At 57.2% G+C, this 137,615-nt stretch overlaps 4 protein-coding genes and 3 long non-coding RNA genes across 21 annotated transcripts; 4 read left to right on the forward strand and 3 right to left on the reverse strand.

The window, feature by feature from the left end:
* The first annotated feature begins 792 nt into the window (after positions 1–792).
* GTF3C5 (general transcription factor IIIC subunit 5) lies at positions 793–16,952 on the forward strand. Of its 4 annotated transcripts, none has more exons than XM_020910952.2 (12): positions 793–1,247; positions 4,854–5,073; positions 6,268–6,466; positions 10,152–10,347; positions 11,129–11,233; positions 12,484–12,598; positions 12,807–12,866; positions 13,039–13,119; positions 13,289–13,410; positions 14,426–14,508; positions 15,462–15,604; positions 16,402–16,952. In XM_020910952.2, the coding sequence occupies exons 1-12, from the start codon at positions 1,092–1,094 to the stop codon at positions 16,560–16,562; spliced, it is 1,641 nt and encodes a 546-aa protein (XP_020766611.2). In that variant the 5' UTR covers positions 793–1,091; the 3' UTR covers positions 16,563–16,952. The 4 variants fall into 4 exon arrangements, with proteins under 4 accessions (XP_020766611.2, XP_020766613.2, XP_020766612.2 ...); XM_020910953.2 differs by having other exon boundaries at positions 794–1,247; positions 13,313–13,410; XM_020910954.2 differs by lacking the exon at positions 12,807–12,866.
* A 2,684-nt stretch (positions 16,953–19,636) lies between these two features.
* Positions 19,637–28,730, forward strand: CEL (carboxyl ester lipase). The gene is made up of 11 exons (XM_020910950.2): positions 19,637–19,724; positions 21,810–21,960; positions 22,038–22,160; positions 22,372–22,569; positions 23,162–23,292; positions 23,453–23,560; positions 23,660–23,777; positions 25,754–25,940; positions 26,437–26,640; positions 27,845–28,045; positions 28,343–28,730. Exons 1-11 carry the CDS (start codon positions 19,659–19,661, stop codon positions 28,656–28,658), a joined length of 1,803 nt encoding a protein of 600 aa, XP_020766609.2. The 5' UTR covers positions 19,637–19,658; the 3' UTR covers positions 28,659–28,730.
* Positions 28,731–35,551: 6,821 nt separating this feature from the next.
* RALGDS (ral guanine nucleotide dissociation stimulator) lies at positions 35,552–68,420 on the reverse strand. Of its 7 annotated transcripts, none has more exons than XM_070455112.1 (18): positions 68,259–68,420; positions 49,376–49,486; positions 47,891–48,084; positions 47,034–47,132; positions 46,177–46,370; positions 45,543–45,841; positions 44,319–44,534; positions 44,012–44,115; positions 43,456–43,540; positions 42,221–42,289; positions 41,728–41,814; positions 41,291–41,323; positions 40,854–40,975; positions 40,569–40,664; positions 40,113–40,314; positions 39,733–39,975; positions 38,441–38,555; positions 35,552–36,578 (listed from the first exon to the last, which is right to left on the reverse strand). In XM_070455112.1, exons 1-18 carry the CDS (start codon positions 68,358–68,360, stop codon positions 36,400–36,402), a joined length of 2,550 nt encoding a protein of 849 aa, XP_070311213.1. In that variant the 5' UTR covers positions 68,361–68,420; the 3' UTR covers positions 35,552–36,399. The 7 variants fall into 7 exon arrangements, with proteins under 7 accessions (XP_070311213.1, XP_070311204.1, XP_070311209.1 ...); XM_070455103.1 differs by lacking the exon at positions 68,259–68,420 and adding an exon at positions 67,095–68,235; XM_070455108.1 differs by lacking the exon at positions 68,259–68,420 and adding an exon at positions 67,095–68,234 and having other exon boundaries at positions 47,034–47,129.
* Positions 68,421–79,518: 11,098 nt separating this feature from the next.
* LOC110148783 (uncharacterized) lies at positions 79,519–81,481 on the forward strand. Its single transcript, XR_002317263.2, has 2 exons — positions 79,519–79,884; positions 81,169–81,481. It is a non-coding gene; the product is annotated as an uncharacterized lncRNA (long non-coding RNA).
* A 5,757-nt stretch (positions 81,482–87,238) lies between these two features.
* GBGT1 (globoside alpha-1,3-N-acetylgalactosaminyltransferase 1 (FORS blood group)) lies at positions 87,239–98,156 on the reverse strand. Of its 4 annotated transcripts, none has more exons than XM_020910947.2 (7): positions 98,041–98,156; positions 96,748–96,847; positions 96,103–96,168; positions 90,460–90,507; positions 90,342–90,377; positions 89,493–89,627; positions 87,239–88,538 (listed from the first exon to the last, which is right to left on the reverse strand). In XM_020910947.2, exons 2-7 carry the CDS (start codon positions 96,831–96,833, stop codon positions 87,851–87,853), a joined length of 1,059 nt encoding a protein of 352 aa, XP_020766606.2. In that variant the 5' UTR covers positions 96,834–96,847; positions 98,041–98,156; the 3' UTR covers positions 87,239–87,850. The 4 variants fall into 4 exon arrangements, with proteins under 4 accessions (XP_020766606.2, XP_020766605.2, XP_070311225.1 ...); XM_020910946.2 differs by having other exon boundaries at positions 96,748–96,936; XM_070455124.1 differs by lacking the exons at positions 90,342–90,377; positions 98,041–98,156 and adding an exon at positions 97,217–97,355 and having other exon boundaries at positions 96,748–96,936.
* Positions 98,157–107,245: 9,089 nt separating this feature from the next.
* Positions 107,246–112,386, reverse strand: LOC139031064 (uncharacterized). The gene is made up of 4 exons (XR_011483496.1): positions 112,198–112,386; positions 110,921–111,114; positions 109,924–110,117; positions 107,246–107,833 (listed from the first exon to the last, which is right to left on the reverse strand). It is a non-coding gene; the product is annotated as an uncharacterized lncRNA (long non-coding RNA).
* Positions 112,387–120,859: 8,473 nt separating this feature from the next.
* Positions 120,860–135,029, forward strand: LOC110124533 (uncharacterized). Of its 3 annotated transcripts, none has more exons than XR_011483500.1 (4): positions 120,860–121,057; positions 121,528–121,701; positions 122,205–122,491; positions 133,218–135,029. It is a non-coding gene; the product is annotated as an uncharacterized lncRNA (long non-coding RNA). The 3 variants fall into 3 exon arrangements; XR_011483502.1 differs by having other exon boundaries at positions 120,860–121,013; XR_011483501.1 differs by lacking the exon at positions 122,205–122,491.
* The last annotated feature ends 2,586 nt before the right edge of the window (positions 135,030–137,615 follow it).

Here is a 137,615-nt window from a genome sequence, read left to right on the forward strand (position 1 = left end):
AGGTACGTCCTTTTCAGGATCTGTCTGGCCTATGTCTACCTCTAACCCTTCATCTCCCCACCACACACTTTTCTCCCTATAGTTTCTGTCCTCGTAATTCTCTAGAATGGCCCGTGGCCCTTGGTTCGGGGTCTTCCACACAGCTGCTCACTTAACGCTTCACAACAGGCGTTAAATAACGATTAAGAAACAGAGGACCGACGCCTGCATTCTGCCCCAGCCGGGGGTGAGTGGGGGGCATTTCCAGGTTTGCCCTGGATGCAGGCGGACGAGCACGCAAAGCGCAATTCCCGGGAGTTCCCTGGCGATCCGGTGGCGATCTTAGACTTTCGGGCTTTCACCTGAACACTGAGATCCTGAAAGGCGCGCAGAATGGTAAAAAAAAAAAATTCAAAGCACAATTCTCTCGCTCTCGCCATTTCCAGACTGAACTCCTCGTGGCCTCTGTCTTCGGAGGGCCAGCAGGAGTGGGGTAGGGGTGGGGAGTGGGGGGGTCCCAGCCCCTCAAGACACCTCTTGAGGTGAGCGTCCGGAAACCAATTCATTATTGGGACCTGCCCGCCAAAGACGACACCCCGGAAGTCCGCCTCGAACCCGCCCTAGAGCTGTCAGTGGGAGGAATTCGAGGAAGGGGCGGGGCCCCGCCTACGACTGGTTTATTAGCGAAGAGGAAACCGGAAGGAGGGGGCCGGAACCCGGCTTCTTCTCGACTCCTCATTGGCTAAAAGACCGCTGGCCCCTCGGGTTCTCATTGGTTAAAGTCTCTCTGGGCGTATCTTACACGTCCTCCGGGTCCCTCGCGGGTTGGTTGATGAAATTGGCCTCTACCCCGCCCCTCGGGTGCTTCAGCTTATTATCTTACACACAGACGTGGGGGTCTGCGCGGTCGTTTGCCGCCGAGCCTCAGCCGGGTCCTCCTCGAAGCCTTCGAGCCTCACGGAACTCAAGGATATAGACTACAAGCGAGCGGGGAGGGGACCCCGGAACAATTCCTTCGCGGAACCATTGAGACGAGGCTTCCAGGAGCGTGTGGAGGGGACGTTCCCCCTCCATCCCCCCGCCCCCCGGTGGGCCTGACTGGACTGGCAGGGATGGCGGCGGCGGCGGCAGCAGACGCTCGGCCGGGCGCCGCCATCCCAGTGGAACTGCGGCGCGAGAGGCGCATGGTGTGTGTGGAGTACCCGGGCGTGGTGCGCGACGTGTCCAAGATGCTGCAGACCCTGGGCGGCGAGGAAGGCGTCTCCCGGGTGAGGAGCGGGGAGTCCCCAGGGGAGCGCCGAGTCGTGGGACTGCGGCTGAGGGGCGAGACCACCCCGGAGGGATCTGAGGTTGCCTTGGCAACGGAGCTCCAGTCGGTTCTGGAGCGGCCAGGGGCGGGGGTCTGCTTTTGGGGCTGCCGGGCGTAGACGGATTTCCTCTAGGATCTGAGGGAACAGGGGCTTCCCTGGTGGCCCAGTGGCAAAGAATCCGCCTGCAGTGCAGGAGACGCGCCATTCGAAGATCCTGGAGAAGGAAATGGCAACCCACTCCAGTGATCTTGCCTGGAAAGTCCCATGGACAGAGGAGCCCGGCCGGCTGCAGTCCATGGGGGTCGCAAAGAGTCGGACCGACAAAGCGACACAACAACAGACCTACATGAGAAGGGGAGGAAGGATTATGTTATTAGAGTTAAAGAGTAGTAATGTATGTGTGTTAGTCCCTCAGTCATGTCCGACTCTTTGCGACCCCACGGACTGTAGCCCGCCAGCTTTCTCTTCTGTCCATGGAATTCTCCAGGCAAGAATACTGGAGTGAATTGCCATTCCCTTCTCCAGAGAACTTCCCAACTCAGGGATCGAACCCTAGTCTCCTGCAAATTTATTCTGCACCAGCTATATTTCTAGGTTCTTTACCTACATTCGCATCGCATCAGAACCCTGCCAGGTAAGGAGTGTAGTTGTCCGGATTTTACAGGAAAACTGAAAAACAGCTTGTTCAAGTTCCCCCAGGAAACAGTGGAGCTGGGATAAATTCTTTACCTCGTGCAAAGCTGTATGTCAATGACTTAAATGCACCAGGTCTTGAAGTGTCTCTATTTCAGAGAGTTCTTCCTTCATTGCCCTTACTGAAGTGGCTGCTAGCAGTTCACCCACTAATTCCAATCTTAAGTTGTGTTTTAGAGTCTGTATTGTCTGTCTTGGACCCTTGGTTCTGAGATGATCAGCTCTTGTGGGTTCTGGTCTCTCTTGATCACTCTTGTAATCTGAACATCCCTAATTGTGCCTGCTTCCAAAATATTGTTTGAATGCATGATTGAATCTTCACAACCATCTAGTGATGAACTCAGAGTTCAGTTCAGTCGATCAGTTGTGTCCGACTCTTTGTGAACCACACAGTCCCAACGCTTTGGCGCAGTCAATAAAGCAGAAGTAGATGCTTTTCTGGAACTCCCCTGTTTTTTTGATAGTCCAACAGATGTTGACAATTTGATCTCTGGTTCCTCTGTCTTTTCTAAAACCAGCTTGAACATCTGGAAGTTCATGGTTCATGTACTGTTGAAGCTTGGCTTGGAGAATTTTGAGCATTACTTTACTAGTGTGTGAGATGAGTGCAATTGTGCAGTAGTTTGAGCATTCTTTGGCATTGCCTTTCTTAGGGATTGGAATGAAAACTGACCTTTTCCAGTCCTGTAGCCCCTGCTGAGTTTGCTGGCAAATATTTGCTGGCAAATATGTCAAATTTGCTGGCATATTGAGTGCAGCACTTTATAGCATCATCTTTTAGGATTTGAAATAGCTCAACTGGAATTTCATCACCTTCACTAGCTTTGTTCGTAGTGATGCTTCCTAAGGCCCACTTGACTTCCCACTCCAGGATGTCTGGCTCTAGGTGAGTGATCACACCATCGTGATTATCTGGGTCGTGAAGATCTTTTTTGTATAGTTCTTCTGTGTATTCTTGCCACCTCTTCTTAATATCTTCTGCTTCTGTTAGGTCCATACCATTTATGTCTTTTATTGTGCCCGTCTTTGCATGAAATGTTCCCTTGATATCTTTAATTTTCTTCAAAAGGTCCTGTGCACACACTGCTATACTCAGTGCCCCCGACCCTGCAGCAGGCCACCGCCGACCCATGCCTCTGCCAGAGACTCCTGGACACTCCTGGGCAAGTCTGGGTCAGTCTCTTGTGGGGTCGCTGCTCTTTTCTCCTGGGTCCTGGTGCACACAAGTTTCTGTCTGTGCCCTCCCAGAGTCTGTTTCCCAGACCCGTGTAAGTTCTGGCAGCTCTGTGGTGGGGTAATGGCGACCTCCTCCAAGAGGGCTTATGCCACACCCAGATCTGCTGCACCCAGAGCCCCTGCCCCTGCGGCAGGCCACTGCTGACCCGGACCTCCTCAGGAGACACTCAAACGCAGTTCTGTGAGTTAGGTACCATTATTCCCATTTTTTAGGTAAAGACACAGGAAGAAAATTTGGGTCAAACAAGCCCCTACATAGTACAGTGGGAATTTAAACACATACATGCCTCCCTCTGAAGTCTGAACTCTTAATTCTGCTTCCTCATCCTTTATGAATATTGAAAAGCCTGAACGTGTCATTAGCACAGGAGGCTCGTAGAGGCCCAGTCAGTCACATCTTGTTCTTTTACCCTTACTGACTTTACTGTGGTTTTGACAGGATCCATACTCCTGCTAACCCAGGGATGTTTGTACCCAGGTACAGGGTGAGCCCTTTGGGGAAGAGACTGGTCACTCATTCATTCCATTCCTGTTTCTTGTGCACCCACTCTGTGCCAGCCCCACATCTAGGGTCATTCCTGGCACAGCAGTCTAATAGACCTATTCCCTGATGGTAGGGGCTCTTTTTAACCTCCTTTCCCTAGACGCTTCCTGAACACCTGCTAAGGGCCAGGCTGTGTCCTGGGTGTTGGGCACCAGCAGGTAGGTGACCTTGGCCTAGGGGACGTTGTTGGTGCTTTCACATGCACACAGCTGACACTTACTGTTCCCTCTTAGCCCATGTGGGACAGGCATTCCTGTATGGATGACACAGGTAGAGTGTTTACCATGGTTTAGGTGTCAGGCTAAGCACCTTACATATATGTTCATTTAGTCATCATAAGAATCTTAGGAGTAGATACTCCTATTACCATTTTAAGGAGAAGGAACCAAGGCCTGGAAAGGAGAAGTCACACGAGTCAGGGCCAAAGTGCTTGTTACTGATTTCGTCTCCTTTGGACCTGGAAACATTTGTAAATGAGGCTGAATACTTGGACCTTTTGGGGTGGGTAGTTCCTAACCCTAGACAAGTCATGCGGTTCCCACCCAGACTCTCCATGGCAGACGCAGGGGTAACAGCTCCACGAAGTGCTGCCGGAAGAATGGCGGTTCCCTGCACTGACCAGGCTTTGCTTAACTGGCAGTTATTGTCTCCAACTTTGCTGCTTTACAACCTTTTAGAAGAAAGAAGGTGTTAGTCACACAGTCGTGTCCAACTCTTTGTGACCCCATGGACTGTAACCCAGCAGACTTCTCTGTCCATGGGATGCTCCAGACAAGATGACTGGATTGGGTAGCCATGCCCTGCTCTAGGGGGTCTTCCCGACTCAGGAAGGAACCCTGGTCTCGCACACTGCAGGCAGACTCTTTACCATCTGAGCCACCAGGGAAGCTTTAGAAAGGAAGAGGCTGTCCTCATGTTCTCCACCAGATAAAAGCTGAGACCCTTGGGTTTGGAAAATGAGTCTTTTGGGAACTAAGAGCCCAGAACACAAAACAGAAGAAGCCTCCGGGGTCCCCATCGGGCCTTCACTGAGGGAGGAGCTGATCGCTCAGCCGGCCTCCACGTCACCGTCTCCTTTGGCTTCACCGCAGATCTACGCAGATGCCACCAAGAGGCTGGAGCTTTACTTCCGGCCGAAGGACCCCTACTGCCACCCCGTGTGTGCCAACCGCTTCAGCACCAACAGCCTGCTGCTCCGGATCAAGCGGAAGACCAGGCGACAGAGTGGGGCGCTGGGGCCTGAGGCTCGCCCCCGGGTCACGTACGACATAGAGAGCCTTGGAGTCATCTCCACTGTCTTCAAATTTCAAGGTAACTGCGAGATGCATTCTTCCTGCCTGGGTTATTTCCGGGCCTGTGTCCCTCGTGCCTGCGGGGGCTGCGTGGATCATCCGCCCGTGAAGGGGGCCAGGCTGTGCCCAGGCGTGAGGGTGGGGGCAGAGCATGGGCCCCGTCCAGGAGGCAGGCTGCCTTCACTCCAGCCAGCAGCTCCCTATGGACCCCGGGCTCTTGGCCACTGGAGTTCTCTGAGAAATCTCATGTTTAAAACCATTTTGTGGGGCCAAAGGAAAAGGCCCACAGGCCTCCAATTTTCAACCCCATCCCCTCCCTCGTATTTGGGGACCCTCGACTGCTGCTGGTCTTGTCTGCCATCTGAATCCTTCCCAGATCACCTCAACCCCTCAGGACCTCATGTCCTTTGACCTCTTAGCCAACTAGATGTCTCCCGCAGGGTCCTCACAGGGGTGCGGTGTGGAGTAAGGAGGGGAGTCATGCCTGCCTGAGCCTCCCTGGGTCTGCTTGTCTGACAGTGGGGGCTCTGAGTCCCTTAGGCCCCCATGGGGATTCGGGAGATGATGCTGTGTAGAGAGCTGATTCGTGTGCACGGGAAGCACTTGGCAGATAACTGACAAGTCTGGAGCGCGTCTATAGCAGCAGCTGCAGTTCTGAGATAGAAACCGAAGGAAGCGAAAGACTGAAAACGAAGAACAGAAAGTGTACAGAGACTCACGCGGGTCTCAGGAGCCCCGCACGTTGGGCGTTTTGAGCGTTCATCACTGGTGGAATGTGTCTTCACCAGAGCGGGCTGTCCTTCCCGGGACGGGGCTCTCCCCATGATGTGTTTTTCCTCTCTAACTGAGCCGGCAGTTCCCGCTCAGTGTGTGTCCCGGACCGGCAGCATCAGCCTCACCTGGGGCTCGTGAGAGGTGCGGCGTCTCAGCGCTGCACGGTGCGGCACGCACATTCCCGACCTGGACTCCATCCTCAGGGTCATGCAGCCCCCACCCCCCAAATAACGTCTCTCCAGGTGACTTGGAGCGCCCGGGGCCGAGCTCCCAGAAGCGATTCAAGGTGGGGGTGGTTTCAGTTCCTGCCACTCTTCCCCGGCAACCTCTCCTGCAAGCCCCCCTCACCACCCCCAAGCAGATGTGGGCCTTGTGTGGCAGCTGCCAGGGCCTGGGCGGTGTTAAAGGGCATCCGCCATCCATCTGCCTCCCTCCCCAGGAATGTCCGACTTCCAGTACCTGGCGGTGCACACGGAGGCGGACGGCAGGCAGATGTCCATGTACGACAAGGTGCTCATGCTCAAGCCCCAGAAGGAGAGCTTCTTCCACCAGGACCTGCCGCTCTACATCCCCCCGCCCATCTTCTCCAGGCTGGACACGCCGGTGGACTACTACTACCGTCCAGAGACGCAGCACCGGTGAGTGCCTCCCTTGGCCGCTGCTGTGCAGCATCGGGATTCAGGGCGAAGGCCCTGTGCTCAGAGGGCTGGACGCTGCCACTCACAGGCCCGGGGGCCAGGGCAGCCGGCTTTGCTCAGTCCCATGGCCCCAGGGCCTCTAACAGCAGAGCAGCTGGTGACCAAAGGAGTCAGGAACCTGCCCTGGTCCCTGCGTCTCACCCAGAGGCCTTGCTTAGGGCTGTCCCCACACCATGGAATGTCAGTCAAGGTGTCGCCCCAGGACTGGAGGGCCCATCACCAAAGGTGTGTACCTGAGAGTAGGGAGAGACAGACTCCTCCTACCCGGGAGCACCAAGAACGAGGTGGGTTGACTTTTTTGGAGAGCGATCTGGCAGAATTTATTACAGTCTTGTTTTATTTTAAGTTTGGCCATACCACGTGGCTTAGGGGATCTTAGTTCCCTGACCAGGGATAGAACCCGTGTTCCCTGTAGTAGAAGCACGTAGTTCTCACCACTGGACCACCAGGGAATTTCCCTGCTGTGGTGTTAAATGTTCTTTCCAGTCGACAAAGTGGTTCCTCCTGTAGGAATTTATCCCATAGTGATTCCCACCTCGGTGCTCGAAGATAATACACTGATGAGAGCGTTTCCTGGCTGGTTGTGGGCAGGAAGCTGGGAGAACCTGGTGTGGTGGGAGAGCCCGGGCCGGCAGGGCCTGTGTTCAGGTCCTGGGCCTGTGATCCCACAAGAGCCCCAACCTCCTGCTCCCGCCTCGCCGCCTGATAGCAATAGTAATAGTCCCTGCGTCTCTGCATCATTAGAGAGCTGCATGACGGAAGCTCTTGGGAATACTCAGAACAGTGAGTGCCGGCAGAGTGTGAGACAGCGGATAAGCGGCTGGCGACCAGTCCATGAATAGGGGCCATGTAGTTAATTAAATGACGGCCTGTCTGTGCCAGGGAAGACCACGCTGCCTTGACCAGAGCTGGCTCCGTGGGCTGATGTGGCTTGTGTCCCGAGAACCGCGCCAGAGCAGACTGCATGCCATAAAAACAAACTGAGTTTGAGAACAGAAGCCTGGGAGAACCGGGAAGGTGGGGCCAGGCAGTCATCTCTGGAGGGGCAGGCAGACGAGCACCTTCTCCCTCATCAAGGATTTCCAGCAACGAGCACTGCCCGCCTGGCGGGGCCCAGGCCTCCCCATGGAGCCAGGTTCGGAGGGAACACGACAGGCGGCTCTGTAGGGGCCCAGCTGGGGAGCGGCGGACCACGTGGGGTGAATGAGTGGGCAGCGGGGGCCAGTGGGCAGGCGTGTGTCTTAAAGGGGACAGGTGGGGAGTGGGCTGTTGTGGACCGTGAGTGGGGCATAGGGAGGACTCCTGGGGGCCGTGACCTCTGAAACAGCGGGCAGGTGAAGATCCGGGGAGGGAGGGCATGCCAGACCCGGGTGCTGCTGCTGGCTGCTGCAGAGGACTGGTCTAGGGGTGTTGTCCCCGAAGCCGAGAGACTGGTGGCTGAGGGTCCCGCAGACCCCGCGGAGGAGCTTAGATTCTGCCCTGAAGAGAAAGAGGAATGGTTCTCTTCCTTTAAAAAGTGCATTCTGTGGAGTTCCAAAAGGAGAGGGGCGGTGTCTGGACCCCCCACCCACATCACCAGCTTCAGCCATTAGCAGCCTTCCGCTGCTGGCTTCCTCTCCTCCTCCGCCACCCTGGCATCACAGCGCGTCCTCCAGAAACAAGTCGGTATGCGTCTCTGACGGGAAGGACTAAGGTAGCCACAGCACCGTCCGCAGAACGAGCGAGCGTAACAGCGTCCTCAGCGCCATCCCAGCCCAGGCCTCTCTGCTGCCCCGTTGTCTCCAAGGTGACTCGAGAGCCAGGCAAGGGTTGCCGTCTCTCAGGCCTGTTGAGTCCCTTATCCCACCCCACTGGCTGGTGGCATTCTAGTCACTTCTCTGTCCCCTGGGGCCAGCAGACAGCCGTCCCCCCGCCTCTGGAAGGGGGACTGGGGTGGAAAGCCAGCTGCCCCGGGACCCACGGGCCCTGTTTTTCTCCTGTGTGTTTTATCGATTTTCGGGCACATGGAAAGAGTCTGCCTTTTCTCCCAGGGCTGCTATCGCTTCTTCTGCTCTGCTGACCTTCCTGGGTGCCGAGGACTGGCCGAGGAGGCCTGGCGTCCGCCTCACTGGCCTGCCCTGGTCCAGGGAGGTTCACCTTCCTAGATGGCCTGTGGACTCCTGACGGGGTCCCTCCTCCTTGAGGCAGTTGAGGTGGGGGGAGCCAGCAGAGACAGCCAGGCTGGGGGGGGCTGGTTCTCCTTGCAGTTGCTGTCTGGCCCAGGGGGGCCGCCAGGGGTTTTCCTGCTCAGGTGTCTGGGACTTCAGGGAGGTGTCTTTGAAAACTGTACAACGTTTGGGGGGTTTCTGATGGAGTCACGCTTTTGGAAAAAGGCACAGGTTTGATCCCATCTTTGTAATTCTATTTCCCGATGTGAAAAGTCACTTTGTTGTTCTTTGTAAATATGCAGATGATGTGTACTCATGGAAAACTAAGGTGAAATGGAAAGAGATTTAAAAGGGAATAATCCCCTGTGTGACATCCAGGATGCTTTAAAAAGCACTTCAGAACGACTCAGTGGGTTGGGGTGGGGTCTGGGTGGTGTGGAAGTGGCCATGTGATGGCAGTTGTGGGAGACGACGGGGGACATCTGGGGGTCCCTGGGGCTGCTCCTCTGCTTTAGCGAGGCCATGCGCTCCGACCTCCACCACAGAGGCAGGCGCTCGGAGCTTCCTGGGAGGTGTTGGCCCTGTGTGTTCCGTGCTCATAAAGGCAGGCCCAGCACAGTCACTGGTGACAGAGTGCTTTTTTCTTTTTTAATTTGTTTGTTTCCAGTTGAAGGATAACTGCCTTACAATATTGTATTGTTTTCTGCTGTAGAAGCAGAGTCCTTTTTAAACACTTGTTTTTACTCTTGGCCATACCACGTGGTTTGCGGGATCTTAGTTCCTGAGCAGAGAGGGAACCTGTGTCCCCGCAGTGGAAGGAGAGTCCTGTTAGCCTCTGTGCTCTGTGACAAGACCGTTCGGCAGTATCCGTCCTCCCTTCACTGCAGTATCGTTGAGATGCTTCCAAGTCAGGGACTCAGGCTCCATCGCAGGCGGCCGGACAGCAGTCGGTGCCACTGCCACCCACCCCTGCATCTCCCTGCCCAGCCTCCCTGGGCTGGAATCCCAGCTCTGTCTCCTTGAGCCCTGGCCCAAGCAGGTCTCCAACCCCCATGGCCTCAGGGACTTGTGGAAGTTGGGTCCTTCGTTATGGGAAGATGGAAGGACTGTTTCGAGGGTTAGATGAGCAAGCTGTGACGTCAGTAAGCCCAGCCGACAGAGGATCTGTGGTTCCTGTGTGGCCACACCTCCGCTGACTCCCCGCTCCCTGCCTGACGGACGCTGGGCTGCTCCCAGCTTCTCGCTGGCTGGACGGTGCCGTGACAACTCGATGCGGGTGTGAGATCACCAGCCTCTGGGACTTGAGGCCCAGCTTCAGAGCCTCCCTAAGCTCTCAGACTTGCTGCCTCTTCTCCCCTGGCTGGCACTGAGGTCCTTCTCTCGCCCAGGTTCCAATGGAAGCACTCAGACGTGGGCCACCAGTGTCCAGCCAGGCCCACGCCTGGTGCTCCTGCCCTCACCCCTCTCTCTGCCCCTAGGGAAGGCTACAACAATCCCGCCATCTCGGGCGAGAACCTGATTGGCCTGAGCAGGGCCCGGCGCCCCCACAACGCCATCTTTGTCAACTTTGAGGGTGACGAGGTGCCCGAGCGGCCGATGGAGGCCGCGGTCCAGACGTGGAAGAAGGTCTGCACCAACCCCGTGGACCACAGAGTGGAGGAGGAGCTGAGGAAGGTGCGCCCGTCCCCCAGACTGCCCGTTTACCTGAGGCCCCCTCGGCTGCCCCGTTTACCCACGGGGCCCCATGCTGGTCTCAGACTTGCTCATTAACTCGCCGGAACTGTTACCTCCAGATGCCACATCTAAAGCTCTGCCCGTGTATACCCTGCCTTCCCAAGGCTGAAAGTGTTCTTCAGCCTCCTCCGAGGTCCTCTGGGGGTCAGCGTGGTCCAGGCGTGACTGCAACCTGGAGCTCCGGGGTTCCAGAAACTTCCTTCCTCCAGTCATTGGCCCGGGCACATCAGCTGGGGCACCTGCTGCGTGCCAGGCCTGGCCCTTCCTCCGCATTAGAGTCGGCTGGCTGGGCGGCCCCAGGAGGAGGCAGCCTTCCACCTGGCCCAAGTCACTGGGTCAGGGGACGTCGGGCCACTCTCTGAGCGCCCCCCCGTCCTCTGCATGCAGCCCAGCCTCCTTGTGGCTCGGGGCCACTCCTGCCCTGGCCTGTCCCCCTCACGGCCCTGCTCGGGCACCTTTGGTCCTCTGCCTCCCGTTACCCTTTGAGCTGCAAAAGGACAGGGACGGTGCCCCGCGTGGTCCTTCCAGGACACCCTGGCCCAGCTGCCCTGGACACCAGCTGGGTGCACAGGCCACTCCTGAGGGAGGGACCAGCCAGCGCACAGCGGCTCTTGGAGGTGGCTCCCTGCCAGCTGCCCCTCTGGGGCCAGACCCTGTGGGGGCCCTGGGGCCGGTGGGCAAGCTGCCTATCCTCCTCTCAGCCTCGGCTTTGACCCTCCAGCTGTTTGACATCCGTCCCATCTGGTCACGCAACGCCCTCAAGGCCAACATCAGCGTCCACCCTGACAAGCTCAAGATCTTGTTGCCCTTCGTGGCCTATTACATGGTAAGGGTCCGCCCGCCGCCTCCTGGGTTCCTGCCAGGGTCGTCTTGATCCTGGCATGCACTGGGCGGCTCGTTACCGCCCCTGCAGAGGCCCTCCCCGGTCACACGTCGGCCACATTGGGGTGACTGTGGGATTCAAGACTGATCACGTAACTTGCAAGTAAAGGGATTGTGTGTTTTTTAATGGCCTTGAGCTGAGAGCTTTCCAGGACCAGGGGCTGGGGTGCTGTGCGCACAGCCTCCTTTCTTCTCTGCAGGCGCGGCAGCAGGGGTGTTGCTCTGGTGAGGATGGTTGGCTTGGCCTGGGGGCTTGACGTGCCAGCGTCCCGCAGCCAGCATGTGGCAGAGCTCCCAGGGCCCCTGGCCACAGTGCTGCCTGCATTCACCGTTTCTCCCAGGTCGAGTGGCCTTCACTGCACAGCAGATGTACCTTGGACTGAGTCCAAGAGGGCACAGAGATGGGGGTGTCGTTGTCGAGATTCCCCAAGGGGCTACGAGGAGGCGCTCCTGCCGGCCAGGGGTTGAACGTGGGGCCCTGGAGGGGCAGACAAGCAATGTGACTGTGATGGCAGGTGGGGTGGGGGGCGCGGGGGTGGGTGGCACCAGACGGGCTCGTCCTTCCTCGGCCTAGACCCAGCCTCACGAAGCTGCCTCTCAGCCTCGGCTCTCTGGACAGAGGACCATCAGAGCTCTGTGGGCCAGAGCCTCCCTCCGTCAGCATAGTTGTGACGGTTCTCAAGCTCTTCCTTTGTGCCAGGCACTGTGCCAAGGGTGCCAGGGCCTCCGTCTCCTGTGTTGTTGCTGTCCAGTCGCTCAGGCGTGTCCAACTGGTGCAGCCCCACAGACCGCAGCGTGCCAGGCTTCCCTGTCCTTCATCTCCTTCATGAGTTTGCTCAAACTCATGTTCCTGAGTTGGTGATGCCATCCAACCATCTCACCCTCTGTCTTCTCCTTCTCCTGCCCTCAGTCTTTCCCAGCATCAGGGTCTTTTCCAGTGAGTCGGCTTTTCTCATCAGGTAACCAAAGTATTGGAGCTTCAGCTTTAACACTCCTTTAATCCTCCCAGAAATGCCCTCTGACAGGAAGACCGAGGTTTGGCGGGTCGAGTGACCCACCCCAGGTGACAGAGCCACACGTGCGCGCCTGGGGGGCAAGGGCAGCAGAGCCCCCCCTGGGCGGCCCCCGGGCCTGCATCTCGGGGGGCCGGGATCGGCCGGACCTCACCTCACACCCCACCCTTTTTGTCTCCAGATAACAGGCCCCTGGAGAAGCCTGTGGATTCGATTTGGATTTGACCCCCGAAAACGCCCAGAGGCCAAGATTTATCAAGTGCTTGACTTCCGAATCCGATGTGGAATGAAATACGGTAAACAGTCACTAAAACCTTTGCTTTCCTTTTCCCTTCCTAGCTTTGCGTTTGCAGCGTTCTCTTGGGTGATGAGAATAGGTCCGCACGGAGAGAAGCGCCTTCCGCCCTCGGCAGGCTTGTTGGAGGCGGGCTAGCGCAGGCCCACGGCCCCGAGCTCCCGTCCTGGCCCCGTGGTGCCACTAGTGGTCCTTCTGTTCTTCCACAGTTACTTGCGGCTCCTGCCGTGCAGGCCAGGCGTCCGGTCAGTGTCCGTCCCCCGCCTGCGGTGAGTCCCCCGCACACAAAGCACCGAGACACGGCGGCTCCTGTCTCTCCAGCTTGGGGGCCGCTGTGCCTCTCTCAGGAGCCGCCCTGGGAGCCCCGGTGCACCTGTGGTGCGGGCCGCGCTGTCAGGGGCTCTGCACCCCCTAGCCTGACGCGCCCGCCCTCTCCGGCAGGTTACGCCCCCAGCGACATGCCCGTCAAGGCCAAGCGCAGCACCTACAACTACAGCCTCCCCATCACCGTCAAAAAGACCAGTAAGGGCCTCGGGCTCCCTTGCAGAGCAGGCGCCGGGAAAGAGGGGCATCCAGACTGCGGGAGGGGCAGGGGCCTCCCAAAAGTTCACTCTAGGGCCCTGCTGGCCAGCGCGCCCCAGAGTGGGAGGGGGCGGTCGGGGGGCGGGAGAAATACCCCCCTGTATTCCAGACCCCTGCCGTGGTCCCCTCGCAGCCAGCCAGCTCGTCACCATGCATGACCTGAAGCAAGGCCTGGGCCCCTCAGGGTCGGCCAGTGCACAGAAGTCGAGTCCCAACAAGTACAAGCTCAAGGTGGGTGTCGGCAGCCTGCCTGCCTGGGCGAGAGTGAGGGCTGGGTGGCGCGCCGGCCCCTCCCCTGGGCAGGCCAGGCTCTGCTGCCCACGCTGAGCCTCGCCTGTGACGCGGGGAGGCTCTGACGGAGGCTGCCCGGTCCTTCCGGTCCCTTCACCCAACTCCCACCTCCCAGCACAGCCTCCAAACACAACTCAGGATGCGAGTCCCCGGGGGCGGGGGTGTTGACCACCGGGGCACATCCGTCTCAGGGAGGGTCCTCAGACACCAGCAGCTGCATGCACTGCCCTCTGAATCGGGCCCTGAGGCCCCTGTGACCCCCCGGGAAGGGAGAGACGGAGGGCTGTGAGCCCAGAGCCACAGCAGACCACCTGCACCCAGCCGTGGGCTGGACGAGGGCCGCCCTCCCAGGCTCGGGCCTCCTTAGCACAGCCACCCAGCAGGCGCAGTGACGTCCCAAGGCCTGATGTGAGCTGCTCCAGGCCTGGGGAGGAGTCCCCAGCCACAGAGGGCTGGGGCCAGCTATCTGCCGCAGCGTCCGTCTCTCTGCTCAGGGAGGGAGGCCGCATCCTCACCCGAGCAGCCATTCGCCTTCGGGGGCCTCATTTTAGGCCGCAGTCCCCACCTCTGGAACTGGTCTGCAGCTCTTCCTAAGATGACCAGTTAGGAGAAGTGAGGAGGCCTCCCTTCAGAGAAGCGCCGAGGCAGAGCCCAGCCCTAGTGGGGCCTCCCCACCAGACGAGCCTGGTGGTCCTGGGGGCGGCTCGAGGGTCCTGGGGTCCTGGCTGCTTCCACCCCGTCCGTGCTGGGGGGTCACAGCTCATGTCCTCCCGGCCTCTGGCCCGTCCGCCCACCTGAATCCAGAGAGGAGAGCCAAGGCTGCCAGTTCTCGGGGCCGGCACAGGCCGCTGCCCTGGGAGAGGGCCCGGGGAGCCGCCCACTGTGGGGTCTCCAGCGCCGCCCTCCCCCGGGACGCTCCCCTGACCTCCCGGCTCGTCTCGGGCCTCCTTTCCAGGACTCGGTCTACATCTTCCAGGAGGGGGCCTTGCCGCCGTACCGACAGATGTTCTACCAGTTCTGTGACCTGAACGTGGAGGAGTACGTACCTGCGGGGCACCGAGGCGGGGACCAGGGGGCTCGGGCGCAGAGCAGAAAACCTCAGGGACCAAAGGGTGTCCTGCCTTTCTTCCCTTTCACGTCCGCCATGACCCCTCGGGATGGCAAGCCCTGGGGAGCGAGTGCTGCCGGCTCTCCTCTGGCCGGGCTCACGTGGCACACAGCAGCGGCTTTCTGGGGGCCCCATGGGCCACCCTGCCCCTAGCAGCCAGCCATCCCAGGCACAGAGCGTGGCACTGGACTGGGGTCTTTGTCTTCCTCCTGTGTGGCCCGCACGGGGGTTCCTGACATGATTCCCAGTCCCCAGAGCTGACAGAACCCCAGACTCGTTTAACCCAGCTGTTCGCAGTGATGTTTAGAAAGCTGGGGGAGGGGTGCTGGGCTGGAGGGGCAGCTTACCCCAGGTTGGAGTCCAGAGCGGCTTTCAAGGGTACCCTTTGTGACCACGCTTGTCCACGGGACAGCGCTGAGTGCTGTTTTTTTGAGCACAACGCCAGCTCTGTCGAAACCGCTTACTGGCACCTGTGATCAGAGACCCTCCCACCCCCACCCAGAACTTTGAACAGAGACCCACACTCTGGACCTTTGAGCAGAGACCCCTCTCACCTTTGAGCAGAGACGCCCTCTGACCTTTGAGCAGAGATCCCCCCCCAGCCTTTGAGCAGAGACCCCCCCACCTTTGAGCAAAGACGCCCCCCGACCTTTGAGCAGAGACGCCCCCCGACCTTTGAGCAGAGACCCCTCCCACCTTTGAGCAGAGACGCCCCCCGACCTTTGAGCAGAGACGCCCCCCGACCTTTGAGCAGAGACGCCCCCCGACCTTTGAGCAGAGACCCCCCCCCCACCTTTGAGCAGAGACCCCCCCCACCTTTGAGCAGAGACGCCCCCCAACCTTTGAGCAGAGACGCCCCCCGACCCTTGTCCCCGACACCCAGGCTGCAGAGAATCATTCACCGCAACGACGGGGCGGAGAGCTCGTGCACCGAGCGCGATGGCTGGTGCCTCCCCAAGACCACGGACGAGCTGAGGGATACCATGTCCCTCATGATCCGGCAGACCATCCGCTCCAAGAGGCCTGGTGAGAGCCACTCGCCCCGTGTGCGTGGGCCTCCCCGGGGCTGGAGCAGGCATCCCTCAAGGACCTGCTCCCCAGGAAACCTTACCCGGTGGGAGCCAGGAGCCAGCACCCCACCCCACCCCTGGCAGCCCCCTGAGGCGCTCAGCCGTGGGGGTCCAGGCAGGAACCGGGCCCAGAAGACTGGGGCTGGGGCTGCCCTCGGGGCCGCCACTTCACGCCTGGACATCACCCTGTGTCCTGCAGCCACATGTGGGCAGGTCGCTCCTGTCTCTCCTGGGGGCGGGGGCCGTGTCGCTGTGTGCTGCCCGCCCTCCCCTGGGCGTGGGGAGGGAGCGAGCCCTGTGCTGGCCCACGGCTCTGATGGAGCTGGGGGAGAGTAAGGGAAAGGACCCTCTCTGGGGCTCCTTCCAGGCTCGGGGTGGGGGCGTCCCAGGCCACCGACCCCCACAGAGCTGACAGGAGCCGGGGCGCTCAGCCTCCCCCAGGACGCCAGCCCCTCTGAGCGTCCAGTCGAGGAAAGCCAGCCTGGGCCCACTCCTGCGGGGTCCCCTGGACTCCCGAGCTGCCTGGGGCTGCTCCGGGAAGGTTCCTAAGGCCCTGGGCATCCGTGTTGCTCTGAGGTGCTGGTTAATCGAGTCCGGGCCCACCAGCCACCGTACTTCCCGGAACAGCTTCAGAGCTGGAGCCCCAGCCCCTGAATTTGTAGACAGGCCCCCGGGGCTGAGACCAGGGACGGCCAGTGTGGGGGCCGCCCGGGGCCAGCATCGGGACACACCTGGCCTGCTCTCTGGGCCTAGCCCTCTTCTCCAGCCCGACCAAAGCGGACAGTGGGAAGGAGCAGCTGACCGGCGAGTCCGGGGAAGACGAGGAGGAGGACGAGGAGGAGGAGGAGGAGGAGTTCAAGCCGTCCGACGGGAGCGAGAACGAGATGGAGACGGAGATCCTGGACTACGTGTGACGCGGCCGGGCCCCGCCCAGGCCCGCTGAGGGCCGGCACGCGGCAGGGACCCCAGCGCCGCCTGCAGCAGCCAGCACGGCCCTAGGCGGCCCGTCCGAGGAGGGCAGCGGGGTGCGCTGCCCCTGGCCCCGAGTACCTGCGCCCGGCCTCACCAGCCCGGCGCCCAGCCCTGGCCCTGGCTGAAGCCAGCGGGACCTGAGGTGGGGACGGTGCGGCTGGGGAGGGGCCGGCCCGGCTGCAGCTCAGACTGGAGGTGAGGGTGGGGCAGGGACCCTGGTCCAGATCACGGTGGCGAAGACTGTCCTTAGGTTTAGACCCCATCCGTTGGGGTGACCTGGCAAAGGGCAGGCCCAGCTGGAACTGCCCTCATTAAAGACGTTTCCCCAAGGAGTCTGGGTGTCTCTGTTCGGGTGTCAGAACCCGAGAAGGGTTTTCTCTGGCCTCGGGGCTTGGGCTCCAGCCGGACATCATTTGTCCCTTCAGTTGCTCGTCAGTGACCCGATGCTGGTGATCCTGGGATGGCTGAGAACAACAGGCCAGGCGCCCCTCGGCGGGTGGGCCAGGCGAGAGCCGCCTCGGAGGGTGCTCCAGCCACGTGCTCACCCCTTCATGTTCCACAAGGACGTGTTGCAGAGGGGTTCCTGGGGACGACACCGTCGTCTCAACACTGCCTGGTGAGAAACCAGAGGGCAAGCAGGTCCCTGGGTGGGGCCGAACCTACACTCCTGGGGCGCACACCCCACACGCTGCCCCAGCCAGAGGGGAGCCCGTCAGCCCGCCTCAGCCAGAAGGCCAGAAGCAGCTGTTCCGAAGGGCAGGCCGGGCCGTGCCCCATGCCTCACCTCTGCAAGGCTTTCCCTCAGGCCGCCGGTCCCAGCTGGCGGGTCTCAGCTGGGACTCGTCCCACCTCTCCTGAGCCATGCTGCTAAGCTCAGACCTCAGTGGAGAGGGTCTGGGTTCTGGCTTCCCACCCGGAAACTGCCTCAGTTCCTGTGCAGAGCTGAGAAAGGCATGCCTGAGGCAGGCAAGCACCCTGCCTCTGCAGCTCAGCACCACGGTTCCCAGAGCCTGCCTACCGTGTGCCAGCCTGAGTGGCCTTGCCAGGTCCTCGACAAGCATTCAGCGATTCTCAGCTTAGAAGCATACACGCCTGCACCACCACCACCACCCCCTTTAAAGAAGCGTATTGTTTATGGAAAAGAGCAAATATACACGAAAATACTGCATATTGTATAAAAAGTCCCATTTACCTTCTACCAAACCTGTTGCATCTACTCCTGATTTAAAAAACCCCGTACTTGCTAATTAGTTTAGCTGTGCCGTGTCTTTTTTGTGGCACGTGGCTTCTTTCGGTTGCAGCATGCAGGATATTTAGTGGTGGCATGCGGGGTCTGGCTTTCTGACCAGGGGTTGAACCCTGGGCTCCCTGCATCGGGAGCATGGAATCAGCCACTGGACCACCAGGGAAATCCCTGTCCGTGTTTCTGTTCTATTTCGTAATTGTGTTTTGCTGGAACTGTTTTAAGGAAATCCGGTACTTCAGTGTATGTTTCTAACACATCAAGGCTTTTGTTTTAAAAACACAGTGATGCTGTCATCACACCTCACAAATTAACGGCAATTCAGCTTCAGACGTGCCCGTGCAGTTGGGAGGTTCCAGCGTCTGCTGGGCCCCTTCAGAGACACGAGCACTGACTGACCTGCAGTTTGGGTTGAGGTCACCCTCGTCCCCCGGCCTCATTTCTGGCCCTGGTGATGACCAGAGGGACGTTTTTAGCTTTGCGATGGTTTGTTTCAATCAATCGCAGTCTTGCTTTTTGCTGCCCAGCTCGTCTCATCTCTGCCCTGAGAACAGCCCCAGGCTGGCTGCTGTGTCCTTCGACATACCATCTGGTCTTCCCAGCCTTCTTGCTTCTGGGCACCGTGATGGCCCAGGCTCCTCCACCTCACTTCCGGTCTTAGACCCAGCCCACCGTTTGCTCTCGGGTGCCCCCCCTTCCTTGGTTTCTACTGCCACTGAACTTCCTCGAGCACAGGCTTCCTCTCCCCCATATTCAGAGTCACTTCCTTTAGAGCAGATTCTTAGAACTGGAGGGGCTGGACAAAGGTGTGAGCCAACAAGTGCATCTTCCTGTCACTGCCGGCATCCCTCAAACCTGCAGCCCGGCCCGGCCTACACTGTTCCTTCTTCCCAGCATCCTAACTCCTGGCTCCCACCTGCAGCCACCCACCCTCCCACATTTCTCCAGCCTCTCCACTCACTCTGCATCACAGAAGATCTGGGCGCTGGAAATGAGAGGCAGACAGGCAGTTTGACCAACTGTGTTTCTGCAGGTCTCTGTGGGTCTTGGCCACAGGCTGGTGGCCCCGGGGTCTTTGTTTGGGCCCCCTGTGGCTGGAAAGGCTGGCCCTCCCTTTCCTTGGGGAAAACCTCCAGGCTGGACTGGAGTCTCGTCCCCGCCTGCCAGCACTGTGCTGCTGAAAGCCGGGTGACGACCTGGTGCTGCTTCAGTCCCCACCCCCGCCTCACACCAGTACAGACACCCAGAGCACCCTGGGACCAGCGAGGGGCCACACCAGCCGCCCGGTAGCCCATGGCCAGCTCTGTCCCAGAAGTCAGGCCCAAACCCTGTAAACGGCCTCTGCTGAACTGCAGTCAGGGCACGGGGACAAAGCGAGCCCATTTCCCCGAGGGCAAAAGCAAGTCCTCTGTCGGCACTGCGCGCCCAGCCAAGCTCCAATCCTTGAGCCCCTGCCCTCCCCGCCGCCCTGCCATCTGCCTAGGCTCCCAGGTAGGCACAGGTGCCCTGTGGGGCCAGGTCACGCGGGAGCAGCGGACCCTGGGAAAGACGGACCATCCCTGCACGTGTGTGCATGTGGTGTGTGTGTCTGCATGTGACCTTGGCCCCGCCCGAGCCCCGCTGGAAACAGCAGCTGTCCCCTGGCCCCAGGTACGCCACCTGGAGTGCGGCCAGCCTGGAGGAAGGACCAATGACAGGAGGGGAAGGGTCCGTCCGCAGGCAGCTCTGGGCTGGCTCCAGCCCCGTAAATACCCGCAGGTTCCGAGGGCAGGTGTCACAGAGGCAGCCGCACACCATGGGGCGCTGGGAGCTGCTCGTCTTGGGCCTCGCCTGCTGCTTGGCAGTAGCAAGTGCGGCGAAGGTAAGCGAGAGCCCAGCCAAGGGGTCGGCCAGGGGAGGGAGCCCCCTCTCACCTCCACTAAGCCGACCTGGAACCTGGGGACAGGGCCCAGCAGGGGGAAGACAGAGAGTCACTGGCAGAACCCGACCACCATTGTTAACAGCATCTCCCGGGCACTTATTCTGCATTTCTGGCAGGATGACTCAGGATGCCAAATACAGAATATCCAATTCAACTGGAATTTCACATAAACCATGAGTCAATTTTGGTGTGTTTCACCCAATGATTAGGACATAGACTTAAAAATATATATATCATTGTTTATTTGAAATTCAAGTGTAACTGGTCAAACTTGCCGAGTCAGCCACCTGACCCACAACCCCCCACTGGCTCCATCGTCTCTCTAGAGACATCAACGTGGTCCCCTTTTCCAAAAAGGGGTGATGGGGGCCCAGAGCAGGCAAGCGATTTGCCTAGCATCACACAGCCACTGTAGGCAAGCAGGAATCTGGAACCCGCATTAGTCCAACCCTGGAGTCTGTCTCCGGTGTAACCTCCATCTCCTGCTCCTCCAGCACCTGCTTGCCACAGCTTCTCTGCCCAGACACAAGTCAGGAGGCCCAGCCAACCCTCCCAGGGGGTTGCTGCCCTCCATCACTGACCTGCGGGTGTGAGCACCCAGGCAGGGAGACACTTCCAGGACGGAGCCAACGGCCACCTGTAGATGGTGTGGGTGCTCTGGCAGGGCTCTGGTCAGGGGCCCCAGCACCCCACCAGGCTGGTCCCTCCACCGCTCAGCCTGCTCTTCGGACCCCTGCTGCCTAGAGCTTCAGGCTCTGGTCCTGGGTGCCTTTTGCCACTCTCCTTCTTCCGGGGGGTTCTTTCCTGGGGGCTGAGGGGGCCCTGGTTTCCTCTGCGCTGTACCAGCAGCCAGCGACACCCCTCCCCACGCTGCCGCCACGGCCAGGGTCCCCAGGCCCTGTCCAGCATGCGGGGCCTTCAGGCCGGCCTCGGTCACACAGAGCTGTCGACCCCTAGCCCCCCACTGTCCTCTCTCAGCAGCCAGGGAGGCTGTTCAGGAAACATGCCTGGAGCATGGAGGGATGGGAGAGGCAGGGGCCCAGCTCCCAGCTCCTTCCTCCGCAGTTGCAGCCGGCCTGGAACTTTGCTCCCCTTGCCCCAGTGAGGCAGGGGCCCCTCCCAGCCCAGACTTAGATCAGAGGGCGGCTGGGATCCGTCCGGGTCTGGGGTGTGGGGCTGGCCTGCGCTCGCCCACCTGGAACCTAGCTCAGGTGAGATCCAGGAAGCCCAGACCTGTGCCCCCCACTCCCAGATCAGGGGGCAAAGCCCTGGGAGAGAAGGGCCCTGCTCTGCGGTCAGACAGGAGCTGCCCAGCAGTGACTCCAAATGGGAAAGCCTCAGCTTCCTCCAGGAAAAGTGGATTGATGGGCGCCAGCCCCCAGGACGCCGGTGCGGGCTGGATGCATCGGCCCATCTGGCACCAGCTCAGTAGGAGTTCTGGCAACCTTGGGGAGGAGGCAGGGGTCTTCCCTGGCTTGGCGCATAGGGGCTGTGAGGATTTGAGGGGGTTCAGTCGAGGGGGAGATGGGGGCAGCAGGAAGAAGGGCCTGCTGATCAGGGAGCTTACTGCTGGTCATGAACCATTCGGCGGCCCTGGGGCGCCAACCACTGCCGGCAGCTGGACAAGCCAACAGGCCATGAGGGGGATAGTGTTGTCACCATCTTACAGGCGGGTAAACTGAGGCTCAAGGTCACGGGCAGCCATGGTGAGAAGCCAAATCTCCACCCCACCTGTCCTGGCCTTCTTGGAATGCTTCCCTGAGTGGGGACACATGGCTTGAACCAGCCTCCTCTGAGATTCAGGGAGCAGAACACCCCGGGGGTAGGGGTGGGGTGGGGTGGGGAGTGAACCAGCTCTTCCAACGATGTGAGCAGGTGGCAGGGGTCTCGGTCCCCAGATGCAGGTGGGCCCTTCCTTGAAGCTGTCTTGGGGGAACCTCTGGGAAGCCGGAGCCTGCAGGGGGGCTATCCTCCTCCGGGGGCCCACTAGCCAGAGCCCCCCTGAACTCTCCCCTCCCTGGCCAGCTGGGCTCCGTGTACACGGAAGGCGGCTTCGTGGAGGGCGTCAACAAGAAGCTGAGCCTCTTTGGCGACTCTGTCGACATCTTCAAGGGCATCCCCTTCGCCGCCGCCCCCAAGGCCCTGGAGAAGCCTGAGCGACACCCCGGCTGGCAAGGTGGGAGCAGGCAAGGGCGGGCCGGGTCCCGAGGCTGGGGGGCCCACTCTCACGCCAGCCCCTCCGGCCGCCCGCAGGGACCCTGAAGGCCAAGGACTTCAAGAAACGGTGCCTGCAGGCCACCCTCACCCAGGACAGCACCTACGGAAATGAGGACTGCCTCTACCTTAACATCTGGGTCCCCCAGGGCAGGAAGGAAGGTTCGTTCCTCCCCCCCACACGCCCTCCAGCTCCCCAGGCAACCAGAGGCCTGGGTCCGGCCCCTGGGTCATGTCTGGGGGCTCCAGAGCTGAAATTCCTGACATCAGCACAGATCAGATGGGGTCGGGGGGATGGGGAGGACATGGGAGGGGTGTGGGGGTGTCGGAGGGGTGTATCTGGCATCATGGAGTCTGCTCCCCTCCCCCTCAGTCTCCCACAACCTGCCCGTCATGATCTGGATCTACGGAGGTGCCTTCCTCATGGGGTCTGGCCACGGGGCCAACTTTCTCAGCAACTACCTCTACGATGGGGAGGAGATCGCCACGCGGGGCAACGTCATCGTGGTCACTTTCAACTACCGCGTCGGGCCTCTGGGCTTTCTCAGCACTGGGGACGCCAACCTGCCAGGTCTGCCGGACAGCGGGCGGGGGGAGCCAGTGCGCCCAGGCCCTGAGCTCTGAGCCCAGAGGGGACGCCCCTCAGCATCCTTCGTCCCCAGATAACTCCCCACAGCCCCCTAGAAAGGGCCCTGCCTCCCATCTGCTAAATGAGGTGGGCTGGAGCTGGACTGTGAGACACAGGAGCCGCTTGGCAACTGAAGCGAAAGAGAAGAGGCCGCCGGCCAGCTGGCCAGACCCCGAGAGACGTGGGGGTGGGAGCCACTGGGAGACAGGAGGTGGCACAGCCAGGCGGCACCTCGGGGCGGGGAGGCAACACAGAAGTCCCCGGACGGGCTGGAGGGACTCTGGCCGGACGGAAAAGAGCTGAGCCCTGGGCCTCCAGCTCCCCTTCCCCAGCCTGAGACCCACCCCTCCCCCAGCACCCGCCCAACCAGCCTCCTGGGGACACACCACGCACCACCCTGGGGCTGGACAGGGTCTCCACGCCGTCGGGGATGATCTCATCCCACCCACACGGACTGTGCGCCTAGTGTGGGCCAGGCCCCTGGCATCCAGGTGAAGCACCCTGATGAAGCTCCCCACCCTCGCCCCGCCCGCAGGTAACTACGGCCTTTGGGATCAGCACATGGCCATTGCCTGGGTGAAGAGGAACATTGCGGCCTTCGGAGGGGACCCTGACAACATCACCCTCTTTGGGGAGTCGGCTGGAGGCGCCAGCGTCTCTCTGCAGGTCTGGGGGCCCCTAAAAGGGTTGCTGTCCTCAAAGGAGTGGGACGGAGTCGATGGCGACGGGGAGAAGCAAGGCTGATGGGCGCTGCCGTGGGGGTGTCCCTGGCCGAGCCCTGCAGACAGGTGGGTGCGGGAGGTGACAGGACCTCTCTGTATTGCAGACCCTCTCTCCCCACAACAAGGGCCTCATCAAGCGAGCCATCAGCCAGAGTGGCGTGGGTCTGTGCCCCTGGGCTATCCAGGAGAACCCCCTCTTCTGGGCCAAAAAGGTAAGGGGGCGCCGTTGGGGAGGGGCTTCCCTCCTTCCCACTCTCCTCTGGACCCTGTGCCCAGCGCCCTGAGCATGCACTCTCTCTCCCCAACCCCAGATCGCAGAGAAGGTGGGCTGCCCTGTGGATGACACCAGCAGGATGGCCAAGTGTCTGAAGCTCACCGACCCCCGTGCCCTGACGCTGGCCTATAAGCTGCCCCTGGGAACCACGGAATGTGAGTAGGGGCTGCTGGGGGCTGGGGACCCGGGGGCGCCCCCCTGGGTGCCGGATCTCATTCCGGCTCTGTCGCCAGCTCGCCGGCGTCCCCCCCATCTCGTTGCCACCACCGCCCTGGCAGGCCTCTGGGGGGAGGAGTCTTTCCTCTTGTCTTTGGTGGGTCATGACCCCTTGGACAACAGTTTGGGCCCCATCCCCAACCATGTATGTACACATAGGCGGTCAGTCATTCGTACACGATTTTCAGCAGATTTATGGACCCCAGATCAAGAGAGCCTCTGCACTAGAGAAGGACTCATTCTTTCCTCCACTCATGAATTCAGCAAACATCTCCTGAACACTTGCTGTAGCATTTCCCTTCCAGTTCTGCTACTCTGCACCCCAGGAAGGCCGGGGGGGGCCCAGCAGCAAAATCCTGAAAGCGTCAATCTCATCAACCCAGGAAGCAATCATTCTCTCTTAATCCCTTTAAGGCAAAGTGCAGTGGAACCCACTGTTTGCATCTGGACCTAATGTGAAGTAAACCATAAGTGCTACGTAAACATCCTGGCCCAAGATGCAGACCAATTTCATATCTGATGGTTCCCCATCTGGGGAGTCAAGCAACTGCAGATCGAAAACTTTAAAAAGAAATTCCAGGAAGTTCCAAAAAGCAAAACTTGAATTGGCTCCCCGCCCCTTCCCCCGCCCCCCTCCCCACCACAGGGCTTTTCTGATAGTTCCGTAAAGAATCCGCCTGCAATGCAGGAGACCCTGGTTCAATTCCTGGGTCAGGAAGATCTGATGGAGAAGGGATAGACTACCCACTCCAGGATTCTAGGGCTTCCCTGGTGGCTCAGCTGGTAAAGAATCTGCCTGCAATGCGGGAGGCCTGGATTCAGTCCCCGGGTGGGGAAGATCCCCTGGAGAAGAGAATGGCTAGCCACTCCAGTACTCTGGCCTGGAGAATTCCATGGGAGTCAGACACGCAAAAAGTCGGACACGACTGAACAACATTCACTTTCACTCCCACCCCCTCCCGCAACTATTTACATAATGTTTGCATAGCATTTACAATTATTTACATAGTGTTTACTTTGCATTAGGTATTAAAAGTCATCTAGAAATGATTTAAAGTATATGGGAGGATGGGGGTTTCCCAGGTAGCTCAGTGGTAAAGAATCTGTATTCCAATGCAGGAGATGGGGGTTTGATCCCTGGGTTGGGAAGATCCCCTGGAGAAGGAAATAGCAACCCACTCCAGTATTCCTGCCAGGATAATCCCATGGACAGAGGCGCCACACACACATACATATACAGGGAGATGTTGGTAGATTGTATGCAAATAGTGTACCATTTTATATAAGAGACTTGAGCACTTGGATATTGGTGTCCTGGTAACAATACTCATGGATTTGCAGAAATGCGACTGTATTTTCTTTTGAGCTGCATTGGAGGGAAAGCGGGCCAGGCCTAACGGGGGCAGGGCATATGGTCCTTTTGGGGCCACTTCAGGGGTCTCGCACCACTTCTGGCTTACACATTGGAACCCACCGCTGAGAGGGGGCACGTCTTTCTCCAACATCCCCTCCAGGATTTCCAGACTTTCCTCCTCCTTGATTTGAGAGGGCAAGCAAACAGGGACAGGAGGAGGGCATCAGGTTGCAGTGAGAGGACAGGGCTGGTGCCTGGACCAGTGGTTTTCGTCCTGGGTGATTCTGCGCCCGGGGAACACGTGGCAGAGCCTGCTGGTGGCTGCAGCTGGGGAGGTCAGGGAGGCTGCTAACACTCTACACTGCTCAGGACGGCACCCCCACGACATGGAATGAAGGGGTCGGAAGGTCAATAATGCTGAAGCCGCGGTACCCCGGTCTCCATCCAAGGAGGTGCAGCTCCTTGGTGGCCTCCGGATGGAGTCAGTTCCTGCCCCCAAGGTCTGGGGGAGGGGCAGATGGGCACCGGAAGGTTTGAGAACCTGCTGCTGTTCGCCCCCAGACCCCAAGCTGCACTATCTATCCTTCGTCCCCGTCATCGATGGAGACTTCATTCCCGATGACCCCATCAACCTGTACGCCAATGCCGCGGACATCGACTACATAGCAGGCACCAACGACATGGACGGCCACCTCTTCGTTGGGCTCGACGTGCCAGCCATCAACAGCAACACACGGGACGTCACGGAGTAAGCAGGGGAAGTGGAGGGGGTGTGGAGGGGGTGGTGTCAGCCGAATGAGGGAGTCGGCACCGTGATGGTTGTGAGGGGCTGCCCGTGGCCGTCTGCTGCATTGGTGTTACTGGTGCTCAGTTGCTTGGTCATGTCTGACTCTGCAACCCCATGGACTGCTGCACACCAGGCCTCCCTGTCCTTCACCATCTCCTGGAGCTTGCTCAAACTCCTGTCCATCGAGTCGGTGATGCCATCCAACCATCTCATCCTCGGTCATCCCCTTCTCCTCCCGCCTTCAATCTTTCCCAGCATCAGGGTCTTTTCCAATGAGTCGGCTCTTCACATCAGGTGGCCAAAGTACTGGAGCTTCAGCTTCAGCATCAGTCCTTCCAGTGAATGGTCAGGGTTGATTTCCTTGAGGACTGACTGGTTCGATCTTGCAGTCACAGGGTGGCAGATACCCTCCTGTGGGCACAGGGTGGAGGGTCCAGTGCCCGTTTGGTGTCTGCAGGGAGGACTTCTATAAGCTGGTCAGCGGACTCACTGTCACCAAGGGACTCAGAGGTGCCAATGCCACGTACGAGGCGTACACCGAGCCCTGGGCCCAGGACTCGTCCCAGGAGACCAGGAAGAAGACCATGGTGGACCTGGAGACCGACATCCTCTTCCTGATGCCCACAAAGATGGCCGTGGCCCAGCACAAGAGCAACGCCAAGTGAGGAGGGTGGGCGGGGGTGACCCACCAGGGATCCCAAACACCTTCCTGGTGAGGCCTCGTGGCGAGCAGCTCCCAGGTGTCCAGAGGCCTGGGAAAGCCAGGCTCGGTTCCCGCTTGTACCTGCGCTGTCTGCCAGGCCTGAGAGGGCCCCCTCCTCCAAGCCTTGGATCGGGGGCTTCACCGAACCCTCCTGTGACTCCCGGTCCAGGTCAGGCCTGCATGCTACACCCCTCGGCCCTCCCCATCAGAAAGTCCTTGAGTCAGCCTTCCATCCATAAGCTGTCTGGAAGGCGGGGCCACTGGGTGATGTTCTCTGCGGTGGGTTTCAAATTTGACAACTTTCAGAACAAGCCTGCGGCCACTTTTAAACCCTCCATGTGATAATAGCCAACGAAAATGAAAAATTAGCTAGGGGTGCTTAAAAAGTAGGAAGATAAAATTTCACCTAGAACCCAGGTGGCACAGTGGTAAAGAATCCGCCTGCCAATACGGGAGACACACGTTCCATCCCTGGGTCGGGAAGATCTCCGGGAGGAGGGAATGGCAACCCTCTCCAGCAGTCTTGCCTGGAGAATCCCCAAGGACAGAGGAGTCCATGGGGTCGCAGGGTCAGACATGACTGAGCACACACACACAGAAATCTAGGATGAAAACTCGGCGATAAATTTGGCTCAGAGCTTCCTATCACTCAAGGCCGAAAGGAGACAGCTGAGGGCACACACTACCTTGTCCCATCAAATCAAGAATACAGATTCATGTGCAGAGAAAAGCGGTCTTTCTTTATACTGAATTATGAAGGAAGATGCCTCTATACAGTTGGTGCAGACCAAGTGTGAATGCACTTGAAACTGTAGAATCCATGAAGTCAAAGGTTTGGCCGCAGTTTTTCTTCTCCCGGGTGAAAAGATCCAGATCCTTCCCTCCCTTTTTTTTAAATTTTATTTATTTATGTATTTATTTTGGACTTACTGCATAGTTTGCGGGATTCAGTTCCCCAATCAGGTATTGAGCCTGTGCCCTTGGGAGTGAAAGTGCTGATTCCTAATCACTGGGCTGCCAGGGACTTCCCCTTCCTGAGTCTTGTGGGAATTGTCCAGGCCGTTCCCTACTCCCCCATGGTCTTCCCCTGGGGCCCATGTCCAGGGTGGGTGGCCCCAGGTGGGCACGCTGCCAGCCTGGGCGGTCTCCCCTCCCTCCTCAGGAGTGCCAACACGTACACCTACCTGTTCTCCCAGCCGTCTCGGATGCCCCTAGTCTACCCCAAGTGGATGGGGGCTGACCATGCCGATGACCTCCAGTATGTCTTCGGGAAGCCCTTCGCCACCCCCCTGGGCTACCGGGCCCAAGACAGGACTGTCTCCAAGGCCATGATCGCCTACTGGACCAACTTTGCCAGAACTGGGTAAGGCAGAGGTGGGGACAGCCTCTGTCCACATCACCCTGCAGGCTGGGGGTTCAGTCCCTGTTCCCTTAAACACTTACCCTCCCTGAGCCCGGGGCACCCCATCCGTGTGAGGCCAAGGGCTCCTGGCTGGCCCCCAGGATGTTCACGTGCCCAGCCAGCACCCGGGAGACGGGCATGGCTGCCCACCCTGGGGCAGAGGGTGGAAGGTGGCCCAGGTGCGTGGGGGTGGGGCTCCCCAGCCTCCTGTGGGCCCTGGCCCCACCCAGCCACCCAGCCTTTTCTCTCACTCTGCAGGGACCCTAACACGGGCCACTCATCGGTGCCCACAAACTGGGATCCCTACACCCTGGAAGACGGCAACTACTTGGAGATCAACAAGCAGATGGATAGCAACTCTATGAAGCTGCACTTGAGGACCAACTATCTGCAGTTCTGGACCCAGACCTACCAGGCCCTGCCCACGGTGACTGGAGAGGGGGACAGCCTGGTGCCTCCCGTGGACAACTCTGAGGCCAGCCCTGTGCCCCCTGCAGACAACTCCAAGGCCACCACCGAACCCTCCGCGGGTGACTCTGAGGTGGCTCAGATGCCTGTCGTCATTGGCTTCTAAAGTCCTTGGCCTCCAGAGGCCACAGGGTGAGACCCCAGCCCCCACCTTCCCTCCCAAGTGCCTCCTGAATAAAGCCTCAACCATCTCTGTCTGGCGTTTCTTTTTGCTCCCAAGACTCAGCGGGGGGAAAAGGGGGTCTTCAGTTATCACAAGCCCCAGGCACCCAGCCCAAGGAATTGCCCCCATCCGTCAGCCCTCGAGCCCAGGAAGCCAACAGGACCATCCTCTTTAAAGAGGAGGAAACAGGTCTATAGAAGTGAAGTGTCAGGCCAGGACTGGGACTCAGGTGTGGACCCCGCCCATGAAAGGCTGCCGGGTCCTGGGCACTGGGCTCTGCTCCCGAGGCTGGGTGGGCCTGCAGCCAAGAGAAAAACTGGGTTCCGCAGGGGGCGGCTGCCTCTGGCGCAAGGTCCTCTGGGGCGTGGGGAGAGACCACGGTGTTCTAACTGCAGTCTGGGGGAGAGAATCGGATTCTGCCTCCAGGCGGCTCCACGTCCGTGAGGACAGAGCATCGCGTTGGAAGGACAGGAGCAGAGGGGGCAAGAGGGACGCGTGGGGCTGTGCCCCGTCGGGGGGGGGTGAGAGGCCGAGGGCAGAGTCAGGGTCGTCTCTGCCACTGGGAATCCACTGGGCATGTGCCCGAGGACATCAGAGCAGGAGTCAAACCCAGAGACTTCAAAGGCAGTGCTTGCAACCAGGCCGGGGGCTCCCTCTCTCCCCTCCCCTCGACATCCTGTGGTCACTGTGGGGTGGGGGTGAGGCACCAGCGATGCCAGGGTCCTGGGTGGGCGCGTGGGGCAGCAGCACCGGCTGCCAGCCCCAGGCTCTCTCCCTGGAGAGTCCTGCCCCCGAGGCCGCAGGTGTGAGACCTCGCAGCAAGGCCACAGAAGCAGAGCCCAGGACCAAGACCGCCGCCGAAGCCGACTGAGCCCCTTCGTAACTTGCCAAAGGCCCCTGATGGTCACTAACAAGCTTCTTCCTGACTCCCCCTTAGGCAAAGGTGCCCACTCCGGTAAGCGCCCTTTAGCACCCCAACCAATCACCTAATGCCAACCTTTTGGCAGGAATTTTATCTCGAGGCTCTAAGAATTGTCTGTTAGCTCAGGAAAACTGTCGACTCTTCCCTGATCTGTCAGGACGTCACTGTGCTCACTTGATCTCTGCTCCTTGTTTTCAGTAAGTCCACTCCCTTCTGAAATGCTCCGTGTCTGGAAATTCTTTTCCAACCCGCCCTCAGACCACCTCAACACTCGCCAGCCACAGCGTTGGGCTGAGCCTGGACTGGGCCCCAGGCAGCAGAGCTGAACAAGGGGCAAACCCGGCCCCCCCGAGGAGCAGACCAGCCTGGCCCGTGACCACTTTGTCTGCACTGGGCTTCCTGGTCAGTCCAGGGCTCTCAGCTATGAAAGACTGAGATGCCCCCAGTGTGGACTCTCCTGGGGGCCATCCCTGCTCTCGGCTGATGGAGACAAGCATGCCATCTATCCGCCTCTGTCACATAAACACTCACATGACCTCGCGAAGTGTTTCCACCTGCAGGGTCTGTTCTCAGGAGCCTCCTCGGGGCCTGGACCATCCTGCGACATGGCACTTCCCTCCCTCGCTGGGGGACAGCTCAGCTGTGCCTGTCATGCAGGAAATCACATCCCCGGAGGGCTGGGCCACGTCAGGATGTGCTCAGACCCTGCGCTGCACAGACAGGGCCAGGCAGAAGTGACACTGCTGGGTGACACTTGGAGCCGCGGCGACGCCTCGTAATTCGTCGGGCTGCTGCCTCTCCAGGCTTTCTGCAGGGCGTGAAGCAGAAAACACTTACCGAGCTGCAGGCTAGAGGCCTGTCCAGGGTCCTGGAGTCTCCCTGCTGGGTCAAGAGGTGGCCCTTTAGCTCCTATTAGGGTGCAGCCAGGAGGGGACACCTGGGGGAGTGCTGGTCAGAGTCCGTTCAGCACCCTGATTAGACGTGGTGCTTCAGTATTCATGGGCAAGGCTGTGCCCAAGCGTGCCTGTGGGTTGGGAGTCTTGGGGGCGTCCCCTGCCCCCCATGCCTCATCTTTCAGCCTCCCCCACAGAAAAGGGTCAAGCCTCCCATCTGCCTGTGACATAACCACAACATAGACTTGGACAAAGAACGCGGCCCTCCAAGGGTTCCAGTCCAGCTGCCCTTCAGGATAAAGTTGGTACCAACACGATTGCATTTGTAAACTGGTGACTGTGCGAGACGGTGGACCTCTGAACACACAGTCTCTGACTCTGTCTAAGCCAGAGAAGGGCAGCATAGGGGTCCTTCACTGGCAGGGATGAGCCCCCTTATCCTGACGAACCAGCATTCACCCGGGATTCGTCAGACATCAGCCTTGATGAGTGGCCCCCGCGTGCCTGACATGGAGAGGCACGTGGCCTCCTAGCGAGCTCCTAGGTGAAAACAATTGTATAAAGAGTTGTCAAGGACATAACGCACACCTATGGCTAATTCATGGTGATGTATAGCAGAAATCAAAGCAATATTGTAAAGCAATTATCCTTCAATTAAAAATAAATAAAAAATTTTTTAAAGTTGCAGAAACCCTAGAGTTGCTGGAAATCCCAGCTCACAAGGAGCCGAAATGCTTAAGGAATGAGGCCCAGCTGTGGCTTTAAGAGCTGCATCACAAACACTTGCCCCAGACATGAAATGAGCAGGAAAAGGAATCCTGAGGTGAGAGACAAGGATTCCAGGAGGTCAAGGGTCAATCATGGGGCCCCAGAGCGGGGTGCATGCAGATCTCCTCCTGTCTATAGTCCCCTGGCTGATAATCGCCCCGCCCGGGCCTGCTTCCTCTCACTTTTTGATCTGTTTACAATTTCTCTCCACTTAGTGTTGATGGAATTCCAGACTCTGACCTTGAAATCTACAAGTGGTTTCAGTTGTGGTTCAGTCACCAAGTCGTGCCGACTCTTTGCAACCCCACGGACTGCAGCACGCTAGGCTTCCCTGTCCTTCACCATCTCCCGGAGCTTGCCCAAACTCATGTCCATTGAGTCAGTGATGCCGTCCACCATCTACCAGTGGTAGACTGGTGGTCAAAAGAAACTCCAATGAGATAAGCAGAAAATGTTCCGTCTTCCTCCAAAGCTGTATAAAAGCAGCTTTCGAGGAAGTTTTCTAAATTTTTAATTGGGATATATATATAACATAAAATGCTAATTTTATAAACATTTATTGAAATATTAATTAGATATTAAATCAATATTTTATTTTTAAAAGGATGATTCAGTGCCACTAATTCTTCTTATACTGTTGAGCAACCATCACCCCAAACAGAAACTTTATGCTCATTAAGCATTAACTCCCCATCTTCCCTCTGCCCGTAGCCTTGGTAATCTATTCTTGTTTCTGTTCCAATCACTTTGCTTATTCCAGACATTTCTTACAAACGGAACCTGTGCTTTCAAGGCCCGTCCATGTTGCAGCACGAATCAGAACGCCATTCCCTTTCACGCTGAGTAATAGTACCGTGCAAATGGTTGGCATACAATTGTGCATGGCATTCTTGTTTCAAATCTTTCTTCTTTAAAAAGGTATTTATTGTTTTCGGCTGTGCTGGGCCTCCTGTTGCTGCACGGGGGCTGTCTCTAGCTGCAGAGAGAGCAGGGGCCACTCTCCAGCTGCGGTGCGCCGGCGTCTTCTCTTGTTGCGGAGCACAGGCTCCAGGCACGCGGGCTTCAGCAGCTGCGGCCTGTGCGCCCTGGAGCTCAGGCTCACTAGTTGTGGAGCACAAAAACTTAAGTTACCCCGTGCGTGGCACGTGGGATCTTCCTGGACCAAGGATCGAACCCGTGCCCCCTGCATTGGCAGGCAGATTCTTAACCACTGGACTGCCAGGCAAGTTCTAGTATTCTCTTATAATCCTTCTTCCTGTAAAATCGGTAATGATGGTCCCACTTTCATTTTTGAGTTATCTGAACACCAATTTTGTTAATTTTTTCCCCAAAGAGTCAAGGTTTGGTTTTGTTGACTTTCCTCTATTTCCCTGCACTCTGTTTTGTTTCTCTCCACTGTCATCTTCATCATTTTCGTCCTTCAGTTATCTTGGAATTTAGTTTGCTCTTTTTCTAATTCTTTAAGTGTACAGTCAGGTTACTGATTTGAAGTCTTATTTTTTAATGTAGGCGTGGAAAGCTGTAAAATTCCCTCTTTGCACTACTTTTTCTGTATCCCATAAGTTTTGTATGCTTTGCTCTTGTTTTCATTTGTCTCAAGGCAATTTTCTTTTTTAAAAAATATTTGTTTCTTTGCCTGCGCCAGGTCCTAGCTGCAGCCCTCGGAATCTTTGACCTTCCCTTGAGACGTGTGGGAGCTGACTCCCTGGCCAGGGGTCAAACCTGGATCCCTTCATTGGGAGCGTGGAGTCTTAACCACTGAACCACCAGGAGTCCCTGAGTTTGCATTTTAAGTCATATAGGGAAAAAAGGTACAAACGAAAGTCAACAATAAAGGCTTTCAGAATCACCACTTCGTTACTTCTCCTAGTGTTCTTTACTTTTTCACATGGCTTTGAGTTACTGTCTAGGGCTTTTTCATTTGGCCTAAAGGGCTCCCTTTAGAATTTCTTGCAGGCAGGACTATTCATAACAAACTTTGCTTATCTGGCAACATCTTGATTTCCTTTCATCCTTAATGGATAGTTTACTGGATATAGAATTCTTTTTCTTTCAACATTTGAAATATGTTATTTCACTGCCACCTGGTTGCCATGGTTTCTGATGAAAAAAGTCAGCTGTTAATCTTACTGGGGACAGTCCTTCCACAGGACTGCTTCTTTCTTGCTGCTTTCAAGATCTCCTCTTTGTCTTTCAACAACTGTATAGTAACGCGCTTTGCGTGGCTCTCTTGAGTTTATCTTGCTTGGAGTTCATTGAGCTTCTTAATGCGTAGATTTATGTCTTTTATTAAATTTGAGATGTTTTCAGCCATTATTTCTTCAAATAATCTCTTTTTCTGGGACTCTCACTACGCACATGTTGTTACATTTGATGGTGTTGCCAAAGTCCCTCTGAGTCTGTTCAATTTTCTTCCTTCTTTCCCCTTTCTGCTCCTCAGACAGAATAATTTCAATTGCTGTTAACACATTACTGACCAGGGGATTTTTGCTGAAATGAACACTGTGGCCGGCAGTTTGTCATGTAAGTGCATATTGAAATGTCTCTGGTCAATAACGTTCAGGTAACAAAAAATAGATTAATACTTCTCTGGTCAATGAGTTGTTAACTTCAAGTTCACGGATTCTTCTGCCTGCTCAAATCTGCCAGGGAACCCCTCTAGTGAGATTTTCACTTCAGTTACTGTACTTTTCAGCGCCAGAATCTCCATCTGGTTTCTTTTTGGAATTTCTACCTTTTATTAAAATTTTATGTATTTAACTGCTGGCTGCGCTGGGCCCCCGCTGCTTGCTCGGGCTGCCCTCCAGTTGTGGCGAGCGGGGGCTCCCGTCCGCTGTGGGCCCGGGGTACCCATCGCGGCGGCTGCTCTAGTCGCCGAGCGCAGACTCTAGGTGTGTGGGTTTCGGCAGCTGCAGCACTGGGGCCCCGTGGTTTCTGCACACGGGCGCCGCGGTTGCGACTTGTGGGCTCCAGAGCGTGGACTCAGCAGCTGGGGCACATGAACTTAGTTGCTCCACAGCATGAGGGATCTTCCTGGGTCAGGGGTCAGGGGTCAGACCCGTGTCCCCTGCATTGGCAGGCGGACTCTTAGCCACTGTACCACCAGGGAAGTCCCTATCATTTCTACTTTTTACTAAATCCCTACATATTCTTACATTGTCCTCTTGATTTCCTTTAGTTTCTTGTCCATGGTTTCTTTCAGCTGAGCATATTTAAGACAGTTCACTTGATGTCTTTGATTATTTTAATATCTGAGCTGCCTCAGGTATAGTTACTGTCAAATTCCTTTTTTCCTGTGAACAAGCCCTGTTTTTGGTTTCTTGATACGGTCTGTGATCTGTTGAGAACTGGATGTGGAGTATTATAATATGGCAGCTCTGGAAATCAGATTCTCCCCCTCCTCGGGATTTGCATTTGTTGCCTGGGGGCCGCTGTTTTCCATTTCTGTGGTCACTTTCCCAAACCGTTTCTGCGAGACCTGTATTCCCTGCTGTGTGTGTCGTCACTGCATCCTCCGCCCCTCGTCTCGGGTCGGGGGTGTGACCTGGCGCAGAGGTCCGTAACAGCTCAAGTCCAGCAGCATCACCCTTCTTCAAGCGCTCTCCGGGGTGTCATGTCTGATGACATGGCTGAGTCCCAGAAGTGCTGACTCTGATAGCTTCCTCCCCCAGCCTAATCGCTGTTTCCGTGGAGAGACTGTCCCTCATGCCGTCACTTTCTGTGGTGCTTAGCTGCGTCTGACTCTTCGCAACCCTGTGGACTGCGGCCCTCCGGGTTCCTCTGTCCGTAGGATTCTTTCAGGGAAGAGCACCGGAGTGGGTTGTCACTTGCTGCACCTGGGGATCCTCCCAAGCCAGGGATTGAACCTGCATCTCCTACGGTTCCTATACTGCAGGCAGATTCTTTACCTTCCGAGTCATCAAAATGCTATTTTTAAACACACTGGAATTTCATAGGTTGTTGCTATGCCATGTGAAAGCACTCCCAAATTCAAATACCAGGGATTCTGAGGAGCTGTCTCAGCGTGTGGCCCAGTTTAATGGTACTGAAGTGAATATACCGTCTGTGAAAGGTGAACGTCTCTGTTTCCTAAAGTGAGCCTGAGAAGGCTGGCTGGCCCTTCTTGCTTTTCCTGCACAAAATAAACCAATAGCCCTGCCAGATTTCCTATCTGAACACAGAATGTGAGAGCCTGTGTCTCATTTAAATGAGCACAGGCCCTGAAAAGAACAAATTTACCACAACTCTCAGGCTATAGTAGAAACAGGATTTTAATAGAAGATTCAAGTCTAGCATTTGCTATTTACAACAAATAAATATTGCCCCTCCCCAACTGGTAAACATTTTTTTTCACCTTTTATACAAATATTCAGTCCCCCTCCCCTCCCCCCAGTTCCTCCTTCTCCCACTAACCCCTGTCTCGTGGGGTCTCGTTAAGCCCAGGATGCAGCGGCGAACAGTACTTGCAGGGTCAGGAGATCCGCTATCAGTGGGACTCGCCCGAGACCATCCTCACTCACCAGTTAGAGAGTCTGGTCCGTGAAGGGGGTCTCTCTCTCTCTCTCTCCTCTCCCGGGGGAGGGCTGGAGTGGGCAGTGGGTGAGACTCCCTCACCTTCGGTTGGCCCTGATGATGGAATCTTTGGTGCAGCCTGAGACAAGGCCAGAGTGGTGGGAGGAGAGAACTGCAGTGGTGAGACCCGGTGGAGAAGTGGGTGCCCTGGGGGTGCCCACGGGCACAGGTGGCAGTGGTCCACACCTGGGAGGGTGTGCGGGAGGTGTACGGGGGGCCCGGGCCCGGCAGCAGGCAGGGCTCCGCGCCCACTGGCCGCGCTCCTTGGCAAAGGTTCAGCTAGTCCTCTGGTTCCAGACAGCAGAAGGCACCTAAGGCAGCGAGTGGTCCACGGGAGGCCAGGTCAGCCCATCGGCAGGCAGGCGTCAATCCCGGCAACAGGGGAGGTTTGGGGTGAAACGAGTCTGGAGGTGGCCTGGGCTGGGTGGGTTGGGCAGATGTGTCCCGCCTGGCCTGGCTCACCGTAGTCTTTAAGTGCTTAGTTGCCTGGCTAGCCAGACCCTGGAAAGGGTGGCTCTGTGGCTGGCAGCTAAGGGAAGATGCCCTTGGCAATCTTGAGTCCCTTCTGCTTCATGCGGGGGAGGGTCGAGCTGGCTCCATGCCTGACCTTTGTCCCCTTGGTGAAGGTCCGTTTCTTTAGGACAAAGTCATAGTTGGCGGTAGAGTTCATGGCGTAGAACACGTTGGCGTTGTCAGGGATCTTCAGCTCTGGTCGGGGAGGGGCAGAGGGTCAGCTGGGCTTACGGGAACCCCACAGCGCACCGCACCACTGGAGAGCCCCCCCAGGGCAGGCTTGATCCAGAGACAGGAGGCGCCCCCAAGCAACTCCAGGGCCACCAAGGGCCCCTCTTAACGACACCTGCCTGAGATGTTTTACTGAGGCATTGATGGAAACCAACGACTCTTGTTTAAAGATGGGCTCTGACTCCAGAAAGCCCCACCTCAGTCTGTAGCTGGCAAAGGGTCGCCCCGTCCTGTCCCCTACTGCCTCCACTGAACAGGATTCTCCAGGTGGAGTAAGTTTTCCAGAGCCCAGACCACCTCCCCTGAATCCCACCCAACTTAGGACAAGGGCTCTGGGGTTCTGTGAAGGGCAGGCTTTGCCCCTGGCCCAGCGCAGGGTTTCAGGGAGGCCTCCATGTCCCCTGGGCCCCAGAGCCCCAGCAGGCAGCTGCTCTTGGCTCTGCTTCCCGCCCCCTCCTCTGCCTTGAGCCAGCTATTCCCCACAGCTGGGCTGGAATGTGTGCTCTGGGCTCCACTGTGTAGCTCTTACTCTGGTCCTCAACCTGGCTAGGCCCGTCTTCCTTTTCTGTAAGAAGGGCGAGTCCCACCCACCCTGTTCACCTCACCTAAAACGGGGCAAGAAGGTGAGAGAGGAATTAGCAAATAACTTCCAGGGACTGCGGCTCAGATGGTAAAGAATCTGCCTGTAGTGCAGGAGACCCAGATTCAATCCCTCAGTCAGGAAGATCCCCTGGAGAAGGGAAAGGCTACCCACTCCAGCATTCTTGCCTGGAGAATTCCATGGACAGAGAAGCCTGGTGGGCTACAGTCCACGGGGTCACAGAGAGTCAGACACGACTGAGCAACTAATAACACTTTCTAGGGACTGTGGGGGTCATTGCTAACTGTCTGGGTGACGGCTGTGTGTGGGCGATCAGCTCATGGGAAAGATGCTAAGAGTGATGATAATATTTGCAGTTCTGGTGTGTTGATGGCACACATACATACATGAGCATGTAATCCATATAAACATGGATCAGCTCACTGCCTATTCCATCTCCATGTCAGGACGGGAAAACAGGCACAAAAGCTTCAGTTAGTCGCCTGAGGGCTCCAAGCCGATGCTGCCTGGCTCCAAGTCTGCTTGTTTGCGATCCTTTCCCCGTCCCCCTTTCTACCCGGAGTCTTTGAGCTCCGCATCTGCTACAGGCTCAAATTTGTGTTCTCTCTAAATTCCCCGGAATCCCAACTTCCAAGGTCATGGGATTGGAAGGCGGGGGCTTTGGGAGGCCATGAGGTCATGAGGGTGGAGCCCCATGAAGGAGGACGTTTGCTCTTATAAAAGAGACCCCCAGAGAGCTCCCTACCCCCTTTCACTGTGACAGGACACCAGGAACCCAGAAGAGGGCCTTCACCAGAACCTGACCACGCTGGCATGCTGACCCAGGACTCAGAAGCCACCAGCGGGGGTATGTTGTTACGGCAGCCAGAACAGGCTTAGACAGGGTCACATGTGCGTGGACTTTACAGAGTTGAGGCTCTGGTCCCGGCCAGCATGGTTCTCTTGGAAGGACACATTTGCCATCTTAGCCAGAAAATGCCTCTTCGAACAGCCTGTGGGCTCAGCCATCTGGCTGCCTGGCCCCAGGAGAAAAGCCTTTTTTTCTCTCTCTCCCTGAACAATGCCCGCGCTGATCGGGGTTTCCCACTGAGGTTCGTGGCCAGGAAGGGGCAGGAGACAGGGCCCAGCGGCCAGCAGGGGCCATGAGGAGACCCTAGGCAGGTCAGTGTCCGGACGAACCCACTTCTCCCCTGCCCCAGCGCCCACCCGCCTGGCCCTGACTCACTCCGATCATCTGAAATAACCTGCACCAGCTCATAGTCCTCGGGTTCGTCCTCATCCAGGTTGTGTTTGTCCATGGCCTTGCGGATTACAGCCGGAGCCTTGTCTTGGCTGGTCACCTGGATGGGGCAGGGGATGGGCCGTCAGGGCAGGGGTCTGGGGTGGGTCCTCAGAGCTGTCTCAGCGCAGTGCACACGGCACAGCCTTTGGCAGGGTGCTGGGTCCATGCGGGTCACACCAGCTTTTCCTGCTCCTCTGGGGAGGCCTCCATGCAATGACAAGGGGTCTTTCCCAATCACTCTTGCCCTCTTTCCTGAAAGCCTGCCCCCACCTGCCACACCACCAAGGAAAACCGCCTGCCCCTGGGGGGGCTGCTCCCCTCAACCCTGCCCACCCAGGTCAATGGTATCCACGTGGCCTGGGTGCAGACAGCATCTAGTCCCGCCCTGGAGGGGAGACAGGGGGAGCTGGCTGGGTGCCCAGTGGCCGCCTCCATGCCAGGCCTGCGCGGCCTGGAGGCTGTAGCGGTGGACAGTGTGGACCCCTGCTGCCTCAACCCCGAGGGCCAGATCACAGGCAGGCCTTGGACACAGGGTGACAAAGGTGATGGTGTTATAAAGGGACTCCTGACCCAGTGGGGGTGGATAGGAAGGGTCGTGGGGGTGGGGTGTGTAAATGGCTCATCAGCAGCCTGAGTTCTGGAGAATGAGAAGAGTCCCCCCAGTGACCGCCCCCCAGTACACACAACGTTTGTGGGCAACTCTTGCTGGCTAGATGTCAGAACTTCTAATTATATCCCATGTCTGAGACTGCCGGCCACCAGCCTGGTGCAGCTCCAGCAGCCTAACCGGCCTCCCTGCCCACCCCCCAGGGAGAAGCCGAAAGTCACTACTGGTCCTCCTCTGCTCCAGCTTACAGGGGCTCCCACCTCCCTCCCCCCAGGTCCAGGCCCCTGACACTCCCCTGACCTTGACTTGTCCCCGACAAGTCGAGGGAGCCTCGATGCCGGCTCCCTCACCCAGGGCCTCCTGCTGCTCCCCCCAAGCCCCAGGCACACGCCTCTCCCCAACTCAGACCCTTTACCAGGGAGGCCCTGCCCCGCTGCTGCTGAAACCCCTGGTCCACCGCCCCCAGCACTGATCACCATTGGTGGTCAACACTGGTCTTTTCAGTCCTGCATCTGGTTGGCCCTCCGTCCTCCCCACCCCACAGGGAGGCCACTCCAGGGGGGCGGGGTGACCACGGTGGTCAATACAGGTCTGCTGCCCAGCAGGGCGAGGGGGCCCTCCGGCTCACCAGGATGCTCTTGTACATGTTGCCGTTGTCCACGTCCAGGCTCACCCGGATGATGCAGGAGTCGCCCACCTGCTGGTTGTAGAGGGGCAGTGAGGAGCCGTAGCTGCAGACCCCGGACACGGAGCGCTTGTGGGTGCGCGTGCTGGCCACGGGCGTGGTGGAGGCCGAGGAGGAGGACGTGCTGCTGGAGGCCGAGCTGATGCCGGAGGTCTCCGGGGACGACTGGGAGGCCGACTCCCAGAACTGTGGGCAACGGCACGGTCAGCAGGTGCCCCGGGCCAGCGTCCAGCACGGGAGGGACTTCTAACATGGAGCGGGGGACCTTGGCCCTAGGAACCGAGGGCTGGGAAGGGCTGTTGGGGAAGCGGGGGGATGGTCACCTTCTTCTCCTGGCCGTCGGGGGACTCTGGGACGAAGCTCATGTTGATCTCCTCCACGTCAGAGCTGGAGGAGCCGGCCGAGTGGACGCTGAGTGCATCAGCAATGTCCCCGCTGCTGAGGTAGGGGCCGCACCTGAGTTGGTCACAGGACTTGGAGTGGCAGCTGCCGCTGGTACTGAGCTCTGCGCTGGGGACCTGGCGGCTGCACAGAAGGGCTGGCTTACTGTCCTGTCCCCTACCCTCTGTGCTGGGTGCTCAGGCAATCACCCCATGGGCTCCAGCCTCCAACAGATCATCTAGCATCAACCCACTTCACAGAGGCAAAAACTGAGGCCGAGAGGAGTGAGCCAGATGGCCCCGTCGAAGGGCTGTAAGTGGAGGAGCTGTGATCTCACTGCCAACTGTCTGGATCTCCCTTCAAAGCTTCCCTCACCCCAAGAGAGCGCGGGCACTCACTCGCTCCAGCGCTTGACGATGGCCGTGTTCTTCTTGACCTTGAGGGTGTTGCTGGCCGACTCGGAGGGGGGCTCTAGCTCGCATGACAATGTGTAGCTATAGGACAGAGCAGGGCTGTGAGGCTGCCAGAAGCCACACTCGGGGCTCTGACCCTGAGCCTGTCCGGCAGAGGGAGTCCAGGGGCCCAGCTGTCACCAGTGGCAGAGCCGGAGGTTGGCCAGGACCCTAGTCCACAGGTTCTCGGGAGCGGCCCGGCCACGCCCTGCGAGCCCCTGCCATACTCACCTCTCAGCCTCGCTGAGTCGCTCCATGGCCCGGAACCAGGCCCCGAAGTGCTCTTCGGGTGTGATGCTGTAATTGTTGCAGGCCGACTGGAGCAGCTTGATCTGGGCGATCACTTCGAATTCCTGGGGGCCAGAGGGAAGGATGGGATGCTGACAGCTGGGGCGTGTTGGGGGGCCGGGCCTGGGACAGCCTCTGGGTCCCCTCTTCCCACCTTGTCCTCAAAGCCGGGTTCAAACAGTCCCACAGAAACTATTCTTGACTCGACTTCCTGTCCTACCCTCCTTTGGGAGAAGCTCCCCCACTGTTTCCATATCCAACTCTCCTCCAAAATGTAATAGGAAGGGGGATGGTGACACCAGGTGTTCTAATCGGGTGGGACTCTGACCTCCCTCGCCCCCCAACACCTGTCCCCTTCCTGTGAGGTTGTGGCTGCTCACCTTCCTTCTCTTCTCGAAGTTGATCAATCTCCCCTGCAAAGCAGACAGCCAGCGTCCATTAGAAAGTGTCCCCTTGCCCACGACCACCCGCTCGCCCCTACTCAGGATGCACTACCCAGAAAAAACGCCAGGGGGCAGCGGAGCACAGAGCCGGACCTGGGTGGGATCAGGGCGGCGGCCCGAGGCTCTGGGTCTGAGGACAGCTGGAGAGACTGAGGCCCTGGGCAGGAGGGCCCAGCCTCTCTCCACCCACAGCCACCGCCTGAGGGAGGGGCTGTAGCCTGCTCCTCTTGCGGCCCCGAGCCCCATCCACCAGCAGATAGGCGGGTGTCTCCCGGACACGGGCAGCCAGGGGCACTCGTGAGACGAGGCACGCCCTCTGCTGAGAGTGCAGGGCCCAGGAGCCCCAGCCCAGCCCAGCCCCTGGGCTCACTCACATACAGATAGTCCTTCATGGCAGTATCCAGCATCACCAGGTCCGTGAGGAACGTGCCCAAGTAGGGAACAGTGCCCTGGATGACACCCTGGGACATGGGGGGGTGGGTGCTGATGAGTAAAGCCCCAGGCCCCTCCTCCCCAGCCCACCCAGGCCCCCACCTGGAGCACCCTGGGCACCTTTAGTCATCTTTCCGCAATCCCCCTCCCAGGGTCCGCGGACCCCAAACTCCCTCTAGTCGCCCTCAAGGCTGGCATTTGGCAAATCCCCCCGGATCACACGGTCCCTGGCCCCTGCCCCCCATCCCCACCACCAAACCCCACTGAGCCAACTCTTCCGGGACCCTGCTCAGCTACAGTCCCCTGGGACCTCAGCTGGTCAGGACACCACCAGGGCCCAGAGGGGGTCTAGCTAATGGGCACGTCCAGAAGCGCAGCCCCAGGAGCGGGGCTCAAGGGGCTTCCCCCACTGCCCCCAGCCTTAAGCATGCTCACCGCCTCTCTCGGGCGCCTCTGGGCTCGCTTGGGGTTCATCTCCAGGGTGGCAAACTTGGAGGTCCCCTCCTGCAGGGCCGAGGACAGCGTCGGTGAGCCCTCCTGCCCTGTTCCCCTCCTTACGTCACCAGCAGACCCACCTCGGCCTTGGTCACTGGCACAAACGCTCCAGCCACCCCAGCACACCCGGCTTCTAGAACTGCACCCCTGACCCGGCCCTCACAGGGTGGGAACCTGGGCCTGCAGCCTGGCCTCCCTGAGCCTGTCTCCTCATTTGGAAAGAGGACCACACCCGCCCCATGGGGTCTCCCAGGACTGGGTCACACCTCCATCACCTGTGCTGCCCGCCCCCATCTCCCTCATCTCGGATGCACTCAGGAGAGCAGGAATCTGGCCACCCCCTGCCCCCCACCACTGCCCTCCAGGGAGCAGGTCCTGGGCTCAGAGCTCAGGCGGGCCTTGGCGAGAGGGACAGGGACTTTGGGGGCTGGCTGGGGCGGGGTGTCCGCCGTGCCGAAGGCTGCACAGCTGCCCAGAGCCCGTCTGGACATCTCCTGCACAGAACTGGGCCCTTGCCCACTCCAGAGGGGTCTCCTGCATGCCACCTCTGATAGGGGAAGCTGGGGCTGCCACTCTGCTTCCCCTTTTCTGTGGAAGCTTCTGTGGACGGGCCCCGGTGAACGCGGGGACCCCCTGCACTTGCCCCCAGCCGTCTGGGGTATTTGTCACGGCCGAGAGGGGCCCCGTGGTGAGAATCTGAGAAGTGTCCACGGGATGCATCGGCAGGGTCTGCCCTGGGACAGCGTGAGGAGCCCCCATCCCCCAGGCCCACCTCCCGGGCCAGCTCACTGGGACTCTGGGCTGGAAGTCCCTGCAGAACAGTCCCTGGGCGGGCAGGGGGCCCGGTCCTCGGGGGCAGTATAGGGAGAGGAGTGGCAGCGCCTGGTTTCCTGGGGACAGGCTGGGCTGGGGAGGGAGGAGACCGCAGCCTGGATCCCATCCCCCCTGGGGGGCCTGGGGGGAACCAGCGAGGACCCAGGGGACTCTGATCTCGCCCCTCACCCCCCAGAGCTCTGCAGCAGCCCTGGACCGCGCCCTCCTTGGACCAGGGCCTCCCGTCCCCAGAGTGCCCCCCACAATGGCCCATGGGCCAAACAGACCCCAGGAGGAGTTTTCACAGAAACTTCCAAAGGGAACGTCAGCCCCCCACCCCGCCCCACGCCTCCTCCTCTTACCTTGATGAGCAGCTCTCTGCTTAGGGAGTAGTTGTTCTCGTCTGAGAAAATCTCCGACAGCTTCTGAAAGACGCGGAGGCTGTCCCTGGGGAAGGAAGGAGAAAGTGGGGAATGGCATGGGGCGGGGGTGGCACGGGGGCAAAATCATATAAGGACCCAGAGACTCCCTCCGCCTGCACGGCAGTGGTTTTCAAACAGGGCTCCGCTGCACGCTAAGGGCTCCAGGTGCCTGGGGAGGCTCTCCTGTGGGTCAGCCGGGCCCCCCATGCCTGTTAGACTAAGGGGCCCTGTGTTGATATTAAGTGGACGGAGTTGTGTGGCTGTGAAGTAAACACAAAGAAACCTCCAGGGAGGCTCAATCCAGTACCCGCCAGAGAAGGAAACTGAATCCCGAGGCAGAACCGCAGACCTAAGGCCAGTGGGCCCTGGGGGACCCCACCCCCTAGGAGGCCGCACATTCTGGCAAGCTCCAGGCTTACTGGGGGAGGACCCCCGAACCCGCGGGAGGGCCCCTGGAGCTCCAGCTTGGAGCCCCTCCGGGAAGAGGCCTGCCCACCTGGAGACCTCCTCCCACGTCTTCTTCAGCCGGTGGATGGAGTTGCTCTGAAGGGCAGAGAGGATGGCGTGGAGGGAGGAGAAGTTCTTGAGGACCCGGCACTCCTGGGGGGGCAAGGGGACAGGCCGTGAGGGGGCCCAGCCCGCCTGCTCCGGCTTTGGCCCCTCTCGGAGGGGAGCCCCCTCCCGGAAGAGATGGACGCCCCGGGAGGTGCCCCTGGGACTCCATGAGGAACGCCCCCCACCCCAGGGGGAAGGTCTGAACTCAATCCCGGGGTGGGTCGCCGGGCCCTGGAGGGCGTGCGTACCCTGGCCACCTCGATCCAGTGCTCCACCACCCTGGCCCGGTGGCGGGCCGACACACTCCGGTCCCCAAGGCAGGTGGTGATGACGCAGTTGGCCACGCTGTTGAACTGGGTGACGGTGGCACGGACGGTGGGGGCCAGGTGCTCCTTGCCCTTCTTGTCCCGCTGGGACCAGATGGAGCCCAGGCAGTGGTAGGGGACCACCTTCTTGAACAGCTCCTGGGGGGGTGGGGGAAGGTTACCCGACTCTGCCGCACCCCGACTCAGCACCCCAGATCCCCCCCAGTCTCCCGGGGTGCCACGGGGTCCCTGGTCAGAGCTGGAGCTCAGGATGCTGGGGAGGTGGTGCAGTGGGGAGCTGCTTGGCGGGTGAAATCTCAAGGTTTTGTTCCCTGTTCACTGGGGGCGCCCAACAGGTCAATGACCCAGGATGAAACTGGCAGGAGAGAGCTAGCTGGGCCTTGTCACCAGCCCATCTTGACTCAGCGCCAGAAGAGACTCATGCCTGCCCAGCCCAGTGGCATCCTAGCCCCGGCTCACGGCTCAGGCCTGCCCCTCTGAGGACCTTCACCCGGGTGCTACAGCCACAGCCTTTGTCTGCTGCCTGCCCTGGCCTCTAACACACATCAGGTGCCTAATAAATGCAGAAGCCTGGGAGGCCTCCTCAGCAGACCCGGGGCGCGGTGGAGGTGGGGCTGTCCCGGGAGCTGGCAGCACCTCGGTGAGCCCTCCTCGCCCCGCCCAAGGGGGCCAGACCCCACCCAACTTCCGACTGTTTCACCCAATGACATCCACCGTCAAAGCGTGTGGAGGGCAGGGCCCCAGGTCCACAGCCTGGAGGGCACCGAGGCTGTGGGGCTGGGACCCTTGCCCAGGTGACACGTGTGTGATGGTGGCACTGGGCCTTGGGGTGGGACACCTGCTCCAGCTTCCCTCATAGCTCAGTCGGTAAAGAATCTGCCTGCAATGCAGGATACCCAGGTTTAATTCCTGGGTGGGGAAGATCCCCTGGAGAAGGAAATGGCAACCCACTCCAGTATTCTCGCCTGGAAAAATCCCACGGACGGAGGAGCCTGGTGGGCTACAGTCCACGGGGTCGCAAGAGTCGGACACGACTGAGCGATCAAACCACCACCACCTGCTCTGGGTGGGGCCCGGGGGGTCTGAGCGGCAGAGACCAGAGGGAAGGGGTGCCCGCGCCCACCCTTGTCAAGACGGGCTGCCTACCGCGTCCATCAGCGTGAACTGCTCCGCCACCAGGTCAGGAGGGAACTCCAGGAGGTGGGGCTTCCCCTCCCCGAGCCCGTTCTCTGCGGCCACGGGCGAAGGCCAGGGGGGCTCTGGGGCTGCAGCTGGCTCGAGCTCTAGAGTTTGCGAGAGAGCCGGCTCGAGCTCTGGAGGCGGCGTCGGAGCTGGCGTCGGGGCTGGCTCTGGGGCCAGTGCCGGAGCTGGCTCGAGGTTTGGGCCTAGTGCGGACTCTGGCTCAGCAGCTGGTTTCAGAGCTGGAACTGGAGCTGGGGACAGAGCTGCAAGAGGAGAAAAGGTCAGTGGCACGTCTGCCCTTCCAAGACAGAAAGCACGCCCCTGCCTTCCAGGGAAGCCTTGGCCCTAAGTGCCCACAACAGGATGTCATCCCCGACAGCGGTCCCCACACGGGCGGTCTGAGGCCAATCTGTTCCCGGCCCAGCAGCTTCTGTGGGGGCACCCCCCCCCCGAGTCCAGCACCCACCCCGACCTCCTTACCCTCTGGATCTGCCGTGGGGGTGCCCCCCTGAGTCCAGCGCCCACCCCGACCTCCTCACCCTCCGGATCTGCCGTGGGGGTGCCCCCCTGAGTCCAGCGCCCACCCTGCCCTCCTCACCCTCTGGCTCTGCCTCGCCGAGGTCCGCGTGCTCCAGCTGGGCCAGGAGGAGGTGGGCCCGGCGCTCCAGGTCGGAGCCGGGCATGTTGAGCTGCACATAGGCCACCAGCTGCCTGAGGCAGGGGAAGTCGGGGGGCTGACAGAAGTCCTCCGAGTACTGGTCCAGCCAGGTGCCCAGGATGGAGGAGACGGCACTGGTGGGGCGGGCGGGCAGCAGAGTCAAGGCCCTGGCCTTTCCTTCCCCTCGGCCCTCCCCGGCACCCCTAGGGGCTGGGCTTCTGGGCCCACCCCACCCATCTGGAGGCCAAGGCCTGGTCGGCAGGGGGGTGGGCAGTCTCGGCAGGAGGGAGGCCTCTGTCCACGGTGACCACCTCTCCCTTCCTGGGGGAGCCTGACTCACTCCTGTCTGTCCCCCACCTCCACTCTGGGTCCCCCACCCTGGAAAAGGAACTGCAGGAGGGCAGGGAGGGCCACACCGGCTCTGTTCATTGGTTTGGCCTGGCCGCACACAGTAGGTGCCGCACACAGTAGGTGCCGCACACGTAGGTGCTGCATAAACCTGGGAGGGAGGAGGGGACAAGCAGAGCCCCCCGCCCGGCCATCACGAGCCTCCTGCACCTGAACTTGCTCTCAGGGGCCGGCCCTGCCTTCCCTCTGCTTCCTGGGGAGCCGGGACCCCAGCCACAGCCCTCCAACCCCTTTCCTCCCGCAGGAGAAGCGCCCAGACCTCGGCCCTCCAGCAGGAATCACAAAATACGGGGGAGCCAGGGTTCTGCTCAGGCCTCCCCAGCCTCAGCCTCCGCTGGTCCCCACCCTGTAGACAGGAGACCCTCCCACCAGACCCGAGGTGCACTCACTTTTTGAGTTGGTCCTGGGGTCCGCCGTCCTCACTGGAGTAGGGAAGGATGCACCCGTATCTAGAGGAGGCCGTGAGGGCGTCACATCTACCGTACCTGCTATGACGTCCAGCGTTACTGGCTGACCCCCTGACTCGCATGGAAGCCTGGGAGGGCAGGATTCCTGTCTGCCCCCTTCCCTGAATTAAGCCAAAAGCCCAGAAAAGTGCCTGCACACAGTAGGTGCTTCATATGGATTTGCTGAATAAATGAACCCCAACCAGCACCTTACAGACACCTGAGGGGCCATGGGGGCCTCTGCCAGCCCCCAGCGATCCCTGCTCTGGCTAATCCCAGGAGGGGACCCCGAGACAGGATCCTGAACTTCTTTACAAATGGGAAGACGGCTCTACCCAGGGTTGGAGGCAGACAGCTTCTTCATGGGTGCAAAGAGTGACAGTGAATCACTCAGTCGTGGCTGACTCTCTGCAACCCCATGGACTATAGCTCACCAGGCTCCTCTATCCATGGGGTTCTCCAGCCAAGAATACTGGAGTGGGTAGCCATTGCCTTCTCCAGGGGATCTTCCTGACCCAGGGAGTGAACTGGGTCTCCCACATTGCAGGCAGCTTCTTTACTGAGCCACCAGGGAAGCCCCTTCACGGTGGAGGAACACCTTGATTAAAACCCCGCCAGCCCTCAGCAGCCCGTTTCACAGGGCCGGGCGTGAGGCTGCTAATCTGACGGTCCTGCCAGCGCTGTGAGGCCAGGCCTCCTGCAGCCGGCCTTCACAGGAGCAGACTGAGGCTCAGCGAGGCAAAGCGACTCTCCCCAAGACACACAGCCGGCAGTGGGGCAGGGAGGAGCGGGGCGCTCACCTCTTGAACAGCAGGTCCAGGACCTGCTGGGTGGTGGTGAAGGCTCGGTAGGTGCACAGGAAGATGGTGACGTAGGAGAGGTCGCTGCCCTGGAAGGCGGGCACCAGGTGCTCCACCAGCCTCTCCAGCGTGCCCGCCTTCACGGTCCGCACCTTGCAGGTCTCGTACAGGTTCAGGGCCGACTCATTTTCACACTGGGCGAGACAAAGGAGGATGGACGGTCAGCTGCAGCCCGAGGGGTGGGCAGGGGGGTGGCTGGAGCTCAGAGGAAGTCCCAAGTGCTTGGTGACCTCTGGCCAGAGAAGGGAACGTGAGTGCTCCAAAAGGAACTAGGGTCTCAGCTCAGACTGGAGGTGGGGATGATGAAAAACAACTCCTTGAGGTCATTTTGTTAGCTGAGTAGTAGTCATAGCTCGTCAATATGAAGAGGATCATCCCCATGAGCTCTGGCAAAACAGACCCATTTTAGAGGTGAGAAAACAGAGGCTCGTCCCCCAGGTACTGGGAGCAGTATGTCTGCACACAGAGGCTGTTGGCGCAGCACTGGGGAAACGGCCGCGGAAAGGAACTCTGCCCAAGTCCCGGGCGGCGAAAGCCTGAGTCACGGTGGCAACCGGCCTCCCTTCCGAATGGCTGTGCATCCTTCAGGCCCCTGCTCCGACCTGGAGGGGTTGTGGGGCTGGGCTCCATCATAGTGGTTGTGGAGAACACATACAGTGGCCTGAGCCCTTCGGGTTTTTTTTTTTTTTTTTTTTTTAAAGCCCTAGTGAGTAAAATGACGTAAGCTTGGAGAGGTGTGGGAGGGCGGTCAGGCTGATGGGCACCCACGACAGTGCCGGGCAGGGCCTTCCCCGGCGGCCCAGTGGTTAAGACTTCACGCTTCCAACGCAGGAGGCGCAGAACCAACCCACCCCACTGGGGACCTAAGATCTCGCATGCCTGCCGCGTAGTGTGGCCAAACAATAAAACAAGTAAATAAAGGCGGACACCTACCGATTATCCACAATAGAAAAAGAGAAAAAGAAAAAAAGCAACAATACCTGGGGCAAAATGCATAAATAATCCCTGTAGGGTAACAACCCCGGAGAAGAACAGGCCCCTTAAGACAGCACATTTCCACATACTCTAAAATTTCCACGCCTCTATATACTGACTCTTTTCCTAGCAGCTCACCAATCTGACTGCTGCCCCTTCTCGCCCCATTAAAGGCGATCCATTCCTATAAACTGCCGGTCTCGATCTTTTCCAGAACCTTGCCTTCTCTAACTCCCTTACCCTACTATCCCGGCCTAATATGAAGGGAAAAGAGAAAGTGTCTTTTTGATGTTCCACACAAATAAGAGAGCAGTGTACTGTGGGCTGGGCTGTGGGGGGCAGGGTGGGGGCCCAGACCCCTGTGGGAGCAGGAGTAGGGGCCTCTGGCAGGCAAGCCCGGCAGGGAGCCCCGCGGAGCGGCCCCTGGACCCCGGGCCCTCCCACACTCACCCCGAGCCAGCGCTGGCCCTTGTTGGCGCCGTGGTGCACTTGGACCTTCCGTAGGGAAATGGAGTAGATGACCCCGTTGACCAGCTCCTCGCCGATCTCCTGTGTGGAGCTCTGCAAAGACAGCGCCCGGCCGCCGGGCGGGAGTGTCAGGGCCTGTCAGGACACCTTCTGTCCCCGGACGAGGCAAAGGGGGGTGGCCACAGGGACCTCCAGTCCAGACTGGAACAGGATCACAGCTGGAGGGGTGGGGACTGCCCCCAGCCCCCGCGTCCTCACCCCGCCAGCCACGGCGGCTGTGGACAAGACGCACCCACCAAGGTTCCAACTGCAGCCTGCTCCGGCCCTGGGTGCCCCCCACCCCAAGACGAGAATGGTTACTGGTCATTTCACAGGTGAATACACGGCAGCGGAGGGAGCTGGGAGGGACCACCCGTCCACAGGCACACCCCTGTAGGCAAATAAACGGCAGACCTGGGAACCAAGGCCCTGACTCGACCAACTGCCCCTAGGGGGCTCTGGTCCCTCCCCGGGGCCCCCCTCCACAGCCGACCCCTGCCCTGGAGTCAGCGCCCCAGCTCTGCGGCAGGTGCGGGCATCCTCGACAGCCACAGACAGAGGCGCTTCCTTCCCCTTCTGCTCATTCATGGCCTTGTGCCTCTTGCGCAACCGAGGAGCTCCCAGTTCCCTAACTGTCCTCACGGGCATGGGCACAGCATGAGAAGGGTGACGCCGCTGGCATCCGGACTGGCGCCCGGACTGCCACAGAACCCCAAACCACAGGCCTTGCCCTGGACCAGGAGTGGGGTGGGGGGGCGGGTCATCTGGCAGCTCCTGGACCCCGGGCAGAGAGGCCCTTGTTTTAAAAGGTGGCCACCTCTCCCGCGGGACAGACAGGCTTTGGCGGGGAGGGGGGCGTTCAGCAAGGCCTGGTCAAGGCCACTTGGTCACTGCTGCCCTGGGGTCCACCCCATCTCCTCTCCCACTGCTCCTGACCAGGGATGAGGTTAGCCTGAAGTGGGGGAGGGCGGAGTGGGGGGCGGCTAGGAGTAAAGAGAGCTCTGCGAGTTGAGGGAGAAGCAGGGAGGTGCTCGCTGACACGGGGCCATCAATCACAAGGCCAACACTGGTAGCTGGGATCACGGGTCACTACCCCCGCTCGGGGTGGACGTGGAGCTCAGAGAAGGCCCAGTGAAAGCGCTGACTCAGCCTGGGCCCTGCCAACAGCCCTTCTCTAAAGCCAGCTGCCTCAGCTGGGGCCCCGGGTAGGAACCAGGTGCTCAGGGTGCTGTACCCCCGGACATCAGTACCCCCAGGGCTCAGGGCTGAGGCGGGCGGGTAGCTGGGCCTCTCACCTCCTGCCTCCAGGGCTCTGGGAGGGTTCCGAGAGGCCTGGAAAGCCATCCTCCGGAAAGCCACTTCCTCTGACCTGGGGCCACCCTCCCACTCCGGCATCGTACCAACGGGAAAGCCAGGGCAACATGCCGGGGCTCCCGACCCTTTGCCTCCTCCGCAGAGAGAGCCAGGCGTTTCTGGGAAGTCAGCGGGGAACCCACAGGCGGAGGTTCCCACAGCCCAGGCACATCCTCCCACCCCGCACACCCCCACAGCCCACACTCGGGGAGGTCCAGCCTTGCCATCCGGAGGAGAAATCCCCGTCCTGAAGCAGAAAACCCCAAACAGATGCCCAGCGTCCTCCCTGGCCTCACACACCCCTCCCCCGCCCAGAGGAGGCCATGGTGCTGGGTGACGTCAGGGGCCTGCCGTCCACCTGTCCACCCACCTCTGCGTCTCCTCGGGGGCTCTCGGTGGGGGGGTCCGAGACTGCCTCCCACAAAGGCTGCCACCCACCCTGGAAAGGCCTGTCCCTCCCCCGGGGGATTCCAGCCACTTCTGGTCCAGCTGGGAGCCAGACAGTGTCCTGAGCACGCAAATCGCCAGCAGCTGCCAGACGTGCCTGCCAGAGGGCGCTGGACTTGAACCGGAGGGCGCCCACCCGGCTCCCAGCGGGGCTCCAACAGGGCCCGCTGGACAGAAGCACCCCCTGGTCAGGCTGACCCCCGGGGAGGCCTCCCCGTTCCCCAGGCGGGTCTAAATAGCAGCTCCACAGTGAGTGAGCCACGGGTCTGGCGGGCAGCGGAGCAGCTGGCCGGCCCTGCCCGGGTATCATATAATCCCCCAGCCCTGCCCCCACCCGAGGGGCCCCCTCCTGCCAGCCGGGTGGGGGGCGGGGCGGGACGATGAGCGCCACACATGCTATGCTGGGAAGGGGGGGTCACCACCCCATCGCACAGATGGGGAGCTGCACCAGCCCCGCGGAGCCCACCCACCCTGTCCCCCCCGGGGCCCTTCACAGCAGCAGCAGGAAAAAAAAACCAGATTGTCCAAGCAGCGCAGAGAGCAGGCGCCATTTAAACCAACTACTGACAGACAACAGCGGAGTGGGCTCCCGAGAGAGCTGCCGGGGGCCTGGGCACAAAGCGGTCGAGCAGGGCATCGGCTGCCCACTCCCACTGCTCTTCCAGGGCCAGAGGAGGGGAGTGGCCAACAGCATTTGCCCTGGGACCCCCTGGGGCAGGAAGGGCAGGGCCCTGGCCCCCGAAGGTGACCCGTTCTGTTAGCAGAGCAGAGAGCGCAGCAGCGTGGGAACTGGGAGCCCGTGTGGACGGCACCAAGCGCCCCCCCCCCCCCAATGCTCTGGCTGGGGCTGGGGGGCTGCAGGGGGAGGGAGTGGGCAAGCAAACAGCACATGCCCTGAGGGGAGGTGTCCATAGGGTTGCCCCGAGCTCTTGAAAAAAAATGAAAGTCTTCGTCACTCAGTCGTGTCTAACTCTTTGTGACCCTGTAGACTGTAGCCCACCAGGCTCCTCTGTCCGTGGACTTTCCCAGGCAAGAATACTGGAGTGGGCTGCCATTTCCTCCTCCAGGGGACTTTTCCCACCCAGGGATCGAACCTGCCTCTCCTGCACTGCGGGCAGATTCTTTACCCCTGACCACCTGGGAAGCAGGGGAAAACAGCCCCACGAGGGCGGCCGTGTCCTCAGAGGACAGCGCCTCCCGTCCCGCCCCAAGCAGGCACCCAGAGACGTGTCCCTGGGGCCCCGCGGCCCCTAGCTGGCAGCTGCCCAGTCTTCTACCACCTGGGTCTGGAGGGAGGGTGTTGAGATACAGCTGAGACCTCGTGAGCAGAGGCCAGCAGTACACGCACCAGAGTGCCCCACAGCATCCCCCAACCCCATCCCTCAGCACAGCCCGGAGCCCCAGGGACAAGGAAACGGCCAGGGTGGTGGCATAAGTCAGGGTACCACCTGATCAGCCTTAGGGTGAGGGGCAGCAAGGTGCTGCGCCCCAGCTGACTGCAGGCTGAGCACCTCGAGGCAGAAAAAACAGGCTTTCAGGCTAGACCTGACGGGACCCGCTGGGCCTTTCGCAGCCCCGCCATCTCCTGCAGGAAGGTGTTTGTGCCTGCACACGGTGAGGTGGCCCGTCTCCCCCCCCCCCCCCCCCCCCCCGGGGACCCCTGCACTCCAGTTCACCTGTTTGTTTCTGGTGAAAACTGCACCAGAACCACGCGGGGCCTCCAGACCCATGGATATCTCCGGCTGCAGGATGCTCCCTGCCCCAGGAGACCTGGCCGAGGGGGGAGGCAGGTGGAGAAGGCAGGCTTGAAACCACACTACGGTCTCCCTGTCCCCCCCAACACCCCTGGGGGGGCGGGGGCTGCACAAGGAGAAAGCTGGTCTGGCTCAGGTCGGGCTGAGCGAGGGGGGTGGTGTGGCCTCCATGTGCACAAGCTCACTGCTCTGGGACCTCAGGCACCCCGCTGACCTGCTGCTGAGGGCCGCTGAGTCACAGAGGTCCCCTGAGCCCTCAGCCGGCCGCTCACCAGCACCCTGCAGCCCTGGGCACACGAGGCCCCTCTCCAGTGCCCGCTGGGCCCCAGAGTGCTGCTTCTCCTGCAGGGCTCTGCTCTCAGCTTTGCTGAGTCCCGCAGCCCCCAGCCTCAGTGAGCCTGTCTGAGAGGTGGGCCAAGGGCGGCAGCACTCAAACAGGACGAGGTGGTGGGGTCACGAGAAGGGACAAGTGTGAGGAAGGACCAGCTGGGCGCCGGGCATACAAAGCGCTGAGAACGGGGCGTGAGCACACTGTTGCTGGCGCGTAGATGCGGGACACCGGGCGGGGAAAACCTCTTGGGAGACCTGCCAGACGCCCTGGGAACCTGGGGGAGGGCCAGGTGAAAGGGACAGCGGGTCATTCTAAAAGTGCCAGGAGGAAGGAACCAGGCCTGCGGCTTTCTGACCTCTCAGCCTTTTGTTGGAATGCCTTTTGTTGAAAGACAGGAGAGTGATCAGCATCAGAGTCAGCTGCTCTGCCTTTGGGAACCCAGGCAAAGTTGCACACCCATTTTACAGAGGTGGAGACTGAGGCCCAGGGAGACGGTCAAGGGACCCAGTTCACCTCTCAGAATGTGTGTCCAACAAGGCAGGGAGAACGAGAATGCCAAGTGTGCGCGACCCGCCTGGTGTGCAACAGGGCCTTGCCCCCGGCCTGCCCCCACCTCAGGTGGGTGGCCTGCACCCTGGGCCCGAAAAGAACCTTGCTGAGAGCAGACGGTCAGTGCTGGATAAAGGTGGGCCACACTTCTGGTCCCCAGGTACCGCACCCCAGAGGTGGCCTTGACGGGGGTGGGGGGTGGACCACACGAGGTGCGTGGGTGGCAGGGCAACCAGGGAGCTTCTGACCCCAGAAACTGGCATTTGGGGGCCGGCCTGGGCTAAGCCCCACAGAGGCTGACCCATCTTCCCAAGAATCTTCCCGGCCACCTCACGCCTCGCTGCTCATCAGCATTTAGAAGACAAACGTGCTTCCAGGGGGCAGGGAGACCAGACCCCAGGCTGGCCTTGCCCACCCCGGTCCGGCTTCAGGCCGTCAGGCCTCCAGGGACCAGGCCTGCAAGGGGGCATGGCTGGTGGCAGCGGAGGGGAGGGGCCCCTGTCAGGGGGTGGGGTGGGGGGTGGATAGTGCCGGGCAGAGCTGGCTGACAATACCAACACGGGCCACAGCATCCAGCCCGTGTGGGCATCTCCTGGGCGCCAGGCTCCTCGCACACCATCACACGTAACCCTCCTGACACCCTCACTTGCAGATAGGAGCTGACTGCCATCAGGAGCCAGGAAGAGGCAGCCAGGGCAGGACTGAACCCCGGCCTGGGCCCCCGCTGTCCCATGAAGACACACCCAGGCCTCCGTGCTCTACTTGAACCGTGGCTGCCACGGCCAGTCACAGCCTCCATGCGGAGTCCAGGCCCTGCTCAGACAGATGCTGCAGGGAGCCCAGAGACGGGACAGGCTTCTTCAGATCACAGAGCAGGTGGGGGGGGGGGGGGCACACCAGAGCCCACTGCCCTCAGACCCCACCTCTCCATGGAGACGGGTCTGGTCGGGGCTCCTATACGGGGATGGCCAAGGCAGCCATGGCCCAAGGTCAGCTGCAAGAACCCAGCCTGGAAGCACCGCACTGACAGGGCCAGTCAGTGTCCTCCCGGAGCCCCGGGCACAGGCACTCCCCTGGAACCTTGTCAGAAGACACAATGGTGGCAGGCACGCCTGGCCGGCGCTGACACGGCGCCAGGCACTGGTGGGGACCGCTTTGTCAGGCTGCCTGTCTTGTTCGGGCCTCGCCAGAACCTGAGGCGGAGGAAGTGGCATCAAATCCCTTTTACAGATAAGAAAACCGAGGTTGAGGGAACGAAAGCAGGTCGAGGACTGTGAGGGGCTGAGCCGGGCTTCCAGCCCAGCTCTCCTCCCTTCAGAGCCCAAGTCTGGACCGGCATACGTGGCACTGCCCCGGGGTCGAAAGGCCAACATCACGCCTCCAGGCGAGACCACAGAGCTGGCATCTGAGGCTTCCCTGGGGGGGGCGGGGTCAAAGAAAATGCCAGGCCACACCTGCTCCCAAGAGCTCCTCAAACCCCGCCCCCACGCTGGCGCCCACGCCTGGCTCCCCAAGCACCCTACCCCACCCTCGCCGCAGGCTGGCCCACAGATGGAGACTGGGGCCACTCAGAGACCCACTCCTACACCGGGCTGCCAGTTTCAACTCCCACCTTCTTAGGACTGGGTTGGGGACAGTGACTTCGCTGGAGCCACAGGTCCAATAATGCAGCGCTTCTGGGTCTGGGAGGCTGGGCAGCACGGTGCCACGTGTGGGGACCATCGGGCAGCTGGTCCTCGACCGCACGAGTGCAGCCTCCTGAAACCGCCCCACTGGCCACTCGAGGGCTGTGGGTGGCCCGTGCCACGTCCCCCTCCAAACACTCCTCACCAGCAACGAAGACGGGGCCTGCAAACGGCTAACTGCTGCAAACGGCTAACTTCCAGACTGGGCACGGGGCTGACTCCTCCCAGCGCTGACGCCCACCGCTCACTCCTGCTCTAGGGCCATCCTGGAGCCTCCAGACAAATGACCAGACCAGTGGTGGAGAAGTCCCTCCCCCAGATAAGGAACAAAGACACAGTACCAGCCAGACGGCCCCCTCCTGCCTCTTCTCCTAAGGAGGAAAGCAAGATGGGAAGTGGGGGGCCCAGCAGGTGGCAGCCGGTCAGTCACTCTCTTGAACATGACAGGCTCTGTAGCTATCCAAGGCTGTCCCCTTGGAGTCTGCCAGGAAGCCTGCTTGGAAGATGATGGTACACAGGCTTCTGCACACACACACACACACCCCCTTTCAGGTCATGCCTCTTGGCCTGACGCTAATGAGCCCTGGGGGTCAGACTGGAATCCTGCACACCCTGAGATCCAGAGAACAGTCAACGGGGAAGGAGGCAGGGAGGCTGGAGGGAGACAGGTTCATGTCTCTGAAGCCCTCCTCCTTTCATTCCATGCCCTCGCTGAGCTCAGGGCTTCCAGGCTCATTGCCTGGGGCCAGAATCCTGCCCCTGCCACTCACTGGTGATTTGTGCAACTTAGTGCCTTGGTTGTTCCATCTGTTAAACGGACAGTGGGTGATCGTGACCCCAAACAGACACCATTCATGCACACTACTCAGCGCAGAGCCTCCCACCAAATGGAGCCTCATATGAGATATTATTTAAACTCTCGGGGTCCAGCTGTGGGCTTATTTCTTCCTTGAAGCTCTCCCCCGTGTCTTTTGGCCCAAAGCACTTTCACGTATCTCTGGTCTCTAAGCACCCCTACCCTCCACCGACCATGGGGGCTTCTGAGCTGCCTGGGCCTGGTTCTGGCCCCTCCACAGCTCCCCCGTCCTCCAGGGACGTTTGTAATGATCTCACCATGAACTCAGCCCTGTCCTTCTCCGATCCTCATGGGCTCTTGTACACAACAGGCGCCCAGCAGAGAACACAGCCCAGGTTCAGATCTGGGCTGCACTCTCACTGGCTGCATGTACATTCGACTCCACTTCTCTGAGCTCCACTGTTAGTTGCTCAGTCGTGCCGACTCTTTCCGATCCCATGGACTATAGTCCGCCAAGCTCCTCTGTCCATGGGATTCTCCAGGCAAGAATACTGCAGTGGGTTGCCATTCCCTTCTCCAGGGGATCTACCTGACCCAAGGATCAAACCGGGTCTCCCACACTGCAGGCAGATTCTTTACCGCCTGAGCCACGAGGGAAGCCTTCTGAGCTTGGCATGTAGTCAAGAGGGTGGGTCAAAGTGAGCTCGAACGAGGGAGTCATGTCTGCAGCCAGTAGGTGCTCTGGACTCTGGGACCCTCCACCCCCACCCGCCTGGCTGAGTCGGTGGCCTGTACGGAGACGGGGATGCGAGCCCAGGGACCTCCACAAAGCACGGAACAGTGCCGGCCGAGCTGGGTCAGCAGTGGCTTGGCTCTGAACCAGGATGACGAGCAGATGCCCAGATGTGCGAGGACATCTGGCAGCCCTGAGAGGGAAGGACGGGGTGGAGGCTTGGTAGGAAAAGGGGGACTGGGGAGGAAACAGAAACTGCCTCGTGGTTTCCAGACAGGACAGGGACCACAGGCGGCCGCCTCAGCTCTGGCAGGCCACCGCAACCAGGAAATTGGCTGCAGGGGGTGGGGGGGCGGTGTTGGCAGGAGGGACAGGGACTCCCCACGCCCTCCCCCAGCCCACGGTAAATGGTCATTGTGTTTGGTTTCCGGCAGTGGCCTTCTCTCCTGCCAGGACCCTGGCTTTCCTGCACTAAGCCAGAAGCTTCCCCCTTTGATATCTAAACAGTGGCCGCAGCCTGGAGGCCAGGGCTGGGGCCAGAAGGGAGAGGCGAGAGGGGGCGAAGGCAAGCAGACCCCTGGGCAGGGGCAGGCCTCAGATCTGCACTCTCCCTCCGTTCCTTGGGGATACAGATGGACAGGGGGAGGGAGGGAGGGAGGAGAAGCAGCCTGGCGGCTTGCCCCTGTGAGTGCGCCGGCCGGACCCTCCAGCACACAAAGCCCGAGGAGCTGCCAGACATAATGAAAGTCAGATGAGCGCTGGGCTGGTGTCAGGCCTCCCACCCCCACCCTCCCAGGGGTCTCGTTCCAGCCGCCAATGAAGGCCAGAGCTGCGGGTGGATGAGGGTCGGGGAAGAGGCCTGGCCCTGCCGCCTGCCAAGCTCACCGATAAAGGGTCTCCCAGGCCTGCCGTCCTCCCACCAAGAGCTCCCTCCCCCCTCGCCCCCCTCCCACACTGGACAAGATGTGCTTTATCCTCCGGTAACTACGGATCCAGACCCTGTCTAGGCACTGCGGACACACAGAGAGAGAGGCCCAAGACCCAGGCTGGCAATTACAGCTCACCGGGGCCTAAAGCAACGACGCGGGGGATACCAAGAGGGCCCTAACCAGCGTGGGGGCGCAGGACCTCCACTGAGCCCTCTGACCCAGGAACAGCCTCCCTCCTTTCAGGCCCCAGGCCCCGGATTCTGCTACCTTGGCCACAGGCAGGGGGTCAGAGTCAGGTGCAGTCAGGCGGGAGGAGGAGGGCCCTGCTCCCCATGACTCACGGGCCCCCTCCTCCCCACAGCACACTAGAAACAGGAGTCCAGCCCTCACCGAGCTCACGAGAGGCACACCCCCCTGCTGAATCGTACGCGACCTTCACAGATTCAGGGTGAAAGCACATTTTCTAATCAAACAGAAGGGAGTCACCCCTCCACCTGAGAGGCCCTTGCCCCAACCTCCCCGCCTGGACACCTGGCCCACAGGTTGGAGGCTTGTCTCCCTCCTTCCCCTACTCCACCCTTTCGACCAGCCCTGAACATCAGAGTCCACTTCTGCCCTCCAGGGGGGCTGCCCGGAAGGCCTCTGTGGTCCCAACCACCTCTGAGGATTCCCGGAGGCCGCCGCCCTAATCACTAGTGCACCACCTGCGTTTTGAAGCCAAACCGCCTAAGCAGGCCCCGGGCTGGCCACTGGGATGAAGTACGGCCCAGCCCTGCGGCTGGGAAAGGCAGACTCTGAACACGTCTGCCTGGGCTGCAGGGGCAGCGGGGCCGGCACACCTGGGCTCGGGACGGGCAGGCGCTGGGACCAAGAGAAGGGTCCCAGAGCCGGATCTGGCCCCGAAACTGTTTTGCTCGCCGGGTGGCCACCCCTACGCCCACCTGGCTGCCCTGGGGGTGGGCGCAAGGACGGGAGTTTCTGCGGAAGGACGCTCCCCCGGCGCAACTCCCGGGCTGGGGGGGTGGGGACCACCACCGCCGCCAGCGCCACTCGCGGTGAGCGATCCGCTAAGCGCGCTGCGTCCCCACCCACCCCTCGCTCGGCGACGCTCACCCACCTCCAGGCGCGGCAGGTCGGGGTCGAGCTGCGTGAAGCTGTGAAGCACCACCGGGCAGCTGTCGGGGCCGCCCACCTCCAGGCGCACGGCGTCCCACACGCTGCGGCTCCGCCGGGAGCCCGGAAACAGCGACTCGGCGCCGCCCGCAGGCCCGGCCGCCTCGGCCCACATGCGCTGCACCATGGGCGGCTCGAAGCGGCGCGGGCGGCCGGCCGGGCCGCTGGACCCGGGGCGGCGCGGGCGCGGGGCCGGCCCGGCGCGCAGCGGGGGCGGCAGCGGCAGGCCGCCCGGCTTGGCGCTGCCTGCGCTCTGCGCGCGCCAGCCGGCCCCGCGGAGGTCAGGCCGGGGGCGGGGCCGGCTCTCCGAGAGGTGGGGCCTGCGGCGTGGAGGGGCGGGGCTGGAGACGCCGGAGGGGCGTGTGCACGCGCGCGCGCGTCCCCGCCGCGTGTTGCTGGCTGTTTGCGTCTTAGGGAAGAGCGTGTGTCGTGTGTGTGTGTGTCCACCTGCGACAGACTGCAGTTAAGCCCCTCACTAGCCCTGTGACCTAAGACAAGTTGCTTAACTCCTCTGAGCTTCGGTTTCATCCAGGAAGATCACAGCGGGTAATCGCTGTATGGCACACACTCAGCCAAGAGTCTGTGCCTGGCTCTGTGCTCCTGAGTCCTGGAGCCAGGACCGGGTCCTCCCTGCACCCCTGAATTTGGCCGTCCTGAGGGTCAGGATTATGACCAACCTAGACAGCATATTAAAAAGTGGAGACATTACTTGCTAACAGAGGTCCATCTAGTCAAAGCTATGGTTTTTCCAGTAGTCATGTGTGGATGTGAGACTTGGACTATAAAGAAAGCTCAGCACCAAAGAAATGTTTTGAACTGTGGTGTTGGAGCAGACTCTTGCGAGTCCCTTGGACAACAAGAAGATCCAACCAGTCCATCCTAAAGGAAATCAGTCCTGAATATTCATCGGAAGGACTGACATTAAAGCTGAAACTCCAATACTTTGGCCACCTGATTTGAAGAACTGACTCATTTGAAAAGACCCTGATGCTGGGAAAGGTTGAAGGCGGAAGGAGAAGGGGATGACAGAGGATGAGATGGTTGGATGACATCGCCAACACAATGGACATGAGTTTGAGTAAACTCCAGGAGTTGGTGATTGACAGGGAGGCCTGGCATGCTGCAGTCCATGGGGTCGCAAAGAGTCGGACACGACTGAGCAACTGAACTGAACTAAGGGTCAGGGTGTGGTGCTGGAGGAGGGGCCTCTGCCTGGAATATCTCAGCCCTCAGGCTACCCGGAGAAAGTACCGGCAGAAATGAGGTGGAGGAAGGGCAGTCAGGGGAGTAAGGGGGAAGAGTCCATACCCAGCATGACCAGCTTGGGGGTCCACATTCAAGAATGAAGGATCACGAGGGATTCAGGCCAGCCATGCACCTGCCACTCGCCTGGTTGGCTAGGACCCCTGGAAGCTTGATACTTGAGGTCTCCAGGTAGCCTGCCCTTGAGGATGCTGAGGGCTGGGGAGCCTCAGCTGCTCTTTCTAGAAACCAGTGAGGAGGCAAGTAGACGTGAATGAACGGACCCTCCCTTACACCAACGTACTGCCCAGGCCTGCCCCGCCGGGCCTCAGTCCTCAGCCCTCTTGGCAGTCGCTGTCGGCAGCCCTGACAATGCCACCCACCTCTCCAGAACTGGTTCCGTACCACTGGGCCTCAGTTTCCCATCTACAAAATGAAGGGGCGGGTCTTGATTCCTCATTCCATAAGCATATACCTAGCTCACCCACCGTGAGCCCCGCTGCAGGTATCCATGGACAGCAGGGCCCCAGCCACTCCCTCTGGCCTGTGTGCCCACCAGATGTGCAGTCCACATCTGCAGCAGGTGCATGGTCCTTGCTCAGTCACAAGGAAGGGTTTGAGAAAGACCCACAGAAGACAGCTTGAGGGTTTCTATCACAGGCATTAAAAGCCTTCATGCCATGAAAAAGCATGTGTATATGCATAACCGAATCCCTTGGCTGTACACTTCAGAAATTAAGATAACATTGTAAATCAACTCTGCTTCAATAAAATAAAATTTTAGAAAACACTCATGCCCTTAGATTTGACAACCTCACTCTTAGGAAGTAACCTTAAGAAAGCATTCAGAATGGGGACATGATTTCCATGGACTACTCTGGATGTGTACTGCTCTGCCAAAGAAATTACAGGCTACAGGGCCTCAGACAGTAAAGAGTCCACCTGCAATGCAGGAGTCGCAGGAGACGCAGGTTTGATCCCTGGGTCTGGTGGATCCCCTGGAGAAGGGAACGGCAACCCACTCCAGTATTCTTACCTGGAGAATTCCATGGACAGAGGAGCCTAGCGGGCTACAGTCCATGGGGTCGCAGAGTCGGACACAACTGAGCAACTAACACTTTCACTTTCAAAGGAATTCACTCAAACACTCTGTGCAGGCTCATTGACAAGACCCCGTGTGCCATGACCCACCATAGGAGGGAGTTGTTGTCCAGTCACCCAACTCTTCGCAACCTCATGGACCGCAGCACACCAGGATTCCCTGTCCTTCACCATCTCCCAGAGGGAGATACTCAGCTATGAAAGTGAAAGTGAAGTCGCTCAGTCATGTCCGACTCTTTGTGACCCCATGGACTATAGCCTTCCAGGCTCCTCCATCCATGGGATTTTCCAGGCAAGGATACTGCAGTGGGTTGCCATTTCCTTCTCCAGGGGAACTTCCCGACTCAGGGATTGAACCGGGGTCTCCCACACTGCAGGCAGACTCTTTACCGTCTAAGCCATCAGGGAAGCCTGCAAGTCAGAAACCCAGGATACAGCACATGCTTTCAGAAGCTGACATTACACATGTGCATATGACTACAGGGACCTACTTTGCAAAAGTAATGGTGATTATCTCTGGGCAGTGCTACACATTTCTTTTTAAGTCTCAGAATCTGCTAATTTTTCTAAAATATTTTAGTAATCACACATACATCATAATAAACACTGGGTTTTATTTGTTTGCTGTTTTTGTTTTTAAAGCAAGATTTGGCTAGGGGCGGAGATCGGAAGAAGGCTGTCTAGGAAGCCCCAGGGGAGGGTGAGACGGGTGGGGCATGTATGTTCAGAGAGGAATGAGGCTCTCCAAGAGAAGTGAGGGGTGTCCTTCAGGCTGGACACTGCCTTGGGCTAGAAACTTCTCCCTGAGTCAGGCTCTCAGAGCCTGGGGAACTGAGCACCTGACTGCACTCACTTTATCTCTTCTGGGTTCCTTTTATGTCTTCTCCCAGGGAGGGGCCTGGCAAGCAAGCTTATGCCCACTTTACAGCTGGGAAAGAGGCCCCCGGAGGCCGAGTGACTTCTGAGTGCACCAGGTTCACCCCCTCTCTGACTTTGAAGGTCAAGGGGAGTGGGGTGAGGGGGCCCAAGTCGACTGGAGCGGTGAGGACAGGGCGCTCCATCGCCACACTACACAGCAACTCAGCCAGCGGGGCTGCCTCCCATCAGCTACCCAGACATCATCTGCTGGAGGAGGCGGGGCGGGGTCGCTCTGGCTGGTGTCTGTCTGATCAGTGCCTGCCCCCCCCCCAGCCTTGTTTGGTCCTGCTTTGGGGGTCTCCTCCTGGGTCCTGAGAAGCTTGCTCACTGCTCCAGCTGCCTGCGCACACACACACACACACACACACACACACACACACTCCTAGTTCCCAGGGGTGCCGTGTAGTATAGAACCTGGCACTCAAACGCCTGGGTTTGACGCCCAGCTCCACTCCTTTCTTACTGTGTGGCGCTCCCTTCCGGCCAGTGCCCACCCCCACCCCCCTGCCGCCCTGCAGTCACCGCACTTCCAACGCACAGCTTCCTCCTGTTCGGCAAAGGGGCAGCACAGGTAAAGCCCCTTAACGGGGGCTGAGAAGGGACTTCCCTGGTGGTCCAGGGGCTAAAACTCAAAAACTCTGTGCTCCCGATGCAGGGGACACAGGTTCGATCGCTGGTCGCGAACCTAGATCCCACATGCCACAACTAAGACCCAGTGTGGCCAAAGAAATAAATATTTAAAAAACCAAACCAGGGGCTGAGAATCACCGGGCACCTCGCACGTGCAAGGCCCTCTCCCCAGCCCTCAAGCACCTCGTCTCATGATGTTCCCTCAAAGCTGCCAGGGAGGTGTCTTCCCAAGGGCAGGGCAGCCCTAAAGAGAGGGAACGGCACTGCATGGAAGACCACAGAGCCCCCCAGGAAAGTGCTCTTGCTGAAAACCTAACCTGAATCCAGCCAGGCCTCTGCGCGCAACGACCACTGGGGGAATGACAGGGCGCAGAAGAACACGTTAAACACACACGGGGACGCACCCCACCAATTCAGACTCTGGGAGTCTTCGCAGGACAGACCACTGAATTCCTTCAACAAATACATTTCAGGGGAAGATGCAAGGGGGAAAATGTAGATTAAAATAAAGGTGGGACATGCAACCAAATGCAACATGTGGATTCTGGATTGGGATTTGAACAGGGCAACTGTTTAAAAAAACAAAACACGCACGCACACAAAAACAACCTAAGGAACAACTGGGCTGATTTGAACACTACTGGATATCTGTTTGAGCAAACTCCAGGAGACAGTGAAGGACAGGGAAGCCGGGCACGCTGCTGTCCACGGGGTCGCAGAGTCGGACACAGCTGGCTCTCTGATGATAGCTGACATCATTGTTTGGATGTGGTCACGGGATTTCGGTTACTATCAGGGTAACCTATTGAAATATCGACGGATAGAGCCGTGTGCCTGAGGTCTGTGTCAACATCGTCCGCGGTGGGGAAGGAGGGCCCGTAAGAGAAGCAGCAAGAGCGACCCCGCAGCAGGGATGAGGAGAGCTGCGTGTCTTTATGCCATTTTCTCCACTTTTGTGTTCTGGGGAATTTTCCATAACAGACGTTAAGCAAGAAAAAGGACACCGTTGGTTTCGAGTCATCCTCTAATGCTGCTGAGGCTCCATCAGCCCTGAAGGGAGGGCAGCAATCCCCAGACCTGGAGCCCACCACAGTGATCCCCACCCGCTTCACCACATCTCCTGCTCCTGTGGCTCTCAGAGCATCCAGATAACACGACGGCCCGAGGCAGTGGGCAGAATCGGAATCACGCGGCTCAGATGGGGCTCGTGACCTCGGGCCAGTCTGAAATCGAAGCTCTGTTGACCCAGGCCCTTGGAGTGTCTGCTGGGAGGGAGACACAGAGGTCTGTACAAAGTGCAGGGTTTTATGAATGGGGGTCGCTCCCTGCTTTCCTGCTCCTGCTCACAGCTCACCCCATCCCAGCCGTCCCAGGTTCCCAACCTTTCCCGGGGGCGGGGTGCACCCGTCCCTCCCTGGGGATCACAGGGAGCCCTGGATAACATCGCTGTACAGACGCTCCTGTAATCAGGATGCTCCCCACACAGGAAGCGTAAAAGACAGGTTTGGAGCTGACAGCCGGGAAGAGAACCGGGCCAAACCTAGCCCACATGTGTTTTGGTTGGCGTGCAAAGTGTTTTTCAATTTTTGAGCCAACAGTAAAAGGTCAGGTGACTTCATATAAAAGTCCCCATTTCTGGCAGCTCCCGTAACTTGGGACAATCCAGCCACACCGGGTCTGTGTCCCCAGGTGACAGGAGGCTGGGTGGGAGCTGACCGGCACTTGGCCTTTGCAGCCAGGCCTTGTGCTCATGGGTTTGCCCCAGACCCCACTGGGCCTCCCATCACTCCCTGGCTCACAGGCCCCTGCGTAGCCGCCTTCAGTTTAAGGGAAAGGTGTGCTCAGGCCAAACCTCTGGGGCCCCTTTTCCTTCCTGCTATCATCCAATCACTGGTGCCCAGACACACAGCAGCCAGAGGGGTCTTGACCCTTCAAAGCTCCCCCCCAACCTCCGCCTTCAGACAAAAGACCATCTGCTGGGTGTGAGCCCAGCTGGCATCTCTGGGGTCCTCTCTCACGATGCCCAGGGAGGCTCACACAGAAAGGCTGCAGTCCCCGGAGCCTCGAGCCATCCTCTTTCTGCCTGGCCCATGCTTCCCACTTTCTACCCACCCCTTTGCTTGGCACAAGGTCCCTGGGAATGGGGCTTGGGCCCAGGGTGCCACTCCAGGTATCTGGTGGCTCAGAGCAAGAACTGGCTAAAGGCCACATCCAGGTGACAAGGGTCTTGGCCATCACCTCCTCCAACTTCGGTCAAGGTGCCGGAGGGAGCTGGTGAGCCAGTGAGGAATAGCACTCAGGTACCCAGACTCAGTCTGAGCAAGCTCTGGGAGTTGGTGATGGACAGGGAGGCCTGGCGTGCGGCAGTCCATGGGGTCACAGAGAGTCAGACATGACTGAGCGGCTGAACTGAACTGACCCAGACTCAGGTCAGGCCTCGGCGGAAAACCTTTCATCTCTCACTGAGCGGGTGGAGGTCACCTGGTCTGTCTTTTCTGATCTATATTTAGAATCTGGGGAGGTCACAGATGGGGTGTGACCTGGCCAGGCTCCTCAATCATTTCCCTGACCTGATGTCACCATTCCTGGCTGCTTGGGTCCTGGGGTGGCCCTCTGTGGGCGGGTGAACACACACCTTGGCAGGAAGTGACGCACCTGGGCTGAGTGTGGGAGCTGTTGGCACAGCAGGCCGGGCTTAGCCCCACCTCCTCCCCCCTGGTTCCTGGGAACTTCCAGGGATGGCCTCCTCCTCGGGGCAACGGGGAGTCCCCAGGGGCTGGAGGCCAAGTTCAGAGATGGTCATGAGGTGGGACATGAAGCTTCCCAACAGCCAGGAGACCATCTGGGGTGGAGGGGTTTGACATCATCACCCCAAATCTCTGACCTCACAGGGCGTTGCTGTCCCAGCGTGAGCAGGACAAGATGAATCAATGCCCGGATCTGTGGAAACGGCCCAGGACTTGGATTCCGGCATTCTGGACCAACCATGAGTTGGCTCCCTGTCTACTCCCCTGAAGAGCAGTGGGCACGGCCCCCTGACTCTCAGGATGCTGGGGGTGGGGGGCACTCAAGATGAGCACAGGTGATGTCCAGGGTCTTACAGAGTAGGACCAAGGACCACTCTGATAACTGTCCTCCACTCCCAGAGTGCCTAGGGCCTGACACCCCTAAAGGCCACTGTCCAACAGATGCTGGGCCCAAGGTGGGGGTGCAGGAGAGGAGAGAGGAAGAGAACAGAAGGGGAGGGACTCTCCTGGGCCCCAGAGGTTAAGACTCCTTGATCCCAATGCAGGGGGCAGGGGTTTGATCCCTGGTCGAGAACTAAGATCCTGCATGCCACATGGCGTGGCAGGGAAAAGGAGAGAGGACATAAACAGGAGGAAACGGGCATTGAGACTTGCAACTGAGCCCAAAACATGAGAACACAGAGAGAGGTCAGAGAGGCAGGGTCTCGTCCCTTGAAAAGCCCACACTGACTGGCAGGCTGCTGGGCACCCAGTGCGGAGGAGGGGGCCTGCAGATTTTGGGAAACTCTCTTAAAATATAGAGCCCGGGTTTGTATTCGGGTCCCTGCTCTGCACCTTTCTAGCTTCAGTTCCCTCTCCCGGAGCCTCAGTTTCTCCATCAGGAGGATGGTCATAGTAATAATAGTAAGAATAAGAATAGTAGTACCACCACCACTTGGCTCTCAGGAGAGCAGATGATAAAACAGTGCACAGAAGCTTTGTAATCTGAGAAGAATCACATGAACAGGAGCCGCTAAGACAATCCCCAGCCACCCTGCCCAGACAGGAGCAGGTAGACAGGCGGCCAGCCGGGTGGGCATACACAGGTACCAGTGGCAAGCAAGCCTCCCCCACCCCCCCACCCTCCACCCAGCCTCCTCGCCCATATCCAGAATGGGAGATGGAGCCTCTCCAGTCAATTTCCAGCCAAACTCCTTCAACCAGTTCTGATGGGAGGGGAGGAAGTTGAGGGCCCCGGCCACGACCTAGAAGCACCTGTTGCCCTGGAAACTCACCTCGGTGACGGGTGCCGGCAGAGGCGTCTTCGGCCAAGATGTGGGGCTCTGGAGGGCAGCGTGGCGGGCAACGGCCCACCGCCTGGCAGTCACCACAGAGACACAGGCGAGGAACACCCAGCCCTTTCTGTCCCTGGGCTCAGCGGGCCCAGCTTGCCGGGCCATCACAGGAAGGCAGGTGGGCCTGGGATGGGCGCCCGGGGAGGCCCTCTGCCAGTCTGCCTGCCCGTCCACCGGCCCTGGTGGAGTCAGGCTCCCGAGTACCTAGGCCTGGTGTCACTCGCGTGGCTGTCATACCTGCTCCTGTGACAAGCAGGGCCAGGAATTCCTGCTTCTACCAGGCTGAGGGCCAGCCAAGGGCGGGTGGACTGTCCCGAGCCCGGCCAGTAGCTCAGCTCAGACCTGCTGTCTTGGGCGGGGGGCCCAGCTGTGTCCCCAGCACCCTGAGGCCCTGTCCCCACTCCCCCTGCCTGGGAGAAAAAAATCACCACCCGGGGACAAGTCACAGAAATCAAAACAGCTCAGCCAGTGGAGCCACCAGCCAGGTGTGAGTCCAGCTGTGTGCTGTGGGGCACAGTGGACCTGCCTGCCACACTCCGTTTCCTCTTAAGCCACTGTCTCATTCTGGAAGCCTTCCCCATCACTCAGCCCTCAAACTCCTCCACGTCTGCCACCTAGACATGGGATTTAATTTTAAACGGCCGGGACCAACCTAGGGTTAGCAACTGTTTATTTTGTCAAGTTAGGGCAGTTAAAAAAAACACAAAACTGTCACCATCATTATTATCATTTCAGAAAAGCTCCCCTAAAAGTAACTAAGAGGGCATATGATAAAAAAAAAACACACCAAAAAACGGACGGTCATTAAATAAATATATCCGGCTTTAAGGCAAACTCATGACTTGTCTCCATTTCTCTCATTTCACCGCAGACCAGACACTGAAACCTATGCATTGAATCCAACATACCCATTTGACAAATGGAAAAACTGAGGCCCCCACAGAGCAGGGGCTTGCCCAAGATGTCACAGGGTGAGTCCGGGTCCTGTGTCTGTGAGCACCTCTGCAGAGCCCACATATGTACCCTCCCTGCCTCAGCGTTCAGAGCCCAGATCCCCACACCTAAAGATGGCAGGGTGACCCAAAGCCGGGGCTGCCTCCTTACCCTTCTCGGGCCCTGGCGGACAGCCGGCTGGGCACACAGGATCGCAGGGGCCGAGAGGAGAGGGGGGTGAACTGGGGCTCCGGAGCCAGCCCGCAGGCACATCAGGCCCCCGGTTCCTGGCAGAGAGGCAGGGGCCCAGCCTGCCGGCCTGGCGCCAAGCCCTGCCTCTCTAAGCGAGCTAGCATTTCACATCCTCTTCCGGTGGCTTTGGGGGTGCAGGGGACCCAGCAGAGGAGGCCGCTCAGAGCTGGGGAACCGAGACCTGGTTCCTGCCCCCACCTGGCGCTGCCTTCCTCTGGGACAGGCACGTTCCTCTTCTCTCTGAGCCTCACTGTTTCTGATCTGTTGTGGGAGGGGGTGTGGTATACAGAGGTTTTCAAATTACAGTTTCACATCCCCCAACCACACCGCTGGGGCAGGAGAATTTCTTTCACAGAAGGAAGGATGCCCTGGATCGGGGAGCCTCTGCAGTGGGGGTTCTCTAGGGCAGCGGTCCCCAACTTTTTGGTACAAGGGACCGATTTTGTGGAAGACAGTTTGTCCATGGACTGGGGGTGAGGGGGATGGTTTGGGGGTGATTCAAGCATGTTACATTTACTGTGCACTTTATTTCTAATCTGAGGCTACCGCTGATCTGACAGGAGGTACTGGTCCACAGCCCAGAGGTTGGGGACCCCTGCTCTGGGGTGGGCATCTGGAGGCGGGTGGGCTGAGGGGCAAGGGGTTCCAGGTGGGCCCCAATCAGCAGCCTTCCTGCCCCCCCCACACCCTCTCTCATGCCTGCACCCAGTACATGTCTTCCACACTAAAACCCCTCCAAAGGCTTCTGTCCAACCCACAAAAGAATCCAGAGTCCTCGCTGTCCCCCACCTCCAGGCTCCTCTGAGTCAGCCCTGACCACCGCCCCAAGCTCACCTCCCCTCGGGCCCCCTGCTCCTTCTCCCCAGCCTCCTTGGCCCTTCCACACACAGAGACACTTAATCTGGACCTTTGAGAAACAGCAGAGGTGACTGGGCTCTCTGTTAGCAGCTCTGGGACTCTGGGCCAGCGACTCAGCGGCCTCGGTTTCCTCATCTGTCAAACGAGCACAAGGACACTGCTGGATTCAATAAGAACTCAGCACAGGCCTGGTTTCTGGGCGGCACTCTGACCATCTCCCATGATCATGTGCCTGCCCCGGGACCTGGCACTTAACAGACACTCAGTGAATGTTGGCGGAGATTAGCCCTACACCAGGGGTACCATGGCCTGGCTCTTCCTCCAAGAGCAAGCTCCAGAGGACACTCTGAGGCCTGTGGGCTGCTCAGCATGCAGCCCTACAACGGGATCCCAGGAGACAACTTGGAAAAGTTTGTCGTCTAAAAGCAGCAAGCATGCACTGGGCACCGCAAGGCAGCTCTGGTCCTGCAGAGGTGAGACCAAGAGGGCTGGCAGACACGGTCTGATCTACCTTCCTGAGGACAGGCTGGCATAGCAGGGCTCCCGAGTGCTCAATCTTGTTGGGGAGAAGCCCCGGGCAGGCCCCAGCAGGACCTGGGTGAGGTGGGGGACAGCCCTTCGGGGCTAAGGGGAGGACCCCACCCTTAGCCTCTCTCTGCCATGTTGCCAGTTGACTGGTCATATGACCGCGGGCATCCCTTGATGTGGTTTGACTGCCCTGGACGTGGACCAGTGAGCTCTCCCCAGCCTTTGGGACAGTGGATGAAAAAGGAGACCTGGGCCCAGTGCCCGTGGCAGGGATCAGCGGGCAGTGCGGGGACCGACAAGCCTTTCCAATTGTGCGGACATATTTGGGGGTGGGGTTACAGGAACCAATAGGGAACCAGGCTGCCCGGTGAGGTGTGCCTATGTGTTCATGCCTTAGATTCGACAGGAATTTGTTGAGCGTTTTCCCCGGGACCAAGCTTCGTGCCGACTGGCACGCCTACCGCCCATGGCTGCTCAGTGATCTTCCCCAACGACCCCAACATCCACACAGGTCAACCTGGCCTCGGAGCCGGTTAGGCCATTCCTCTGCGAGCCAGGCCAGGCCCAGGCAGCGCTGCCGCAGAGCGGTGGGCCCCGAGGGGAAGGCCGAGGGCCTGAGTCACAGGCTGCGGGGCAGGACAGGGCCAGCTGCAGGCAAGAAAGGCCGGAGCCCCGAGGAGGCGGGGCCTGGGGAGGGGAGGGGCCTCGGGCGGGCGGGGCCCGCCCACCCCGCCTCCCACCCGCGTCGGAGGGGACAGCACAGGCGCCTTTGTTCCCTGCCGGCCTTGTGTCCCCACATGGTCCACCCCATCACTGTCACGGCCTGGAACGGAGACGGGCCATGGAGGGCCAGGGCGCTGGGGCTGGGACGGTTAGGGGCGCTCCACTTGCAACACCCCCCCCCACCCACACTTTTCTCCACCTCCATCCCCTTGCCCCTCCCCCGCATGGAGCTCCGGGTGGGCGCGGCTTCGGGGGACATTCACACCAGCCCTGAGATGCTAACCTGCCTTCCACACTTGTCCCAGGACACCGCGGTCACGTGACCTGCCGTTAGCGCTCTGCCCACGATGCAGGTGGCCCCAGAATAAGGCACTTGGCCAGCCACACACGGAGCTCAGACCGACAAAACCCCACTGGTGGGCACACGTGTACGCACAGACATGCCCTGAATTCCGCTCTTGGCGGGGGGAGGGGGAGGGATTCCCGGGGTTGGTGGGGGGGTTCCTGCTGCCTCCTGCATCTGGGCATCCCCTCCAGGCTCAGGGTGGGGGCGGGGAGGTGCGAATCACACTGTTTATAAACACTGCTGGGCTGTCGCTAGGCGCTGTGACTCAGACCCAGAGTGGTGACTCCTCTTCAGGCTGTTTGCTCAGCACAACATCCTGTCCAGGAAGCAGACGGCAGAGGCCCGGGGCCAGGTTTTCGCTCCTCTTTCCTGCAGGCTCCTGACCTGACTTGGGGTCCTGCTGGGGGGTGGGGGACAGCCCCGGTTCTCCTCCCTCTCGTTTCTGGGAACCCGAGGCCCATCATTAAGTCGCTCAACACATGGTCACCACTGGCCTGGCTCTGCAAGGTAGGAGCGACGCTGCAGCCATGCATGCCACTTACCCAGTCCCCCAAACTGGGAAAGGGGCTGTGGTCTGGGGCAGGGGTTCCCTCCAAGGCAAACACCCACATTTAGAAGCCTTGCAGGCAGAAGCAGCTACTGACATCCCCCCAGTCCCAGCCCAGTCCCCCAGAACCCAGCCTGGCCCTGTCCCTGGTGCTCCTTGGTGGGACAAAGCACCTTTGCACTCAGCATTTGTGAAACAGATGAAGCCACTGTAATTATGCTCTGTTGTAAAACTGAGAAAATTGAGGCCCAGAGAGGGCAAACAAGCTGCTGGTGGCTACACAGCGGGTCAGTGCCATCCCAGGGCTATGCCTGGGCCTGTTGGGTCCCCAGGGCAGCCTGCTTTCCTCTGCTCTGTTCTGGGTTAAAGTGGATTTGTTCCTGGCAGCACAAGTCCAGCTTGGCGCTGCTGGGTCCCCGTCAGCAGGGAGGGTGGTTGGTCCCTTGTATGACGTCCAGCTTCATGTCCCTGTCTGCCTCCCCCACACCCAACTCAGAGCCTAAACCCGAGTCAGGGGTCCACCCCCCACCCCTTATTTCTGCTGTTCCCTGATGTGCCAGTGTGGCATTATTTAACAGTCACAATGTATGAGTCAGGTTTGCACGTGAGCAGCTTGGGGCCAGAAGCTCAGAGACAGCACCAGACTCACCCAAAGCCACACAGCAGGCTGGCTTTTGAGGCTGGTGTTCCCAAGCTGCTCCCAGCTTTTTCTAAGAGCTGAGGGTGGTTCTGCTTTTATTTCCACCAGCAGGGGTTTCTCTTTAGAGGAGTGCCATCAGGGGCCAGAGCCTCAGAGTGACTTGTGTGAAAGGTCACATGCCTTAACAGGGAGGTTCTGTCCCCTCTTCCAGGCTGGGGAGAAGTAGGGGCCCATCAGAGTGGCAGAGCCCTAGGAAGCAAGGAAGAAGAAAGTGAAAGTCGTTCAGTCCGACTCTGGGACTCCATGAACTACACAGGCCATGGGATTCTCCAGGCCAGAATACTGGAGTAAGTCTATCCCTTCAGCGGATCTTCCCGACCCAGGAATTGCACCGGGGTCTCCCGTATTGCAGGCGGATTCTTTACCAGCTAAGCCACCAGGACCGCAGAGGGGGCGGTGCTTATTTTGGCAGCTGAGGCTTGGCCCCGCCCCAGGCAGGACAGTAACCCCGTGGTCAGCTGCTCTGATTACTGATTCACCCGCCCGCAGGGCTCCCCTGCTCCGGCTGCCCGCCCCTGGCCCCATTAACCAGCCCACTGAGTCACACGGGTTGCCAAGAAGCCAAGAATCCGAGAATCCGGGCCTTGCCCCAGCCGCTCCCACTGGCTTTCTGCCCAGCAGGATCTAGCCAGGGCCCTTCGCTAGTGGCTCAGACGGTAAAGAACCCGCCTGCCAATGCAGGAGACCTGGGTTCGATCCTGGGGTTGAGAAGATCCCCTGGAGAAGGGAATGACAACCCACTCCAGTATTCTTGCCTGGAGAATCCCATGGACAGAGGAGCCTGGCAGGTTAATGTCCATGGGGCTGCAGAGTTGGACACGACCTAGTGACTGAACAATGGGACTGGAGAGCTGCAACTGTGAATAAGGCTGAGCTAAGAAAGTAATATTAATAAGATGTCAATTAAACAACCATCCATGTGGGATTGGTTTGTGTCCCCTCACTCAGTTGGGCTCTAGCTCAATCTGCCCTGTTTGCCCCTCATGCCCAAGTGGCTGGAATGATGCCCGGCCCAGTCGATCGGTAGGTGGAAGACTATGTCACGCACCATCACAGGAGCACAAAGCATCCTGGTGTTCTGAGCATTTCTTAGTTCTTCCCTCTGTTAAAAACTGGGACGGGGACAAGCTCTTTGAGAGCAGGGACTCTGTTCGCTGACATATCGACGCCTAGACTGGCCCCCGGCACGCTCTGGGCTCCCAACAAACACCCCCTGGTTCAGGTGGCTCCTCCAGCTTCCAAGTTCCAGGACTGGAAAATATTCGAGTTCGGGGCCACCTACTTCATTCTGGGAAGATGACTAGGAAAGCTTCCTGGAGGAGGCAGCAAGGCAGGAGAGGCGCATGACGGACGGTAAAGCAGAAGGGCAAGTCCCTATCTGCCAACCTGTCACTGACATGCTTTCCAGACAACGTAGCTGGGAGCAGAAACGGGAGGCAGGGCCGGTCAGGGGAGTCAGAGCAGCGGGTCAGCCAGGTTTTCTGGGAAACAGGGGCCTGGAGGTTCCCAGAAGCCCGCCTGCCTGGGGTGTCGGTGGAGGGAGGCGGCACTCAGCTCAGCTCTGGTTCAATCCGGGGATCATTTCTCCTTCCTGAATTCCCTGTTCACTAGTGAATCTTGGGGAACGGAACTCTGCTCATCGGCTACGTAGAGTTCGCTCTGCGGTGGTCTGGCCAGACTAAGAAGCCCCTTCCCGAAACCCAGCCAGGCCTGCGGGGCAGGGACCGAGCCCACAGTCAGGCCCCTGTGCCCAGCGCAGCCTGGTCACTTGGCGCTTCAGGGCCAGGGGAGTCAGGACAAACGGGCTCTTGTGGTGAGAAGGCTGCCCGCCGTGCCAGGGACACTGCGTGCCGGGTGCCACCACCCACTCCGCCACCCGCCTGTGGGGGGCCAGGGCTGCCCTTTCAGAGGGGACCTCCTGAGCTGTCCCGGCCTCTGGAAAGGACCTGGCACTCCAGATGGCTGCCAGGAGGTGGTGGGAGGTGCCTGCTGCCCTCTTTCCCACACTTCTCCAGCAACGGAGTTCCTGCCGCGGTGGGGGTGGCGGGGTGAAGACGCCTTGGGTTTCCAGATTCTGGGGCTCAGTGATGGCTGCACAGCCTCTGTCCCACCTCCTGCCGCCCACCACCCTCTGCCCAGCCCTGGACTTCGCTCCTTCCTCGGTATCTCCCACAGAAGGCAAGACGCCAGGGCCTCCCCTCTCGGCCTCTGCCTGCTCATACCTGGGGCTGGTGAGAGGGCGCCTCCAGTCCAGGGGACTGGAGAAAAGGCACCAGGTGGCCCCCCCTGCCCAGGGATTCTCCACGAGCTGAACAGGTCTCCGTGCAAATGCCAGAGCACACCAGTGTGTGCCGGGCGTGTGCTAAGCACTTTAGAGCCCTATGAGCTGGTACACTCACCTGCCCATTTACAGATGAGAGGCTGGGGGTCCGGGCATGAACACTCAGGCCTCCTCATGGTCAAGGCTCGGGGCTGGTGCTTTGAACAAGCAAGATGCCTGCATGCGTGCCCGCACACACACACATGTGCACACGCGTGATGTCATGACGCACGCTCTCCCTTCCCGAGGCACCAGTTGTGTGTCTGCACACGTCCTTTCACACGTGTGCTCGCTCAGCCACTACCGGGCTGACACGTGGTCACATATTCACCCAGAAGCGGGGAGGATCCCAAGACACGCGTGTGCAGGACGGCACACCCAGGCCCAGGACCCTCACCTGGTGTGCCCTACTGGCAGACGCCACTGCCACCCCGTGTCCCCAGGCCTGGAAAGCACACTTCCTCAGGGACGCTTCAAGCCCGCTCCTGGCAGGGCGAGGGAGAGGGGAAGGAGGCCTGACTCTGTGCAAGGATTTCCCGGCCCCAAGGGGCTGTGGAGGAAACTGCTCTTGAAATCCTGGAGCACTGCCATCATCTGCTTCCAGTCCAGCCCTTCCACACCTGGCGCTGCCCACCTGCCAGTTCCCGAGCCACCTGGGGCCTCAGGCCAGGTGGGACTGCCTCGCCCTTGAATTTCAACTCCCAGTAACTAGAAGGTCAAAGGGCACCCTCCTGGGCAGCACACCCTATGATAGGGTTGGGCGGTGGAGGTCAGGGGCCTGGAACACGGGCCTCAGGGAGGAAGGCCATCTCACTGTCTGGCCTGGGCGACTGTCTCAACTTCTCGGGGCCCCCGTTTCCCCACCTGGAAATACAGGTGGATTCAACTTGGGACCCTGCCTCCAGCTCCTTGAGGGCAGTCATGGCTTGTCCACACAGCCGACAGGCCACCTGGCCACCTGCCTTCCTGGAGGGGAAAAGACATCTCCTGCCACCTGCGGGTTTCCCAGGTAGCACTAGTGGTAAAGAACCCACCTGCCAATGCAGGAGACAGAAGAGATGCGGGTTCGATCCCTGGATTGGGAAGATCTCCTGGAGGAGGAAATGGCAACCACTCCAGTATTCTCGCCTGGAGAATCTCATGGACAGAGGAGTTGGCAGGCTATAGTCCCCAAGTTCGCAGAGTCGAACACGACGGAAGTGACTGAACACGCACATGCACACACACACTTGCAGAGGGCTTGCTTGTGCCTGGGCCAGGGGCTTTCACACAACCTGACCTCCAGCAGTCCACAGGTGGGACCACCGAGACACTTCAGAGTGGAGGGACCCACCTGTCTGGATGCTGCAAACCCTAGCCAGGCTCTCTGGTTCTTGGCTCCTCCTGGAGGATGCAGCAAGGCAGGAGAGAAGCATGAGGGATGGTAAAGCAGAAGGGCAAGGCCCCGTCAGCCAACCTGTCCCTAAAATGCTTTCCAGAGAACGCAGCTGGGAGTGGAGATGGGAGGCAGGGCCGGTCAGGGGAGTTGGAGCAGCGGGTCAACCAGGTTTTCTGGGAAACAGGCGCCTGGAGGTTCCCAGAAGCCCGCCTGCCTGGGGACATCGCTCGGGGAAGGCGGCCTTCCAGGGCCTGAGTTTCCCCAACCCAGACTTCTCTCTCCCTTCTGACCTCTAGACAGCCTCACCTCCCAATGCCCCGGGGGGAGGGGGGGCCAGGGCCTCCCTGATAGATGGCGAGGGGGATGGTCGGGGCTGGGCTCCCCCGGCCTTTGCCACAGCCCAGACAGATGGGAGTGGACCCGGGCGAGAATCTCCCTGGAATGGAGTCAGGCACTGGCAGCCCCGGGGGTTTAAAGGGCGTCCTCTGCCCCTCCCCCCCGCCCCATTCTCACTCTCCCAGTTCTGAGCTGGACAGTTACTGGCAAAGGGCCTCCTGGGACAAGACCGGTGATCAGGGAGAGTCCCAAGAGGGAAGGAGGTGGATGGGGGTGGGGATAGTTCTTGGACTCAGGGCCACTCACTGGCCAGAGGACTTTGTCTCCACTGTCCAAGGTCAGCCTCATCCCAACCCCAGCTCCAAACAGTCCGGTGGGCACATCTGGACGGTCCGGTGGTACCAGAAGAGACCCTCCCGGTGCCTTCCCCAAGCCAACCGGTTCTGGATCCCAAGCCAGAAAGTGGGGGAGGATCTGGGGTGCCCCCAGACCCCAGGGTGGGACCGTCCGCCTCTTACCCTGCGGGGGTAGAGAGGCGGAGGGAGCAGAAGAGCCCCCTGCTTCAATTCGGTAAACTGCGCTCCCGCCCCGGGGCAAAACCTAGGAGGTGGGCAGTGCCCCCGCCCTGTGGCTCCCTCCTGCCCCTCCTCCCGGGCCGCCCGCGGGGCCGTGGCTTACCTCGTCCGCCGGCGCGCCCGGCGGCGGGACCACCAGCATGAACGCGGGCAGAGGCGCGCCGCCCGCTCTCGCCGCCCGGCCCGGCCGCGCCCCCGCGCCCTGCTCCGGGCACAGCCGCCGGCGCCCCGGGCCCGGGCCATTGTCTGCGCCGCCCTCGCCCCGCCCCCTCCTCCGGCGGCGCTCCACGGGGCCGGGGGTGGGGCTGGGCCGTCAAGGCCAGGATCGTCAGGACCCCCCACCCCGCGTAGGGCCCGCGCGCCCAGCACATTACCGGGTACCACCCTAGCCTCCCCCAACTCCGGAGGTGGGCACGCCCCCTCCGCCTTTGACAGATGCGGCCAGGGGGGCACAGAGGGTGATGGCTTGAGGTCCTTAGTGCAGGGACCCCATCAGACTAGGATGCTGGCTCTATGAGGGCACCCAGAAACCCCTGTGTGTATGAGGGAGGGAGGCGGTCACCAACAGTCCCATCCCTCACTGCCCTCCCCAGAGAGAACGTCTCAGGGGCTCACACCCTGCCCAGCTCCCAAATCCAACCCCTGGGGGGCCTGGCCCCAACCAGGCTCCCTCCACTCCAACACGCCCATCTGTCCTGGGGTCAGGGGCTCCATCCTGGCCAGACACGGGCCTCATCCATGGGCTTGGCTCCGCTGGACACAGGATCAGCGCCCACAAAGTAAAGTAGGCCATGACAGGCCCACAGGGCGGGACTGTCTTCCCTCCCCACGGCACCCCCGTGTCTTCACACTGGGGAGCAGCGAGGCTCCCGGGGTCAGCGCCAGTTCCAGGACACTCGAGGCTAAGCCCTGAGCTGGGTAGAGACACAGGTGTCCGTCTCCGAAGCCAGTGGGCTTCCCCACGAGGCCACCTGCCTCCCCTTGAGAATGGAGATGGATGCAGGTGGGCAGAGGAAGAAAAAAACGGTGGCTGGCCTGGTCCTGGCCCCTCACCCTCCCACCCCAGGACCCCATATGTGGCATAACTGACTCACTGAATGGTAGAGGGGGCTACAGATGGGGAAACTGAGGCTAGCAAGAAGAGGCATGCCAGGGTCACACAGCCAGTCTCAAAACTGGCCCAGGACCGAAATCCCCTATTCCAGGGGCTCCACCTACTGCCCCCTCCATCCATACCCTGCCTGGCCACCCTGCTCCAGGCCTAGATTGCTCATGGCTTCAGGTTGTAGGGGGTACGAAGCAGAAGGCACTGTGCTCTCCCCAACTCTGGCTGGTACCTGGCTCCGCCCACTGTGCCCTCTGGCCCTGCATTTTATGACATTCTGCTTCCATCAGCTGTCACTCAGGTCTCCAGGAAATGGACGTTGCTAGGGGCCAGGCCTGATGCCAGGTGGCTGGCTGGCAGGCTGGGGTGATGGGGAGCGGGGGAGCAGGCTAGGGTTTCCCTTGGGAAGGCTCAGAGGGTGAAGCTGCTGGGTGGAAGTAGAGGGTGGTGTGGGTCACCCACAAAGAGTAGCTAAGGCGTACACACAGGCCATGGGAAAGCCCCAGCCCGGAGCTTCCTGCAGGCAAGTATTTTGGGGACCTGCGGTTGCCAAGCGACTGCTCCAGGTTGCCATGGGAACTCTCCTTTCTCCTGGGGCTTATCATTTTTAGGGAGATGCCCTCTTGTCTCCACCTCCCTCTCCTTGACTTGGCTGCCCTGGGAGGATACATCAAGGTCCGCAAACCTCATTCCCCCACCCCCCGGGGAGACCTCCCAGCCGTGACCCTAAGAGAAGACTCTTTGAGGTTCAAAAACCCAGAACCCTGAGAAAATGCAGAGAACAGAGTCCAAGGCCTTCATTAGAGTGGGGAGAAGGTGAAAGGGGTTCATTAGTCTGTTTACGTCTCCTCTCTGGCTGTTAACCACCACCTTGGGGCCGGCCCTGCCCTGACCGTTGGGAGACCACTGTAATTGGAAGGAATTTGGCCCCAGCACCCACGCCCGGCCCCTCCCAGGCTTGTCTGCACGCAGAGACGTGCCCCCACCAGCCCTGCTGCTGCCTGGCTGTGGGAGCCCCCTTGGCCTTCCAGGGTCTCAGTTTCCCCAACCATCAATGATGATGGCAGAGGAGCCATCCTGCAGATAGAACGAGACACTGTGGCCAAAGCGTGGGCACAGGAAAAGTGCCGTGGGCTGGCTGTCGTTAGCAGGCACCTGCTCTGCGAGGGATGGAGGTGCGGGGTGGCCTGAGGGGTCACTCCATGGACGGTGGCCCCGTGGATAGCGTGCCCCTGATGGCAGAGTGGCCAGCAGAGCCAGGCCCCCAGGCTCCCGGCCCAGCGCCTTCCCCGTGGATTTATCACTTGTCCTGTACCCTGTCCCTGCGTTCTTCCTCTACGGGGTCTTATCCCCTCGGATGGGAGCCAAGGTGCTCCGCGCAGGCCAGGCGCTCAGCTCTGAGTCCGTGGATAAACATCTGCTGCCTGAACCAGTCCGTGACCCACCGCCAAGGGCTGTTGGCCCCGGCCTCGTGAGATTCAGAAGCGCCCCAGAGCCGCAGTAAGGGATGGCTTCCGTTTCCCAGGCCGGGGCCACGCCGGGCGCTTTGCTGCATCTCACCAATGCCTGGTGACACCCACTCTCCCTCGGGGAGCCCAGGGCCCCTGCTTCTCAGCTCCAGAGGGCACGCCCAGCTTTGTACAACAGGGCAGAATCCACCCCTCCCTCCCCAGGTGGGCAGTGGGAAAATCGACACTGCATCGCCTCCTCTTTGGGCAGGGTCTCTGGGGAAGGGACTTCTCCAGCCGCCACCTGCATGTCCACCCATCCCCGTGGCTGCCCTCGGGGTCCCTCCCCCCGCTGCCCCTCAACATCTGGGACACACGGTCCCTGGCCCTGCAGTAATGTGAGAACGGTCTGGAAACCGCCAGGGTAATCATAGCCGCGGGGGCCCCTGCAAGCAGCTGAGAACGGGCTCGGCTTGCAGGTGTAGCAGGAAAGACGCAGAACCAACCACCCACGTGGGTCTGAGCCGGGCTGGGCTCACTGGCTGCCCATCCGGGTCGCCACCCAGTCACTCCCCTGCGGCTCCGCCTTGTTTGGTCTCCTCCACTGTGCATCACCCCTGAAATGACTGCGGGCCTGGTCTGTTTACAATTGTGAGCGTGTCGTCTCCTCGCAACTGGAAGGTGAGACCTTTGTTTCTGTGGTGTGGCTGCTGAGGGCGGCCACAAGCAGGGCACAGTGCCACCTGCTGGCGCTGTGCCAGGACACCCCCAAGCCGAGCTGGGCTGTCCCCGACTGGGCACCCCCAGACCCCACTCACGCCCCACAGCGCTGTGCTGGGGGCCACATCCTAGAGATCTGATCAGACCCGAACACTCCCCCCATCCCTGTGGACACGTGGGAACCTGGCCTTCGGGGGTACGATCACTCCAACGCCCTTGTCCTGAATTGAACTGTGTTCCCACAACATATCAGTTGGAGTCCTAACCTCATGCACCTGTGAATAAGACCTGATGTGGAAATAGGATTTTTTAGTAGCACTTCTTAAAAAAAATTTTTTTTAATTGGAGTATAGTTGATTTACAATGTGTTAGTTTCTACTGGACAGCAAAGTGACTGTTTGCATTGATGCGTATACACATGTGCAGGCTTCTCCGGTGGCTCAGTGGTAAAGGATCCGCCTGCAGTGCAGGAGACTGAGGTGTGGTCCCTGGGTCAGGAAGGTCCCCTGGGGGAGGGCATGGCAACCCACTCCCATATTCTTGCCTAGAGAACCCCATGGACAGAGGAGCCTGGCATATACAGTCCATGGAGTCACAAAGTGTCAGACACGACTGAAGGGACTTGGCCCACATATTCATATATTCACTCCTTTTTAGATTCTTTTCCTGTCTAGGCCATTACAGGGGCATCCCTGGTAGCTCAGAGGTTAAAGCGTCTGCCTGCAATGCGGGAGACCTGGCTTCGATCCCTGGGTCGGGAAGATGCCCTGGAGAAGGAAATGGCAACCCACTCCAGTATTCTTGCCTGGAGAATCCCATGGACGGGAGGAGCCCAGTGGGCTACAGTTCACGGGGTCGCAAAGAGTCGGACACGACTGAGGGACTTCACTCTCACTTTCAGGCCATGACAGAGGACTGAGGAGAGGTCCCTGCACCATCCAGTGGGTTCTTATTAATTACCTGTCTTGTCCACAGTAGGGGCTTCCCTCGTAAAGTCAGTAAAGAACCGCCTGCAGTGCAGGAGACCCGGGTTCCATCCAGTAGTGTGTATGTCAATCCTAGCCTCCCAATTTATTCCTCCCCGCCCCCCCCCACCTCCACCCTTGGAGGAGTTTTCTCCTCCAAGTTTGCTTTCTACATTGGTGAGTCTATTTCTGTTTTGTAAATAAGTTTGTTTGTACCATTTTTTTTTTTTTAGATTTCACATATAAGTGATATATGATATTTGTATTTCTCTGGAAATAGGGCCTTTGCAGATGTGATCAAGATAAGATGAGGTCATTTGGGAGTAGGCTGAGCCCTGATCAAATGACCAGTGTCCTTATAAGAAGATGGAAGACTGGACACAGACACGCCGAGGAGGCCAAGTGGGACGGAAGCAGACTTTGGAGGCGTGCGCTTACGAGGAATGATAAGGATTGCCGACAGCCACCAGAGGCTGGCAGAGGCGAGGAAGGATCCCCTTCTAGAGGCTTCAGAGGGCCTGGTGCTGCCGACACCTTGATTTTGGCCTTCTGGCCTCCCGAACCAGGAGACTATAAATCTCTGTTGCTTTGAGCCCCACGGTTTATGGTACTTTGTTACAGCAGCCACAGGAAGCTAATACACCTGGCTCCTGGGCCAAGCCATCTCTCTGCTACCCCGGCCAAGTGCAGCCAGGGCGCTCGACAGATGCCAGACCCAGGCATCACCCTCACATTCAGCATCACATTCCCCTCCTCAAATCATCCCCGAACACAGGGCATCTCTTTCCAGAATGAATACCTCTCTGCACATCCACTGCCTCAGTCAATCCCACCAATAACCAATGAATGGTTTCAGAGACGGACCCACCCTGACTGAGACCCCAGCCCAGCCCCCTTGTCCCAGACACTGTGAGACGATCGATGTGCGTCCCTGTAAGTGCCCAGGGAGGGGGATTCTGTCACGCGGCACAGACCCCAGGACATCTTCCAGGTCTCGCCCTGCCCTCCTCTCGTCCCTCCGCCCACAGCTCTTACGGCCACCCTGGCCCCTGTCTCACTTCCTCTCCAGCCAGCATCTTTTCTGTCTCCAAGTCTCTGCACCTTTGACCTTCTTCCAGACTCCTCACAGAGTGTGCAAAGCTGGCGCCTGTTGTCCTTCTGGTCACAGCATCAGTGTCACCATGGAGGCCTTTTAGACCACCCCCCCAGGGGTTCTTGACCCTCCTTCTGGGACCCTGACTCATTTCCCAGGAGCACGTGCTGTTCTCTCGCCCATGGATTTGCTTTCCTGCTTTCTGTCCATCTGCCCTCTGAGCCGTAAGCTCCTGGGTGAATGCCCGGGGCACAGTAACTGAATCGACAGAGGATCTCAGAGCCCCCTCCTGCCTCCGGGCCGCTCAGATTGCAGACATGGAGGCTAGTAATAAAAGCTGCCTGTTGGGTGGGAGGCAACCGGACTCCCCGGGGTCCCTTCCCTGCGCCAGTCGCCACCACTGAGCACTGTGGCCTCAGCCCGCCCCCTCGTGATCAGCCCCAGCACTGCAGCCCCAGACAGGGAAAAGCCAGAAAACAAAACACACACCTTTGTTTGGGTGCAGTCAAGGCAGTGTCTCTCTCTCCCTCCCCGGGGCAACGGAGCCGGACCGGCTGGCTCCAGGGGCGTTGTGCAGGACCTCGGAAGCTTTCCTCGTCCCCCCTGTTTCCCTCCACTGTTCTGGTGCCCAGGTCCCTCCGGAGGCCTCCTCGTCCCAACCGGGGGTAACTAACTCCACCCCCTTCCAAATGAGGGACCCCAGGTGCCAACAGAGATGGCACTTTGCCCCTGGACAAGTCTTTGCCTCCTTCTGCACCACCCAGGTGCCCAGCCCTCCAGGCTGCCACGTGTTCACGTGTTCAGAAGGACCTGGAGGGAGCAGAAAGTATTTTCCAAGGACTCGGAGCACAGTGGGTCATGGATGGAGAACCAAAGCCAACAGACTCTTCCACGAGCTGTAGAACCCTCGAGATCACCCCAGCCATGGGGTGACTTAGCCACTCCTAAATTACAGTGGAGTCAACTGAGGACTTCTCTCCTGTAGTTTCCTCTTCACTAGGGGTGAATCTCATGGTAGTTCCAGGCGCCCAGGGTAGTGGATGCAGGACCCCAGAAACTGTCCTCTCCAGGCCGCTCTGGAGATGGTCCCTGCCCAGGTCGACCCCCGGGAACCTGCCCACCAGCCTGGCATCTCTGTCCCTCATCCTGGGGCCCTGAGCCTGTTGCCAGGAGACCGGATGGTCCTGACCCATGCGGAGCTGCCTCCTACAGCTTTCTTCTTTCCCCCTTGTCATCTCCGTGTCCACTGCTCCCCTGACTGTACACCATGGTCTCCACCTGTGAGGTCAGTGTGTGCGCCTGTGGGCACGTTGGGAGGCCGAGAGGAAAGGGCTCCTCATGGGAGGGGGAGGGGATGGACAAGGGTCCCCCCAGGACGTCAGGGGCTCTCCTTCCCCAGGGAAACCCCATGGGAGTGGCTGAGCCCTGAACTAGGAGGCTGAAATCTTTCCTCCTCTTCTGGAGTCTGCCCACCCCCGCCCCGCCCCCCGCCGTGGGCCTCGGGCCAGGCCCTGTACCTCTCCTGGCCTCAGTTTCCCAATCGTACCAGGAGGGGCTGGACACGGAACTGCGTAAGAGCGCGCTCTGCGTGGACTCTCCCCCCACGGCTGGGTCGGGGGTGGGCGGGGTAGTCGGGCGGGGTGGGGGCAGGCGGTCCTCCCTCCACCCCGACGACTGGAGGGCGATCGCGGCCGGGCGGGGCACTCACCTGGCAATCTACCATCATTCTCAGCCCCGGCAGCACATCGCCGGCCCCAGGGCGGGGCCCCGGGCTAGCAGAGGCCGCTCGCCTCGGCCCGCGCGCGGCGCAGGGGGGCGCCCGGCTGCGGGGCTCATGGCGCGGCCTCCCGTCCCCGCCGGGCCCAGGGCTCCGCCGGCGCCGGCGCTCGCGCCGCTCCCATTGTCTGCGCCCGCGCCGCGCCACCGGCCGCTCGGGCCGCGCCGCTCGGTTGCACCCGGGCTCCCGGGCTCCGGCCGGGTGGGCGGGCCCCGCCGCGGCCCCGCCTCCGCTCGTCCCGCCCCCCGCCCGCCGCAGGTGTGAGGGGCGGGCCCCGCCGCGCGCAGCGGCCTCCCTCCAGCGGGCGGACCGTGGGGGTGGACGCCGGCAGGGGCAGGCTGGCCGCGAGCCTGCGGCCGCGCGCCCGCGCACACCCGGGGCCTGCGCGGGCCCGCGGGCGGCGCGTGCACGCAGCCCCGCCTGGCCGCGGGCGCGCGCTGTGGACCTAGCGCGTCCCCCAGCCCCCGACGCTTGCTGCGTTCCTCCTGTGCCCCCTAGCGCCTCGGTCGACCCCAAACCCCACCGGGCGGGGCAGCTGGGCTGCGTGGTCGTGTAGGCCTGGAGATGTGGGAGTCACGGATTGTGCGCCCCCATCCTTCTGTCCTGCACCTCGTGTCCGGGCCAGCTCGATGCATGGCCGGGATGGGCAGTCCTGGAGGCGGAGTACGGAAAAGGAGATCACGCCCCCCCCCCCCCGCCACACACACTCCCTTGTCTCCCTGGCAGGACTTCCAGACACGAGGTCCAGCCTTTCCCCAGCTGCAGCCCTGGTTGGTGAATGGGGGGCTGGAGGAGCCCAGGGAGGAAGGGGGGGCCCACCTGGGCTGAACGCCTGTCAGGGGACGTTAGTGTGACTAAGGATGCTCCTGGGTGCTCAAGGATTTTGCCCCTTTTAATTTATGAACAGTGACCTCAGCTCTCAAGGTCACTCAGCTGTAAGTGAGCAAGGCCAGCTGTGAACAGATGACTCAGAATCATTCCCCTTCACCTTCGCTCAGCCCTTGGCGCTGACCGTCAGAGGCCTCGTCCTGGGTTGGGCTCTCCCAGCCGGCTCACGTCCTGAGCCCAATCCTCTGGGTGTCTTCCTCTGCCTGCTTTAATCCCCAGCCCTCCCTCCCAAGGGCAGAGTCACTGACCCCATCTTCAGTGGAGGAGGCTGAGGCCTGAGAATCGCCACACATGCTGGCCTGTCACAGGGCCGTGAGGTGGCCCCGCCGTGGGTTCGAGCCCAGGCCATTCTTGCCCCAACGGCTGTGCTTCCACTGGAGCCTGTGGAGGTGGCCTCTCAGCCCGGCATGGGGGCTGTGGGGAGGGATGCTGCAGGCAGGGGCTCTGAGGCGGAGGGCGTGTGGGGTCCCTGGGGGAGCAAGGCTGTGGGACGCTGGGATGGAGGGGTGAGGGGTGCTCCCTGGGAAGGGTGTCTGGACCAGACTGCACGGGGCTCTGAGTGCGGGGCAAGAAGTCGGGGGTCACCACAGGCTGGGGTCGCAGGGCACACGGTTTCCGGATGATTTTGTCAGAGCCACAGCACCTCAGCTGGGAGGAGCTTAGCGGGGGTGTTATTTACCCACCACTCGAGCGTGCACCCCTGTGATACCACAGGGGACGGGGTCTGCCCCTCCTCTGCACCGAGCGGGCTGTGGTGGTTGTCTGCCTCCTCCCAGGGCCTGCCTAGAAGGCAGTACCGAGGGCTCCCAGCCATAGTCCCATTTGATCGTCACCCCAGGGCCTCAGGATGGTGGAGTGGCCTGCCCAGCATCTCACGTGTGCTAGGACAGACTAAAACCCGTGTTCTCTCAACTGCCTCCCATTCATGCAGTCATTCAACAAACATTCAAAGAATGCCTCCTGGGTTTCAGGTACCAGGGTAAACCTGGTTGACCACCACCTGTATCCTCTTGGGGTTTACCAACTGGGAAAGGGGTGGAGATGGGCAGAACATTGTAACGGATGACATAGGGATGAGAATTTATGGGACCACCAAAAGGCACCCACTCTGGAAGGAAGGGGGGAACAAATCAAGGCAGGCTTCCTGGAGGAGGTGATGTCATGACTATGTTCCTGGAATTGGGCCAGGTGACTGGACAGGGAGGGCTGACCAGTAGGCAGTGTGAACAAAGGTATGCTGGTCCTGGCCCTGGGGCAGAGCAGTAATGTTGGACTGTAAGGCGTGGGGAGGAGGTAGTTGGTCATGAGACAGGAAGCTTACATTTCAGGGGCCTCCATTGCAGGGGACACCGCAGACATTTTGTATTTGTTATTCTGTCGATTTCTATCTCTGGTACTCCCCCTCTCTCTGCTGGGTCAGGCCTATCTCCCGCCACCCCTCCCACTCCTGCCAGGCCCCGTACTTCTTCCTACCCACAGATCAGCTCTGGCTCCAAGCCCTCAGCTCTCTGGGAGAGTAGCCTGGACCCTGTTTTAGGTCTAGGAGTTGGGTAGTCGCTCACTCAACTGTGTCGGAGGGCCATGCCTGGGATGTGGTCTGGGGCAGCCATAGTGCCTGGTGGCTTGGGCCGAGGCTGAGAAGGGCCCACCAGCAGGACCCAGAGCTGGGCTGGAGCGAGCAAGGGTTCATTTCTCTCCTGCGACGCTGCCTGGGCTCAGGGCCACCTCCTTCTCCTCTGGTCTCCATGTCAAGGGCCTTCTCCCGGCTCCAGCACAGAAGCTCGGTGAAGGCAGGGCCTGCACCTTCAACACCGCCAGCTCCATACACTCCCCGGGGCAGGGCTGGGCACCCTGGGAAGGTGCAGACACAGGGAACACGGATCCACCCTTGTCCCTCTGCCCGGGGAGCACCCCAGGGCCTCTCCCTGGCTCAGGCTATCTCCCCACGTGGTCACTCAGCCTGCCCGCGCTCTCGCAGTCTGTCCTGGCTTGCCACCCAAGCACAGGCTGCAGGAAGAGTAGGCTTGGGGCTGGCCCCAGCTTTGCCCAGGGTGCCCAGGTGGGTGGGTTCCTGCTCCTCCTACTTGCCCACAGACCACACCCCCTGCCCTCTACCTTATGTGGCAAGGATGCTGCTGCCCCCAGGGGAGTGCATGCTGGGCCCCCCGCCCCCCACTTCTGTCCCACCAGGCAGATGGGACCACCCCAGGGCTCTGAAGCCCCTCTAATCCTGGGCTTGCCTTGTGGCCTTAGTGTCCGTGCCCACCGGGCTGAGGCTGATGGCAGATGCAGCAGATACGTGTGCTCTGCACGCAGGGACCAGGAGCCCACAGGGCATCCAGCTGGGGGGCAGCGGCTCTGCTCCCCCCGACTCAGGACAGCTGCATAGCCGGTCATGTTTTCACTTCACCCATCTCCCAGGAGAACTGGGATGAAATCCTGCCTGTGGCAGCGGCCAGCAGCAGCCCAGGCTTTCTAGAAAACTGTACCCACACCCTCCCATCCAAGCTGACCACTTGCAATCCAGGCTGCCTGCACCCCTAGGGGCCTGGCAGCCCAGATAGTCAAGAGGTGCAGGTGAAGAAAGCCCGGTTAGGGCCTAGCACGCGCTACTTTTATTAAAAGCTGCCCAAACCCTCTGACAGAAGAGGTGCTTGGCGCTGGGGACCGTCCACCTCGAGTGAGGCAGGGACATGAAACCAGGCAGCCTGGAAGGCTCCCTCCGGGTCCTGAGTAAAAAACTGGCTCCAGAGGCTGGGGGCACACAGCAGGGACCCCTGCAGCCAGAGAAAAGGGGGTGAGGATGCCTTTCCTGAAAGTGCTAGAAGTGCAACTTCAAGGGCAGCAGGCAACGAAGGGGCGGGTGGCAGAGAGGGCACTCGGGGCGCTGGGTGGGGCTGCCCCGAAGGCTCGTGGGCTGGCGGAGGCCTGCAGGCCCTGTCTTCTTCCACCTCTGGCCTCCCTTCCTCGGGCCTCGGATGGTGTGATCTTGGTGTTCTCCTCCACGCGGACACCGCTCTTTGCAGTGGACAGAGGCCTTTCCAGGCCCGTCTTCCCACTGGATTCTGCTGGCAGAGGCGGAGGTTAGATGGCACAAGGCTGGTCCCACGTAAGGCTTGAGGAGTGAGGCCCCGGTGCCCGGCGGCTCCGGTGAGCCGGGCGCTCGCCGGGGATCCCCCGTCCGTGGCGGCCCCACCTCCGCCGTCAGCTATGCAGCCAGGCGGAGTCCTTGTTCAGGGTGGAGAAGCGGATCAGCTTCAGGCTAGGGGGCTGGGGCTGCCTGTCGTCCCAGAGGTACTCGGGGGACAGCACCTTGGAGGGCTTGTGTGAGAGGAAGCGGCGGTTCAGGTGGCTCTCCTCCTGCCCGGCTGCCAGGATGCCGTTGGCCTTGTCCGCCAGGATGCCCATGTGGCAGCCCCTGGTGAACTCATACACCCTGGCCACCCGCCCCCCGAAGACCGCCCCGCCATAGTAGAAGTCCCCCTCGCCGTCGGCCACGAAGGCGGTGGAGACGGGCCGGCGCTCGTAGGGGAACTGGTGGCGGGGTATGGTGAAGTAGCCCGGGTGGATGGCGGCCACCAGGTCCCCCAGGGTCTCGGGGCCCCACGGGTTCCGGAACTCTGTGTCCACGTTCAGGCAGAAGAGGAAGTCCACCTCCCGGTGCGCCCTCTTGGCGATGTGCACGCTGATGAGCTCCATCCGGTGCATGGAGGCCCCCTCCCACTGGGGGGGCCCGGGGACCGGGATGACGCTGAGGCGGCGGCCGGGACCCAGCGGGACCTGAGGAATGGCCTGGGGGTCGTGAGTGAAGATGTAGTAGTGCACGCGGTACCCCCGCATGAAGAACCGCTCGGCCGACTCCAGGAAGTGCTGGACGAACCGGGTGTACCTGCTGGTAGGACCCCGTCATGCACCATGGCCTCCACAGAGCCACTGCCTGGCCCCTGCTCTGTGCGGGCACACCCCTGGGGCCCAGGGCTAGGCTGGGGTCCCCCTCCCAGCTTCCCATCTCAAGCAGTCACTCAGGTCTGCCCCTTGTCTGTCAAGTTCCCCTGATCACAGTACCAACCTCTAGAGACCGTCCTAATAATGATAACTTGATGATATTCATAGGCTGCATGCCCTAACTTTTCCTGGGCATTTAAAAGTGCCAGGCAGTGTTCGAAGGGATTACCTCCTGGCCTCACAAACTCCTGGGAAGGCAGGGACCACACTTCCTGCTTTACAGACAAGGACACTGAGACTCAGAGAGAAAAAAGTAGCTGAGAATCGGGTAATGGCTGCACATCCAGGCGAAGTGAGTGGTGCTGGGTGCTGACTGGGCTGGGGGAGAGGGAGCCCCCCGACTCCAGGCAGGCCATCCGTCACCTGAGCAGTGCTTCAGTCACTGGGGCCCCCCCACTGGGGTCCCTCTCTCAGGAGTCCCAGAAAGGAAAGGCCAGGTGGGGTAAGGGAGGAGGGGGGAAAACAGGGGCTGCCCAGAGAGCAGGCAGGCCCGGGGGCAGAGGAGGGAGGGTCCCCAGGGCAGGGCCAGCTCTCTGTTGACCTGCCTGTGGCCTGACCACGGACCCTCCATTTCTGGGGGCTTGCCATTCCTTTACACCTGCCTGGATGGTTCTGGGGAAGCAGACGGGGTGAGGGGGCAAGGTGTCTCCTGACAAAGCCTCCTGCTGCTCCCTCACGGGGGCTGCCTCCCCCTCCCCGTCCCCTTCCTCCAGGAAGCCCCCTCCCACCAGCACACTCTGCCCTGTGGCTTCCCACCTGGCACAGCCTCCCTGGTGCCTGGGCAGGGTCCGGTCTCTCCCCAGACTCCACCCCACCCACCCGCCGCCAGCCCGCTACTCACTTCCCCACGGCAAACGCCGTGAGCCCGATGGTCAGGTTCAGCGGCTGGTAGATGTGGTGCAGAAGCTCGGCGTTGAAGGTTCCCTCGGAGACGACGGGCGCCAGCCAGGGTGTGAGTGTCAGCAGCTCTGTGGGCCTGCAGCAGCGGAGGCCGAGGGGGCTGAGACACTCCCCTGGGGAAAGCCCCCGTCTCACCTTGGCCCTGCCTCCCATGCTGTGGGACCCTGGGCAGCTTCATCCCTGTCTCTTGGGCCACGGTGTCCTCAAGTGGGGATGACAACAGCTCCTTCCCAGCGAGGGCAAGAGGACCAGGAGTGACTGCATGTCCAGTGTCTGGAGGAGCCTGGCATTTCTGGTGTCTGCTAAGGGCCTCGGAGATGGGGCTTATCATTATCATCATTAATAATGGATCGAGCACGAAAGGCACGGTGCTCTGCAGTTTTTTTTGGTTTGTTCTTATTTTTGGCTGCGTCACCTGGCTTGCAGGATCTTAGTTTCTTGACCAGGGAGTGAGTCAGGGTCTTGGCAGTGAAAGAAAGCACAGAGTCCTAACCACTAGGACTGCCCAGGAATCACTGCTCTGCATTTTGCCAACCTCATCTCATCTGGTCCTCCGCCCTGTTGAGTGGGTATCACTAACCATCCACAGAAGCAGCTCAGAGGAGTTGGTTAACTCACCCAAGATTACACAGCTAGTGACAGACCTGGACTGGAGCGCAGGTCCCAGAGTACCCGAACCCCGAGGTCAGCTGACCCCTCCAGCACCCCAGCTTCTAAGTCAGAGCTTTGTCCCCAATCCCCACCCCCTTGAGTCTCTCCATCCTGCACCCAGGCCCTAATCAACACCTACTTTTGCTCCAGCAGCTTGGGCTGAGGGTACTGTGACCTGCAACCAAGAAGGGTGAGTGGTTAAAGGGATGGCAGCCCCCGCCCTGGGGCCACAGAGGGCGAAAGGACAGGCTGCTTACTGTGCCACGGGCTGGGACGGCTCCTCCTCGTGCTGAAGCTTCATGTTGCTGGTGGGAGAGGTGAGACAGGGCCGTTGGTGTCGTTAGTAGAGATGCTCAGCAGGGGTGAAACCCCCCCAGGGGGCAGGCACCCCCTCCCCCAGCCAGCCTCCCCAGCCCCTCCTCCACGGCTCTGCCCTCTGTGCGGGGGCTGGGCTCCTACAGAGGCCATTCATCCAGGGTCCCCATGTGGCAGGCGGTGATTCAAGCTGGTGCCATTTGTCCTCACGGTCTTTTTCGGCTCTGGGAGAGCCTGGGCACCATGGAGAAGCTTCGAGGAGCTGCAAAGTGAGCCCAGTTCTGCCTCTTTCTAGCCTGGGAGCTCAGAGAGACGAGTCTGCAGGTGAGGCGCCTCCGGCCGGAGAGACCCAAGGCTGGACATCCCACTCCTCAGGGTTTTGCCCCCTCTCCCTTAAAATGGGGACAGTAACAGTCACTCTGCAGGGCAGCAGTGAGGCCTGGAGACGGGACAGGCCTGCCCCTCTGACCCAGGGAGCCGGTCAGAGCCGGTCCCAGCAGAGGCCTGAGGTTGCCTGTGAGGCTCGGGCCACCTGAGGGTAAGGGTGCCTGCCGTTCACCTGGGTCTCTTCATGCTGTCACCCATGGTGGGCTGGCTTAAGCTTCCTGGAGCCGTCCTGGTGTTTTCCGTCCACGCTTTGTGTATGTGGTGAGATGTACAAGACAAACATTTACCACTTTAACCATTTGAAAGCGCAGAGTTCTGGGGCATTAGGTGCACTCACGTTGCTGTGCAAACATCACCTCCACCCATCTCTAGAACCTGCTCATTGTCCCCAAACTGAAACTGTCTCCCTGAGACACTACCTCTCCATCCCTTCTCCCAACGCTTGGTAACTATTATGTTCACTTCTGCCTCTGTAAAAAAAAAAATCTTCTTTTTTTAAAAATAGGATCTCTATTCATTTTGGCCACGCCATGTGGCATGCAGGATTTTAGTGCCCGACTTGGAATCAAACCTGTGCCCCCTGCACTGGGAGTATGAAGTCTCAACTATTGAACCACCAGGAAGTCCCATGTCTCTATACTAGAGATCTCTTATAAATGAAACTCTATAGTATCTGTCCTTCTGTGATTAGCTTATACTCTGGAAGATGTATTTTTTTAAAGTTGATCCATCAACTTGGCCCTCTGCCTTAGTTTCACACAAACAAGCACATCTCAAGTCCTGCTCAGAAAGTGACGGGACTCTGAGAAGTTGGTCAGAATTTTGGACTCTGTGGGAGAAGGTGAGGGTGGGATGTTTCGAGAGAACAGCATCGAAACATGTATATTATCTAGGGTGAAACAGATCACCAGCCCAGGCTGGATGCATGAGACAAGTGCTCGGGCCTGGTGCACTGGGAAGACCCAGAGGAATCAGGTGGAGAGGGAGGTGGGAGTGGGGATCGGGATGGGGAATACTTGTAAATCCATGGCTGGTTCATGTCAACGTATGACAAAAACCACTACAATATTGTAAAGTAATTAGCCTCCAACTAATAAAAATAAATGAAAAAAAAAAAAACAAAACAAAAAAAAAAGAAATGAGAAGGGGAAGGGGCCCTGGCCCCACACTTCCCTGGCCATCAGTGTCTCCCTTGCCTCACCAGCCCCGACACACTCCGCTCTGGACACATTAAAGAGTCAGACATAAAAAAAAATAATAATAAAGAATCAGACATAAGAACACCAAAGGCGCAGATAAGCCAGAGCCAAAAAAAAGGAACTTCACGTTTCCAGACCTCTGAAGGTAATAAAATTGAAAGAAGAAATCCAAATGAACAGAGAGGAAGGTGTAACCATTTAAAACTAACAAAAAAATCTCCAACTTTAATCTGTTTAAAAAACTCAGAACCCGAAGATAGACAAACTGCAAATAATTAAAAAAAAAAAAAAAAAGCAGCGAGTACTCTCGGCCAAAGGTGGTGATAGAGGACGCGTTAACAGGACAGGCCGAGGGGGGCAGGTGGTGGAGCAGGCGCATCACAAAAGAGGAAATTGAGCAAATGGGAAGGCGTGGGGGGATGAGGGCCGCGCAGAAGTCAAAGGAGTGAAATTTAAACCACAGCGCATTTCCCATCTCTCAAATCAGCAAGGTGGTTTGGTTTTTGTTTTTCATGACACCTTCTGCAGCCCAGGTGCAGTGCAGCTGCTGGGGGTGGTGGAGGGTGGGGAGATGTATCTGTGTGTTTGCCACGGTCCCCCGGAGAGCTTCCAGGTGGTGTCACGTGGCGCTAGTGGTAAAGAACCCGCCTGCCAATGCAGGAGACGCAAGAGATGCAGGTTGGACCCCTGGGCCCAAACAAAAACCCTCGTGTCCCATTGGCCTGAATCACTTTGACTAAGGGTCAGGAAGATCCCCTGGAGGAGGAAATGGCAACCCACTCCAGTATTCTTGCCTGGGCAATCGCATGGGCAGAGGAGCCTGGCGGGCTACAGTCCATGTGGTCACAAAGAGTGGGATGCGGCTGAAGCGCCTAAGCAGGCACCTTGGAGAGCAGCCTGATGAGATGGATGGAGACCCCGGCCATATCCTTTGGCCCAGGAATGTACCAAATACAAGGATTTTTAAGATGGAAAAAGCTAGGACTTCCCTGGTGGCCCAGTGGCATATACTCTGTACTCCCAAAGCAGGGACCTGGGATTCGATCCCTGGTCAGGGAACTAGATCCCACGTACCACCCACAACTAAAGATCCTACATGTTGAGATGAAGATAGGAAGTCCTAAGTGCTGCAACTAAGACCCAGCCTAGTCAAATTAATTAATTTAAAAAAAAGATGAAGAAAGCTTTATATCCAAAGTTGCTCATTACAAACTAATTTAGAATGTTGGTAAACTAGAAACAACCTAAATGCCCCACAGCTGCTGGTGGGAAAAGGAGAGGGTTTAAGAATTAGGGCCCAGCCCCTGGGTGGAATAAAATGATGGTGACCAGATGCTGAAAAATAAAGCCAATTCTGGGAAAATAGGATAAGAATTGCAAAAATATTCTGGTCACAACTATTTTCAACAGCAAGTGTGCTTTCTGCTTTTAGAACAATCTGTTTGACTGATGAAAGAAATCAAAGAGGACACAAACAGATGGAGAAATATACCGTGTTCATGGATTGGAAGAATCAATATTGTCAAAATGGCTATTCTACCCAAAGCAATCTATAGATTCAATGCAATCCCTATCAAACTACCAACGGTATTTTTCACAGAACTAGAACAAATAATTTCACAGTTTGTATGGAAATACAAAAAACCTCGAATAGCCAAAGTAACCTTGAGAAAGAAGAATGGAACTGGAGGAATCAACCTGCCTGACTTCGGACTATACTACAAAGCCACAGTCATCAAGACAGTATGGTACTGGCACAAAGACAGAAATATAGATCAATGGAACAGAATAGAAAGCCCAGAGATAAATCCACAAACCTATGGTCACCTTATCTTTGACAAAGGAGGCAAGGATATACAATGGAAAAAAGACAACCTCTTTAACAAGTGGTGCTGGGAAAACTGGTCAACCACCTGTCAAAGAATGAAACTAGAACACTTTCTAACACCATACACAAAAATAAACTCAAAATGGATTAAAGATCTAAATGTAAGACCAGAAACTATAAAATTCCTAGAGGAGAACATAGGCAAAACACTCTCCGACATAAATCACAGCAGGATCCTCTATGACCCACACCCCAGAATTTTAGAAACAAAAGCAAAAATAAACAAATGGGACCTAATGAAACTTAAAAGCTTTTGCACAACAAAGGATACTATAAGTAAGGTGAAAAGACAGCCCTCAGATTGGGAGAAAATAATAGCAAATGAAGCAACAGACAAAGGATTAATCTCAAATATATACAAGCAACTCCTCCAGCTCAACTCCAGAAAAATAAATGACCCAATCAAAAAATGGGCCAAAGAACTAAACAGACATTTCTCCAAGGAAGACATACGGATGGCAAAGAAACACATGAAAAGATGCTCAACATCACTCATTATCAGAGAAATGCAAATCAAAACCACAATGAGGTACCATTATACACCAGTCAGGATGGCTGCTATCCAAAAGTCTACAAGCAATAAATGCTGGAGAGGGTGTGGAGAAAAGGGAACCCTCTTACACTGTTGGTGGGAATGCAAATTAGTACAGCCACTATGGAAAACAGTGTGGAGATTCCTTAAAAAGCTGGAAATAGATCTGCCATATGACCCAGCAATACCACTTCTAGGCATACACACTGAGGAAACCAGATCCGAAAGAGACATGTGCACCCCAATGTTCATCGCAGCACTGTTTATAATAGCCAGGTCATGGAAGCAACCTAGATGCCCATCAGCAGACGAATGGATGAGGAAGCTGTGGTACATATACACCATGGAATATTACTCAGCCATCAAAAAGAATTCATTTGAATCAGTTCTAATGAGATGGGTGAAACTGGAACCCATTATACAGAGCGAAGTAAGCCAGAAAGATAAAGACCATTACAGTATACTAACACATATATATGGAATCTAGAAAGATGGTAACGATAACCTTATATGCAAAAAAAGAAAAAAGAGAATCAGATGTATAGAACAGACTTGTGGACTCTGTGGGAGAAGGCGAGGGCGGGATGTTTCAAGAGAACAGCATCGAAACATGTATATCTAGGGTGAAACAGATCACCAGCCCAGGTTGGATGCATGAGACAAGTGCTCAGGCCTGGTGCACTGGGAAGACCCAGAGGGATGGGGTGGAGAGGGAGGTGGGAGGGGGGACTGGGATGGGGAATACATGTAAATCCATGGCTAATTCATTTCAATGTATGACAAAAACCACTGCAATGTTGTAAAGTAATTAGCCTCCAACAAATAAAAATAAATAAAAAATAAATAAATAAATAAACATTTAAAAAAAAAAAAAAAAAAAAGAACAATCTGTTTGAATAGAAAGTACAGCAATCAACAAGCTGACAATGCAGTCAAGAGTGTGATTCAGGCCAGCAGGACACAAGAGGGTTTTAGTTTTCTTTTGTCTTTTCTGTTGTCCTGCCTAATTTACTACATTCTGTTTATAATAGTGAAACACACCCTACTGTTGTTAATTAGTAGTCTATGATCCAGATTTTAAACCTTCCTTTAGGTGTCATGAAAACCAGAAGACCACGGGGCCAAATGCTACCTTGAGACTGTCCCAAATCATCTTTGTCACTCTGAACTGTCCAAATGTCAGATCTGTTATCCGAGCGAGACTGGCCATGTGTGCATTTGTCCTTTGAATACACAGAGCGGACAACATTGAGCAAAAAGGTCAAGTCCTGAAAGCATTCTTTCTTGAGCACCTCCTATATACCAGGTGCAGCACCAGGATATTTATAGGCATCATCACACCCCAAGCTCTATCATCCCATTTTACAGATATGGCAAGTGAGGCTCTGAGCTATGCAACATGCTCAAAGTCACACCGTGGAGACGGCCCTGCAAGGATACCTGAGGACAGAAACAGGGAACTTCCACATTTGTGGCTCAGAATCATAAGTTTAGGACTTAAGAACCTACAAAGTGACCTGAAAAGCCCTCCCATCTTCCCTATTCTGGGGGCCCCTAATTCTGCCTGCCCTGTACTTACAAGATCTCTGGGCAGGGGAGATAATAGGGGATGTAGGAGACCAGCAGCCAGTTCTCGACATACACCCTGGGAAGGAAACACATGTGTTGACTTTATTTTGAAGCTAAGGCCTAGAAGTCACATTGGTGCATGTTAGTGGAAATGCAGGTCCCCAGTGGGGCACATGGGGTCCTCCCCCCTGCCCTCTACCCATCAGTCCTTGGGTCTGGCTGACCTCAGAGGACAAAGCCTCCTGGCCTTCTGCAATGAGTCATTATAAGCTATGCAGCCATTCATTCCTGGGGCGGGAATGTTCTTAACACCAGCCCCACAAGGGACTGGTGGTGTGGGGGAACCCCCAGAGCTTTGCGGAAAGGACACACGGGGTGAATTCTGGAGCATAAACAGGAGTTCCTCATTAACACGGCTAGAAGAATAGTGCAGGCAGAGGCAAGAGTTAAGTGTAGAGGCCAGGAGGTCAGTGCAAAGGAAAACCCATAAGCCAGACTGGTTCAGTCATACTGGGGCTAGGGCGCAGGGACAGGTGTGCCTAGAGAGGAGGGTGGGACCTGGAAATCCCGTGAAGGGGTCCAGGTTTGGGGGTTGAGATACTGAGAGAGGGAGGAACCTGGGGTGGGGACAGAGGGCTGCAAGGGGTATGCTCACCACAGAGAGCAGAGGGTGATGCCTAGCAGCAGGCAGAATCCCAGGCCCAGGACCAGTCTCGGGCAGTGCATCGCTGGGGGTGGCATCTGAGCTTGGGCACCTGCAGAGACCGAGTGGGCCTTGGTGAATCGGCCCACCTCTCTCAGGGGTGTCAGGCTCACAGTCTGGGTCTCCCGGGTCAGGGAACACCTGCAAAAGGGATGCTCCTTATCCACAGGACACTGACCCCCCAGCCCCCTTTTTGTTCCTGCTGCTCTGCCCTCCCCTGGGCACCACCATCAAGGGAAATGTGGAGTCCAGGCGTCGCCCTGTCCAGCTGGACCCCAGGCCCAGATCTGGCAGTTCCAGGGGACAGAGGCCCAGAATTCAGCCAAAGCCTTGGGAAAGGCACTGGACCCTAAAGGCGACTGGCCGCGCCCCTCCCCCCCCCTCACCCCCCGCCTTGGCTCGCAGGCCTCCCTCCTGAAACCTTCCATGATGAGCCCGCCTCCCTAGCGACTCGGGCCAGAGCACTCGGAGAAGGATTCTGGGGGAAACAGCCGGGTCGCAGGAAATCCAGTCCGCAGCCGGCACCGCGGGGTCACACGCGGCCTGGGGAAGGGGGTTGCTGGGCAGAGGTGGGCAGCGGCGATCTCCCTGGCTGGGGGTAGGGGCCGGGGGTGGCAGCCGAGCGTCCCTCCGGGAGGCGGAGCTCTCCTGGGAGCGCGGTTCACTTCTCACCAGCTCGGCGCCAACCTTGGGCAAGGCTCCTCTCCGGGCCATCACAGCCTGGTGGTGGGGGCGGGGGTGGGGTGGTATCCTCAGCTATCGGGGGGCTTGGTGCGGGGGACAAGACGCAGTACGCGCCGCTCCAGACACGAGGGGAGGGCTGTAAAAGCGCTCGGCCTAGCCCAGACCACAGGGAGCGCGGGACCCTCCTGCGTCCGCCCGAAGTCAGATCGAGATCCCCAGGCAGGAGCTTCAGGACTCTGGTCCCGCTCACTCCGTGGCCTCTGGCAAAGCCCGCTGCGCTCTCGCTCCCTCTGCAGACCTCTGCTTCCCCACCCGGGCTTGGGGCGCCGGTTCCTCCAAAGGCTCCACTTGACGCGTCGGCTCCGCTAGATCGTGGGCCTCGCCGCCGACGCAGAGCCCGGCCCACGCTCCGGCTACCCCTGCCGGTAACCTGCACCCGGGAGCCCCGGAGCCCCGGGGCCCCCACGCGCGCGCCTCCACTTCCGCCGGCCACTGCGGGCCCTAGCCGGACCCGCGGCGCGGCGGACCGAGCGCAACTGTTTCTGCCGCCTGCAGACTCACCCCCTTGCGGCCGGCCTGAGGTGGGGACGGACGGAGGGGCGCAGCTGGACCCGGAAATCAGGGACGCGGCTGGCTTGGACGCCTCAGGCGGCGCGGTAGGCGGGGCCGGACGCAGCCGGTGGGCGGGGCCGGGCGGGCTCGAGGGGGGCGGGGAAAGGAGCATAGCGCCCCTCGCACCGGCGGATGCTCCTCCCACCCGGCCTCGACCCGCCCACCAGCTGCAGCCCCTGCCCCCTAGAGGTCCCCCGGGGGCGCCACACTCTGCCCGCCACGTGGCCTCGCCTCCAAGGCGGAAGACCCATCTGCGGTAAGAGGAGCTTGGGTCAGGAACTCGGGGATGGGGGGCGGTGCGCGCTTGAGAAGTCAGGGATACGATTTGGGGAGAAAACTTTATTGATTTTAGAAGAGCGTTGAAGCAGTCACTGGAAGGGAAAACCAGAAGGACGTCGTTCTTACTTTCTGGCTTGGGATCATCACTCTTACTTAGGAACCCTGAGCCTGGAACGCCGGCCTGGAGACCGTGAGCAGCTCTCGGAATCTCTGGGAGCCTCTGCCTCCTCTGTGAACGTAATTAGCCATACTTTGCTCCAGAGGTTGTACTGACCCTAGTTCATCCTAGGGAGTCCAGGAGCCCCAGGAGGACTGTCTTAGATATCTCCAAGTGTAGGCCAAGGGCAGAGATAGTGGCCCTCAAAGGCAGAGGGGTGGTGAGGGAGGGGGCATTCAGAGGAACTGAAAGGAAGGCACGCTGTTTGTAAAGAAGGGAGCCGTAACAAGGGCCAGTGGCGAACAGATTCAAGGGATTAGATTTGGTAGACAGAGTGCCTGAACAACTGTGGACAGAGGTTCTAGCGCTGTACAGGACGTGGTGACCAAAACCATCACAAAGAAAAAGAGATGCAAGAAGACAAAGTGGTTTGTCTGAGGCGGCTTTACAAATAAATAACTGAGAAAAGAAAAGGAGGGAATGTACCCCTCTACATTCAGCTGGGTATATCTTTTCTAGCGAAAGGCAAGGGAGAAAGGGAAAGATACACCCAACTGAATGTAGGGTTCAAGAGAATAGCAAGGAGAGACAAGAAAGCCTTCTTAAGTAAACAATGCAAAGAAATAGAGGAAAACAATAGAATGGGAAAGACTAGAGCTCTCTTCAAGAAAATTGGAGATACCAAAGGAACATTTCAGGCCAGGATGGGCATGATGAATGACAGAAACTGTAAGGACCTAACAGAAGCAGAAAAGATTAAAAAGAGGTGGCAAGAATACACAGATGAGCTATACAAAAAAAGTTTTAATGACCCGGATAACCACGATGGTGGTCATTCACTTAGAGCCAGACATCCTGGAGTGTGAAGTCAAGTTCTCCTTTGGAAGCATTACGACAAACAACGCTAGTGGAGGTGATGGAATTCCAATTGAGCTATTTCAGATCCTAAAAGATGTTGCTGTTAAACTGCTGCATTCAGCATGCCAGCAAATTTGGAAAACTCAACAGTGGCTACAGGACTAGAAAAGGACAGTTTTCATTTCAATCCCCCAAAAGTGTTCAGACTACCATACAATTGCACTCATTTCACAAGCTAGCAAGGTAATGTTCAAAATCCTTCAAGGAAGGCTTTAGCAGTAAGTGAACTGAGAATTTCCAGATGCACAAGCTGGATTTAGAAAAGGCAGAGGAACCAGAGATCAAATTGCCAATATCCACTGGATCAGAGAGAAAGCAAGGGAATTCCAGAAAAACATCTACTTCTGTTTCATTGACTATGCTAAAGCCTTTGACTGTGTGGATCACAACAGATTGTGGAAAATTCTTTAAGAGATGGGAATACCAGACTACCTTACCTATCTCCTGAGAAACCTGTATGCAGGTCAAGAAGCAACAGTTAGAACAGAACATGGAACAACAGATTGGTTCAAAACTGAGAAAGGAGTATGTCAAGGCTGTGTATTCACCCTGCTTATTTAACTTATATGCAGAGTACATCAGGAGAAATACCCGGCTGGATGAAGCATGAGCTGGAACCAATTGGGGAAAAATATCAACAGCCTCAAGATCTGCAGATGACAGTACTCTAATGGCAAACAGTGAAGAGGAACTGAAGAGCCTCTTGAGGAGGATGAAAGAGGAGAGTGAAAAAGCTGGCTTAAAATTCAATATTCAAAACATGAAGATCATGGCATCCAGTGCCATCACTTCATGGCAAATAGATGGGGAAAAATTGAAACAGTGACAGACTTTATTTTCTTTGGCTCCAAAATGACTGTGGATGGTGACTGCAGCCATGAAATTAAAAGATGCTTGCTCCTTGGAAGAAAAGCTATGACAAATCTAGGCAATGTATTAAAAAGCAGAGACATTACTTTGCCAAAAAGCTCCATATAGTCAAAGCTATGGTTTTTCCAGTAGTCATGTATGGATGTCAGATTTGGACCATAAAGAAGGCTGAGCACTGAAGAATTGTTGCTTTTGAACTGTGGTGCTGGAGAAGACTCTTGAGAGTCCCTTGGACTGCAAGGAGATCAAACCAGTAAATCGTAAAGGAAATCAGTCTTGAATATTCATTGGAAGGACTGATACTGAAGCTGAAGCTCCAATACTTTGGCCACCTGATTCTAAGAACTGACTCATTGGAAAAGACCCTGATGCTGGGAGAGATTGAAGATGGAAGGAAAAGGAGACAACAAAGGATGAGATGGTTGGCTGGTATCACCAACTCAGTGGACATGAGTTTGAACAAGCTTCAGGAGTTGGTGATGGACAGGGAGGCCTAGCCTGCTGCAGTCCATGGGGTTGCAAAGAGTCAGACACGACTGAGCGACTAACACAAGTTAAGGAATATCTATGCAGAGAAACAGTATGGGAGACAAAATAACAACTGTGGCTCAGAGAGGTTGTAGTGAGACAGGAAGGGGACAGGGCACAACCTTTAAAAGGATGACATAGCTTGAAGACACGACCTAAATTGATTAGAATCAATTAGGTCCATGAGGGCAGACTCAACTTGCACTTCATCTTGAGTCTCAGTATACAGTTCATTATAATATCCCAAGTGACTTGAATATGACCCTGATCCTGGGAAAGATTGAAGGCAGGAGAAGGGGACGACAGAGGGTGAGATGGTTGGATGGCATCACCAACTCAGTGGACATGACTTTGAGTAAACTCCAGGAGTTGGTGATGGACAAGGAGGCCTGGTGTGCTGCAGTCCATGGGGTTGCAAAGAGTCGGACACGATAGAATGACTGAACTGAACTGAACTGAGGAGGCTTGACCATAAATGTCAAAAAGTGGGTGGTGGCCCAATTTCTGAAAATCTCCACCACTTCCCTAAAATAGCTATAATACTCCTCCCGCTCATTCAGTTCAGTTCAGTTCAGTCGCTCAGGAGTGTCAGACTGCAGCACGCTGTGTCTCCCTGTCCATCACCAACTCCCGGAGCTTGCTCAAACTCCTGTCCACTGGTTAGCCTGTGTAATTACCCACCCCTGTAAAAACTGATAACTCTGTATCCTGCTTCCTCTCGTGCCTCTCCAGATGGCTCACACTCTGTCTGTGGCGTGTGTTTCTTTCTTGAATAAACCTTGTTTCACTTTACTATGGCTCGCTGTTGAATTCTTTCCTTCAAGAAGCCAAGAACCGCCACTTGGCTCTCCCAGGGACTGAGATGTGACCTGGTGTGTGACCATCCTGTCTCACCCTCACTCTCTTTCCTGCAACTATAGGTTTGTCAGGGTCACGATGACGCAGCTTGAAGTTGCAAATGCAGATCTGTGTGGCACCGGGCACAGCATCCTTTGTGGGAGTCTTTGCCCGGGTCCCTGGGCCTTCCCTTGAGGGTCACAGGTTCTGCAGGGCTGCAGACTGGGGTTTCCCCAGAGGGAAGCTGGTGACTACTGACTGAAAGATTGTGCTTCCATTTTTAGCTTCAAACAACTGGTTCCCTGGGACCTGGTCTGGGACCAGCTGACTGGTTTGTCTCACTCAGAAGTTTGCAAAGTTCTCTGGTGTGCCTTCCAGGCACTGGCCCCTGCCTGGTCACTGAGGTGAGCCAGATGCGCAGATCCAGCCCTGGGGCCCTGACACGCAGGCCAGCATTCCATCAACAGCCAAACCAGCATTCTCTGTTTTCCCTGTTCCCCCTCCCCCAGGAGAGGATAAATCCAGCCCAAGGACAGCCTCAGGGCTGGCCTGGGAGAAGCTGGGTGAAAGGGTGAGGGAAGGTAAAAGGTCCTGGACTCTCCTCCTGGAGGGTGACTCCACAATAGGACTCCGACACCCCTCCCCACTTCCAATGTTCATATTTACCCTTCCAATGAGTGAATGAATATTCATGGGAAGGACTGATGCTGAAGCTGAAACTCCAATGCTTTGGCCACCTGATGCGAAGAACTGACTCATTGGAAAAGACCCTGATGCTGGGAAAGATTGAAGGCAGGAGGAGAACGGGGCAACAGAAGATGGGATGGTTGGATGGTATTACTGACTGAACGAACGTGAGTTTGAGCAAGCTCCGGGAGGAGGTGATGGACAGAGAAGCCTGGTGTGCTGCAGTCCATAGGGTCATAAAGAGTCAGACATGACTGAGCGACTGAACTGAACTGACCCCTGCCCCACTTCTGCTGGGTTTATCTACTTCTAGAAACCAGAGGAAGTGGCTCAAGATGTATAAATTGCTCTTATGCATCACTGTTCCTCTCTGCCTGTCCCTGAGAGCCTCTGGGGAACTGCAGGGGTGGGCAGGAGGGTCTGGTGTCCTGGCAGTGGGGACACTCAGAGGCACCGACAGTCCTCACCGCTGTTCAGTGGGCTGTGACCGAGTTGGTGGAAGAGCTGAGACTTTTCTGTAAAACAGAAACCGTTAGAGGGACTTCCTTGGTGGTCCAGCGGTTAAGACTCTGCCACTCAGCGCAGAGCACACGGCTTTGACCCTTGGTCAGTGAGCTGAGCTCCCACATGCCGGAACTTCCTTGGGCCAGTGGCTAAGACTCCCAATTGAGGGGGCCCAGGTTCAATCCCTGATCAAGGAACTAGATCCCACATGCTGCAACTAAGACCCTGTGCAGTCAAATAAATAAATAAAATATTTTTTAAAAGATCCACATGCCTTGTGGTCAAAAAGTCAAAACATAAAATAAGCAATATTGTAAAAAAATTCAATAAAGACCTTAAAAATGGTCCACATGAAAAAAAAAAATCTTAAGAAAGCATCAGAGGGCAGCTCTTCGAGGAAGAGCCAGTGTTTTGTGGACTGTCTGTGTGTGTGTGTGTATGCACTGTTTCATTTGTGAAGTGTGTTCCAGATGGGGCTGGGCTAGGGAACAGGACACTGAGGTATTCCAGGTCCTGGGGTTCTGACACCCCTGCTCGGGTGTCCCCCAAGTGGAGGCCAAGCCAGTCATGGGGAAGGAGATGCAGGGAAGGGCAAGCTTGTGTCTTCGGACCAGAGGATGCAGCCTGTTCTGCACGCCAAGTCACCTCGTTTGTGGATTACTCTGGGTGACCCCATGCACTGTAGCCCACCAGGCAGGCAGTCCATGGGATTCTCCAGGCAGGAATACTGGAGTGGGTTACCATGCTCTCCTCCAGGGGATCTTCCCGAACCAAAGACTGAATTTGCGTCTTTTATGTCTCTTGCGTTGACAGGCAGGTTCTTTACCACTAGTGCCCCCTGGAAGCCCCAAGGGCTGCTTTAGCCCCAGGGCTGCTACTCCCAGGCCAGGGAGGGTTTTAGCATCTCGGTGTCCACTTAGAACAAGGAGGAGCCGTGGTGCCCAGCTCAGAGGCTTTTGTACAGATGATGGAGGTCTGCCCTCTAGCTCCGGGCCCACATGAATGCAGCTGGAGGATCAATGCACCTTTATCCCGGGCCTCATCAGACAGTGATCTCACCCAGCCAGCTTCTCTGAGCCAGGCAGGCTCTAGGATCCCTTCACAGCCTGACCCCAGCAGCTCTTGGGCAGGCCCTTTTCCCCTGTGGAGGCTGGGGTCCTACTAAGCTGACCAGATCTTCAGCCCTGGTCTCCTGGATGTGATGCTTAGGGCCTGGCAGGAGGGGGAAGGTGTCTGGAGGATCCTGTGTGACAGAGGGGAGGCAGACACTCACTGTGCTGGGGTTTCCAGCTTTCAAAGCTCCCGGTGTATCTGCGTGGCAGGGGCAGCAGGAGCGGGCCTGGACCAGGCCGGCATCCAACCTCATGCTCCCAGAGCGACTTTGGAGCTGTCCCTTCCCCTGTCTGAGCTTTGGTCTCCTTGCTTGCAACCTTGTTTACACACGGTGGTGGTGCCCACTCCTTGGCTGGACAGAATGAAATCAGCAAGCCGAGCAGGCTGCAGGCTGCGGCAGGACCAACAACGGGACTTCACACGTTGAGGACATAGCGGGGTGCGGCGACCTGCTGCAGAGGCTCGAGGGCTTGGGTTTGGGAAACCTGGGGTGCTGATGCTGCTGTTGTGCTCACGCCGTCCACCTGAACGCACCTGCAGCTGGGGGAACCGGTTCCCGAGAGGCTGACAGAGTCTGCCCGGAACACCTGTGTCCTTCCTCTCAGCCTTGGGGAGCATCCTGCAAATCAGTGCCAGCCTGCAGTGTGGAGTGTTAATATCCTGGGGATGACCCTCCACCTGTGGGGGACAGAGCCAGTCGCGCTGGGACCTGGTTGCCCAACTAGACTGAGCTGATGGCCACCACAGCGCTCCCTCCCCCAGGCCCCCCTACCCCTGTCCTCCCCCAGGCCTCCTGGGTTCATTTGCAAGCAAACAATTTGCCTGCAAGTCCCGATTGCACAGCCGCAGCTCCACACTGTGCCTTTGAGCAGTGGACAGGTGGGCTTCCTCACCTGTAAGAAGGGGACAAGAGGCCCACATCACCGAGGCCCCAGAGGGGACGTGGCCCGTGAAAACATAAACCGAGGCAGAGAACCATGCCAGGCGGCTACAGAGTGGAAACCAAACCCGGCCAAAGAAGCATGAGGCCAAGGAAGGAATTCGGGTGGCAGGTAGGCCCTGAGAAGTGGAAGAAGAGACAGGGACAAGGATGGAATGGAGCTTCCCAAAGAGAAAGGTTCAGAATCAGAGGATCAAAGGGCCCTTTGGAAAATTAGGAGGACCTGGAAGATGTGTGTTGAAATGCTCTTATTGGTTAGAAAAAATGTGTCACAAATATCCAGTCAATTTTAGATTTATTCTTTGCTGGTTCTGGTAGTCAGGAGAATGGAGACTTTCCAGCTGTTCCTTCCAGCAGTGAGCCTCCTTCACCTGCGCTGTGCTGACCTCCTGGACCTTCTTCACATAATGCTGCCTATTCCTGGGGGCAGGGCTGCAGGAGCGGCCCTTGTGGAGGGACCCTGGGCCCTGCTGGACCACTGTGAGCCTGGCAGGGGCCTCTGAACACATTCTAGGCTCTGAGCAAGAGATCCATGTGTCATTTTTTGCGTAATTCTCCAAATCACCCATCAGGCAGGCTATTTCACAGATGGGAAAACTGAGTCTCAGAGTTTTGCCTGAGGTCACCAGCTAGAACAAGGCTGAGCTGGGTCTAGGATCCCTGCCTCCCTGGCTTTGGACCCTGTGCTCTTCGCTAGCCACTATCCCAGGCTGTGGCGTCTTGGAGCTCCAGAGTCCTGGCTTCCCTGGGGGCCACACCCTCCCAGGCTCAGCCCTCTCTGAACTTGAGGGGTGTGGGGCAATGCTAATCTCTTTGTCTCGGGCTGGGAATGACGGCTGGGGAATGGCCACCAGCCCTGGGCTCTGCGGGCTCTCCCAGTACCCAGACCAGCCCATCCCCACCAGAGGACGAGGTTCCCTCTCTGGGCACCAGGACCAACAACGGCTCAGGGAACATCAGAGCCCAGAGGTCCCTCCTGTAGCATCTGGATGCAGCCTTAATGTCAGGTGGGGCCCTGAGGGGTCTAACAGGCACTGGGGTCAAATCCTGGCTCTGCCACTCCGCAGGGCACAGAAGGGGCAAGTCTCTTTAAATGTCAGCTTCTTCATCAGCTATGGCACAATTCTACCCCTACCTGCCTTGGGGGCCAGAGGTGGGAGGGAGGGAGGGATGGCGAGCCTCCGGTCCTCCTTCCCCTCCCAAACCACCAAACCGAGCTGCCCGAAGCTCCCTGGAATGTGCCCTACCCACCCCATCTCTCCGTGCGCTTAGTAGGCAGCGTTTCAGTTTCCAGGGCACTGAGTGGTCAGTCATTTTAGTGGTGTAGATCCAAGGAGTTCACAGAAGAATCAGGGGCAGAGCCTGGGGGTGGGGCAGGGGTGTGTTGGGGGCGAGGCTTGCTTGGGGGCCTGGGGAGGTGCTGGGACTGGGAGGGGGTCAGGATAGGGAGCAGAGAAGGAGAGAAGGGCAGGCTGGGGCGGGTGCAGTTGGTGCAGAGGCCTTCCTTCTGGGCCAGTTCAGGCGCCTTCATCACCTCCATTCCTAGCTCCTCCCCCTCCTGCCTCACTAAGGTCTCACCCCGGAGAGTATGCACCCCCGGTTTCCTAAACAGGGATCAAAGTTGACACGACACTGCCGACATGGAAAAGTGCAGCCGACACCTTAAACCCTTAAACATTAGGAAAAAGAAAACTCCGCTTCTGTGGATCCGTGGTAAATAGACATTTATGGGTGAGGATGCTCCTTTCCGCAGGACGATGGAAGTGAAAAATCGGAACGGCCTCAGGTCCCAAAGCAGGGGGCTCCCCAGAAATTCTGATCTGGGCCATGGAGGACACAAAGGAGAGAGGACTGATGGACCGGTGTCCAGCCCTGGGGGAGTCAGGTTCCGGACGAGCACACGCCCCAGAACTCCTGTCATCGGTGACACTCTCAGGGGACCCCACCCCCCACACAAACAGAAAGGGCTGGAACCAGACACCTCCTGTTACTACGGCTCTCTTTCTAGGCAGAAGGACTTGGTTTCCTTGATTCTTAATCTCTTTATAATTCTCTATTTTACTGTAATAAACATTTATTGTCCTCTTAAAACAACTTCAGAAATAAAAACTATGGCTGCAGCAAAAGCAATTCTAAAGAGGGAAGTTCATAGTGATAAATACCTACGTCAGTAAATAAGAGAAATCTCAAACACTCTACACGTCAAGAAATGAGAAAGGGAAGAATAAGCGAAGTCCAAAGTTTGTAGAAGGAAGAAAACAACAAAGATCAGAGTGGAAAATAAACGAAATGAAAATAAAAACCCAACAGAAAAGATCAGCGAAACGAAGAGCTGGTTCTTTAAATTCGTTCAGCAAAAGTTAAACAAAATGAACATTTAGCTACACTCAAGAAAGAGAGGGGGCTCGAATCAATAAAATCAAAAATGAAAGAGGAAAATTGGCAACCAACACCACAGAATAAGACCACAGCACTGGAATTCCTTAGTTGTACATCTCAGTCCCACTGTGATCCCAACTGCATCATGCTCTCCAAAAACAGACAGAAAAAACACTAAATAATATTACTACACAGAGGAGTAACAGAATAACTTTAGAATGGTTTTTAATCTTCTTAGAATTATTAACGCAATATACACATTATAAAACATAGAAACATCAAGTCAAGGAGAAGACAAGACATTGATCACTCTCAATGGTGACCCTGGTGAGTGGTTTGACCCGCATCTCTCTGCCACCTCTCTCCTCTCCCCGTCTCCCACGTGCAGAGGCGGAGACCACGGGGAGTGGCTGACGCATATCCCTCCGCCGCCTCGCTCCTTCTATCTCCGTCTCTCACATACAGATTCATTCACCCCTGTGTGTGTCTCCCTGTCGACATCACATCCATGTGGTCTCATAGCCGGGATCCTGGATGCAGAGGGTTGGGCCATGTGAGTCTCAGGTAAGACCACCCTGGGATCTCCTGGCCGGAACCCACTTTAGCAGCTACAGGGCATTCACTCGTCCGTGCGGACCACGCCTGGGTGGATCCCCTCCCCTCCCCTGCTATTTCAACCAGTGCATTGATGGAGACTCTTGACAATGCATCTGTGAAAAACCAAGCGAGGATTCCTGTGGGTGAGGTCCTAGGAGTCGCTCTGCAGGTAACGCGATGCACCTGTGGAGCTTTGGGGTCCCACACACGGTTCTGCAGAGAGGAGTGTCCTTCCACGCCTCCCTCCAGGGGGTCTGCTGGGCCTCACGCTGTCCCCAGGGCTGGTTGTCACCAGACTAGAAACCTGCCAGAGTGATGATGACACTACTGTCTCCACGTTTACATTCTCGTGTCCTTGTTGGGGAGGTTGGGCATCTCTGACGTATACTGACCGTGTGTGTTGCCTCTTGTTGGAGTTGCATGTGTTTGTTCTTTGTCTCCTTTAAAAACATGGACTTTGTAGAGTTTTCAGGACCACAGAGGAGTTAAGCATTTCCCTGGGATATGAGGGGGCTTCCCTGGTGGCTCAGATGGTAAAGAATTTGCCCGAACTTCGGGAGACCTGGCTTGGATCCCTGGGTCGGGAAGATCCCCTGGAGGAGGGCATGGCAACCCACTCCAGTATTCTTGCTTGGAGAATCCCATGGACAGAGGAGCCTGGCGGGCTACAGTCCATGAAGTCACAAAGAGTCGGACATGCCTGAGCAACTAAGCAGATAGCACAGATATGAGGAGTGCCATTCAAGGTTGTGATTTTATCTTTCCACTTTCTGCATTTTGGGGGGTTTGTTTTTGCCACAGGAAGGGTCAGCTGTTTTCTTTATGACTTCTAACTCTGGTGTCACACTCATTACAGGGATCTCTACCCTGAAATTATGCACAAATTTCCTAATAGTGCTTTAATCCATCTGGGATTTCCCTTGCAAATCAAAATTTTTTTTTCAAATAACGACATAAAACAAAAATTAGTCTTTCTTCAAAGATGCAGGAAGACACAAAAAGACATTTACTATATGATTCCATTGATAGGAAATATCTAGAATAAATAAAGAAACAGGTTAGGTGTGGCCAGGGGCTGGAGGAGGGAGGAAAGGGGAGTGAGTGCTTTGGGCACAGGGCTCCCTTTCAGGGAGTGAAAGGTTCTCCACAGAGAGAGCAGTGGTGGCCATACAGCGTTGTGAAGGTACTTAATGCTCATGAACTGTACGATTCAAGATGATGCCGGCTGAAATTCTATTATATTTGGATATTCTAAATCATCAAATATAAGAGTGTAGAGCAGAAAAAAAGAAGCCCCAAGACAAAAAGATGCGAAGAGCTGACCCACTGGAAAAGACCCTGATGCAGGGAAAGATTGAAGGTGGGAGAAGGGGATGACAGAGGATGAGATGGTTGGATGGCATTACCAACTCAGTGGACATCAGTTTGGGTAAACTTTGGGAGTTGGTGATGGACAGGGGCGCCTGGCGTGCTGCAGTCCACGGGTTTGCAAAGAGTCGGACACAACTGAGCGACTGAACTGAAGACAGAAAGCCCCATCACAGGGGAGGGGAAGAAAAGTCCTGGCTGGGAGCTGGCCCCGGCGAGGACCTGAGCGGCCTCCTCGTCTTGCTGCGGAGCTGCTAATGGAACCGGCGCTGGTGTCGGCGCCACTCTGGAGCCGCCGGTAGAGGGAGCGCTCGAGCTGAAGGCGGACGCAGGCCCTGGGGCCGCCTTGACCTCGCTGCCCGTGCACCTGGCCCGTGCACCTGGCTCCTCCGACGGACGCGGGCTGCAGCCACCTTTGATTCTGGAGATGGAGCTGGAGCCGCAGAGGGAGCAGAGACCACACACACGCCTGCCTTTCCAAAGACAGGACCACATCCCAGAGGTTTCCAGAGAAGCCTCGGCCCCCAAACCCACAAGAGGACATCGTCCCTGACGGCGGTCCCCACACAGGCGGTCTGAGGCCAGTCTCTGCTCCTGGCCCAGCAGCTGCTGGGGGGGCGCCCCCCGAGTCCAGCGCCCACCCCGCCCTCCTCACCCTCTGGCTCTGCCTCGCCGAGGTCTGCGTGCTCCAGCTGGGCCAGGAGGAGGTGGGCCCGGCGCTCCAGGTCGGAGCCGGGCATGTTGAGCTGCACATAGGCCACCAGCTGCCTGAGGCAGGGGAAGTCGGGGGGCTGACAGAAGTCTTCCGAGTACTGGTCCAGCCAGGTGCCCAGGATGGAGGAGACGGCACTGGTGGGGCGGGCGGGCAGCAGAGACAAGGGCCTGGCCTTCCCTTCTTCTCTGCCCTCCCCTGGCACCCCTGGGGGCTGGGCTTCTGGGCCCACCCCACCCATCTGGAGGCCAAGGCCTGGTCAGCAGGGGGGTGGGCAGTCTTGGCTGGAGTGAGCCCTCTGTCCACGGTGACCAGCTCTCCCTTCCTGGAGGAGCCTGACTCACTCCTGTCTGTCCCCCACCTCCACTCTGGGCCCCCCACCCCACTCTTGGCCCCCCACCCTCACTCTGACCACCCCCCCAAAGGGAACTGCAGGAGGGCAGGGAGGGCCGGCCTGCCCTGCTCATTGCTCTGCACACAGTAGGTGCTGGATACAGATTTGCTGAGTGAATAAATCCCAACCAGCACCTTGCAGATACTTGAGTGGCCCGGGGCCCTCTGCCAGCCCTCAGTGATCCCTGCTCTGGCGAATCCCAGGTGGGGACCCGGAGACAGGATCCTGAACTTCCTTTACAAATTGGAAGATGCCTCTGCCCAAGGGCTGGAAGCAGAGAGCTGCTTCATGGGGGGCGGGGAGCAGGGAAGAAAACCTTAATGAGAACCATCCCACCCCTCAGCAGCCCTTTTCACAGGGCCGGGCGCGGGGCCGCGCAGTCCACGCTTATCTGATGGTCCTGACCACCCTATGAGGTCGGGTCTCTTGGTAGCCCAGCTTTCATGTGAACAAACTCAGGCTCAGAGAGGCAAAGTGACACTCCCAAGACACACAGCAGGTAGGTGGGCAGGGAGCCAGCATGCCAGGGAGGGGTGGGGCGCTCACCTCTTGAACAGCAGGACCTGCTGGGTGGGGGTGAAGGCTCAGTAGGTGCACAGGAAGCTGGTGATGTGGGAGAGCTCGCTGCCCCAGAAGGCGGGCACCAGGTGCTCCCGCGGCTTCTCCAGGGGGTCTGCTGTGACCACCCTCACCCTGAGGAGCTCATCCAGGTTCAGGGTGGATCCATTTTTCACACGGGGCTAATTTTCAGACAAAGAGGGGAAGTTCGAAAAAACAAACAGTGCAAAAACACTCACGTTCCTACCCTGAAATTCATTTCCAATAAAGGAATTGCCTTGAAGAATCTTACAAAGACGTGAAAACCGACTATGTGCCTGGCCAGGGTAGGGGCCGGATGGTGGGAGGGGAGGAAGGGAGGTGCCCAGACTCCTTGGGTTGGGACGATGGCCACTCAAGAGGCAAAGCCTTGGTGGAACCCTGGGTGGATTCCTGAGTGGCTTCTGAGCAGGTCTCCCCAGACAGCTCACCGGCATTGAGTTGGGAGGTGAACATGACCAGCCCACCAGCCTTCTGACCCCTCATCAGCCTGCTCCTGCTCCGACACGAGCCCCTTCTCCCCTTCCTTTCCACGCATGCACATGGCAGGCGCAGGGGACATGGGACTGCCCCGGAGGGGTCAGAGCGGTGGCCTGCCCTGGTCCTCCGTGCCATCTCTGGCTGCCTCCAGGCCAACACCCCGAGGCATCTAGGCTGCAGACGGAGCCAAGGTCTGCAGCTTTAGAAAAGTCTCTCAGGGCGGGCTTTGCTGAGGCCAGAGCCTCGGATGCTGGGCCTCAGCAGGAGAACATGTTGCTGCCTCCAGGATTTGCAGACAAGTGGGCTTGAGCGGGTGGTCTCTAGGATGCAGGACAAACCTCTGGGCACCTCGGGGACCCCTTCCATCAGTCTGGCATCTCTCCCTTCATCATGCTATGAGCCTAGGCCTGCTGTCAAGAGACTGGAGGAGACTGGAAGCCCCTGCCCCCATGGCAGAGCTTTCTTAAAACCACAATCGCTTTCTTTTTTTTTCTCTCGTCCTCTCCCTAGTGTTCAGTCCCCTCTGAGCCCTAACAGGGCAGTGAGAGAGTGCCAGTGTGAGAGTGTGAGTGTGTGTGTGTGTGTGTGTGCGTGTGTGTGTGTGCACGCGCGCGCGCTCCAGCATCTGCGTTTGCATGGCGATACCCAGGGGAAAGGGCCCCAAATGGGAAGCGGTGGGCAGTTCCAGGATCTTAGAGTTTCTCATTTCCAAAGCAAACCCCTCCCCAGGACGGTTGATCCCATACCTAGGAGGTGCAAACCTCCCAGCTCCTCTGGACTTGGCCCACCGTCCTGGCCTCAGGCCAGTTCCCGCCTCTCTGGCCTCAGTTTGCCAACTGCCTCATTAGAAGTATTTGGAGGAGATGCTGTTAGCCCAGCTCCTGGCTCCCGGGTGGGTTTGGCGAGGGAGCACTCTGGGCATGCGCGGGCCTCCCACCAACGGCTCGAAGCGGGTGGACCGCGCGCGAGGCGCATGCAAGCCAGCGATGGCGCACGCGCAGAGCCCCACCCCGGCCCCCCGCCGCTCACCGCTGGGATGCCAGACAATAACGGCCGTCCAAGCGGTGGGCCTCAGGGTCAGCGTCTCTGCTTCTGGTTCTGAACTCTCTTGTCCGGTTAGGCCTGGGGCCGCCCCCACCCGAGCCGGGCGGGGCCACAGGGCCCTGTGTTGTTTGCTGGGAAGGCCTGGGCACCAGAGAGACCCGGAATGTGTCCCTCGTCCTGGTCCCTGGATTCCGTCCCACGGTCCTGCCCAGGGCCTGGCCCAGTCCCCGGGAGTGGAGCTGGAGGTGGACGCCGACTCTGGGCATAGGGGTCAGGCTGCCCCTGCCCCTCCTCCTCTGCACCGTCCCCTTGTCTGAGGGCAGGATATTGGACACAAGGCCCAGCACTTTGAGCGCCTTCGTCTTCTTGCTTTAAATCCCAGCCCTCTCTCCCGAGGTCGCAGTCACTGACTCCATCCTCAGTGGAGGAAACTGAGGCTCTGGGAGTCGCCACAGGAGCTGGCCTGTCGCAGGGCCGGGACGTGGTCCTGCTATAGGTTGGAATCCAGGCCATTCTGACCCCCAGGTCGGTTCCAGCACAGAGCCTTGGAGATGGCTCTGAACCAGGTTGGTGGCGAGTCTGTCATTTGGGGGGGGAGGGGAGGGGGTGCTGCAGGCAGCGGGCTCTGAGCGGGGGCTTGGAAGGGTCCCCGGGGGAGGAAGGCGGCGGGGAGGCTGGGGTGGGGCGAGGGGTGCTCCCCGAGGAGGGAGGGTGGACCAGACCGCACAGGGCTCTGAGTGTGGGGGGCCAGGGGTTGGAGGTCACCGCAGGTTGTGTGGGGGACAGGACATGAGGCGGCTGTCCTGTCAGATCCGCAGCACCCTAGATTGGAGGGAGCATGGAGGCCACATTAACTATGCCCCCCAAGCATGGGTCTCCGATAACCTGCCAGGAGGAGGAGGCCGCCTCAGTTTCCCCCTGTGCACAGTGGGGGCGTGGTGGTCGTCTGCCTCATCTCAGGGTGGGGCCCGCTGCCCGGAGGGTCCGCAGGTGGCCTCTCGTCAAGGCGGCCATTCAGCAGAGGTCTGTACCCAGGGACGTGTGAGTGAGGGGGCTGAGGCATCGCCCTCCCAGTCGGCGCGAAGCTCTTGTCCGTGTTGTGTTCTCACGTCCAGGCTGACACGGATGATGCAGCGTCGTCCACCTGCCGGATGGAGAGCCTCAGCGAGGGGCTGGGCTGCGGTCCCCGAGACCCAGCGCTCGTGTGCCCGGGGCTCCACGGACGTGCGGGCAGCTGGAGGCCCCGCGGAGGCCCGAGGTCCCGGGGGACGACGGGGTCGACTCCCAGAACCCACGGATGGCAAGGGCAGCAGATGCCCTGGACTCTGCAGGGCGCCCCATGCACTGGGGGCCTCTTGGCCACTTCTGTGGTGTGGAGGGGGAGACTGGTCGCCGGAAGGAAGAGCTGGGAAAAGCTGTTTGGGGAGGGGGGTGGCATATTCATCTTGTTTTCCTGGACATCAGGGAACTCGGGGCCACAGCTCCCATTGTCGTGACACGCTGCAGGGTGGAGGAGCTGGCACGTGCTCACGCAGAGCAGGCAGCGTCCCCACCGCTGAGGTCTGCGCCTGCCTGAGCTGGGCCCGGCAGGGGGTGGGAGCTGTCCCTGGTCCTGGAGTCTGTGCTGGGGGACCTGGTGACTGATGGAGGGGCCAGCTTCGCGGTGGTCACACCCGCTGGGTGAGTGGTGCTCTTGGGTGTCCATGGCACACCCAGGGACTGTGTGACCTGCACCCGGGAAGCTGTGGGGGAGGTGCACAGAGGACAGGGCCTGGGTGGTGGACAGGGCGTCGTGCTGGTGGGCAGCGCTCCTCGGGAAGTCAGCTGAAGCTGGCCTGGTGGGCGGGCTCCAGGGCTGGGCCGGCTCTGCCTCTGGCAGCTGTGCCCAAAGTGATGCCCGAGCCAGTGGAGATAGGCGTGGCTTAGCTCTGGACCGGCAGCCAGAGCGCGCTCTGACCCTGGAGCCGGTCCAAAGGTGAGAAGGTGCTCGAGGCTGTGACTGGGCCACCGGAGGTCAGGTCCGCCTGTTGAGCAGCAGGTGTCATCTTGGCAGCAGAAGTTCAAGGTGAGCGCGCTCGGGTGGTCTGGACCGTCTTTTTGGGAACAGGGTGCCCCACTGGCCTTGGTCTCTTCAATCTGTACGGTCGGCTTCCCAGCCGGGTGTAGACCCTGGCAGGGCCCCCTGTGACTGGCCAGTGCGGGGGGCGATGAGAAGGTGATGCTGGCAACCTTGAGCCCCTTCGGCTTCATGTGGGGGAGGGTTGAGCTGGCTCCATGCCTGACCTCAGCCCTCTGGTGAAGGTCAGCATCTCCAGGACAAAGTCATGGTGGGCGGTGGGGCCAGTGGGACTGAACGCAGTGGTGTTCTCAGAGGTCTTCGCCTCTGGTGGTGCGGGGTAGAGGAGGGTCCGCCGTGCTCCGGAGGGGGCCGCAAGCCGGGGCGAGGGGCGTGCAGGGAGACCAGGAGCGGGTTCAGCTGCACCACTTGCAGGATCTTAGTTCCCTGAGAAGGGACTGAACCTGGGCCCTTGGCAGTGAAAGCCTGAGTCCTAACCCCTGGACCACCAGGGAGCTCCCTCGGGCCTTTTTACTTAAGAGAATGTGAGCCGCTTTGACATGTGGTGACAATTATTAGTTCCAGCTGATTATTTCCTCTTTTCAAATTTATGTGCTTTCGCCTCATGTATTGTTAAGATGCTTCTTCTCCCCTGATTTAACACAGACTCTATAAAATACTGTAGCACATATCTCATGGTGGAAACTTGGTCTTTTCATTCTTCTCTCCCATCTCCTCCTTGGTGACCTTCTGAATTGCTGCCACAGAGGATGTTGTTACTGTGGTCCCTGTGTGTACATCAGTGTTTTCATTCAGTTGTGGGTTCTCTTTTGCCTCATTGCCCTGCGTGCTGCCCTTCTGGTCTGGTGGCTGAAGCCTCGGGCATTCGGTGCCATGGTGTGGCTTTTTGGAGCAGTTGGGTTTACATCCTGGAATGTGAAGTCAAGTGGGCCTTAGGAAGCATCACTACAAACAAAGCTAGTGGAGGTGATGGAATTCCAGTTGAGCTATTTCAGATCCTGAAAATGATGCTGTGAAAGTGTACTCAATATGCCAGCAAATTTGGAAAACTCAGCAGTGGCCACAGGACTGGAAAAGGCCAGTTTTCATTCCTAATCCCAAAGAAAAGCAATGCCAAAGAATGCTCAAACTACCGCACAACTGCACTCATCTCACACACTAGTAAAGTAGTACTCAAAATTCTCCAAGCCAGGCTTCAACAGTACATGAACTGTGAACTTTCATATGTTCAAGCTGGTTTTAGAAAAGGCAAAGGAACCAGAGATCAAATTGCCAACATCCATTGGATCATCGAGAAAGCAAGAGAGTTCCAGAAAAACATCTATTTTTGCATTATTGACTGTGCCAAAGCCTTTGACTGTGTGGATCACAATAAAATGTGGAAAATTCTGAAAGAGAGGGGAATACCAGACCACCTGACCTGCCTCTTGAGAAACCTGTATACAGGTCAGGAAGCAACAGTTAAACTGGACATGGAAAAACAGACTGGTTCCAAATAGGAAAAGGAGTACATCAAGGCTGTATATTGTCACCCTGCTTATTTAACTTATATGCAGAGTACATCATGAGAAATGCTGGGCTGGAGGAAGCACAAGTTGGAATCAAGATTGCCAGGAGAAATATCAATAACCTCAGATATGCAGATGACACCCCCCTTATGGCAGAAAGTGAAGAATAGCTAAAGAGCCTCTTGATGAAAGTGAAAGAGGAGAGTGAAAAAGTTGGCTTAAAACTCAACATTCAGAAAACTAAGATCATGGCATCTGGTCCCATCACTTCATGGCAAATAGATGGGGAAATACTGGCTGACTTTAATTTTTTGGGCTCCAAAATCACTGGAGATGGTGATTGCAGCCCTGAAATTAAAAGATGCTTACTCCTTGGAAGGAAGGTTATGACCAACCTAGACAGCATATTAAAAGGCAGAGACATTACTTTGCCAATAAAGGTCTGTCTCGTCAAGGCTATGGTTTTTGCAGTAGTCATGTACGGATGTGAGAGTTGGACTATAAAGAAAGCTGAGTGCCTAAGAATTGATGCTTTTGAACTGTGGTGTTGGAGAAGACTCTTGAGAGTCCCTTGGACTGCAAGGAGATCCAAGCAGTCCATCCTAAAGGAGATCAGTCCTGGGTGTTCATTGGAAGGACTGATGTTGAAGCTGAAACTCCAATACTTTGGCCACCTGATGTGAAGAGACTCATTTGAAAAGACCCTGATGCTGGGAAAGATTGAAGGCAGGAGGATAAGGGGACGACAGAGGATGAGATGGTTGGATGGCATCACCAACTCGATGGACATGAGTTTGAGTAAACTCCAGGAGTTGGTGATGAACAGGGAGGCCTGGCATGCCACATAGAGTTGGACACGACTGAGCGGCTGAACTGAACTGAATTGAGCTGGGTTTGTTCAGCGGGACCCCAGCCCTTCTCTGCCCCCAGAGCTCATGAAGCAGCTGGTGAGGAGGAAAGGCTGGCAGATTCCATGCTGGAGTGGGAGTTCTGTGGGAATAACGGGATCACTGATGGAACAACATTTGCCAGTCCCAAGTAAGTGAGACAGACAGCAGATAGATGCCTCCAGAGCCAGGAACATGGGAGCGTCCAAGTGTGTGAGCAGACCCTGGGACCAGAGGGGCAGCCTGGAGGCAGAGACAAAGGTCTGCACTGTCGTTTTGTTTTATTATTATTCACTTAGTTTATATATGTTATATATTTTATTTTTATTTTATTTTTTGGCCTCCCCACGCTGCTTGTGGGACTTGGTTCCCTGACCGGGGGTCAAACCCATGCCCCCTACAGTGAAAACACAAGAGTCCTAAGCACTGGCCTGCCACGGAATTCCCTTATTTTATAAAGCCTGACTCTCCTGTCTCAGCTTTATGTTTGGAAAGCTCTGGGCCCAGGGAATACCATGGTCTACAGTGTGAATACCAGATTCCCCTGGTCATTCAGATCATCTCTGAGGAAGCAGCCTGACCCTCTCCAGAACACACACCAGCCTTACCCCCGAGGAAAGAGCTCCGATTGCTCTTCTTTGGGATCGGAATGAAAACTGACCTTTTCCAGTCCTGTGGCCACTGCTGAGTTTTCCAAATTTGCTGGCATGTTGAGTGCAGCACTTTCACAGCATCATCTTTCAGGATTTGAAATAACTCAGCTGGAATTCCATCCCCTCCACTAGGTTTGTTTGTAGCAATGCTTCCTAAGGCCCACTTGACTTCACACCCCAGGATGTCTGGCTCTAGGTGAGTGACCACACCATTGTGGTTGTCTCAGTCATTAAGACTTTTTTTTTGTATGGTTCTGTGTATTCTTGCCACCTCTTTTTAATTTCTTCTGCTTCTGTTAGGTCCATACAGTTTGTCTTTCATCATGCCCGTCTTTGCATGAAATATACCCTTGGTATCTTTAATTTTCTTGAAGAGACCTCTAGTCTTTCTCATTCTATAGTTTTCCTCTATTTCTTTGCATTGTTCACTTAAGAAGGCTTTCTTATCTCTCCTTCCTATTCTCTTGAAGTCTGCATTCAGTTGGGTATCTGTCCCTCTCTCCTTTGCCTTTTGCTTCTTAGCTATTTGTAAGGCCTGCTGGGACAACCATTTTGCCTTTCTGGGTAACTTTTTCTGAGGCAGTGGGAAAGCAGACAGCTCAGCCAATGGAAAGTCCTCACCACCTGAACCCCACCTGATCTCACACTTTCCTCCAGTGGATTTTCCTCCAAAGCTCGGTTTCCCGACTGCCTACTGTTCCCTGGGCTGCTGCTGCTAAGTCGCGTCAGTTGTGTCCGATTCTGTGCAACCCATAGACGGCAGTCCCTGGGATTCTCCAGGCAAGAACACTGGAGTGGGTTGCCATCTCCTTCTCCACTATTCTCTGTAGAGGAACTCTATTCTCCTCTATTTGGCGGACTTGCCTGTAGTTTTTACTGTGGCATGCTTGTCCTGATTGCAATCCTCTTGCTTTTCCTGATGAAACCCACTTTGTTAATAAAATCACTGTTTGCTTTTCAATAAATTTGGATTCCTTACTCCACTGGCCCTAGTCACCCCAGCCAGGTTCTTTTAAATCCAAGTTTCCCTTCCCTTATGTATCCAGTAACAGGGAGCATGGGTGACCACCAGAAGCTTAGAGTGTCTCCTGAGTTAGCTGCGCCTCTTTCTCACTATCCGCTCATCCATCAGCCCCTCACCCTCTCCTCCTCCCCAAGCCCCTCCCATTCTCCTGCACCTGGATGACCTGGCTGAGCAGTCAATTTCAGGGTGCTTTCCTCTCTCTCTCAGAGGTTTTGCCCACCCGATAACAGTCCCCCAATTCTACTGGGGGGCACTGTTACCCCTGATGGCCTCCTGGGGAACCAGACAGCTGGGCAGGTATCAGGAGATGGTAGCCCATAGCTAGCCCCCCATCCTCTGGACCTGCCACGCCTCCATGCCCTTCCCACCAGCAAAGCCTCTGCCCCCTGTCCTGCCCAAGGGGCCCTGATCTGAACCAACTGCACAAAACCTTCTATAGAACTCTTGGTGTGCCAGACGTTTTCTTAAGAGCTTTTCTTGTATTAGCTCATTAATCTTCACCTGATTCCTGCTTTTAAAAGGGAACCAAGGCCCAGAGAGAGGAAGTGACCTCCACAAATTAAGTGGTAGAGACATGATTTAGACCCAAAGAACTGGTCCAGAGGCTGCCCTCTTATGCAGTCTACCATGATCCAGCACTTGCTGGAGCCCCAAACCCATTCCTGTCCGAATCGTGGTTCTTAAGAGTTGCTTTAAGCCCTTTCTGCCCTCCTCACTTTCACTTTTCCCTTTCATGCACTGGAGGAGGAAATGGCAGCCCACTCCAGTGTTCTTGCCTGGAGAATCCCTGGGACGGGAGCCTGGTGGGCTGCGGTCTATGGGGTCGCACAGAGTCAGACACGACTGAGGTGACTCAGCATCAGCAGCAGCTCTCCTCAAGCCCTCCGTTCTTTGCCCCAGTGCTCTGGGCTGGACCACGGAGAGCAGCTTCGGTTTTGGTCCACTGAGAACTAAGGAGCGCCCGAGATTGAGCCCACTTGCACACTAACAGCCGAGCCCGTCACCGTTTCCCAGATGCTGGAAGAAGACCCGGGTTCCAGGGTCAAAGACCAAGGGCGTTGTAACTCTCCCCACGGCAGCGAGCACACGCGTCGTGTTCCCAGGGGTCCCTGTGCCCTCCCAGCCCCACCCTGGTGATGGGGTGCTAAACGGTCCCCAGGGAGCTCATTTTTCCTCCAGCCTGGATTATGGAGCTCCAGGAGCCTTACTTAGGCCTCTTGTCAGAGGCATCTCCTGAGAACTAAACCTGCCTGGGCGGCATGTGTGCCTGGGTGTGAAGATCTCATCTGTCAGCCTGTGTTCATGGCTCTGCCACCAGCGTTTGGGGGCGACTGCATGGGGTCGGGGGCTTCCCAGGTGGCGCAGTGGCAAAGAGTCGGCCTGCCAACGCAGGAGATGCAGGAGACTGTGGATTCGATTCTTGGGTCGGAAGATCTGCTGTAGTAAGAATTGTCAACCCGCTCAAGTATTCTGGCCTGCGGAATTCCATGGACCTAGGAGTCTGGCGGACTATAGTCTATGGGATTGCAAAGAGTCGGATAGGACTGAGCACACACGCAGGCGGAAGCCTTCATGGAACAGGCCCTCAGTAACTGGGAGATAGAATGAAGGCGTCCAGGCAGCAGGGAACCGCCTCCTGTGCGCTCTCCACTGATGGGTCCCATTACGCCGCTTCCCACCTCTTCTTCCGCCTGATCTCCTTCCAGGGTCCACTCCCCAGCAGGACATTCAGAGAGTGTGTGTGTGTGTGCGCGCGTGTGCACACACACGCGCGCACTTGACCCCATGTGTGGATGCCCAAAGCAAAGGGTCCCACGTGAGAGGGGTGGGCAGGGTACCCCAGGACCTCAGGACTTTTGGTTCCCAGGGCAAGCATCCATGGCAGGGCTGAACCCGGCCTCAGAGCCTGGAAGCCTGCCTTCGCCTCTGCGTGTGGCGCACGCGCTGTGCTGGGCCGAGTCCCTGCCCCTCTCTTGGCCTGTTTCCTCTCTCCCGTGAGGGCTTGGACGAGGAACTGCTCAGGAGGCCCAGGGCGGTCACTGCGCTGACTCTCCCTCCTGGGAGCTGGGGGTGCGCTACAGGCGCTCAGCACCCCCCGCCCCGCCGTGGGATGGGGGGCGGGGTGACCGGCCGGGGGGCGGGGCCTCTTGCTCACCCCGCCCGCCCCCCCCCCCCCCCCGCAGCCGCACAGCGCATGCGCGTCCCCAGTCGCCAACGGCTCCCCTGGTCGTGAACGTCCTCCCGGGCCCCCAATAAGCTGCTCTGGGGCCCTTGTCTCCTTGAGCCCCGAGTCCACCCCCACCGCAGCCAGGCTGGCCGCCGAGCGCTGGGCTTGGTGGTCCTGGAGGCCAGGAGACAGGACAGTCACGGTGCGAACCCCCAGCCCTCCATCTGGACCCCAGGGCCCGGCGGGGTGAGTCGTTGCATGCCGACTCGGCAGGGAGAAGGGGCGGCCACCACGTCCCCTCGTCCTCTGCCCACGTTGCTTGTCCTTCTGACAGCACCCCAAGACTGAGGTCCAGCCTGTCTCCGCAGGCAGGCCTGGCCGGTGTCCGAGGGTCAGAGGGAGCCCATGGAGGAGGGCGCCCAGCACCCCTGTGGGCGAGAGTTGGGGGGCAGGTACTGTTACTAGTGAGCCGTCTGGTCACTCAGTGATTTCACCCCACTTTGGAGATGAGCAGCAGTCCCAGCACTCAAGGTCCCTCAAGTCTGAGTGCCCAAGCCCAGCCTGACTGGGGCGGTCAGAATCATGGCTGTTCACGTCGCCTGAGCGCACGCTGAGACCTGGCCCTGTGCTGGGCTCCCCCAGACAGGGACCTCCTGAGTCCAAGCACTTTGGGTGTCTTCCTGTCCCTTCTTTAATCCCCATCACCCGCTCCCCAGGTCAGAGTCACTGATCCCGTTTTCAGCGGAGGACACTGAGGCTCAGAGAGTCAGCACATGACCTGGCCTGTCACGGGCTGTGGCGTGGCCCCGCCGGGGGTTTGAGTCCAGGCCCATCTGGCCCCAAAGGCTGTCCTTGCACAGGAGCCTGAGGCTCTGAGCCCGGCCTTGGAGGTGAGTCCATTGTGGGTGGGGATGAGCTTGGACGGGTCCCTGGGGGAGGAAGGCGGTAGGGAGCCTGGGACGGGGATGAGAGGTGCGCACCGGGGAGGTTCTGGACCAGACCACACAGGACTCAGTGTGGGGCAAGGGGTTAGAGGTCACTGCAGGGTGAGCGGGACCAGGTACAGGCTGTCTGGTGAGAACCCGTCCTTCTCAGCTCCTAGACTCAGAGCTGTTTTGTTGGACCTGTGTTCCAGCCAGTACAGCATGGATCCCAGAGAACACCCCAGGGATGCGGAGGCGGCTTCTGTCTCCTCCCGTGGTCACTGGAGGCTGTGCAGTCTTCCTCCTCCTCTCAGGGAGGGGCCTGCTGCCCGCAGGGCCCAGAGGGGGCTTCTCGTCAAAGCCGTTTGGGTGCTGTCTGGACCAGAGAGGTCCGAGTGAGGGGCCGAGGGGATCAGCAGGGCACTCTGGCCCTTTTCGCTCTTCTGATGTCCACGCTGACGTGGATGCAGGGGGTCCCTCACGTGCTGGTTGGACAGCAGCGAGAAGCTGATGTTGCAGACCCTGAGACCCAGCCCTCATGTGCCGGAGGCTGCCAAGGGCATGGGGAGCTGAAGCCGAGGGCTGTTGGAGGCCAAGGACCGTGGGGATGCTGAGGATGGAACGTCTACTCCTGGCCCCCGAGGAATGGAGGATCAGCAGAGCCCAGACCCCGCAGGGTGCCCTGTGCCAGCGTCCGGCTCCAGGGGCTTCTAGGAACTGGGGCGTCTTGGTCCCCTCTGGGTATGGAGGGAGTGAGGTATGCTGGAACTGAGAGGGGCTGTCCTGGAGAAAGGGGGGCAGTCATCTCCTCCCCTGGCCTCCAGGGTGCCAAGCTCATGTTGATCCTCTCCGCTTGGGCCTGGAGGGCACTCTGAGCACGTGGGCACCTTCCCAGCTGCCGAGTTCGGGCCATCTCCTTAGCCTATCCCAGATCCTGGAATGGGAGCTTCTGCTGGTCCTGGGCTCCGTGTTGGGGAACTGGTGGCTAGATGGGAGGACCAGCTTTGCTGTTGTCAAATCTGATAGATGGATGTTCTTGGGTGCCCGTGGGCATAGGCACCAGTGACCCAAGCCTGGAAGGTGTGAGGGAATCACCCAGAGGCAGAGTCTGGTGGTGGTGGGTTGGGCCCTGTGACGGTGGGTGGTGCCCCTTTGCAAACTTCAGCAAGTCCTCTTGTTTCCAGAGCACAGACACCGGGGGCTGTGGTCTGTGAGAGGCCAGGTCAGCCTGTCCATGGGCAGCCACCGAAGCCTGCGGGCTGGCCAGGTTCAGGGTGAAACTGTAGTCTGGGAGAGACCTGGGATGCCAGCTGGGGTGGAAAGTGCCTGGTAGCCTAGTCCACTCCAGTCTGTGATTGTTGTCCACCCAATGATGCATATCTGGAGAGAGGCCCTGGCTGTTTTCTGGGGCTGGTGAGACGAGGCCCTTGATTAGATAGGCAAAGAAGAGCAAAATAAACCCGAGGTTCGCAGAACAAAGCAAATAATGAAATTTAGAACACGGATAAACAGGACAGAGGCGCTCTCGAGAAAATCAATGACACAAGAGTTCTTTGTTTTAAAGATTTAAAAAATGGACAACATGGGACAATTGTATGTCAACAAGTTGCTTAACCTAAATGAAATGGATAAAATCCTAGAAACACACAAGCTAGCAAAACTGACTCAAGAAGAAATGGAAAGTCTGAGTAGATCTCTTATAAGTAAACAAACTGAAGCAGTAATAAGAACCCAACAGGGAAAAAGAACCTGATGCCTTCACTGGTGTTTTGTCTCAGATACTTAAGGATAGAAAACAGATCCTTCCTAAATTCTTCGAAAAGTACAAGACAAGCAAACACTTTTAAACTCATTTTGTGATGACATTAACATAACTCCAAAGATGCTGTAAAGCGAGTAGGACCGTAGAGGAAGCTGAGCACTGAAGAATTGATGCTTCTGAACTGTGGTGTTGAAGAAGACTCTTGAGAGTCCTTTGGACTGCAAGGAGATCCAACCAGTCCATCCTAAAGGAGATCAATCCTGAATGTTCATTGGAACATTGGAAAGACCCTGATACTGGGAAAGATCGAAGGCGGGAGGAAAAGGGGACAACAGAGGATGGGATGTTGGACGGCAACATGGACTTGACGGACGTGAGTTTGAGCAAAGCTCCAGGAGCTGGTGATGGCCGGGGAAGCCTGGTGTGCTGCAGTCCATGGGGTCTCAAGGAGTCAGACACGACTGAGCGACCAAACTGAACTGAGAGATGCCATAAGAAAAGACATCTGCAGGCCAAAATCCATTAGAAAGATGTAAAATCTTCAGTGAAATGCTATCAGACAGAACCCAGCAGCATACTGAAAGGACTGTATAGTCATCTCCAGTGCTGTCTTATCAGGAATGAATGGGACTGTTCAGACCTCAATAAAAACACGTGGTCATCTCAATTGATGTAGAAAAAGCATTTAAAACTTTGAAGAAACACAAGCCTTTTTTAAAAATAATAGCTGCTCTCAATAAAATTGAAATAGAAGAGCATTTCCTTCATGTGATTTAGGATATTTGAGAAAAACATGTACATCACACTCAGGGGAGAAAGGCTGAAAGTTCTCTCCCTAAGGATGGGAGTAAGTCGGTGATGCCCACTTTTGCTTTTCATTTCAAAATTGTAATGGAAATCTGATGAGCAATTAGCAAGACATCTATCAATAGATATATAGATACATGTCTTGCTTAGACAGCATAAAATCTGCTTGCATTGTGGGAGTCCGGGTTTGATTCCTGAGTCAGGAAGATCCCCTGGATAAGGAATGGCAACCCACATCAGTATTATTGCCTGGAGAATGGTGTGGGCAGAAGACCCTGGCAGGCTACAATCCATGGGGTTGCAAAGAATCGGACATGACAGGGCAACTAACTCTTTCATATCAGTAGAATTAAGAAATAAATCCAGGCAATTGATTTTGAAGTTGTATATCAAGATCATTCATAAGAGAGAAACAGTCTCTTCAGCAAATGGTCTGGGGAAACCAGATGCCCACATGCCACAGAATGAGGATGGAGCCTTACCTCACATCAAAGAAAACTAACTATGGAACAAGGACCTAAATTTAAGACCTAAAATGGAAGCATCTTGGAAGAAAACATAGGGATAAATCTCTTACCCTTGGGTTTGACAATATCATACCCTTGATGTGATATTTAATAGAATGGCAATTATAGAAGAGACAAAATTAAAAAACAGAAAAATTGGACTTTATCAAAATGAAAACCTTTTGTGAATGAAAGGGCAATCTCAAAAGAATATAAAGAAGACCCAAATAATGGTATAAAATATTGGCAAATAATAGATCTTATAAAGGTCTTGTATCCAGAGTACATAAAGGACTTTTACACAAGAGTATAAACACAACATCATTGCAAATAATAGACATCCCTCCAAAGAAGATACACAAATGGCCTGTGAAGTGCATGGAAAGGCGATCAGCATCACCAGGTATTAGAGAAATTCAGGCCAGCGCCACAGGGACACGCTGCTTCACACCCGCTGGGACAGCTATAATGCAGTAAACAGAAAATAACAGATGGCGAGGATGTTGATGAATTGGAATTCTTGTACATTGCTGGGTGGGGGGTGCCATGGAATGGGGGAGTGGGCAACAGGAAGTGAGTGCTAGGTGGCTGCAGGGTTTCTTTTGGGGGTGATGAAAGCATTATGGAACCAGATAATGGTGATGGTGCACAGCATAGTAAATGTTAATGCCACCAAATTGTACAGTTAAATATGTCTGAAAAGTTGAACTTTTACTTGAAAGTCAACTCATAAAGCACCATAAAGAAACCATAAAGAAAGCAGAAAAAGGATACCCTCACAGGAAGACTGGTTCTGGAGGTGACACCGGCTGGGTTTCATGAGCAGCTACTGGAGGCGGGTTCGGGGCTTTGTGGGTTGGTGGCAGGAACAGGCTGAGCTCGGGGCTGGTGCTGCTGTTGACTCTTAGCTGCGTCGACTGCACCAGCCGTACCTCTGCACGGGGCTCCAGAGCGGGCTCTGGGGCAGGAGGTGGGCGAGAGCTAGATCTGGGGCTGATTCTAGTCCTGAGACTTGCACTGGCTCTGTCTCTGGAATTGCTGCTGGAGCAGGCTCTGGCTCTGGAGCTGGGGATGGAGCTGACTCCAGCGTTGGTGACAGAGCCACCCTGTCTCCCGGATGATGGTGACGGGAGGCTGGAGCTCCTCCCAGCTTTGGTGTGGGAGCTCGAACTCTTGTTGCAGCTGCTGTTGGCTCTGGGGACTGCACACGCCTTAGTGTGGAAGGAGTGCTAGAGCTGGTTCTGGACCGGACTCTGATTTGAGCTGGTTCTAAGTCTAGGCCTGGTGCTAGGACTATCATTGGAGTTTCCACAGGAGCTGGTAATAAAACTGCCTCTCTCTTTGTCGTGTGTGATCAGATTGGCATTTGAGATTTTTCTACCTCTAGTTTTGGTGCTAGAGCTGATGCTGGCGCTGTTTCCAGCCCTGATGGTAGTGCTAGAACTGCCGGTAGCTCTGGAGCTGGGGCCAGCCTGGGCTCGAACCCTGGAGCTCATGCTTGAGCCAGGTCATCCTCTGAACCTGGCATTGCCTCTGACTCTGTGATTGTCATTGGAGCCAGTGCTGGCTCTTGATGAGCCAGCCTCAGGGCTTCCCTGGTGCCGCAGAGCTTAAAGCATCTGCCTGCAATGTGGGAGACCTGGGTTCGGTCCCTGGGTCAGGAAGATCCCCTGGAGAAGGAAATGGCAACCCACTCCAGTACTCTTGCCTGGAGAATCCCATGGACAGAGGCGCCTGGTGGGCTACAGTCCACGGGGTCGCAAAGAGTGGGACACGAGTGAGCGACTTAACTTTCACTTTGCAGTGAGGGGAAGGGGTGGTATCCTTTCTTTCAGGGATGGGCATGCTGCCAGGAAGGCAACCATTCAAAAGAGGTTGGTACCCAGAGAGGTCTGAATGAGGGGACCGAGAGCACACTCAGCCTGCCGAGCTCACAAGGATGCTCTCGCACATGTTGCCATTGTTCGTGTCCATGGTGGATGATGCAGTGTTGCCCACGTGCTGGATGCAGTGAGCAGGTCTGCTTGCAGACCCCTGAGACAGAGTGTGTGGGTGTGTGGTTGGAGCTCAAAAGGGGGAGGTGATGCTGGGGGCCGAGCTGATGCCAGATCTTCTCAGTAATCATGGAGACAGCATGGTCAGCAGATTCTCTGGACCCTGCAGGGCACCGGAGGCTGACGACCCACTCATGGGCTTCTAGAAACTCTGTTTAGGAGCCAGGACTTACTGGCCCCTTTTGTGGGTGTGGAGTGGGGAGCTCCGGTCCAGGAATGGAGGGGCTGGAAAGGGATGTCAGGGAGAAGGGGTGGGCAATGACCTTCTTTGGCTGGACATCTGAGGACTCTGCCAAATCTCATATCATTTCCTACACTCTGAAGCTGGAGGAGCTGGCCGAGTGCACGGTGAGCACGTGGCAGAGTCCCCGCTGCAGACCTCTGCCCCGATCTGAGCTGGTCACGGCACGAAGGTGGGAGCTGCCCCTGGTCCTGAACTCTGTCGGGGACCAGGGGACTACGGGGCAGAGCCAGCTTTGCAGTGGTTAAATCCACAGGGTGAATGATGCCCGGTGGGACCCTTGGGCACAAATGACAGTGACCTGTACTCGGAACTTGTGAGGAAACTGTACAGAGGGCAGGGCCTGGATGGTGCACAGGGCTGAGGCCCATGGGCGATGCTCCTTGGCAAAGTCAGGTCGTCCTTTGGACCCCAGAGATGAGAAGGCATCTGAGGCTACAGGTGGTCTACTGGACGTCGGGTCAGCCTGTTGACTGGCAGGCATCATGCTGGCAGCAGGAGAGGTTCAGGGTGAAACTGGGCCTGGAGGTGACCTGGGCTGGCAGGTGGGGGGAAGGTGCCCACCTGACCAGTCTGTAAATAACTAGTTACCTAGTTACAGATGCTGGGGAGGGCAGCCAAGTGACTGGCCAGTGCTGAGGACCAATTAGAAGGTGCCCTTCGCAATCTTGAGTCCCTTCTGCTTTGGGTGGGGGAGGATTGAGTTGGCTCTATGCCTGACCTTCACCGCTTTGCTGAAGGTCGTCTCTGTAAGGACACCGTCACAGTTGGTGGTCGAGGTCATACGATGGAACATGTTGGCATTTTCAAGGGTCTTCACCTCTGTGATGGAGGGTCAGTTGAACTCACAAAGGGGCTATGGAGCAGGGAGACGGAAACATAGAGACAGGAAGCAGACTCGTGACTGTCAGGGGTTGAGGGAGTGGAACTGGGGCGTGACTGCTTAATGGGTGCAGGGTTCCCATTGAGGAGATAAAAGTGTCTGGAATTAGAGGGCGATGGTGCGCACAGCACAGAGAATGTGGTTAATGCTGCTGAATTGTACAATTTAAAACAATTGCAGGGCTAATTGTCATTGAATTTGAATTTGAACACATGAAATATAAAACCAAAGATGACATACAAGAGAAAAGTAAGAAAAACTTGCTTCCTGGGCAGGTGAGCGAGCTCTGGGGCTGGAGGTCAGTTGTTGGAGCTGAAGGCGTCGCAGAGGTGGAGCCAGCCCCAGAGAGGGAGCTGCGGCTGATGCTGAGATGCTGCTGGCCCGGCCGAGGGTCTGGCCCAGGAGCAGTGCCCACGCTGGGGCTGAAGCTGGCCCTGTCTCTGGTCGTAGTGCTCGAACCGGCTCTCTACCTGACTCTAGTGCTGAGGCTGACTCTAGGTCTCTGGTATTACTCCCAAATTCAGTGCAAGAACCAGCACCTGCAGAGGCTTCCATTGTGGAGCAGGTCCCCGTGTTTGGGTGCAAGGGGCTTTGGTTCTGAGCTGGCCCCAGCTCTAGCTCAGTAGCTGGCGACAGAGCTGACGTTAGTCCATGTTGGTCCAAACTGTGGGGCTCTCGGTTACCCTATCTTTGTAGGTCAAGGTAACCCTAGCTTTCCTGCATGTATCAGATGTGCCTCTACTTACCCAGGGGGCAAACAGTCCTGTGAGGACTCTGGCTGTCTTCCTGGTCCTGGTGCAGACGTTGGCCAGGCTCCAAACTGCTGCTATAACTGGTTGTGCCGTGGGTGCCAGTTCCCGGGGGTCTGCTGAAGATGGCACTACAGCCAGTGACAGAAGTGACTCTAGTCTAGAGCTGCTTTTAGTTCTGTAGCTGTTTCTGCAGCTGGATCTAGATCTCAGATGGTAATAGACCTGGTGCTGGAGCCAGCCCCGCTCTAGATCTTGAGATGTCGCTGAAGCAGCAGGAGGAGGAAAGGACTGCCTTTCCGTGTGACTTCCCGAAGAGAGACTCATCCTGCAGCCTTCCCCCGCAGCGCAGGGCTGGCTCCCGAATGGGAGCTAATACTGGGGCCGGCTCCGAGCCTGGTGGTGGTGCGAGAATTGGTGGGAGAGTTGGTGATGGAGATGGCCTTAGCTCTGGAGTTAGAGCCAGAGCTTGCTCTTGTTCTGGAGCTGGTCTGTTTGAGCAGCAGCCGGCTCTAGTCTGGAGCTGGCACTGGCTGCAGCTCAATAGTTGCTGTCAGGGTGGGCACTAGTCTATGAATGGGGCACGTCCTAGCGCTTCAGGGGGCTCCGGCCCTGGAGCTGACTCCAGAGCCCGCTCTAGCTCCACAGCTGGTGCAAGATGTTGTGCTGGAGATGCCCTGGCTCTGCCCGCCCCACCTCCCCCGCCCCGCGGCCGTGGCTGAGATGCTGCCCCCTGTGGCCGTGAGCTCCGAGGAATCAGTGGCATCTAGGATATAAGACGTGATATTTCATCTGACTGCACCCAGCAGGGAATAGTGCACAGACACTCAATGCATGCAAGAGTAAATGAATGAACCCAAGCCACTGCCCCCTCATTCACAGATGGACAAAATCCACACGATGATCTGAACTGATGTAGAAAAGGGACAGGACAAGATTCAACACCTTTTCCTGACAAAAAAGACTCAACAAACTAGGAATAAATGGAGACTACTTCATCATAATAAAGGCCATTTCTGAGAAACCCACATTAAATTAACACTGAGTGATGGCAGACTGACGTATTTTCTCTAAAAGCAAGAACAAGGCAATGGTGTTGATCTGCCATTTATATTCAGCACAGTACTGGGAGTCCTGGCCAAGGCAGTTAGGCATGAAAAAGGAAAGATATTCAAGTTTGTAGGGGAGAAGCAAATTACCTCTATTTTCATATGATGTGATCTTGTATGTGGGGACTCTTATTTAAAGATTTCACCAGAAAATACTGTAGGACTAATAAAGTAATTCAGCAGAATTATTGGACACAAAGCCAGCCCACAAATGAGTTGCATTTCTGTATGCTAAGACTCAACAGTCTAAAATTTAGATTCCATTTACGATGGCATCAAAAGGACAAAATACTTAGGAAGAAATCTAACCAAGAAAGTGAAAGACTTGTAAACCGAGAACTACAAGACGTGGCTGAAATTAAAGACACAAACAAATGGAAAGAAACCTCATGTGCATAGTTAGACAGTGTCACTACAATGTTCATACTACCAAAAGCAATCTACAAAGTCAGTGCAATCTCTAGCAGTCTTTGCATTTTATTTGCAGAAATAGAAATATTTATCTAAAATCTGTTTGCAATCTCAAGGGAACCTGAGCAGCCAAAACAAAATTTTAAATTGCAACGTAGGAGGATGCCACCTCCTGACTCCAGAACACTAGGGAGCCAGGGACACAATGGGGAAAGGACAGTCTCTTCAGCAAATGGTGTTGGGAAAACTGGATATTTATGTGCAGAAGAACAAAAATGGGCCCTTATCCCATACAAAAATTAACTCAAAATGGATTAAAGACTGAAACAAAAGTCCAAAATCTGTGAAACTCCCGAAATAAAAGGGGAAGCGCTCACGACACTGATTGATAATGACTTTCTGTACGTGACAGCGGTCACAGGAAACACCACCAGCAAAGTGGTCAGATAGGCCCACGTCAGAGGACATGCAGATGAAGAGACAACCCGCAGCACCGCAGGAAATATTTGAAAATCGTGTATCTAGCAGTGGGTTAATATCCAGAAGGAGTGAAGTACTCCTACTTGTTGAAAAATTGCCAGAGGACTTGAATAGATGTTTCTCCAATGATACACAGGTGGCCAACAAGCATATGAAAATGTGCTTAAAATCACTAATCATTAGAGCAGTATAAACCCCAAACACAAAGAGATAAAATCTCACACATCAGATGAGGCTGACTGCTTAATTAAAAATAGAGAAGATACCAAGTGTTTGCAAAAATGTGGAGAAGCTGGGACTCGCCTGCATTGTTGATATGGTTTTAAAAGGCATAACCACTATGGGAAACAGTATGGAGATGACTTAAAAAATTAAAAATACAATTGCTTTGTGATCCAGTATTCCAACTCTGTGTATATATCCAGAATTGAAAGCAGAGTCTGGAAGAGAAATTTGCATGTTCATATTTCACAATAGCCAAGGGGTCGAAGCACCCCGATGTTCAGTAGTGAATGAATGGATAAACAAATGTGGTTGAGTCATACAGTGCAATATTATTCAACCTTATAATGGAAAGAAATCCTGGTATATGTCATAGATGAATCTTGAGGACATTATGATAAGTGAAATAAGCCATTCACAAGAGATAAGCACTGTTGAATCCACTTCTAGGAGGCATCTAAAGTGGTCTTACTCTTGGAAATGGAAACTAGAATGGTGCTTACCAGGAGCCTGGGGGCAGGGGAGACGGGGGAGTCTTGTTTGGGGTGTGGAGGTTCCGATTTGCAAGATGAAAAGCTCTGGGTGGAGATTTGTTTCACAACAGTGTAAATGTACTGAGCACTACTGACCTGTGCACTTAACATGGTTAAGGTGGTAAATTAGATGTTATAACTTAAAAAAAAGACGCACAATAAAAAAAGTAATTCTATGTGAAGCTGTTTAAATCGAGACCAACACAGACTTACTTATGTGGACAATTTCATCAGAAAAAAATGGACAGAAGATTTGACTAGGCATTTCCCAAAAAAAGTCACCAAATGGTGGTGATATGCACATTATTACTCCTTAGTTACATTGCTTTAGGAAAATGCAGACTAAAGCCATAGCGAGATATCATCACACATAACACCAGAGTGGTTGAGATAAAAACATCCTGTAGTGGTGGTGAGGATGTGGGCATTTCAGATCTCTCATTCATGGCTGTTTGAGTATAAATTGTTGAATCCCCTTTTTGAGGTTGTATTGATAGGAATGGCTTCCCCAGTGGCTTAGTCGGGAGAGAATCTGCCTGAAGTACAGGAGACTGTGATGCAGGAGACGTGGATTCCATTCCTGGGTTGGGATGATCCCCTGGAGAAGGAAATGGCAATCCAGTCCAGTGTTCTTGCCTGGGAAATCCCATGGACAGAGGAGTGTGGCGGGTTACAGTCTGAGGAGTCTCAAGAGTCAGACACGACTTAGCAACTAAACCGCCATCACCACAGCCACTGACAGGGATAGAGGAGGATACTTAGAAATGCCACTGGGGGTAAAGACAGAACAGAAAGTTTAAGGGCATTTGGGAGACTGTTGTAAGCTAATGACCACTCAAGAGAATCCAAGGAAGCTGTGGTACATATACACCATGGAATATTACTCAGCCATTAAAAAGAATTCATTTGAATCAGTTCTAATGAGATGGATGAAACTGGAGCCCATTATACAGAGTGAAGTAAGCCAGAAAGATAAACACCAATTCAGTATACTAACGCATATATATGGAATTTAAAAAGATGGTAACAATAATGCTATATGCAAAACAGAAAAAGAGACACAGATGTACAGAACAGACTTTTAGACTCTGTGGGAGAAGGCGAGGGTGGGATGTTCTGAGAGAACAGCATTGAAACAAGTATACTATCAAGGGTGAAACAGATCGCCAGCCCAGGTTGGATGCATGAGACAAGTGCTCAGGGCTGGTGCACTGGGAAGACCCAGAGGGATGGGATGGGGAGGGAGGGGGGAGGGGGGATCGGGATGGGGAACACATGTAAATCCATGGCTGATTCATGTCAATGTATGGCAAAAACCACTACAATATCGTAAAGTAATTAGCCTGCAACTAATAAAAATAAATGAAAAAAACCCCAAAATATTATTTTAAAAAAGAAAAAGAAGACAATCCAGTAACCTAGTGACAATCTGCACTACTTTGAAGGAAGACAGGTGCATCCAAGCGCCAGGAACACTCAAGCCTCAAGCCACAATCCCAGAGAGTTAAAGCACAAGACAAGATTTGGGGTTTCTGAATCTCGTTCCGTGAAGTCAGGGGCTTGATAGTTCTTGAAGGGTGGCATTTCCGCATGTAGCCAAGACAGAACTGTAGGTGCAAGGGGAAAAACTAGGTGAAAGAGGACATTATGCTGAAAGCTGAGATGAGTTATCATGTTTTAGTCTGTGTTACCATCCTTATGCTAACTGTACATTTGATTTAAATAGTGCCATGACAGTCCAGCTAGACCCTATAGGGTCAGAAGAGGAACTAATGATGTAAGCCTTGAAGTCTGCCCAAGAATGAGGAAGAAGGTGGGGGTCTCCCCTGCCCACTTTTGTTTACAAAAATAAAGCCCTCTCAGTCCTCAAGGCACAGCCTGCTCTCCTGTCCACTTGTATGTCTCTCAAGCACGGATGCTCATAAACTCACTCTTTGCCTCCCACTTTGCCTCGCGTTCAGTTCTTTCTGTGATGAGACAAAAAAACCATGAGCTTCAGTAAGTCCTGACACCTGGTTAATGGTTTCAGTGAAAAGACAGTGGGTTCAAGTTCCCTCCTAAGTCAGGGATTGTGGGTTTAAGTTCCACCTGAGTTGCGGGTGGGTTGAGTCCCACGCGAGGAGTGCAGTTTCAGTACTTTCTAAAGATACACTTACTCTTTCCCTGCACTTCTGCTCAGACATGCTACCCAGCACAGGTGCAGTATTTCACCATTACATTTCCTCTGGCTGCTATAGGAAAGCCCACTCTGTACAATAAGAGATACTTTCAACATTGCAGAAATATAAATTTTTAGTAACTTCAAGTTTGGCTGTAAAACAAGGTTACATTTTACATGTGCATTAATGGCTTGAAAAAAATGATTTTGGAGCCTAATTTTATTAAGAGCAGGGATAGCTTCCAAAGAGACCTGAGGCTCCTATGCAATGGACAAGTCCGTCTCTGGTGGGTGGAAGGATATGAACAAGGCTGACGGGGCATTTGAACCATGCAGTAAATGAAAAAGCTTCTGCCTCAGGCAGAGAAAATGTTCTCAGAATATGATGTAGATCTTTTCCAGCTTTGTGATGGTCTCAGCACATCAAAGACTGCCAAGTGGCTATTCCACGCATCCTCTGAAACAGCGGTTCTCGAGTCATCAGTAGCATCAGCTACCAGTCAGAAACACAGCTGCTCCGCGCACACGCCACCTGCTCGATTCGGAAATCCTGGATGAGGCCCAGCAGATGGTGTCAATAGGGAAGGTGTTTGTCCTCTCTGCTCGGGCCACTTCGACTCTCATGATGGTGTCGTTTGGTCTAGAGAATTTCTTAATTTTATAAAGATCCAATGTACCAATTTTCCCTTTTGTTAGTGTAGTCTGTGTTCTCAGAAGTCTTTGCTTACTCCAAGAATAAAAGTGTTCTATGAGAACTGTCATCATTTTAAACTCTCACACCCAGACCCAATATCTACCTTGATCTTTTTTTTTAAGTATTTGTGCTTTTATTTTGCCTAATTAAGGTCATGCTGTGTTTACAGTGTTCACACCTGATTTTTGTACATCTAGTATTTCATCATTTTACATTGTTTCATAAAACTTTTCTAAAAGTGTTTTTTATTTTATTTTTTTAAATTATGAAAGGATGATAACACATTTAATGTTTATAGGAGACTTGGAAAATATAGAGCTAGTATGGTTCCACTATATATTACTATTTTTTAAAAAGTAAATAAATTAAGCTTTTTAGTTGAAGTTTTAATATCAAACTCCCCAAAATTACTAGAATAAATATACAGAGAAGTAGAAGGATATGGTAGACCTGAAAAGCACCATGAACCAATTCAACATAATTAAGCTCTATACAAATGTCACACAACAGTAGGATGCAAATTCTATTCAAGTTCCCATAGAGTGTGAAGCAGGACACACTGGGACATATCCAGGGACATAAAACAAGGTGCAAAAATTCCATGGTCTTAAAGGTATTGAAATCATACAGAGTCTATCCTCCTAGCACTGTCTCCACCTTGATCTTTATTTATGATGTGAAATGAGAGCCAAGATGAATTTTTTTCCCAAATGAGTAACAGGTAGGCCTGGACCGTTCGCTGAGAGCGTCCCCCCACTGCTCTGCAGTGCCTCTCAGTTATAAGTGCGATGCCCGTGTGCCTGTGCTGGACTGCACTTACGTGGGAGGATGCAGGGTCTGCTCTTTAGGTCTGGATCCCCTCAGCAGGCTGGTCAGAGTTGTGACCGTCGCCCTGTGCGGGTCTGGGCTGGACCCCATCCTTGCCTTGGCTGTGTGCCTGGCCCCGCCCCACTGCTCCAAGTCCTGGAGCTTCGCAAGAAGTCTGGATGCCTGCTGGTGAAGCCTTCCACTGTCTTCTTCAAAGTCATCCGACGTGTTCTCAGCCTTTGTATTTTTATGTAAACGTTCAAATCATCACATCAGTTTCTCCCCGAGATGTCTGCTGAGGTATTATAAAGGAGGTGTTAATGTATAGATATTAACAGATTGGGAAAAAACTGACATCTTGACAATGTGTACAGGTAAAGCACATAAAACAATCAGCTGGGACAGATACCTGCACCCCATGTCACAGGCACAGAGGCTTGACCGCCTTATACAAAGTCGCTTAGATTTTAAAAAGAAAAAAGCAGTCATGCAGAGAATATGCACAAAAGACACTGTCATTCACTTAAAAAAATGAACAGAGACTTAAGCACAAGGAAGTATACTCAGTTCTGGTTATAATCTCTCTCTCTCTCTCTCTCTCTCTCTCTCTCTCACACACACACACACACACACACACACGAAAGAACTGATAAGCTAAAAGAATACTCGAGCTGTATACAAAGAGGAACTTTTATTCTATGCTGTAGAAACACCTCTACACTTGAAATGCAAATGTTTTATTTCCTGCACCTTCCTCATCAGAGCAAAAGACTGGAAACATCCCAGCTCCCTCCACTAGGGGAGAGGATAGGTGATGACGGTCCACATGAGTAGACACAATGTTGTTGGGGAAGAAAATGAGCAAGATGAGGGAAGGGAGGAAGACCTCTGAGCGCTGACCTGGAAAGATCGCCCTGACCGCTGGCAGGGCTGATTCTCACTGGACAGTCCCCTGGACTTTGCTGCCTTTTCCAAGCACCTCCAGAAGCGCCTGGACCTGTGTGTCCTCAATGCCCTGATCTTTAAGGCCACCAGGGGTCAGAGCCCAGGACTTCTAGCACAGCTCATCTATTAGTCAAAAGGGGAACCCTAACCAGTTCCCTAGGAAAACACTGTCTGACTCCCCTGCCGATCGCAGACCCTACCTTGGGGTTCTATTGAGAAGACACGCAATGGAGAGTTCTCCCACGTGCATCTCAGAGGATCAAGACCAACTTCACAGAGGAGCCTAGAAGCGAATATCTTACACACGTCTCACAGAGGGCAAAACTGGAGACAGTGAAGGGAATGGCTACAGAGGGAAAACGGGCAGCCTGGGCACTCAGACTGAGGGGCGCCGGGGGGTTGACTCTGGGAGGGAAGGGGTGCAGGTCACTCGGAAGCACCAGCGGGAGGAGGTGGGCTGCAGGGCCCCTGTGATTCTGCATCCTGAGCTGCTCCTGTGTCAGGAAATGCGGTGTAACTGACAGGTACCTGCAGAAGCGGGGAGATAGCGTGGTGAGGGGCCCTGCGTGTTGCTCCAGGCTTTTCGCGTGGTTGCCGTGGTACATGAGGAAGGCCAGGCCAAGTCACTTCCTGGGTTTAGGAGATCACAGCCAAAAGGTCGGAAGAAACAGACACACGTTCCCGTTAGCAGCCTGGGCCCGGTGGGTGATTTCTGTCTTGTCCAGCCCTCTGCGCTCCACAAAACCCTTGAAGAGTCTCAGGGCCTCTGGGTTCTCATCCGGGGTGCGGCCTGCAGGGGAGACTCGTGAAGGTGGGTCCGGGAAGTTGAGGCCCGCCGACCAAGCCCGCGTCGGGAAAGCTGTCTTCTCAGCCGGGGCCCTCTGGGCACAGACAGGACACCTGCCCGCTGTCCCCAGGGACAACCCCAGGCTGGAACCTGCCTGCCAAGACCCCCATACAGGTGGGGCCCTCCAGAACCTTCAGGCACAGGTGCCTGTGAATACCATTTGGGGCAGGAGCCGCCCACATGCCTGGGAGCCCTGGGGTGAAGGATCCAAGGAAAGGGGGCCCACCCACCCCCTGGTCCTGGAGGGCAGAGTTGCTCTGCTGGTGGATGGTGGGGAAACCCCCAGACACACCTCCCCCCTATGCCCTGTCTTCTCAGCCTCGGAGGAAGGACCTCCAGCATTTGATGGCTTGGTGGGGGTGGGAGGTACCACACCAACTGAAAGGGCCCCAGCTCTCTGTGCCTGATCTCCAGGGTCCAGTGACCTTCCCATCTTGTCGTCCTCACCCCGAACCAGCCCCCCAGTCCCTCCTGAGGGGGCCTCCATTTTCCCCAGCATGGCCAGGGTCCCCCTGCCCCCACCCCGCACAGGCACTCATCCTAGAATCGGCTGGTCTCTCGCTGCGGCCCTCGGCCCCCCAGGGCGTGTGCCCCTTCCAGCTCCCTGGGCCCGGCCTCTCCCTGCGGGAGCCAGGGGCTCAGAAGCTGCACCCAAGCCCCCCGCAGCGGGCAG

The sequence above is a fragment of the Odocoileus virginianus genome, chromosome 2, assembly GCF_023699985.2.
Source record: "Odocoileus virginianus isolate 20LAN1187 ecotype Illinois chromosome 2, Ovbor_1.2, whole genome shotgun sequence".
Taxonomy (NCBI): Eukaryota; Metazoa; Chordata; class Mammalia; order Artiodactyla; family Cervidae; genus Odocoileus; species Odocoileus virginianus.

Coding starts and splice junctions, on each gene's coding strand:
- GTF3C5 (XM_020910952.2), top strand. CDS start 1,092: ATGGCGGCGGCGGCGGCAGCAGACGCTCGGCCGGGCGCCGCCATCCCA. Junction 6,467..10,151: donor CGTCCAGAGACGCAGCACCG/GTGAGTGCCTCC, acceptor CTCTGCCCCTAG/GGAAGGCTACAACAATCCCG. Junction 10,348..11,128: donor TGGAGGAGGAGCTGAGGAAG/GTGCGCCCGTCC, acceptor TTGACCCTCCAG/CTGTTTGACATCCGTCCCAT.
- CEL (XM_020910950.2), top strand. CDS start 19,659: ATGGGGCGCTGGGAGCTGCTCGTCTTGGGCCTCGCCTGCTGCTTGGCA. Junction 21,961..22,037: donor GCGACACCCCGGCTGGCAAG/GTGGGAGCAGGC, acceptor GGCCGCCCGCAG/GGACCCTGAAGGCCAAGGAC. Junction 28,046..28,342: donor ACCAACTTTGCCAGAACTGG/GTAAGGCAGAGG, acceptor CTCACTCTGCAG/GGACCCTAACACGGGCCACT.
- RALGDS (XM_070455094.1), bottom strand. CDS start 59,309: ATGGTGCAGCGCATGTGGGCCGAGGCGGCCGGGCCTGCGGGCGGCGCC. Junction 43,541..44,011: donor ACGTGGGAGGAGGTCTCCAG/GTGGGCAGGCCT, acceptor TTCCTTCCCCAG/GGACAGCCTCCGCGTCTTTC. Junction 41,815..42,220: donor AGAGGCGCCCGAGAGAGGCG/GTGAGCATGCTT, acceptor CCCATGTCCCAG/GGTGTCATCCAGGGCACTGT.
- GBGT1 (XM_020910947.2), bottom strand. CDS start 96,833: ATGCCACCCCCAGCGATGCACTGCCCGAGACTGGTCCTGGGCCTGGGA. Junction 90,378..90,459: donor CCGTCCCAGCCCGTGGCACA/GTAAGCAGCCTG, acceptor TCTTGGTTGCAG/GTCACAGTACCCTCAGCCCA. Junction 89,628..90,341: donor CCCAAGCTGCTGGAGCAAAA/GTAGGTGTTGAT, acceptor CCGCTGCTGCAG/GCCCACAGAGCTGCTGACAC.